Source organism: Saccopteryx leptura, chromosome 4 (assembly GCF_036850995.1).
Source record: "Saccopteryx leptura isolate mSacLep1 chromosome 4, mSacLep1_pri_phased_curated, whole genome shotgun sequence".
NCBI classification, from domain to species: domain Eukaryota; kingdom Metazoa; phylum Chordata; class Mammalia; order Chiroptera; family Emballonuridae; genus Saccopteryx; species Saccopteryx leptura.
The window spans coordinates 106,795,895-106,940,073 of NC_089506.1; the positions used below are offsets into that span (position 1 = coordinate 106,795,895).

The 144,179-nt window shown below is 42.9% G+C and overlaps 1 protein-coding gene, 1 long non-coding RNA gene and 1 other non-coding gene across 4 annotated transcripts; 2 read left to right on the top strand and 1 right to left on the bottom strand.

Annotated features, from left to right (window-relative positions):
- Nucleotides 1-22,392: 22,392 nt before the first annotated feature.
- Nucleotides 22,393-22,468, bottom strand: TRNAI-GAU (transfer RNA isoleucine (anticodon GAU)). The gene has a single exon. It is a non-coding gene; the product is annotated as a tRNA-Ile (tRNA).
- Nucleotides 22,469-39,922: 17,454 nt separating this feature from the next.
- On the top strand, nucleotides 39,923-113,519 carry FAM124A (family with sequence similarity 124 member A). 2 transcript variants are annotated; one of them, XM_066380931.1, is made up of 5 exons: nucleotides 39,923-40,140; nucleotides 58,047-58,078; nucleotides 60,544-60,615; nucleotides 74,893-75,626; nucleotides 111,090-113,519. In XM_066380931.1, exons 1-5 carry the CDS (start codon nucleotides 40,076-40,078, stop codon nucleotides 111,894-111,896), a joined length of 1,710 nt encoding a protein of 569 aa, XP_066237028.1. In that variant the 5' UTR covers nucleotides 39,923-40,075; the 3' UTR covers nucleotides 111,897-113,519. The 2 variants fall into 2 exon arrangements, with proteins under 2 accessions (XP_066237028.1, XP_066237030.1); XM_066380933.1 differs by lacking the exon at nucleotides 60,544-60,615.
- LOC136404421 (uncharacterized) lies at nucleotides 107,182-108,494 on the top strand. Its single transcript, XR_010751245.1, has 3 exons — nucleotides 107,182-107,442; nucleotides 107,981-108,234; nucleotides 108,313-108,494. It is a non-coding gene; the product is annotated as an uncharacterized lncRNA (long non-coding RNA).
- Nucleotides 113,520-144,179: the final 30,660 nt, after the last annotated feature.

Sequence of the window (144,179 nt, forward strand, 5' to 3'; positions counted from 1 at the left end):
ATACATAGAAATACTAAGCTGCACTCTCAGGCTGGCTTTTACCCACACTGGGCCTGGGGGAAGGTTCACTTAAAAGGCCAAGATTCCCTGAGTCCCATCTCCTTCAGCCTCTGTCTCCTGATTGCTTGTTGGGCTTGGCCACTGAAAAGAACCTCTGTTAGAGTCTAGAGCCTGGGGAAATTCAGAGATCAGTAAGGGTAATGGGTGTGGCTCCACCCTGGGCCCCAAGTGTCAGTCTGTCCAGACTTTTTTCACAGACCTCAGTAGGGTATGGCCCCAGGAGTCTGGAATGTGTGGCCTCTGAGACCCAGAGGTGTGGTCTGCCTGCAGTCTGGACTGTTTTCACTGAGTCTCCTGTGAGGTGGAATTATCAGTCTTAGACTCAGGAGCATGCAGGGGGCTGGGGGGGGGGTAGCTCCGACCTCGAACTGAGCAACTGACACACCCCCTGCCTCCTTGCTTCTCAGCATGACCCAGTTGCCATGATTGGAGCAGGAGAGACTCTGGAGGGCGGAGCAGTTGCTTTTCCCCAAGCTGGTGCCGCTCAGAGGGGACTGCTCTACCCAAGGAAGATGGCGACTGCAGTACTGGAGAATGACTCAGCACAGGGGTTCCAGTGGCCCTCCCCCACAGTATCTCTCCTTGGGCCTCCAATTTTATACTCCCTCATACAACTCTAGTCCTCTCAGCTCACCCTCCACCAGAGCTTCAGGTAAGTGGCTGTGAATGAGATTTTCTTCACAGGCCCTTTAAGACTGAGCCTGCATCTCCTAGAGATCCATCTCTCTCACCCCCAGAAACTTGGCTCTTTTCAATGCCAAATGCTATCTGGGTGCCTCTTCTAGGCTCTGGGGCTCTAGGCTGGGGCTCTGAGCCTGGGGCTGAGGACCCATATCTCTCAGGGCGACTCTCCCCACAGTGAGAGTCCCTCCAGACCCTCAGCTGCCACTCACTCCTGGGAGTGGGACAGCTCTTTCTGCATCTCCACCCTTCCTAGCAGTCTCGATGTGGCTTCTTCTGTGATCCTTGGTTATAGACTCCTTTTTGGTTAGTCCAAAGTTGGTTTTTCAAGATGATTATTCTTAAATTAAGTTGTAACCTAATTTGGTCCTGGGAGGTAGCAGTTGAAATATCCGCCTACTCCGTCACCATCTTGGAATCTGTGGGTTGCATTCTTATGGGTGGTTTTGTTTTCTTCCTTATACTTTTTATTTTTCAGATACTCTAAGGAAATTTTGTTTTAACTATAAGAAGTAAGCTAAAGAATCAGAATCTTGGTAAAATATCAAATAAAAGCAAAAGTTGGTATTGTATGAAGGTACAACATATTTGCAAGGTGTTGGTACCTCAACTGCATAATCCTTCTTCATTACAAAGATGAACCTGCTTCCAAGAATAGATTTGTCTATTCATCATGGCATCCTCTACTTACATTAGAAGATACGTTTCTTCAACTTAACCTATTTTTAGACTGTTTGAAGACTAAAGCCCTCCTCTTGTCCTTGTTAGCTCACTCTTTCTTATTTAAACCTATGTTCAAATCTTGGTTAATGGCATCAGCATTAACTCAGTCAGTCAGTGTAGCTGTACCCTTAGATATCTTTTATTTTTTCCTATAGAGGGTTTTCACACCCTGATGAGTGGGACCTTGGAATTCTGACTTAGGTAAAATATCCAGGAAACTTCAAATGGGATGCCTCAGTTATGCTGGGGTTAGCAAGAGGATGGCCTAAGACATCATGAATCAAATGGCAGGGCAAATTATCCAAAGGAGCACCTATGTGAAAGAGCTAGATCAGTGGTTCTCATGCCATCTGTAAAATATGTTAAAATACAGGTGCCTGAGTCTCCCCTTAAGAGAAGTTCATTTAAAAGTGCTCCTACCAAAGTGACCAGTGTCCCCCTTATCACTAAATCTAAGGGACCCTTTTCAATAGTCATCTTGATTGAACTCTCATCAAAATTTGATGCCCGCCAGGATAGCTCTCCTTGCTAATTTTTTATGGTACTCTCTCTCTTGTTTCTTCCTTCTTCTTGGGCCAAGTCTTTCATTCTCCTTTGCCAGCTTCTTCAACCTACTCATTCGTTAAGTGTTGGGGCTCATCTTGCTTCAGAAACTGTTCCTATACATTACCTTATCTTTAGTTACTGTGTATAGGCGACAGAGCCCCCGTCCCTCATAGATATATGTTCAGCTTTAGTACTCTCTTTTTAGCTCCTGGCACACAGTAGTAAGTGCCCATCAAATTAATTAATGAATAAATGATAAACATTTCCAAAATGTATAATTGCTTTCACTTTAATTTCACGTTTTTGGGTAACTTCTTGGTGACCTGAAAATCATCTTTATCCCATAATCAATATCTCTATTTTTTCTAGCTTTACTGAGATATAATTGACATATAATTGTGTGTAAATTCAAGGTGTGCATTTTTATCACTTATATATTGTAAAATGTTTACCAAATTAAGTTTAGTTGACACATTCTTTCCCTCACATAATTACCATTTTGTTGTTATAAAATATGAAAACATTAAAGATCTACTTTCGAAGCAACTTTCAATGATACAATAGAGTTTTGTTTTCAATTAATTCTTTACATCCTCAGTAAATCACACACAGAGCTTGGAAATTTGGTTTGAACTTTAATATAAAGAGGCTCTCTTAGGTGATCTAATTTTACCTGTAAATTAGTCATCTCACACATCATTCTTTATCTCAGAGTACCTAGTGTAGTAATTTACAGATAAAAAATGCTCAGTGAAGATTTATTTATTGTGCATTTGATTTTGTTTACTCCTTAATTCCCTTAGAAGAAGCCAGAAATGAAATTTGAGGCATTTCCATATAATATAATTCTTTCTGGATTGATTCCACATATCAATATATAAATTTTTACATTTTTGCTTTGGATTATTAAACCTTTGACCATATTCTTTGTAAAAGTTAAAAATATCACAAGTGAATTTTGTAACCAGAAGCAAGTGCATAATTTTGATAAGCCCTTGATTTCAGTAATTAAAATCAACAATTTGAAATTTTTATAATTGCACAAAAATTGTATAAAAAATTAACTTCTGAAGAATATTTCCAAAATCAATGTTTGTGAATGAATGTTTAAGTACAAAATGTGTTTGCTTAATTATGTGCTTATTCTCTTCCTATCCTTAACTCATTTTTTTCCAGTGATTAATACTCACTTCATATTTCTTAAATAATATTTCAGGAAAATATATCATTTCTTTAATTATTTTGAACTGTAAAGATCTCTCCAAAACTACCTCTAACCCATCATCACTTTTACTACTATTTTTACCCTCACTGGGAGAAGCATAATTCCAAACTAACAGATTAAAAACTTAGAAATACTGGCATAATAAAAATGAAGCCAAACTATTTCAGAATTTTACTTTCTCTCTTATGTTTTCAGTGCAGGTGTTTGAGCTAGTACAATAAAGAGAAGAGTATATATAAATCCTTTCTTTATTTTTTTCTAGAATAAGGACTGACTTAGATTAGTGAAAACAAAATTTTATAGCAAACTAACCAGAGGTGCAAGGAAACATGGCTTCTCTTTCTTATATAATTGGTTTGCCTCCTATCTCCTGAACCTCTACCTGATGGGGAAAGATGAGATGAGTGACACAGGACTTAAATTTACCAATTAAAGTAATATGCTCTCATTTGTATTAAATAAGTCTCTTTCAGTACTTTTTTTCCTTTGATATAAATACATTTTTTCCCACCTGTCTTCTCCAAATGACATTTTGGTGTGGTTTGCTTTTATCTGATAGGGCCAACAGTACACCTTTATCTCAAAAATGAGGTTATAGGTCTCAGGAAAGAAGTAAAAAAAAATAAAAGAAAGACTCATTTCATAAATAAAGACTGAACTGGAGAAAACACAAAGCAAATAAACACAACAGGAATGGTTTAAGAGAAAAGAAGGTAGAGGAGAAAATTCTTTAATTAAAAAGAAACATGGAGATAAAAAAAATTACTCAAGGAGAGAAAAAGATGGCAGCGGAGTAGGCGGATGCACAGACACCCAGCTATCACCACCAAACTGGAATACAAATCAATTTAGGAAAAATCAGCATGAAAAACCAACTCTGAACTGCAAGAACAGCTCTCAAAAACCTAGGAGCAAAGAAGCAGCCACAACAAACCTGGTAGGGAGTGCCTGAATCTCCCCCGCTTACAGGAACGGAGGGGGAGGGATGAGGCTGAGAGCCCAGAGGGGACCTCACACAAGGGAGAAGAGCAGAAACTACTGCTCACAGCCACTTGCCTGGCAACCAGGGAGCGAGGTGTGTTGAAAAGACCAGCTTATCTCCCAAGTGGAAAGGAAAGAGAGAGGAATAGACTGTGAGGGGCTAAGAAATGAAGGAGATGACCTAAAAAAGCTGACTCATCCATGCTGGAGGCGGCCATAGCTGGGGAAGGGACTGAACCTTTCACAAAACAGAGCTGAATTACTTCCAGATCAGAGATCTCTGGACATTTATCCAGCTCCAATCAGCACAACAAGACACAGCTGAAAACAAGAAGTGGGGAGGAGGGGCAGTAAGTCAAGTCTCCATGGAGATCTGAGATACACCTCCCCCTACTGAAGCTGAGAAAACACCCTGCCCCCAGTGAGATTAGTTGACTAAAGAGGCCTTCAGAGTCTCAGGTTACACCCATCCATTCCTGGATAGTTTCAAGGAAGCCCCCTGCTGAGATAATTAACAAGACTATCACCTGTTAAGAAAACAAACAAATCAAGATTTCAAAGCTGCCTAAATCCAAAAGTGGATTACAGATAACAGCTGATACCAACCCAAGAAGACCTAGAAATAACACAACTGAAAACTGGAGGCAGACAACACCAAGCCTAGACTCAACCAATCCCCCAAAAACAGACAATGAGAAGACAAAGAAGTGCAATCCAAATGAAACCACAAGAGACACCTTCAGGAGATGAACTGAGTGATATGGAAATAATCAAACTTCCAGATGCGGAGTTAAAAATAATGATTGTAAGGATGCTTAGGGATCTTAGAACAACAATGGATGGTCATTATGAACACCTAAATAAAGAAATAGCAAGTATAAAAAAGAATCAGTCAGAGATGACAAATACAATATCAGAAATAAAGACCACAATGGAAGGAATTAAAAACAGGATAGATAGAGCTGAGGATCGAATCAGTGAGTTGGAGGACAACTGGAATGAAGGCATGAAAGCAGAGAAGAAAAGAGAAAAAAAACTCAAAAAGTCAGAGGAAACCCTTAGAGAGCTCTGTGACAACATGAAGAGAAATAACATCCGCATCATAAGGGTTCCTGAAGAAGAAGAAAAAGAAAAAGGGATAGAGACTTTGTTCAATCATATCATAGCTGAAAACTTCCCTAAATCAATGCAAGAGAAACTCTCACAAGTCCATGAAGCACAGAGGACTCCATTAAAGAGAAACCCAAAGAAACCTACACCAAGACACATCATAATTAAAATACCAAAGCTAAGCGATAAAGAGAAAATATTAAAAGCTGCAAGAGAAAAAAAAGTTATCACCTACAAAGGAGCCCCCATAAGGATGACATCCGACTTCTCAACAGAAACACTTGAGGCCAGAAGGGAATGGCAAGAAATATTCAAAGTAATGCAGAACAAGAACCTATAACCAAGACTACTTTATCCAGCAAGGCTATCGTTTAAAATCGAAGGAGAAATAAAAAGCTTACCAAACAAAAAACAACTCAAGGAATTCATTACAACCAAACCAATGCTGCAGGAAATGTTAAGGGGCCTGTTGTAAACAGATCAAAGTGGGAAAAGGATATAGCAAAAAAGGAATACACCTTTAAAGAAGAAAATGGCAATAAACAACTGGATATCAATAATAACCTTAAATGTAAATGGATTAAATGATCCAATCAAAAGACATAGGGTAGCTGCGTGAATGAGAAAACAGGACCCATACATATGCTGTCTACAAGAGACACACCTTAGAACAAAAGATACACATAGATTGAAGGTAAAAGGATGGAAAAAAACATTTCATGCAAATGGAAATTTAAAAAAAGCTGGGGTAGCAATACTTATATCAGAAAAATTGGACTTTAAAACAAAGGATATAGTAAGAGATAAAGAAGGCCACTACATAATGATAAAGGGAGTAATTCAACAGGAAAATATAACTATTATAAATATCTATGCACCTAATATAGGAACACCCAAATATATAAAGCAGACTTTGACGGATTTAAAGGGCGAGAGCAACAGCAACACTATAATAGTAGGGGATTTCAATACCCCACTAACATCACTAGATAGATCCTCAAGAAAGAAAATTAACAAAGAAACAGTAGACTTATTGGACACACTAGATCAACTGAATTTAATAGATATCTTCAGAACCTTTCACCCTAAAGCAGCAGAATATACATTCTTTTCAAGTGCTCATGGTATATTCTCTAGGATAGACCACATGTTAGGGCACAAAAGTGCTCTCAACAAATTTAAGAAGACTGAAATGATATCAAACACTTTCTCTGATCACAATGGCATGAAACTAGAAATGAACCACAACAGAAAAGCTCAAAAATTCTCAAACACATGGAAACTAAATAGCAGGTTGTTAAATAATGAATGGATTAAGAATGAGATCAAAGAAGAAATAAAAAAATTCCTAGAAACGAATGACAATGAGCATACAACAACTCAAAATTTATGGGACACAGCGAAAGCAGTACTGAGCGGGAAATTCATAGCATTACAGGCACACTTTCAGAAGCTAGAAAAAGCTCAAATAAACAACTTAACCCTGCATCTAAAAGAACTAGAAAAAGAACAGCAAGTAAAGCCCAAATGTAGTAGAAGGAAGGAAATAATAAAGGTCAGAGCAGAAATAAATGACATAGGGGCTAAAGAAACAATACAGAGGATCAATGAAACTAGGAGCTGGTTCTTTGAAAAGGTAAACAAGATTGATGAACCTTTAACTAGACTCACCAAGAAAAAGAGAAAGAGGACTCAATTAAATAAAGTTAGAAATGAGAGAGGAGAAATAACAACTGACACAACAGAAATACAAAATATTGTAAGAAAATACTATGAAGAACTGTATGCCAAAAAACTAGACAACCTAGATGAAATGGACAAATTCCTTGAAACATACAATCTTCCAAAAATCAATCTGGAAGAATCAGAAAACCTAAACAGACCGATTACACCAAATGAGATTGAAACAGTTATCAAAAAACTCCCAACAAAGAAAAGTCCAGGGCCCGATGGCTTCACAATGGAATTCTACCAAATATTCAAAGAAGAACTAACTCCTATCATTCTCAAACTATTTCAAAAAATTCAAGAGGAAGGAAGACTTCCAAGCTCCTTTTATGAGGCGAGCATAATTCTGATTTCAAAATAAGGCAAAGACAACACAAAGAAAGAAAATTATAGGCCAATATCTCTGATGAATATAGATGCTAAAATCCTCAACAAAATATTATCAAACCAGATCAACAATATATGGAAATAATCATACACCATGATCAAGTGGGATTTATTCTGGGGAGACAAGGCTGGTACAATATTCGTAAATCAATCAATGTGATTCATCACATAAATAAAAGGAAGGAGAAAAACCATATGATAATTTCAATAGATGCAGAAAAAGCATTTGATAAAATCCAGCACCCATTCATGATCAAAACTCTCAGCAAAGTGGGAATACAGGGAACATACCTCAACATGATAAAAGCCATCTATGAGAAACCCACAGCCAACATCATACTCAATGGGCAAAAATTAAAAGCAATACCCTTAAGATCAGGAACAAGGCAGGGGTGCCCCCTTTCACCACTCTTATTTAACATAGTCCTGGAAATCCTAGCCACAGCAGTCAGACAAGAAGAAGAAATAAAAGGCATTCAAGTTGGAAAAGAAGAAGTAAAACTATCATTATTTGCAGATGATATGATATTGTATATAGAAAACCCTAAAGTCTCAGTCAAAAAACTACTGGACCTGATAAATGAATTCAGCAAAGTGGCAGGTTATAAAATCAATACTCAGAAATCAGAGGCATTTTTATACACCAACAATGAACAGTCAGAAAGAGAAATTAAAGAAACAATTCCCTTCACAATTACAACCAAAAAAATAAAGTACCTAGGAGTAAACTTAACCAAGGAGACTAAAGACTTGTACTCGGAAAATTACAAAGCACTGATAAAAGAAATCAAGGAAGATACAAACAAGTGGAAGCATATACCGTGCTCCATCAGAGGATGAGTGGATTAAAAAGCTTTTGTACATATATACTATGGAATACTACTCAGCCATAAGAAATGACGACATCGGATCATTTACAATAACATGGATGGACCTTGATAACATTATACGGAGTGAAAGAAGTAAATCAGAAAAAAAACTAAGAACTATATGAATCCATACATAGAAGGGACATAAAAATGAGACTCAGAGACATGAACAAGAATGTGATGGCAACAGGGGTGGGGGGGAGGGGGGATAGGGTGAAGAAGGAGAGAGTGGTTGCGGGAGGGGAGGGACACAAAGAAAACCAGAAAGAAGGTGACAGAAGACAATTTAACTTTGGGGGAGGGGTATACAGCACAATCAAATGTCAAAATAATCTAGAGATGTTTTCTCTCAACATATGTACCCTGATTTATCAATGTCACTGCATTAAATTTAATAAATAAATTTTAAAAAATGACTCAAGAAAATATAAAAAATATTGAGAAAAAGCAAAGAAGATTTATTATATAGATAATAGGAGTCCCAGAAGAAGAAACCCAAAACATAGGAACAGAATAAATAATAAAATATAGGATGACGTCAGAGTAATGGCGGGGTAGGAAGCGATACCGATAAATCTCCCCCAAAACTCAACAAGATCTTCAACCAGAAACAGAAAAACCTATCCTTGGAGCCTCCAGATGTTTTGCAATACACCCAAAGGTATGATCGAGCGAAAAATTGGCTAAATATATAACCAAACCCCGAAGGAATTAAGGAGTAAGAAATGCTCCGCCTTCCTCACTAACCTAAACAGGGCGGCTTTCTCTGGGATCCGTGAATATAGAAACTGAGGAGGGCAAAGGGGGTGAATAGATCCAGGCCGCGGCACAAACGGCCAAACCAGGCTGTGGCACGGAGATCCAAGCCGAGGAAAAACTGATCCTGTGGCAACCCGGGCAATACAAGCTAACACTCGCGCCAAACCCAAACAAAGAAAGACAGGCGGGGCAGCCATTTTACCCGATCTCCTGGTCAGCGCACAGATAGTGGGCGAGAAATTTCTTCCTAAGCCCCGGGAGTGGGTACCCGTGTTACCCCACAGAGAGGCAGAGTCAGAGGCCTTTCTGTGGGCCGAAAGCAGAATCTCTGGGCAGCCCCAGCACCCTGGGAAAGCCGCGCATGGGAGGGAGCGAGAACTAATTCCAACAGTGGAACTTTTCCGTGCTGGTAGGGGATTCATTCAGAGGGAAACGCGGCTGGCCTCATATCCTGGTCTGCGCACGCAGATAGCGAGCGAGAGATTCCTCCGAGTGCCTCGGCAGTGCGCACCCGTGTTATCGCACAGAGGGGCAGAGTCAGGGGCCTTTGTGTGGGCCAAAGCAGAACCTCGGGCCGCCCCAGCGCCTTGCAAAAGCCGTGCACAGGGACGGAGCGAGAGCCAATTCCAACGCTGCAACTTTCCCATGCGGTTGGGGGTTTCACTCAGAGCGTGAGACTGCTGGCCGGATATCCTGGTCTGCGCATGCAGATAGTGAGCGAGAGTTTCCTCCAAGCGCCCCGGAAGTGGGTGCCCGCCTGTGTTACCGGACAGAGTGGCAGAGCCAGAGGTCTTTGAGTGGCGGAAACCCCGCCTGATTATGCTAGCAGCTCTGACTGACTGAGCCTTACCCAGAGCCCTGTGCTGACTGGAAATAGAGTGGGGAGTTGCCAGCTCTTTGAGCCTCTTACTATCCAGGCAGAGGCAGCAGCAACCCCATAGCTGGGTTCTCAGGCTACTAATTGAGGAAGGAAAGACTAGGAGAAAGGCTCCAGGAACACGGACTCTCTCACTGTTGGAGCCTATAAATGCTAATGAGCCTCGACTGCCAACGAGACTAAAGCACAATACATGACATCGCCATAGAGACTTATCAACTGCAAACCTCTACCTGAGCGTGCCAAAGGGGCAGAACCCGGGGTACAGAGTCACCGACCAGGAAGAGGGAGAGAAAAGAAAAAGCAAGAAAATAACCTCTCAAAATCAAGAATAATCTGCAGACTTTATAACCTATCCCATTTTATTATATTTGTTCATTTGTTTCTCTTATCTTCATTCTTGATATTTTTTTTCCTCCTCCAATTTGGCCGATTAACTCTCTGTTGGTCTTACTCTCTCCTCTCCTTGAACTACACTACCCATAAGTGTTACATCTCCCATTATCTTTTCTCTCCTCTTCCTTTCTCTCTATGAGGGTTGAACTCCAAAACCCTTAACTCTCTCTCTCTCTCCTCTTTTTTCTTTTTTCTTCTTTTAGTGGTTCCCTCTTTCTTTCTCTCTCTCTCTTTCTTTTCTCCCTCTATATTAGTTTCTTCCTTTCTCCTTTACATCTCCTCTCATTCAAACCTCAATAACAAACAAATTATCTTATCTCGGACTCAAACTTATGTTTGTGGCATTTTGGGGGGTTTTTACTTCACCTTTTTAACTCACTAGCAGTGCTCCCATCCCTGGCTCTCTATTTTATCTAGTTCTTGTTCCACTAAATACAATAGTAATTTTTTAATTTGTCCCCCCATTTTTCTTTTTTCCTCTTATTCCTCTCATCATAACTCTTAGTCAACCAACACCTAAAAGCAAATCATTTTATTCTTGACCCAAATTTTTTCCTTATTTGCTTTTTGTGGGTCCATACCCCCTTCTTTTCTCTTTTTCTTTTTTTTTTACTTTTTTTTTTTTGCCCCTTTATTACTTTTCCCCAATTCAGGCTCTCCATTACAGGCATTGTTTGTTATAATTCACAGTTCACCACAAGAGTTTCTCAAGAAAGAGGGGAGAGGAGAGGAGAGGAAAAAAGGAGGGGGGGAATAATTTCCTTTTTTTAAATTTTTATTTTATTTTATTTTTCTTTATTTCATTATTAATTTTTTTTTTAAAAAACTTCGATTTTTTATTTTTTAACTTTTTATTCTTTATTAAATCTCATTAATACTATCGACAAAACCACCCTCAGATGCCATTAAGGAAGAGAAAATCAAATATCATGGATACAAAAGAAAGAGAGGTAACACAGCTAGATGAGGAAAAATCTATGGAGAAAAAATTTAATATATTGGAAACCTTGGAGCTAAATGACAGAGAATTCAATATAGAAATTCTAAAAATCCTCTGAGATATACAAGAAAACACAGAAAGGCAATTTAGGGAGCTCAGAAAACAACTCAATGAACACAAAGAATATATGTCCAAGGAAATTGAAACTATAAAAACAAATCAAACAGAGATGAAAAACTCAATTCACGAGCTGAAAAACAAAGTAACAAGCTTAGCTAATAGAACAGGTCAGATAGAAGAGAGGATTAGTGAAATAGAAGACAAGCAACTTGAGGCACAACAGAGAGAAGAAGAAAGAGACTCAAAAATTAAAAAAAATGAGATAGCCCTACAAGAATTATCTGACTCCATCAAAAAGAATAACATAAGAATAATAGGTATATCAGAGGGAGAAGAGAGAGAAAATGGAATGGAGAACATACTCAAACAAATAATAGATGAGAACTTCCCAAGCCTGTGGAAAGAACTAAAGCCTCAAGTTCAAAAAGCAAACAGAACTCCGAGTTTTCTTAACCCCAACAAACCTACTCCAAGGCATATCATAATGAAATTGACACAAACCAACAGCAAAGAAAAAATTCTCAAGGCAGCCAGGGAAAAGAAGAATACAACATATAAAGGAAGGCCCATCAGATTATCATCAGATTTCTCAGCAGAAACTCTACAAGCTAGAAGAGAGTGGACCCCAATATTTAAAGTCCTGAAAGAGAGGAACTTTCAGCCACGAATACTATACCCATCAAAGCTATCCTTCAAATATGAAGGAGAAATAAAAACATTCACAGATACAGAAAAGATGAGGGAATTTATCATCAGAAAACCCCCACTCCAGGAATTACTAAAGGGGGTTCTCCAATCAGATACAAAGTACAAAAAAAAACAGAGCCACAAGTAAAAGCTCCAAGAAGAACACAATAAAACCAAATTTAAACTGTGACAACAACAAAAAGAAAGGGGGGGAGAAGATGGAGATTAACAGTAGCAAAGGATGATGGAGTGCAAAAGTACTCACAAAATAGTTCGCTACAATGAACAGGGTAGGGACCCTTTTCATTACTCAAAGGTAACCATCATTGGAAAAAACCACCACAGAAGCACATGAGATAAAAAAGATAGCAACAGAGGAAAGATGTATGGAATACAACCAAATAAAAACAAAAGAAAAACGAAAGAGAAGGATCAAACAAGACACAAAACTAACAGAAAGCAAGATATAAAATGGCAATAGGGAACTCACAAGTGTCAATAATTACACTAAATGTAAATGGATTAAACTCACCAATAAAAAGGCACAGAGTAGCAGAATGGATTAAAAAAGAAAATCCAACTGTATGCTGCCTACTGGAAACTCATCTAAGTAACAAGGATAAAAACAAATTCAAAGTGAAAGGCTGGAAAACAATACTCCAAGCAAATAACATCCAAAAAAAAGCAGGTGTAGCAATACTCATATCGGATAATGCTGACTACAAGACAGGAAAAGTACTCAGAGACAAAAATGGCCATTTTATAATGGTTAAGGGGACACTGAATCAAGAAGACATAACAATTCTTAATATATATGCACCAAACCAAGGAGCACCAAAATATATAAGACAGCTATTTATTGATCTTAAAACAAAAACTGACAAAAATACAATCATACTTGGAGACCTCAATACACCGCTGACGTCTCTAGATCGGTCATCCAAACAGAGAATCAACAAAGACATAGTGGCCTTAAACAAAACACTAGAGCACCTGGATATGATAGACATCTACAGGACATTTCATCCCAAAGTGACTGAGTATACATTTTTCTCCAGTGTGCATGGATCATTCTCAAGAATTGACCATATGTTGGGCCACAAAAACAACATCAGAAAATTCAGAAAAATTGAAGTTGTACCAAGCATATTTTCTGATCATAAAGCCTTGAAACTAGAATTCAACTGCAGAAAAGAGGAAAAAAATCCCACAAAAATGTGGAAACTAAACAACATACTTTTAAAAAATGAATGGATCAAAGAAGAAATAAGTACAGAGATCAAAAGATATATACAGACAAATGAAAATGACAATACGACATATCAGAATCTATGGGATGCAGCAAAAGCAGTGATAAGAGGGAAGTTCATATCACTTCAGGCATATATGAACAAACAAGAGAGAGCCCAAGTGAACCACTTAACTTCCCACCTTAAGGAACTAGAAAAAGAAGAACAAAGAAAACCCAAAACTAGCCGAAGAAAGGAGATAATAAAAATCAGAGCAGAAATAAATGAATTAGAGAACAGAAAAACTATAGAAAAAATTAATAGAACAAGGAGCTGGTTCTTTGAAAAGATCAACAAAATTGACAAACCCTTGGCAAGACTTACCAAGGAAAAAAGAGAAAGAACTCATATAAACAAAACCCAAAATGAAAGAGGAGAAATCACCACGGACACTGTAGATATACAAAGAATTATTGTAGAATACTATGAAAAACTTTATGCCACTAAATTCAACAACCTAGAAGAAATGGATAAATTCCTAGAACAATACAACCTTCCTAGACTGAGTCAAGAAGAAGCAGAAAGCCTAAACAGACCTATTAGTAGAGAAGAAATAGAAAAAACCATTAAAAACCTCCCCAAAAATAAAAGTCTAGGCCCTGACGGCTATACCAGCGAATTTTATCAAACATTCAAAGAAGACTTGGTTCCTGTTCTACTCAAAGTCTTCCAAAAAATTGAAGAAGAAGCAATACTTCCAAACACATTTTATGAGGCCAACATAACCCTCATACCAAAACCAGGCAAGGATGGCACAAGAAAAGAAAACTACAGACCAATATCTCTAATGAATACAGATGCTAAAATACTAAACAAAATACTAGCAAATCGAATACAACAACATATTAAAAAGATAATACATCATGATCAAGTGGGATTCATCCCAGAATCTCAAGGATGGTTCAACATACGTAAAACGGTTAACGTAATACACCATATCAACAAAACAAAGAACAAAAACCACATGATCTTATCTATAGACGCAGAAAAGACTTTTGATAAAATACAACACAATTTTATGTTTAAGACTCTCAACAAAATGGGTATAGAAGGAAAATATCTCAACATGATAAAGGCCATATATGATAAACCATCAGCTAACATCATATTAAATGGCACTAAACTGAAGGCTTTCCCCCTTAAATCAGGAACAAGATAGGGTTGTCCACTCTCTCCACTCTTATTTAATGTGGTACTAGAGGTTCTAGCCAGAGCAATCAGACAAGACAAAGAAATAAAAGGCATCCATATTGGAAAAGAAGAAGTAAAGGTATCACTTTTTGCAGATGATATGATCCTATACATCGAAAACCCCAAAGAATCCACAAAAAGACTACTAGAAACAATAAGCCAATACAGTAAGGTCGCAGGATACAAAATTAACATACAGAAGTCAATAGCCTTTCTATATGCCAACAATGAAACAATTGAGAATGAACTCAAAAGAATAATCCCCTTCACGATTGCAATAAAAAAAATAAAATACTTAGGAATAAACATAACAAAGAATGTAAAGGACTTATATAATGAAAACTATAAACCATTGTTAAGGGAAATCAAAAAAGATATAATGAGATGGAAGAATATACCTTGTTCTTGGCTAGGAAGAATAAATATAATCAAGATGGCTATATTACCCAAAGCAATATACAAATTTAATGCAATTCCCATCAAACTTCCAATGACATTTTTTAAAGAAATAGAGCAAAAAATCATCAGATTTATATGGAACTATAAAAAACCCCGAATAGCCAAAGCAATCCTAAAGAAAAAGAATGAAGCTGGGGGCATTACAATACCTGACTTCAAACTCTATTATAGGGCCACGACAATCAAAACTGCATGGTATTGGCAGAAAAATAGACACTCAGACCAATGGAACAGAATAGAAAGTCCAGAAATAAAACCACATATATATAGTCAAATAATTTTTGATAAAGGGGCCAACAACACACAATGGAGAAAAGAAAGCCTCTTCAATAAATGGTGCTGGGAAAACTGGAAAGCCACATGCAAAAGAATGAAACTGAACTACAGTCTCTCCCCCTGTACAAAAATTAACTCAAAATGGATCAAAGATCTAAACATAAGACCTGAAACAATTAAGTACATAGAAGAAGACATAGGTACTAAATTCATGGACCTGGGTTTTAAAGAGCATTTTATGAATTTGACTCCACAGGCAAGAGAAGTGAAGGCAAAAATTAATGAATGGGACTACATCAGACTAAGAAGTTTTTGCTCAGCAAGAGAAACTGATAGCAAAATAAACAGAAAGCCAACTAAATGGGAAATGATATTTTCAAACAACAGCTCAGATAAGGGCCTAGTATCCAAAATATACAAAGAACTCATAAAACTCAACAACAAACAAACAAACAATCCAATAAAAAAATGGGAAGAGGATATGAACAGACACTTCTCCCAGGAAGAAATACAAATGGCCAACAGATATATGAAAAGATGCTCATCTTCTTTAGCTATTAGAGAAATGCAAATCAAAACGGCAATAAGATACCACCTCACACCTGTTAGATTAGCTATTATTAGCAAGACAGGTAATAGCAAATGTTGGAGAGGCTGTGGAGAAAAAGGAACCCTCATACACTGTTGGTGGGAATGTAAAGTAGTACAACCATTATGGAAGAAAGTATGGTGGTTCCTCAAAAAACTGAAAATAGAACTACCTTATGACCCAGCAATCCCTCTACTGGGTATATACCCCAAAAACTCAGAAACATTGATACATAAAGACACATGCAGCCCCATGATTATTGCAGCATTGTTCACAGTGGCCAGGACATGGAAACAACCAAAAAGCCCGTCAATAGATGACTGGATAAAGAAGATGTGGCACATATACACTATGGAATACTACTCAGCCATAAGAAATGATGACATCGGAAAATTTACAGCAAAATGGTGCGATCTTGATAACATGATACGAAGCGAAATAAGTAAATCAGAAAAAACCAGGAACTGCATTATTCCATACGTAGGTGGGACATAAAAGTGAAACTAAGAGACATTGATAAGAGTGTGGTGGTTACGGGGGGGAGGGGGGAATGGGAGAGGGAAAGGGGGAGGGGTAGGGGCACAAAGAAAACAAGATAGAAGGTGACAGAGGACAATCTGACTTTGGGTGATGGGTATGCAACATAATTGAACAACAAGATAACCTGGACTTGTTATCTTTGAATATATGTATCCTGATTTATTGATGTCACCCCATTAAAAAAATAAAATTATTATAAAAAAATATTAATAATAATAAAATATAAAATTTAAGAAAACTCCTGAAATTAAAAAAAATATGTGCATATTGAAGAATCTCATCATTTTCATAAGATAATGACTCAGAATGACCACAGCAAGTTGGGTTGAATAAACTACTAGAATTTAAAGAAAAAAATCCTATGGTTTTCTAGGAAAAACTAGAAAATAATATATAAAGGAAATAAAAGTAAATTGTCATCAGAATTTTGAACATCAATGTATATGGCAGAAGAAGGTAAAGTAAATTATTTCAGATACTCAAGAAAAACTGAACCAATTAAATAACCAGCTAAACTGACTTTCAAATATAGAGGCAATAGGTAAACTAACATGGCAAGAAGTTAGGATATATAGTCTTCAGAAGCCTTTACTGAAGAATACACTAAATGATGAACTTCCAATTGACTAAAGAGACATCAAATATACACTAAAGAATGAATGTCAAATAATTTGACATCAAAATAAGGAGTGGTGAATATTAAATACACATTTACTTGAAGAATTAAATGAAGCAGAGGATAAAGGAGAGGGGGAATAATATGCATATGTATATAATCAGGCAATGTAGATATGATAAAGGTGCAAAATGTAGAACAGAATGGGGAGCACATATGCAAAAAAAATTAACAAGTGGTGGTTGGATTGCAATAAATATTGTTAGACTGTTATGTGTGTAATGTGAGAAAAAGAAAATAAGTATTTATAAAATTTTCTAGTTTTATCATTCTTCAAGTCCTTGAGAACCAGGGTTTTCAGATACTCAGTGTGGAAAAATGAGATATAGAAGTAATATAAAATATTAAGAAAAAAGCCTCTAGATATGAATTGAATTTGAGTTAAAAGTCAGTATGAACTCATGAGATTATATATGTATTATATAGAGCTATGTATTAACTCTGTCTACTAAGAACCTACAAATAATTAACACTCAGATTATGGTCTTAAAAATACCTTTTCTACCAAGAGCCTATAATTTCTTGGGAAAATGACTGATTCCAGGTCTCAGGTAGAAAATGAATAAAATGAGCTTAGAATACCAGATGTCAAGAAAGCTATTAAAGCCTAAGAGAGTCATGTCAAAAATACTTGGAAACCAACTTGAAGAGACTCTCACTGGCCAGAGGAAAATTTTGAGCTTCAAACAGAGAATTGCAATTGACTAAGTCTGTTAAATCAATATTTTTATAATGATATTTTGAAAATCTAACTGTTTACCTTCAAAGAATAATAGGAAATCAATTTATCATCTTGAAAACTAATAAATAAAAGATTCATCCTGACTTTCTATGTAAATTATACCACTCAATAACCAAATTGTAGACAAGTAAATTGTTCCTTTATAAAGAGTTCTATAATAAATAAATTCTGAGAAGTGATAGAAATAAAAATCACTATTTCTAAATTCCAGTGAATTAATGGATCTAGGCATTGAGCATCATCAGCTGTTTACAATCACAGAAAAAATATGTCCAGACAAGATGTACCTCCTCATTATAGAACACAGCACTACCCAAAGAGTACAAACTTTCAGTTAGAAGATAATTAAGCTCTGGGGATCAAATGTACAGCATAGTAATTATAGTTAATAACACTGTATTATGTACTTGAAAATTGCTAAAAGAATAAGTCTTAAATGTTCTCACCACAAAAGAAGAAATTGTAATTATGTGACATGATGTTAGCTGAAGCTATAGTGAAAGTCATTTTGCAGTGCATAAATGTATCTAATCAACACATAACTATATCAAATCAACACATGTATTATTATACCTTAAACTTACTCAATACTTGGGCAATTATATTTCAATGCAGCTAGGGGTTGGGGGGAATATCTCAGCACCATCTACAGTCTTGCCAAAAGGATTAAACATGAGTCTGATCAAGACTTTGGATCCAACCACCAGTTTACAAGAAAAACAAAGGACAGAGGGACATGTTGAATTGTACTATGATTATACAATAAAAATTCCACACTGGAGATAATTCTTCATGTCAAATGCCACAAATCAATTTTAAGATAAAAAGATAAAAGGAAAACTAACAATTAAAAAACTTAGTCATAATTTTTTAATGGGCAAGTCTATAGTGTTTAGTGATGTATCTGGATAATAAAAATATTTAAACAAAACAAATAATTGATATAGCATCATATTAATATAGTAGTGTCCTAGGAGCCACATGAAAGTACTTTTTTTCACTTAGCCCACAAGATGTCTTGTAGAAATTTTACTAGATAGAGTGTAAAATCAATTGTCAATCAAATAAAAAGAACACTTTAAAAAAAAAAACATGCATAACATTTTCCAAGTTCCTTTTTTAAACAGAAAAAATATTAAATAATGCCTGACAAAAAAACAATAAAACTGTTAAGATATTTTCATATTGCTTCTTGATTGGCATCCTCACTTGCAATTTTTTTCACCTACGGATGGAATGAACATTACTTCGGGCATTTAGAACATGCTGTTGTTCAGATGAACATTAAAAAAGAGTAAAGAATGTAAATTTGTGATTTCCACATTGGGTGGCTGCCCAGGCACCCACCTTAGAAAGAACCCTGATTATAAGTGCCATTTTAACAACCAGTTCAACTCAACAAAAAATTAGGCATTGGTTCTGCCGAACCAGTGCGAACTGGCTGAATCCCACCACTGAAGAAGATCCACTGTAGCTGGCCAACTTTACTTTCTGTTATAAGTTAAAATAGGTTACTACACCCTTGATAGCTTGTCTAAAGGCCACTAGCAATAGATATAAATCTTACTGCATACACATATACATACATCTTAATTTGAGACTCCTCTGTTATTTACATGCCTTGTCCATTGAACGTCCTTGAGCCTGTTCCACATACTTTTTTTCCTTTCTTTGGTAGCATTCCCCAAGTCTCATCTTACCTACCATTCAAACTAAGCCTGTAATGGAGTGGAAATACATTAGCAAGTTGCCTATCACCCCTTCCTTCAGGGAAAACATCCTCTTCCATTCAAGGTTGTCAAGGTGTGGACAATACTGACCTCACTTGAGTAATGGAGATGGGTATGTGACCCAAGTGAGGTCAATTACAGGGCTCCAGCCCAATGGCTTTAATGAAGGTTTCAAAAATGGGCATGTCAGCTAGGCTGAGCCACATCTTTTCTACCATGAGTCTGGGGAAAGGTGCTCTTGTTTTCTTCCGGGATATTGCGTCCTAAAGTCCGTAAGTACAAGCCACTTGGAACACCTTCTCCTACTGGAATGAATAAAGCTAACACTCAAAGGAAACAGAAGATAAAGAAATTGAAAATTTGACTCTTTGGGTACACTGCTACTGAAAGTGTACCTCGATTTTGTAGTTACATAAATCAATAACTTCATTGAACTTTGGTTTAAATCAGTGTGAGTTGAGCTTCTCATTTGCAAACACAAGAATTCTGATTAATACATACTGTAAATCAGAGTTCTTTGTGTAACATAATGCTTTCTGGATAATTATGTTAATGAGACAAGATCTGAAATTAAAACTTTAAAGTGAAGATAATAACCTCCAATTAATTCTGTCACATAGTCATTTATTCAGTTGTCATTACAGACAGTAAAATTTGGGAGGCAGGAAAAGAAATCAATTATAGCATAAAGCTCTGCTATCTGGATTGCAAAATTCTAGTCCCTGTAAGATGAATATAATACAGCTATTTCTGCTTGAGAAATAAGTGGTTTCTTCCTATTTTTGAGTCTTTGCCTTATTGTGTGCTCTGAATAAGTCCTTATGAGTGGAAAATATTAATTCTCATCAGAACTCATTTGAATTCTGACAATAGTTGTGATTTGTATTTGTATCTAATTATATTCTATTAAAAGGGACAAAACTGGATGTAGAACAGACTGAATCTTGTTGACTCCTAAAGAAGTAAGGAGTCTAGAAAAATCAGAGTAAGAGTCTGGTGAATTGAAAAACAGTAGGTGCTTGAAGAGCATCGTATTTTCACCTTCTGAATGTGATACAAGGTATGGCACTTATTCAGGATGTCAGCATTTCTTGATCCTGTTCCAGGTAAAGTTAGGGCTCCTCTTACTAAACACACACACACACACACACACACACACACACACACACACACACACACACACTGGAATGCCTTTAACCACATTCACACACACACTTATACAGACATGCACTCAGATATACACATATTTTTTCCTCTCTCACTCCCTCTCTTTCTCTCTCTTCACCCCCTCTTTCCTACCCTCTCTGTTCCTTGTTCTTTAAATACCTAAAAGTCACTGGCCACATTTATTATTCAAAGAAGCCACAAAATGTTAATGTGTCTATCTATACTCTTTTATTGCCTTCTGGTTATCAACATTTTTTAAAAACAATGTACAGTTTATTAAAAATGTACCACCACATCCAAAAATTTCTGATGGCTGCTTTAGATATTTTATATAAACATCTACAATATTTTTATCCACATGCTGCTTGGGAGGGAATAAAAGCTTATTTGAAAAAGCTTCATGAATCCTGATTTATCTGGTTCTTGCATTAATTAATCTCCAAAATGTTTTTTAATAGCTTTGGTTCCAAATTCCTGCTGCATATTAGTTTTCCCTGGGGAGCTTTCTTGGGAATCCAGATGTGGCAACCTCTGCTCTACAATCTTGTCCCTGACAGTGTGCTTCAGAGACAAGCAGCATTGGCCTCACCTGGGAGCTTTTTAGAAATGCAAACTCTCTACCTCCACTTCAGACATACTGATCAAAATCCACAACAAAGATCCCCAGGCGATTCTGGGCACATTAGTGTTTAAGAAACATCTAGCTCAGCGGCAGAGCGTTGGCCATAATGTGGAAGTTCCAGCTTTGATTCCTGGTCAGGGCACACAGGAGAAGCGTCCATTTGCTTCCCCACCCCTCCCCCATTACTTTCTCTCTGTCTCTCTCTTCCCCTCCCACAGCCAAGGCTCCATTGGAGCAAAGTTGGCCCGGGCACTGAGAGTGGCTTCATGGCCTCTGCCTCAGGTGCTAGAATGACTCCGGTTGCAAAGGAGCAATGCCCCAGATGGACAGAGCATCGCCCCTTGGTGGGCATGCCAGGTGGATCCTGGTCAGGCACATGTGGGAGTCTGTCTCTCTGCCTTCCTGCTTCTCACTTCAGAAAAATAAAATAAAATAAAAAGAAAGAAAATAAACCTCTACTGACCATAGTCATTCTTTTCTTCATTCTGACTTCCTAATTAAGAACACTACACAGTGCACTTAAATTTTATTCTTTGTCTGTATCTTGTGCCAATAAAATAGAAATCCCATCTGAGGCCACAGGTAAAAATGCAGCTTTCAACTTTGTAAAGTTCCTCATTGATACCTCATTCCATTTTATTTTCAGAAGAACACTCCCTGTAGGGCTGCACCACTAAAGAATTTTGAGTTTATCCTTCTGTATTTCTTTTCTTTTTTTTTCTTTCTTTTTTTTTTTTTTTGTATTTTCTGAAGCTGGAAACGGGGAGGCAGTCAGACAGACTCCCGCATGTGCCCAACCGGGATCCACCCGGCATGCCCACCAGGGGCAATGCTCTGCCCATCTGGGGCGTTGCTCTGTTGCATCCAGAGCCACTCTAGTGCCTGAGGCAGAGGCCATAGAGCCATCCCCAGTGCCCAGGCCATTTTTGCTCCAATGGAGCCTTGGCTGTGGGAGGGGAAGAGAGAGACAGAGAGGAAGGAGAGGGGGAGGGGTGGAGAAGCAGATGGGCGCCTCTCCTGTGCGCCCTGGCTGGGAATCGAACCCGGGACTTCTGCACATCAGGCAGACGCTCTACCACTGAGCCAACCGGCCAGGGCCCCTTCTGTATTTCTTGACCTTTCTTTTTTATGTAGGTTTTACTTCCAAGTCTGTTTCATTTCACCTGTGACATTGTCATTCATCTCCTGCTACCTAAATTTTCAAAATTTTCTCTTTGATAGACTTCCCCGTCTATCTTGTCCACCTTTCATCTTTTTGGCCAGATTTAATTTGGGCTAAATGGAAGATCTCATTTTCTGCAAGGTCTCAGACTAGATATAATGACCTATTGCAACTTCTAAATTTTATTTCTAGGAAATTTTGTGCCAATATCTGTTTTCTGGTTGTTCCTACCTGACTTCAAATCGTCTGGATAAAGGTGACCTATCAATCACCTTAACATTTTATTTTCCACTGCTAGATGTTTTCTGCTACTCCAACCACCTTCTTTGGGATCCTCAATTTCTCACTTTTCACCTGGATATTTTGATGTTACACAGATGCAATAGATTGAAAGCACACAAGAGCAGTGGTTTGCTTATTACAATGATAGCAATGAGGAGTAAGCAATGATCAGTGTGAGGGTTGTTATGAATGAATTCTGCCTCGTGTCTTCACGTTCTCACTTCCATAGACTTTTTTCCCAATCCCTGTCAGTCACTTCTCCCGTGATCAGACCCCGAGCCAGACCATCATCAGGAATTGTCCATCTAGGACACCCAACATGCCCATTTCCCACTGTCTGATGAAAAGTCATTTACCTGTCAGACTGGGATTCTCTCCTCATGCCTTCTGGCTCTGGTTCAGGCTAAACTGACCAGAACGTATACTCAGGCTTTCAGCAGCTTCCACGGGAAATCAGATGACCTCAGAATGTAATCATTTCTCAAGTCATTAATGAAGATTTTGTGGAATCACACAGAAAGGCAGCATCAATATTACTGTTCAATATTACTGTTTCCAAAGTCCATGCTTCTCAAAAAAGGGCTCTGCCCTCCTTGCTCACGGTACTTAACCCACAAACTCCTCTCTCTGACACTATCTCCTCTCCCACTTAAGATTTCACTCAAGTTTTCTCATCCCTTGTTCAGTGAAAGTCCATTTTGCTCCAGCTTCAACTTCCCAAAAGCCAGCGTATCCACTGAAACTAATATTAGTGTCTAATATGCCGCAGAACTTCAGAAATGCATGGCGGAAAGACACATTACTGGGGGATGCGATAAAATGGCAAAGAATATAGAACAATGAAGGATTTCAAAAGAAAATGGTTTGAGAATAAATCTACTTAAAATCAAAGTGTATTTGAACTGTCTATACTTCATATTGACCAAAGTTCTTACATCTCTGGTTCTCAGAGTACAAAAATATTGTTAATTCACTACATTTAATATATTACTGTGGGCACATGTCCATTCATTAAGCCTTATAGCACAGATGTTAAATCCAAGGGCTCTGAGGTTCAACTGTCTCCTTACTGGGTCTCAACAAGCAACCTAAATCTTCTGTGTCTCATCTTTAAAATGGAGATAATAGAAGTATCTGCCCCCAAGGGTAGTGATGAAGTTTATACGAAGTCATCAATGCATGATGCTTAGCACAGAGCTTAAACCCTTTTTCTGAATGGCTGACATTAAAACAGCATTTTATTTTGATAGCTTTATCTTTTATTTTTCCATAGCTTCTGTGTGGACCAAAAGATAAAGAGATAAAGATATAGACTAAGAGGTAGAGGTAGGGTGAACCACTGGACTTTAGATTTTAAAAAGTAATAAAAAGGAATACAATTCTTCTGTTCTGATGAGTTGTTGCAGAAATAGACCCCACAATTAAATCTGTCAAGGAAAATGAAAGTTCACCCATTTTATTTTTTTGCCTTTAGTCAGGTCCACATCTAACATATCTCTGGAAGAGCAAGACAAATTATATTTTCAAAGAGCCTTTTAGCAGAGATTTGGCATTCTCCACTAGTAACCAACTCTTTTACTTATGATTTTGAGGTTGGAAAATGTAGGGCCTTTTATTCTAGACTCGGATGTACATATAGAACAAAAACTGAGTGGTGTGAGTGGGCATAGAACTTACCAAGGTTTCTTCTTTTATTTATAGTTCTGTTTCTTAATTACCACACATGATTTGCGATGAATAGAAAATAATTTCCCCAAATGCTATGCTTTTACTCATATATTTTTGGCAAAATTTTACATTATTTCCTTAGTTTATAACACCTTGTCACTAGGATAACCTTGTACTGTATATCCAACTTTGTAAAAGTGATGTTAATAAATATTAAACTATGACTGCCAGTTCAAGAACATACCTTCAGCAATCAACCTTGGGTTGTAGAGAAATGGCTGTGGTGCTGGTGTGAAGGGAACATAGGAGGCATGGGCAGAAGCAGGAAGACTAGCTCTGAGGCTGTGTGCTAAACAGCTGAGAAATGTTGAAAGCCCAAAGCAGGCAGTGCAGTGGGGACGGGGAAACGAGAAAGGACAGAACAATTGTAAGAAAAGAGGTGGGCAAGATACGGTGACAAATTCCTTCTGTGTAAATATTTTTCCTTTATTATAATTAGTCTCCAATGAAAAAAATGAAAAAACTTTACATCTTATGTCTGGCAATACATTTTACTTATTTAGTGCTTCCAGAGAAGAAGAGGTGAGAATTACTATTTCCTGAGTGTGTTAGGTCTTTGGACCTCTTCTCTATCTGTACCCACTCCCTTGGGGATTTTAACCAATCTCACAATTTAAAATATCTATACACTGAGGACGCAAATGATCTATGTCTAGGCTGAACCTCTTCCCTGAATTCCAGGCTTTGTATATCCAGCTGCCTCCTCACCTTCTCCACCTGCATGCCTCTTGGGGATCTTAAACTTAACATGCCCCTAAATAAACTCTGATCCTTCCTCCAGCCTGCTCTTGCCTCATCTTTCTCATCTCAGTGGCTTTTCCATTCTTAAACAGTCAGGTCAAAATTTTTCCAGTTATCCTTGACTCTTCTTTCTGTTACATCTTCCAGTCAGTCTGAAAGTCCTATTAGAATTACTTTCAAAATATATCCAAGAGGACTCTTTCTTTTCAGTAACAATGAGTTGTATTATTCAAACCAATCTTAAAAACAAAAATTTTCTTACAAAAGATTTTTTTAAAATCTAAGAGCTTAAAAATAATCAGGAAGGCCCTGGCCGGTTGGCTCAGTGGTAGAGCGTCGGCCTGGCGTGCAGGAGTCCCGGGTTCGATTCCCAGCCAGGGCACACAGGAGAAGCGCCCATCTGCTTCTCCACCCCTCCCCCTCTCCTTCCTCTCTGTCTCTCTCTTCCCCTCCCGCAGCGAGACTCCACTGGAGCAAAGATGGCCCGGGCACTGGGGATGGCTCCTTGGCCTCTGCCCCAGGCGCTAGAGTGGCTCTGGTCACTGCAGAGCGACGCCCCAGAGGGGCAGAGCATCGCCCCCTGGTGGGCAGAGCGTCGCCCCCTGGTGGGCGTGCCGGGTGGATCCTGGTCGGGCGCATGCGGGAGTCTGTCTGACTGTCTCTCCCCGTTTCTAGCTTCAGAAAAATACAAAAAACAAACAAACAAAAAACAAACAAACCAGGAATTACAAAAACTGAAGAGAAATAATAATCTAGGTACCGAAAAAATGAAAGAAAAAAAAAAGACATATCTTTTCCCTGAGGGCATCTGCCTATCCCAGAACATTTTCCTTGTGAACATAAACCATTGTATTGTGGGGATATAATAAGAAACTCTCTTTAAAATAAGGTGGGACCTTAGGACCTACAGTATGACTATGGTCCAGTAAGAGTTCAGTCCTAATGTGGAATTACACCTTGGCTTTATTTCTGGGCCTCCTTGTGAATTCCAAACCTTGGATATGATTAAGTTGATGCAGAACTGGTAGCATGCCTATTTCTGGCAGAAGCAATGACAAATCTTTTCTGGGTAAAGTTTTCTTAATTAATTATATGTCCCAAATTGTTACAACTTTTTTTTTCAAATAAAACACCCAGTATCTAATTAAAAATGGCTAGGCATATAAAGAAGCTAGAAAAAAAATAGCAGAAGCAACAGGTAAGACAGAGACCTAGCTATAGGAATTACTAAGAAGTCAATAAAATAATCATTCTCACTATATTTGAATAAACGAAAGACAAAGTTGAGGATCTCCGTGAAAACAGGAAAAAAATAAAAATACAGGAAAAGAAAGAATTTTAGAGAAATTAAACCAAAGTAAGATTTTAATTATGTGGTAGATTAAAAAAATAGACACAATTGAAGAGAATTAGTGAACTGGGGTATAACTCATAGGAAATTATACAGAATGTAGCATGAAGAAACAAAATGGTTAAAAAGCCGAGTATAGAGGTAGCCAGCTGTGATAGCGGGGGGGGGGGGGGGGGGGGCAGGTGTTGCCTCTTTGTCTCATTGTTTCTCAGCACTGCCTGCTGCCCATCACACAGGTCTCCACCACCATGAAGATCTGGATTTCAGAACACGACTTTTACACACATTGAAAATTGTTATCAAAGATCTGATACAGGTATACCCAAACCTTATGAGCCCAAGTATCATTTGGGTTAATGTACCAGACAGACGTTAAATCCCTCTGGAAAGTTGCATAGTCATAGATTTCCCAGCAAAGAGTGGGGACTGGACTGCCTTCCATTGTGAAAGCTCCCATCAGTTCAACAAGAAACAAAGCATATGTGCAATAACATCTGTAGTTAATCCTGAAGAGAGAACAATGGAACTTAAATCCAATAATATTTCATTCACAGATATGGCCTCGTTAGATGAAAGACAAATGCAAAACACATCTTCAAGATCCAGAATAAAATAATTTTGACTCAAGAATTCATGCTTTTGAAAGGAATCAATCATAATGAATTGACACAATTGTACATCAATGATCAAAACTTCTCCCAAAACACTGGAAGTATCAGCAAATTAGACTTCCCCATCCTCTAAAGCCTCTAGAATGCTGTAGCCACACCTGTATGATTGCCATTTTATGAACCCTGTCTGAGGGAATGTCCAGTTTACCTTTATAATAACAACTCCATTGGTTTTTAGTAACAGCAGTAAATATTCTAGTTACATCTCCTACTATAACTTCTATGTGCATCTTCCCAGTGGACCCAAACTGAATGTCCCACAAACATTTCTTTCTTTTTTTCTTTCTTTTTTTAATTTAGTGAAAAGAGGGGAGGCAGAGAGACAGACTCCCGCACATACCCTGACCAGGATCCATTCAACAAGCCCACTAAGGGGTGATGCTCTGCCCATCGGGGGCATTGCTCCATTTCTCAGCAACCAAGCACTTCTTAGTGCCTGAGGAGGAGGCTATGGAGCCATCCTCAGTGCCCGGGACCAACTCGCTCCAATCGAGTCATGGCTGCAGGAGGGGAAGAGGGAAAAAGAGAGAGAGAAAGGGAAAGAATCAAGAGGGGGAGGGTTGAAGAAGCAGATGGGCACTTCTCTTATGTGCCCTGACTGGGAAACAAACTCAGGACATCCACACACTGGGCCAACGTTCTATCACTGAGCCAACCGAACAGGGCCCCACAGGCATTTCAACCTCAACATCTCTAAGACATTATTCATAGTCTTGGATCATCAACTGGTAGTTGTGGCACTTTGTTAATTTAGTTGGTACTTCTCAAGCCTGCAAGTCCATTCTTCCTGTTGCTCCTAAGGTATTAGGAGATCACAAAAGATCTTTTAGTAGCATAGTAACATGACTTGGTTTGCATTTCTATAAAATTTCTCTACTTGGTGTACAGAATAGATTGTTAGAGGCAGGAGTGGATACAAGGGTTTCAGTTAGGAGACCAATACAGTCATCTAGGTCAGCAACGGTATTGACCTGGACTGGGGTGGGTGATACTGGAGATGAAGAGAAGAGGACAATCGGATGATTCAATGTAAAAGGTAGCACAAATAGAGATCAAATCTGACTTCTTGGTTTCTGGCAAATGGTAGGATCATTTACTAAGAAACATGGAGAAAAGCAGCAGGTTTGGGGAGAAAGATCATCATTTCTGTTTTGGATATGTTGACTTTGACACATCTCTGAGATATCCATGTGAAATGCCATGTAGGGAACTGGACTTAGGACTGGAGCTCAGCTGGGAGAAATATTCAAAGACACAAATTTAGAAGTCATCAGCATAACGACAATGCTTGTAGTTATGAGCACGCATAGACTCGCCAAGGAAATGAGTAGGGGTGGGGGTAAGGTTAGGGGACAGAACTAGAGTAACAGTGAGACTCCAACACAAGAGTTACATTGATCTGTAGGATCTGGCAAAGGAACGTAAGAAGCAGCAGCATCCAGAGATGTGGGAGGGAACCCAGCAGGGCTGCAGTCAAGGGAAGAGAGTGCTCTAGGGAGAAGGGCGTGGCTGTCTGTGCGAGCCGCTGCTCACAGGTCAAGTGGAAGTGTCCATAATCTTTCTCTTGGGAAAAATTCCATGACAGAATCAGAAAATGTTTATTTAAAAAAAACAAAACAAAAAAAACAGCTCTCTGGATAGCCATAGCTTATATTTTGAAATACAATATAAATCCTAGTTACATATTAATAAACTTTCCAAAAAATATTTATGCAGCATTATAATAAGGAATGTAAAAAACACACATGTAATTCTTTATCCAAAAGTTTGTTATTGTAATGCCAGGCATTTGATTGTTTTCAAATATATTAATGTTTGGCATCAATGTAAACCAAATGTGCAGATGTTTCGCGGTCTTTCTTTTTCTTGAATCCCTCTGATATTTAGCATCATATGCAAAACAGCCTAAAGCTCTCCACAGCTCCCTGACCCACATTCCACCTTTGTCACATAGAGCCAGCATTTGCACCTTGATCTTTTTGGTTTATGCGCTGTTGGACTCTTAAATCACTTAGAACACCATTTGTCAGTGTTCCCAGACTCACAGATAAAACATCACATGTGCTCCCACCATGAAGCCAAATCCAGATAAATTTTGAGTCAGTAGCATAAGCTCTCTGACATCCTCATATCGGGCTTTGCTTGTTTCCTAGGTGACCAAGCTGTGCAGCTAGTTACTATTCCAAAGCACACAGCCAGATTCCCATCACTATGATATATTCCATTTTCTATTCAGTTTCATCCCCAGGAGAAAAACTCAGGGGTTATAGAGAATTGCACATTTAGACTTGCCCTTCTGTCAAACATTAATAGGATCATGGAATCATCATGCAGAGGGGACCAGAGGAACTCGTGGAATCAATCCACTTCCCTTCAGCAGGAAAACGTTTCATCAAACCCCGAGGAACTAAGGAATCCTTATGTTTAAAAGGCAGCTTCTTTCCCTTCCTGAGAGAAAATTCTATAGCCTCCAACAAAACAATTCTCAGTGTTTAGTAGCCTCTACCTAGTGAGAACCCTGGGGTGACGCAGTGTCAACAATCATCACAGTAGGACATTACAGACAGACTGGGAAGAAAATTATCTAATTCACCTAGAGATGGTTCTGAAAAATATTATGGAAAAATGAAAGCATTAAAGCACAGCCAGTTCACTACATAATGTTTTCCACATTAGATTACTCATGCCTGGAAGAGTCGAGGACTTACGTGGGTCACTTCTTGAGGGGTTGTGGGAATTAACGATTGTCACTCAGTGTACTGTTTTTTCATGCTTCTTCCCGTAAGTAAATCTCCCAGTGGGGTAAAACTTAATTATTTGAACTGTGTCTGCTCTGTTACATATTCTGTCTTGCCCATGAAGAATGCTTTAATAAAACTGTAAGTCTTAAAAAGAGTAAACATCTTTGAGAATCTTTCTAGTGTCCTTCAAGAGATTAGAAAAGGCGTCAGAAAATTCACAGCCCATGCACTTAGTCACCCTTTCAGAAACATTTAAAGAGAACCTACTATATGCTAGGCTCAGTATTAATTGCTAAGCACAGCAGTATCTGTTGTAATAATACCACATGGCAAGCACTATGTTAGGCAGTAAAGGGGCAATCATGAGCAGAATCATCTGGTCTTCATGATGCTTATAATTTAGAGGTAAAAAGAGGGAATGATCAAAGAACCACACAAATGTAAAATGACCACTTCGTTAAGGGCGTCTGAATGCATAAAGAGCAGGATCCATCTAGTCAAGGAGGCAATAACGATTAAGAGGCAATCTGCCAACCAAGTAGCAGTCAACCAGGTGATGATGAGCCAGGAAGAGTATTCCAGAGAGAGAAACTGGCATATGCAAAGGTCTGTGGCTGATGAAAAAAAAGCATAGCTGGTCATTAGAGGAACTGAGGAAGGCTAGTAGTATAATTGGAGCACAAACAATAAACAGAACGGGGGTGACTGTGATGACACATAGCATGGTACAATTCTGGTCTCCGTCCTAAGAGCAACAGGAAGTTACTGCACTTGTTTAGGTTGTTGAGGGGATGAGGTGGCCAGATTTGCCTGGGTTTAACAACCCCGGGCAACCCACCTCATAGCGCTTTGTAGTCAGTGGCCCATGGTACTTGTAAACCCACAACACAGAAAAGGGGCTCTCAGACATAACTATGGTTTAAAAATAAATAAATAAAAGCCAGCAAACAAGGTGAATACACTAATAGGTACTATAAAAAATGTCCAGGGGTTTTGTGGAAAAGGAAGACCCTGTCGGCCTGACTTTGGGTTTGAGAAAATTACCACATTGTTTTTAAATTGTCAGGTTACTTTTTAATGCTTAACTATAGCTGGCAGCAATTTAAGGGCAAGGATTGTGTCCTTTTTAAATCTGTGCATCCCCAGTGCCTAGTGCTGACCCTGATACAGAGCAACTGATGGACAAGCAGTTGGTGGACAGGATCCATCACGGAGAGTGGAAAGAAGGTCGAAAGAGAAATGAGTCTGGGAAGAGCCGAGGTGGAGGCGACTGTGGCTCTGTGTCTGCCTGTGTTCTGTGAGCTGATGGTAGAAAGGGAAGCTCTCACAGCTATGCCACAGGCCACTAGTTCTTCAAAGCAGCAGATCTGTCGAGACTTTCAGGGTAGTTCAACTCTGAGATGCACAAATAGAAGTCTTTATGAGGTTAAGAAACAGGTGGGGAGTTAGAAATGAGAGTAGAAAGGCCTGGAACAGATAGTCATACATTTTTATCTTGGAGTTTTTAAATTGCATCTGGAGTAGCAAATGAAAGCAAGAATGGATGAGGATAATTGTGAGCAATTGTCAAGGTCCTCACTGGACCCGGGGAGGATCTAGGATGTAATATCAACACAACAGAAGCAGGGGTTGGGGCCGGGGTGGGGTCAGCTGGGGGGTGCAAGGGGGGAAAGAATGTAGAATGGCCTAGACCTCAAAAGAGAAAGGTTTCTGACCTTCCCCTTTTTGTCTGGCGAACTCTATTCACTCTTTAGGTCTTAACCTTTGTGTTCTACTCTGTTAAGTCAATTCCCCTCTGACCAGATAGCTCAGTTGGTTAAAGCGTCCTCCCCATAGGCCAATCCCTGGTCAGGGCACATACAGGAGTCAACTAATGAATGCATGAATGGGTCGAGCAACAAATCGAGGTTTTGCTCTTTCTCTCTCTCTCTCCCCCTTCCTCTCTCTATAATATCAATAAATAACTTTTAAATTTAAAAAAATCAATTCCCATCAATTCCTCTACCCCACCTCACCCCTTGATACCCACCCACCCCACTCAGGATCTATTGTTTCCTCCCTTACACTGGCTCTAACAACATCTTGTACATGTTTCTAAACTGAATTGCAAATATATCTATCAAACATTAATGACAATGTATTAAGCCAAGGTTTGGGGTTTACTTGTCTCGATCTTTCACTAATGACTGTCAGTGTTCAAGGTGAGAGTCTCTATTTTACTTGGACCAGATCCAGTAGGCTACCCAGGTCAATATCATTTTGAGGAGTGAGGAGTGCATGGCATTCCTACGCAGACGGTCAAGAGTATTTGGACAGTAGATACACACTGGGAAGAGCACACGAAGAGAGATACAGATTTGGAAGCTGAAGAGCAAAATGATAATATCCAACCCTTCTCACATGCCAGACACTCTCTCAGCACTCTCCATGGAATGACTTCCCAGTCCTCTCAGAGCCTCTGACATGCTGAACAAGGAAATACTCTCAGAAAGGCTGAGTAACTTGTCCCAGATCACAAACCTAGTGATAAAAGACGGTCTGAACTTAGGCAGGCTGGGCAGCATTAAAATTCAGTCTGGGCCCTGGCCGGTTGGCTCAGTGGTAGAGCGTCGGCCTGGCGTGCGGAAGTCCCGGGTTCGATTCCCGGCCAGGGCACACAGGAGAGGCGCCCATCTGCTTCTCCACCCCTCCCCCTCTCCTTCCTCTCTGTCTCTCTCTTCCCCTCCCGCAGCCGAGGCTCCATTGGAGCAAAAGATGGCCCGGGTGCTGGGGATGGCTCCTTGGCCTCTGCCCCAGGCGCTAGAGTGGCTCTGGTCGTGACAGAGCGACTCCCCAGATGAGCAGAGGATCGCCCCCTGGTGGGCATACCGGGTGGATCCCGGTCGGGCACATGCGGGAGTCTATCTGACTGCCTCCCTGTTTCCAGCTTCAGAAAAATACAAAAAAAAAAAAAAAATTAAGTCTGACATATAACATATACTATCCTGCCTCCTATGTGAGAACTCTTCAAAGGCAGTGTTATGGGCTTAAAGTGTGTGCCTCAAATTCATATAATATATGGAAGCCCTAACCCCCGGACTGTGACTGTATCTAAGGGTAACTTCTCTCAGGAGGTAATTAAGTTAAAATAAGGCATTTAGCATGGGCTCTAATCCAGTATTATTTGTGTCCTTATAAAGAGGAAATTTGGACACACAAAGAGACATCTGGGATGTGTACACACAGAGAAAAGACAAGGAGAGAGACAGAGAGACCTCAGGAGCAACCCAACCTGCCAACACCTTGATCTTGAACTTCCAGCCTCAAGAACTGCGAGAAAATAAATTTCTATTGTTTGAGCCACGGTCTATGATGTTTTGTTATGGCAGCCCCAGCAAATTAATACAGATAGTTAGAGACTGGTCACTGGAAGAAAGTGTGAGGATGAGAAGAGGACAGAGGGCCAAGCCTTTCTGAGTCTAGATAAATAATAAAACGATGAGTAGGGGGCCCCACCACAATTCCCAGAAGGCATGTGTATCTTCACAGGGGCCTAGAGGGCAGTGTTCTAGGTCTAGGATTTCACTGTATTCTTAAATTTCCACAGCACTTTTCCAGAGGTCTTTCTCATTGTCTCATCTTTCTCCCACCACCCGGCAGCTGGAGACGTAACTGTGGACACGTTGTCAGGCGTCTGGACTCGGTCCCCAGACCTCATCTCGTAAACCGCAGGCTGAGAGTTCTTGGCTGGGCTCCAAGGCAGGACCACTATCTCTGCTCTCCCTTATCGGAGCTGAGTCATTTATATTTTAATGAGATTATTTTCCAACTCAACAGTTTATCTTTAGTTTCATTTTCCCCTTGCCATCTGGTCCCCTTCTGCTTGCATGTAAGGCTAGTGGCTTTCTTTGTCTAAGGAGATTTGTCAATAGTTTATAATTTTTCTTGTCATGATCATAATATTTATTTTTCACATCAGACAAACTCTTCTGGAGACTTGGAAGAAAGAGGGCACTATTTTTATTTTTATTTTTATTTTTTTGTTCATGCCTCTCTTTCATTTGAAATATTTCTTTCTGGGAAACATGCTTTTAAAACAAAGTAGTAAGTAAAAATGAAAGAACAAAACTTCCCAAGCCAACAACATATCTTTGAGTTCTAATTGTGCCTCTGATACCCTCCCTCAGCTAGTGCTTTATTTAAAACACTGTGTTGGAGCTGGGTGGCCTGGCAGCAAATGGGCCAGGAGGTCTAAACTCAGGCTATAGAAGTAGCCTATACCCCCTCTGGCCTCAAATTCATATGCAGGAAAATCCCATGCCTAGATTTTCATTTTTATCTGTTTTTTAGTCTCTAGCTCTTCAAGTTCTTATCTTAAAGCTGTTTGTCTTCTTTTTTTAAAGATATTATTTATTGATTTTACAGAGACAGGTGGGGGAACAAGAGATATCAACTCCTAGTTGCTTCACTTTAGTTGTTCATTGCTTGTTTGTCATATGTGCCTTGACCAGGCAAGCCCAGGGTTTCAAACCAGCACTCTCAGCGTTCCAGGTTGATGCCCTATCCACTGCTCCACCACAGGTCAGGCAAAGCTGTTTCTCTTCTGTTGTTCAAAACCCTTGGCCCCTTTCCAATTACTTTTAGCTTTCTTTTTTTTTAATTAAATTTACTGGAGTGACACTAGTTAACATAATTACACAGGTTTCAGGGGCCCAATTCTACAACTCATCTCTCTACACTTTATTGTCTTTTCAACCCCAAGTCAAGTTTCATCCATATCACCACTTATGCCCCCATACCCTCCCCCAGCTCGCCTCCTGGCAATCACCCCACTGCTATCCCTGTTTACGAGGTGTCTTTTATTTGTCCTTTTTTGCCCTATCCCTCCACTACCTTCACTCAGCATCCCCACCACACACACCCCAAAGGTCAGCCAGTTCTCTGTGTCTGAATCTGTCTCTATTTTGCTTGTTAGTTCATTTTATTAGATTCCACATAGGAGTGAAATCATATAGTACTTGTCTTTCTCTGTCTGGCTTCTTTCACTTAGTATAATGCTCTCAGGTCCATCCATGTGTTTGCAAAAGGTAAGATGTGGCCTTCTTGATTATATTAATCTTCTTCATCATCAAAATTGATGCTCTTTATTTACCATCAGGTTGAGATTTTTTTTTTCTCCAGTAAAGGGCTTTGATATTCCAGGCTTACCCTAACAGCCGATAGCACTGTGCACCTGTCAGATGCCTCGTGGGCGTGAGGAGCCCTCTAAGGAAGATTAGCCTTGGTGGAAGGCGAGGCCTGCCTGTGGTGCCCAGGACATGACAAACTGACCTCAAAAGCTCCACTTATGCAGCCACTGCCTCTGACCTGTTCCCCAATGTGTCCCTGGCACCCAGCCACTGCCTGGCTCAATAAACTAATTGATGAATGGTCTAGTTTTCTAATACCAATACATGCAACAACATCAACAGAAGCTGAAAAAACTATTATGAGTGAAATAATGAGAGTGTGCAGACCCATTTGAGAAAAAGTGATTAACAAGTCAGTGATGTCTTATATATTCATATGCTTTATAGTTTCTGGAGAGCTTTGAGTCCTTGTGAGCTTTATATCAACAACTCCATTTTAAAGCTGATGGGGGCCTCAAAGCCCAGAGTGTTTTTTTGTGGATTAAAGAGACCATGTATATAGAGCCCCTACCACAATGCCTAGCATGTAGTGAGAATTTTTAAAACAGTTGATGGGCTACACTTTTCCTCTAATTACATGCTGAATTCATGTCCAGGAGTCAGGTTTCATGTTTCCTGGCCTATTATACTTTCTGCCATACCTCAGTGATCCTCCCACACTATTCTCAGACTCTGGTGGGAACATCTTTAAGAGAGCAGGCAGGGTACCCTAAGCAGACTAGTGACACTCCTCTGCTCCCCATTTTATAGGGGTGAGGGAAGGGGGCATTGTACACTCTATGATTGAAGTGATCGATGCTAAGTAGCTGGAAGTAGAGCTTGGGGACCATGCACGGTTATGGACAAGGTGTCCTACGATAATCACTACAAGATCCCTGTGCTGATTCCCTGCTCTATTTCCAAAAAATAAAATAAGAGTGAGGCTCCTTAGACTAAATGACTAAAGTGGTTGCCCATACCGATCGACAATATGTCTGCTCAGAGAGACGGTGAATACCCTTCAAACTTTCCCTCCTGATGATAAATGCATTACTGAGTTGCCATCAGACACTGTGTCAATGATAAATAACACTGTGTCCCTTGGTCAGGGGACCTGAATCAATGTATCATTTTGAGATGTGACCCAGGCTTTTTTGTCTGGTCTGACCTTTCTCTGGATATTTAAAAACGACTGAAATAATTTAAGTAGCATCTCATTTTCCACAGTCTTTTTTCTAAAGGCCATGCTAATTTCACTCTGTTTTTCTCTGACCTTTTTCTTAATGCCATCTTCCTGAGGGTGTGGCTGGCCCATCCATTCACCCTCCCTGACATGAACTCCATGGGGTTTAAGGGCCACCTGGCTTCTTCACTCACTCACTGGGTGGCCTGGGGCGGGCACTTGAACTCTCGAGGGCTTAGTTTCCGCTATTGTAAAATGGAAAAATGAACCTACTTCACAGAACTTTCTTTGTCAAGGGTTAAATGAGGTGACAAATATGAACTGTTCCTATACACAATGGACAAAAGTAGATTCTTCCATGGCGGTAAGAATAATAAGATGTTAGAATGTCCTTTATACTTATCTATTTTTCCTTTTCCTTGTGCCTTTCATCTGGTCTCATTGACACTGTACTTGTCCTTTTATTTTACCAATAGGCTATCACCATCTATGGATTTTCTGGAGATGTCACATTTATGCAGAAATGTCTTACTCTCATCTATGCCATTTGTGCTGTTCCGGTCACCTAGCTTTCCTTCATGCCCACTCTAATCAAATGCTCTGCCCTCCATGCCCTGCTGGTCTCCACCAGAACACTCTCCTCACAGCCATCTTCACTCTGGGGCTGCTGCCCTCACATTCACTCATTCACAAGAGAATAGAAATGCAATGCCATAATCAAAGGGGGAAAAACAGGGGTAAATATGCCAACCCCAAATCTTAACTGAATTGTCCTTACTGCATTAGATTCCTTTGATGCAACAGGAATGGATATATTATATTTATTTATTACTCCGTAATACACAGCAGTGAACAAAACAAAGTCCCTGCTCTCCTGGAGGTGACATTCTTGGGATAGAGTTGGGGAGAGAATAGCAGGTACCATATTTTTCGCTCCATAAGACGCACCTGACCATAAGGAGGAGAATAAGAGAAAAACTATTCAGAACCAAATGGTGTGTTAAAATATTTAATAAAATGCCATATTTTTCGCTCCATAAGACACACGGGCATTTTCCCCTCCACTTTTGGGGGAAAAAAGTGCGTCTTATGGAGCGAAAAATACAGTAATTAGTAAATATATCTATCATATGTCTGGTGCTGGTAGTGTTACAAGAAAGCAGACAGGGGCAAGAGAGTTCTATGAGATAGGCCTTGTTGGGAAGGGCTCTCTGGTGATAGGCCATTTGAATAGAGTCTTGACGGACCTGTCTCAGGAGTTTTGCAGAAAATTTGGAAGATAGTATTCCAGGGAGAAGGAACGGCAAGGGCAAAGGCCTGGACGCAGCAGAGGGCTAAAACACCCCTTCCTGAGAGAGCCTGCCCTGACATGCAAATTTAAATTACGTTCTCTTTTTCTCAGAGCACACTATTCTTTCCCTTCATAGATTTATCTGCATTTGTTTTATATATTTTAATATATATAATTTACTTAATTAGTCTCCACCTCTGGATTATAAATTCCCTGAGGGCAGGCATCCTATCTGTTGAAGTTTCCTCAACAGAATTAACTCTCTTGTTCAGTTAAATGGTTATTGAATGAATTGATCAATTTAAAATGGTCATTAATGGCATTGTGCAGTAAATCACTCACAAAGGTGTTTTTTTTTGCCCCTTGTGAGAATTTTCTTTTGGAAATCATCAGTACATGAGGGTTAGGGGAATCCCCCTTGAAAAACTGGCCTGCTCCTTTCTTTCTGCTAATGAGCACAAATTGAGTAGACTATACCTATTTCTGTTTTGTGTGAAATGGATTTTATGCTCAATAAGGAAAATTGAGTTAAAATATGGGGTTGGCATATTTAACTGTTTTGTTTGGTTTTGTTTTTTAAAGATGAGATTGCGTTTCTATTCTTTTGGTCATTGGTTTATCGTTTGCATAATTTAAATAATCAGAAAGGGGTGATATTTATAGGTAGGTAAAGTGGAAGGGAGAAATAAAGGGAAGGGAGAGGAAGAGAGGAAAGAAAAATATATTCCTCTTTACAGTGTCATTTGTCGCCTAAGTGACACTGCTTTGTCAGTTGAGATTGTGATGTAATAATAGCTGCCTGTGACTAGTGCTTGGCATGGATCAGGACCAATGTTAAGTGTTTTATTTACACAAAGTCATTCAATTCATAACAGGCTATAGGGTCCATATCAATAGCTCTATCTTATAGATAAGTAAATTAAGTCTTGAAATAACTTGCCTTGAAACAGAAGAAAGTAGAAGTGAATGTCTTCTAACGGCTTGGTCAGGACTGTCAGAATTAAATCCAAATTGTTCCCGTCCTCCCTCCCCACAAGCTTCCCTTCGGTCTCCCGTAAGGGCAGTGAACTCCTCCAGTAGTGATCACTAACTCACCCCAAGGTCCTGACCCTGGCTGGCATTTTACAAACATCCAATATCCCCTTACCACAACAAAACTTGACTAAAGGTGTGATCGTGTGATCTTTAAATTATTTTTAAAAACATTTTGTTTTTAAAAAAAATAGCAAATGAATGCATGACATCGATTGTAAACTGGCAAGTTGGAAGGTGGGAAGCCACTTAGACTATGCTAAGAAAGCTGAAAATGAATTCAGTTTTGGCAATTCTGAGGAAACTGTAAGAAAACACCTGAATGTTCCAGCTGGTCCCAGAAGTGAAACAGATCCCTCCCTGCTTTCACCGTGCTGCCCAGTATTTCTTCAAGTCGCTCGCAGCGCAGGGATCGGGAACTTCCGGGAGATGCCTGGGAGTCGATTCACCGACGGTGCGCCCAGGGGAACGGGGCAGTTCCGTGGGCACACACACACACACACACAGCACACAGTTACAAAGCACAGATGGGCACAGGAGCAAACGCGCTCAACACATGCAGAAAAGTGTGCACCTACAAATCTTCACTCGCCCAACCACATCACACCACAAACAGACGCAAGCGACCTTGACACCTCTCCCGCTCCTGCACGCACACCGCACACAGGCGCGCAGTACGCGAGCTCACACACGCTCGCGCACTTGTGCCCATCTGCGCGCACACGCTTACACCCCGCGCACAACCCTCTAGTACAGGCACACAGCGCGCGCACACGCTCACACACTGTGCACACACCCTCGCGCGCACACGCTCACACACTGTGCACACACCCTCGCGCGCACACGCTCACACCCTGTGCACACACCTCGCGCGCACACGCTCAAACCCTGTGCACACACCCTCGCGCGCACACGCTCACACACTGTGCACACACCTCGCGCGCACACGCTCACACACTGTGCACACACCCTCGCGCGCGCACGCTCACACACTGTGCACACACCCTCGCGCGCGCACGCTCACACACTGTGCACACACCCTCGCGCGCGCACGCTCACACACTGTGCACACACCTCGCGCGCACACGCTCACACACTGTGCACACACCCTCGCGCGCACACGCTCACACGCCGGGAGGCGAGGGGCGGGGGCGAGGGCGGGCGGGAGCGGCCTCGGGGCCCGGCCCGCGTGGCCAGGAGAGGGCGCGGTGCCGGGGATCACCGGCGGCACCGGAGTTGTTGGCTGGAGCCGGGACGCGAGACACTGGCAGCGGCCCCGCCGGCTCCGGCTGCACGGGGCTAGGCTAGGCGGCCCGGAGGGAGCGCGCTCCGGGTCACGGCGGCGCCCGCAAGTGGAGCGCTGCGGGGCCCGCGCCATGGATCCCAAGGCGGGCGGCTGCGAGGAGGATGACTGTGTGGACTCGGGCGCCGAGACCGGAGGGTGAGCCGGGCTGAGCGGTGGGAGGGTGGGCGGGAGGGGTACTCTCCGAGTTGTGCGGGGCTCCGCTCTCGCCTGGGACCCCCACGGTGGATCCGGAGCCTCTAAGGCTAAACGAGGGGGCCGGGGCTGCCAGTCCCAACCGCTCCCCCCCCCTACCCCCAGGAAGCCGGAGGGGCTGTAGCGACACCGCTCCCTTCCAGGCGGGCCCTGAGGACAGAATTGCCTCCACCGCAGCCCGGTGCAGGACGGGGCCATCCCCGAGGTGGCGGGGGGGGGGGGGGGGAGTGGAAAGACTCAAGGTTCAGAGTGCCCCCCACGCCAGCCCCTCCTGCCCTCCGTTATTGCTAAGATTATGTGGAGTGCCAGGCAAATGCAGTGTCCCCCTGAGATCAGCATTACACAAGAGATGCTCTTGCACCTGTTTCGACTTTCCATGAGGACTTTCTTCTTGTGGCTCCGGAGCCCCCTGGAGTCCAGGATGGGGCTTCCGGGATGAGGATGAAAGGGTAGGATACCAGACACCTAAAAGTCTTTCGGAAGTCATCTAAGAAGATGGCATTTTTAATTGTACGGCTTTACTGTACTTGCTGACTCCTCTACACTCCTCTACTCTCCCTTCCTCACCTCTGTGAGCATCTGTCCCACCTGGAACCGTTTGCCTTGGGTACAGGTGGGATGAAGACATAATTTAAAGAAATGTCCTCTTCACTTCAACAGACTCAGTTACCCCAAACCACTGAAGACTAATTAGTTCTCTCCAAACATAACCTGTTTCCTGAATGCCTTTTAGGAGATTCAAGTCATTGTAAAGGCTTCTACCCAGCCCCTATCTCTGGAGGATTTCCCTGTGCAGAGTCAGCACCACGTCCAGGATGTATCCAGGATGTGGGTACTGACCCGGAAGGAAAGGGTGTCTTTTCCTATCTGTAGTAATCCTGGAGGAGGGCTGGAGCTAGTCAGACAGAAATACTTGATCCTGAAGGTTGGGGAGGTCTAGATAAATTTCAAGGGTTGGCAACCAGATGAGAACGGGAAGAATCCAAGCCCAGAATGGACCCAGGGTTCTGACAGGACCTAGAGCAGGGGTCCCCAAACTACGGCCTGCGGGCCACATGCAGCCCCCTGAGGCCATTTATCCGGCCCCCCGCTGCACTTCCGGAAGGGGCACCTCCTTCATTGGTGGTCAATGAAAAGAGCACATTGACCATCTCATTAGCCAAAAGCAGGCCCATAGTTCCCATTGAAATACTGGTCAGTTTCTTGATTTAAATTTACTTATTTTTTATTTTAAATATTGTATTTGTTCCCGTTTTGTTTTTTTACTTTAAAATAAGATATGTGCAGTGTGCATAGGGATTTGTTCATAGTTTTTTTTATAGTCCGGCCCTCCAACGGTCTGAGGGACAGTGAACTGGCCCCTGTGTAAATAGTTTGGGGACCCCTGACGTAGAGAAAGGCTCCCTGCTCAGCCCCTCCAGCCCTCCCGGCCTCACCCTTCTTTGCAGCCTCCACTGCCAGTGCTAGCCCAAATCTGGGACATTATTCCTGGAAGCATTTACACTGCAGTGATCTTTCCCTGTTATCCAAACTTGTCATCCATGGTTTACTACAGAACCCAATGACATTCTAGTGGAGTAACCTATTCCAAAAACTGAACTCCCTTGCTTTTCCCTACACTTTGTATAAGTGGCATTTATCAATTTTAATTGAAGATCCTTGAATTTTTCTCCCCTCCTCCCTCTAGTTTCATGGACCATGAATAGAAGAAAGCAAGCAAAATTAACCAGCTCATTTTCCACTGGATTAAATAAAGCACTGACTAGTCTTTGTTTTCAATTTGCAAAGTTCACCTAACACAAATATTTTTTTTCCAAAGGCTTTCTCTTGAAGAAGTGGGTGGAGAGGGTCAGCGATTCCTCTCCACCCACTTGACATCACTCTGGGATCCCAACAAGCAGCATGACAGCTGCCGTGGTGCCTGGGAGGGGCTTGCTGAACATACCCTACTGTTTCCTGCCTGTCACAAAAGTGCGCCATTTTAACAGGACAGAATTGTTTAAAGAATTCTTATGGCCTCAGTAGCAGCCTTAAAGATACAGGAAAAGTGTCCAGCATTTAAATAAAATAGTTTCTGTGTATGCTTATTAGTCTAGTATTTGCCACATATTCACATACCCCTTGAAGTTTAGGTTTAGTTATCAAAAAGCTGTTCATAGTTTCCTGCTTTTCCAGAGCTTGCCCTGTTACCCTATCTAGCTTTCATATAGTCACTTGTTGAGATTGTGTGTAAAAAGCAGAGAAAGCACTCAATACATGTTTGCTCTCAGCATTTTTAAAACAAAAATATGATTGTGTCTCTCATTCAAACTTTTAGTGGCTCTGTCATAAACAAAAGGCAAAGAACTCAGCAGGCCTATAAGCCCCAATGTTATGGGCTTCCTCTCTCTTTGGCCTTATTTCTTGGCAGGTCTACCCTTGTATCCCACATCTAGCCACATCTGCAGGGTGTTTCCAAATCCTTGCCTTTGTCAAGCTGCCCTCTTTGCCAGCCATGCCCTTTTTCCCTGGCATACCTGTCCACCAGATGAAACTCTACTCTTCTTTTCAGGTTCAGTTCAAGTGATGCATTTGCTAAGCCAAGGATCCTTAAGTTGGGGTCCATGAATTCAAGTTGTATGCAAAATGATGTCATTTGTGAATTTTTATGAGAAGAGACTGATATTTCATCAGATTCTCAGTGTAGCCTGTGATCCCCTCCAAATCAAGTATGGGCAGGGTGGAGAAGTTTCATTTCCAACATGTTGCATTTATGCTATTGGGAGACGTCCAAGTAGAGATGATGAGCCAGGGAGTGATGCCGTCTATCTGGAGCTCAGAGACAAGGTCTGCATGGCGATACTGCGTTAGGGAACTGTCAGCCTAAAAACAGCAATTGAAGCTATAAGAGTAGATTAAATCGACTAGAGGCATTTACCCTGTGCCAGGGACTGTTCTGAGCCTTCATGTAGTTCATTAACTCATCTAATCCTTCCAACAACTTTGTGAAGCACGTACTATTTAAGCCCAGCCGTAAGTAACTACAACATTTAAGTGTCAGGAAAAGGAGGATGAGATGATAAAGGAGCCTAAAAAAAAAGTATACATGAGATTTAAAAAAAAAAAAAAAGGAAGAATGTGGAACAGAAAGAACCCTAAGGAAGAAAGGGAACAGAGATTAACTGCTACTGAGAAACCAAATAAGGAGTGTGAAGTTTGGTCTTTTTAAGTGGAGATAACGGCCCTGGATGGTTAGCTCAGTCGGTTAAGAGCAATGTCTGGAACAACAAGGTTACTGGTTCGATCTCTGGTCAGGGCACACCTGGGAAGCAACCAAAAAATGAACAACTGAGTGGAGCAACAAACGCTTCGCTTCCCCCTCCCCTGTCTCTCCAGTCCCCTCTCTGTTTCTCTAAAAATCAATAAAAATGAAGCCCTGGCCATTGGTTGGTTGGGATGACATCCCAAAGTATGAAGGTTGCAAGTTTGATTCCCCAGTCAGAGCACATTCCGAAACAGCTTGATGTTCCTGTCTCTCTCCCTGCTTCTCTCAAAAATAAAATAGGAAAGAAAAGAAAAGAAATGGAGATAATTAAGGGAAGTTGACAGTGGAGTGGTGAGCTGGAAGCCAGGGCAGTGGAGGGTGAGGAAGAGATGCTAGCTGGAGCCCTTTGTCTGGGAGAGGGGAAGGGTGAGGAGATGCAGGAGCTGGGTGGAGAGTGGCTGAGGGGAGGATCTCCTAAACACGGCAATCCACACGCACAGAAAGGGAAAGGAGAAAGATATCCTCATGGTCTGTAAGATCTGCTGTATGAAACAGTGGATGCAGGTGGACTCAGACCACCTGTATAGATGGATTGGCTTTGGACAGGAGGAAGGACTGCTCCCCTCTTACAACTAGCAGGAGGGAGGAAGGGAATTTGGGTTTCCATTTGGTGAAAATACAGCCCTCCTTCCCCAAGAGAATGGAGAGTTGCTGATTATACATCCTTTCAGCATTATGGTTAAAGACATGATTCCAGCCTGACCTATGGTGGCTCAGTGGATAAAGCATCAACCTGTAACACTGAGGTCGCCAGTTTGAAACCCTAGGCTTGCCTGGTGTTGGTCAAATAAGTTTGTAAATATGATATATAGATTTGCTTGCTTATAGTTTGCATTGGGTGTGGGGGACAGGCTGTAAGCAGGCAGGATTGTTATACCCTAAGGCTTAGTTTTAAGGCTAAGCCTTTCCCACCCTAAATGACTTTGTATCAGAGACTACCTTGTTTGTATATTGGATTAAAGGTTTTGATTTCTACACTATAAAATGGGGCAGACCAGGAGCTTGCTCTCTCTTGGTTCCTGAGATTAGCATTAGAGAGGAGAGCAGAGAAAGGCCACATGGAGGAGAGGAGAAGCAGCCAAGATGGCAGAGTGCTGAAGGAGAAGCCAGTTTGTGCAGAGAGAAGGAGATGGGGAACAAAGGTGAATAAGGCTGGTGAGGTACAAACCTTTGATTCTAGGAAACTTGGATAAGTCAGTGGCTTTGGGAGTCCTGAATGGAAAGGGAAACGTTTTCCCATTGTGTGTATTTCTTGCCCACTGGGTGCAAGTTAGGATTAAAGCTAATGGCCCACCAGTTCTTGGCTCTGTTGTTTCATTACTATCTGTCCGAATCAAATAAATGCAAACCTGCATGGGCCAAGCGGCTGTGATGGTGCCTGTGGCTACTGGTCAAGGCACATATGGGAGTTAATGTTTCCTGCTGCTCCCCTTTCTCTTTCTTTCTTTCTTTCTCTCCCTCCCTCCCTCCCTCCCTCCCTCCCTCTCTCTCTCTCTCTCTCTCTCTCTCTTTCTCTCTTTCTCTCTTTCTCTCTTTCTCTCCTGTATCACTAAAAATGAATAAATAAAATCTAAAAAAATTAAAGAAAAAGAAAACAATATAACTTCAAAAAATGTAAAAAAAAGAAAAGAGACATAGTTCCAAGAAACTTTGTGGGTCCCACTGCCGATGCATAGATTGTGCTGATCACTTTGAAAGTTACAATCAAAAGAGCCAGTCTGGCTTCTCCACTTAAAAATTGTGGCACCTTGAGCAAATTACTTAACCTTTCTCTGCCCTCAGTTTTCTCAGAAAAATGGGAATGACAATAATAGCACCCATCTTCCCGGTGTCACTAGACCAGTTCTGAGCGGTGGTGGCCCTGCGCTGGCACGGTCTGGGTTCTCCACATTTTTAACTTGTACAAGAAAGATTTCAAGAACCAGCTGAAGTAAGAGCAAAAGCAAGTTTTATTTAGTCAGAGAAAAAGAAAGGCCAGGGTATGGGTACCCCTATATAAGAAGTGAAAGTATGCGTCTGAGTGGACCCTGAGCAACTAACTCATGAGTGAGTTGCATACGTGGTCAGTTAGTTCTTGGGATTTTATGTGTTTTCAGTTTCTGAATATTTTGGCACCAAATTCTATCTTCACCTCCCGGTTTGGGATGGGGGGGGGGGGTGTCTTGTCCCTAATATGGTCTGTTTAGGAAGTGTCATGGCGTCTGTGCTCCTCAGTCATCTTCTCCTTGTGGTGTCCTCGTTTTCATTATACTGGTGGTATAATGAGCTTCGGGGTGGATCTCTGGCCACTTTTTCCTCCATCTTGGATCGATCCGGTTTTAGCCAGTTCTTGTTGTTGTTGACTTCTGTGCCCATAGCAGGGGTTTCCTGACATAAACTTTCCCTTTGATCATGTGTGGAGGTGGGGTCTCTGGTGAGAGGCCCTAGCAGTTGACCCGCCTGACATGTCCACTCCTACTTTCTTATTCCACTTGTCGGGATTTTCCCTAACTTCTTTCTAGCCTGCCTCACTGGGATGGTTGTGAGGATTAAATTAGTATGGAACAGTAATTGATTAACCTGTGGAACAGTGCCGGGCATGAGTAAACTTTCAGTGCATCATTATTTTTCATCATATTATCAATATTGTTATAAAAAATTATCCAAATGATAAACTGAGAATTTCATATAATAAAAATGTATATTTCCAATTACATTCAAGACTGTATGTTCTTTTTACTCAGCACAGTAGATGCTTTGATGCTTTTCAATGCCTTAAGCCCGTGATGGCAAACCTTTTTATAAAAACCGCCCGTTTTTGCAGTGCTCCTTAATCTGGTCCCTTCTGCCCACTAGTGGGTGTTCTATATTTCATGGTGGGTGGTACCGGAGCAACCAAACAGTGCCGCGATTGGCCCACCGTTAAAGTTGGAAGGCCCACTATTGGGCAGGAGGGACCAGGTTGACCAGCACTGCAAAAGTGGGCGGTTTTTATAAAAAGGTTCGCCATCACGGCCTTAAGCGATATGATCATTCAGAACATCTGAGAATATAGGACCATACTTCAGCATTACGATTACTATTATCTTACAGATGAAGAAATGGAGGTTTGGATGATACCTAATTATGGTGAAGGAGGACAAATTTTTCTCCATTCCAAAATATGGCTGTGAAATACTGATTATTTTAGGCTGTTTAATTTTAAGAAACAGCAGACAGGGGAGAAGCTCTGAAAACCAAACAGAAGTTACCCTTTGTATTACATTTGTACGAGTGTCTTCCTCACTGTATCAGGTCTGCTACACTCTCAGTGGAGAAGGCCTGGACTTCAATCTGCATAACAACCTTATTCCTGTTTGCTGTGCTCTCCCTGCTAACCTTCCATAACTCACTCTCCACCCTCAACATCTTTTGTCTTGACTGAAGGTGGTGGCTTCTGCCATTTTGGCTACTTGGTTTTCCTGGGTCTCTGCCATGTATACAAGAGATAATTCATGTTACTACACTTTGATTTGTCTCTTTTCTGCTAATCTGTCTCAGGTTGATCTGGTTATCTGACCAGCCATAAGAACCTAGAAGGGGAGAGTGGCCTAAATTGGAGCATGAGTCTCTGTTGCACTTCCCACCTAGTGAAGTTGCCTCTCAAGAAGCCATTTGATCTGGAATTAATTCTTGTTTTTTGCTCAGACATTTTCCTTTACTCAAAATGCCAACTTTGCCATCTGACCCACGAAATAGAGGCCAAAACTAAAAGCAAACTAGTATTCTTCGGTGGTGATTGATGTCATTTTGAAAGTCCCATTTTCCACTTGAAAGTAAGCCTTATGCCTCTGTGCACTTCTTTTGGAAAGAAACTGGCAAGTCAGCTACTGATGGTGGTAAACTATCTTAAGAAACAAAATCCTTGCCTGACCTGTGGTGGCGCAATGGATAGAGCCACGACCTGGAATGCTGAAGTTGCCAGTTTGAAACCCCAGGCTTACCCAGTCAAGGCACACATAAAGCACACTTTAAGGCACACTTTAAGCAACATATAATTGCTTAAAGTAAAGCAACTATAAGCTTACACTCTCTCTCCCTCACTCCCTCCCTCGTGCTCTAAAATCAATAAATAAAGTCTTTAAAAACTAAAGAAATCTCTTAATAGAGGGACAGGCGATGTGTAAACCCAAATAAAAGACATAGAGTAAGTAAGACAATGATTTATAACGGGCATTTCATTAGTGATGTCTGCCAGATTTGACCTGTAAGACCCTCTTTCAAATATGACTTTACTTGATGGATTATTTTCATTCAAAAGTTTGGCCTGGCTTGAAGAGATGTTCACTTCAGAGTCAGCTGTCCCTGAGCTTCTGAAAACATGGTCTGTTGATGAAAAAATATCCAGCCTTAGAAAAGGCTTATAAAGAGTTTATTTGACTCAACTGATGACAGTTGCCAGGAAGCAAACTCTCAGTGGATTGAAGCAATGCTCAGGAGAATGGCAGTTTTACAGCTTATTTTATACATTAGAATGAAAGGTGGAGATGTAAGGAAGGTGACATGAAGTCCAGTGGAGGCAGATTAGGGAGGCTGGAGAAAGTAAAGCAGGGATATCTCTGGGATTGACAAAAAGCAAAATGGAGAGACACATACTAACTACATTGGGGGGGGACAGGATAGTTAGCATTACGGCACATAGATAATGTATGTGGGAGCATGATAACAGTGTGGCCTTTGCTGGTGAGTATCCCTTCAAGAGGTCTGCAAAAGGAAATCACTGTGACATTTATTTATTTTTTTATTTAGAACTTAAATGTAATGGTAACATTGATCAAGAAGAGTACATAGGTTTCAGGTGAACATCTCTATAGCATTTGAACTATTGATTGTGTTGTATGCCCATCACTCAAAGTCGAATCCTTTTTCATCCCCATATATTTGTCCCTACTTCCCTCCCCCTCTCCCCTTTCTACCTGGTAACCACTTCACTTTTATCTATGTCCATAAGTCTCAGTTTTATATCCCACCTATGTGTGAAATCATATAGTTCTTAGCTTTCTCTGATTTACTTCTTTCACTTAGTATAATATTCTCTGACATTGTAGAGGTGTGTTATCTTAGATGCGCAAAGACAATAGACAATTTCAAAGGTAAGGATTGATCTTTGTTAGGGAAACAACAGGCCTAGGACATGACTACCCATCATGACCCGCTTTTAGTTAGGAATTTTTATGTTCAGCTTGTCCTGTGTGGTTACTTATCCTGTTCGGTCTCTGAGTTTGTAAGGCCTGCCATGCAGGCCTCCCTCCCCTGAGTTTGTCAGGTTTGGCTTGTGGCTCCTTTTTTATCCATAGGTCATACCATGCCCTTTATCTTTGGGTGACCTCCTACTGATACTGGAATTGAAGAGGTCACAAACAATTTGTGAGTCTAGAGTTTGTAAACAGGTGGATGGGAAGCAATAGGAGGAGTACATTCTAAAATGGGACAGGTTTAGAGAAGATAAAAGGAGAGATCTTGTATAGAAGACAAGCTAAGCTAGTTACCTCTAAGTTACTATGGAATCCAATGCAATGGAGTGAGTTAACTGGTGAGGTCCATGATGCATTGAGCTGATGTTTTACAGAAAAGTCGAGATCAATTTTACTGAAATGCAGAAATCAATTCTTATGCCAAGATTTTCTTGGAATAGAGAATTTAGGAAGGTATTCATTATATACATATAGTTGCTGAAACTGTCTCTCATTTTTTTTAGGCGGGGGTAGGCAGACAGGAAGGGAGAGAGATGAGAAGCATCAAGTCTTTGTTGTGGCACTTTAGTTGTTCATTGATTTCTTTCTCACATATACCTTGACCAAGGGGCTCCTGCTGAGCCATTGACCCATTGTTCAAGCCAGTGACCATGGGCTCAAGCCAGCAATCTTGGGCTTCAAACCAGTGACCTTTGGGTTCAAGCTAGCAACCATGGAATCAGGTCTATGATCCCATGCTCAAGCCAGTGACCCCGTTCTCAAGCTGGTGAGCCTGCACTCAAGCTGGTGATCTTGGCATTTTGAACCTGGGTCCTCAGCATCCCAGAACGATGCTCTATCCACTGCACCACCACCTGTCAGGCTGCTGAAACTGTCTTAAGCGCAGATCCTTTTATATATGATACCTATATCTAATTATAATTACAATATAGTCAAAGGACTGCATTCTCACTTTCTGTTGATTTTTGGCACAGATACTAAATAAATGTAACATTTCACTCTGTGTGTCAGTTGTATGAAAATATATAATCCTTGTATTATTCTGCTCATCACTATTATGTGTTTTCATCCTAAAATTCATGAATTTACCTTTCATGCTTTATTCTGGCAGAGTTGAAGGTCTTACGCAAAGCCAGCTGGGTAAGCTCTTAGAATTTACTCATAAGCAGATTTTCTCATAAACAGATTCCCAAGCCTGACCTGTGGTGGCGCAGTGGATAAAAGTGTTGACCTGGAATGCTTAGGTCGCTAGTTCGAAACCCTGGGCTTGCCAGGTCCAGGCACATATGGGAGTTGATGCTTCCTGCTCCTCTCCCCCTTCTCTTTCTCTCTCTCTCTCTCTCTCTCTCTCTCTCTCTCTCTCTCCTCGTTAAAATAAATAAATTGTTTTTAAAAAACCAGATTCCCAAGATAGGTACTGTAAGGTCAGTGGATAATGAGGCATGGTCATGTGGGAAACTCAGATCCACCCACTTTGGCTAGGACCACCCACAATCAAGCCCGCCAAAGGAAGCTTCCCAGGAACCATTTGGAAAGAAGCGATCGTCCGCCAGCCAGTGAAATTTCACCAGTCATAGTAGCTCCACTTCTCTAGAGGGACCCTTTAAATATCTCCCACGCGGTTTAATCCGTGCAACTTCCCTGACCTCCATTTCTTCTTCATCTTTCTTTCTTCGGGGCCAGGGAACCTTGCTGGGCGGGATGTGCGCTCTGTACTCAATAAAGCCGTTTACTTATTTCACACTTTGCGGTTTCGGCCCTCTTCCTTCCTTCTCGGCAGGGAAAAATACCTTACAGGTACCTTATTGCTGTTCTCTCCTCCTCTAAAAAAACAGAAGTACATAATCCTCCAGAGATTGAAATGGTTTGAACCTACTCAGTATGCACAAACTTGTTTTAAACTTTAAGTTTGTCTTCCACTGGCAGTGTTTCCCGTAAATAACTTGTGAGGGTTACTTGGACTTTATTTTAAGAGCTATAAACGGTTTATACCTTGACTCAGTCCCTGCTCCCCCTCATGATATTTTTTCTAAGGAAAAGAAAATGAGTGTCAAGCTATATGTATAAATATCTCATCGCCGCGTGCTTTGCAGAAGTGAACAATCAGGAACAGTCATATAGCCAACAAAAGGGAAATGGTTGAGTAAATTATAGTAAATCACTTTATCTAAAATTATACTTACGGGATCTATGCTGCAACATGTTATGATAGTGTTTAGTGAAAAGAGCAATTTAAAATTGTATCTCCATCATTATGGCAACTGTGTACAAATTTCATGAACAGGATCAGAGGCTGGAAAGCAATGAGAAAGTTTAGGTGACTTTCAGTTGATTTCTGTTTTGATGGTAGACAGAGATGGAAGATGAGGTGCTAGATAGATGAGATTGCAGAGCTGGGCAGGGGCCATTGGTCATGGAAAGAGGGGTTTATGCTGTATAATATCAAACGGAAACTTCGGAGAGAGACATGATCAGATTTGTACTTTGCAGAGTTTGGCTGCCGTAATGGGAAGGGAATTGGAGCAGGGTGAGAGTGACAATCGAGAGACTGACCAGTTAGCAAACCTGACCTGGGCAGTGACTTGACTTTAGTCAGGAGAAATAGAGAGAGAGTCCTGGCAGGGACATGAGTTATGCTAGCACCTGTCCTAAAATACTACTGTTGCACTTTAAGATTCTTGAAATATACTCAAATGTAAATTTCATTCAAAGTACATTTCCATCTGGATAAAGATCTTTAAAATGTATGGATATGTGAGACCCATCTGCCTCAGGAGTATTTGGAAAATCCCAGCTGAAAATACCGACACATTTTAAGAAGGTAAATAGCCCTATCCACATTCATATTGAACGCTTTATTTGAATTGTCATGAAATTTCTTTAAAGTCTGGCTGTCTTTAGATGATCGTATTGTAATGGAATCGTTTTTGCTATTGCATCTACCACAGTGGATGTTTGTTGTGCATCATTATATTTATACAGTGTTATGTTTCTCAGTAGTGTCCTAAAGTTTATTCATGTCCTGCCTGATTCCAGAAAACAGGCAGTGCACCAACACTTGGGTTACAGATACTGGGTTTCAGAATGTCCTTGATCCTTGACTCTCTCTTTTGTTTCCCTTAGTCAGTGTGTCGCCGTGCCCTAGCTGATTTCCTCTACCTTCGAATTTCTTCTTTGCCACTGCCCTGCAAGCACAGTGCGAGTATCATGTCTCGCTTCCTATTCTCCTTACATATAATACCACTTTAGTTTCCTATTCAGGAACAGAAAAAATTGGATTAGATGTAAGAGAAGGCAGTTGGTAATACAGAAAGGGATATGCAAATGTTAGTAGTTCGTTATTCTTCCCAGTTTTAGAATTCAGAGATACTATGACTACTCAAGTATTTCATTTGAAAAGAAAAAACCACATGCTGTTTTTCTCTCATTTTCTTCCTCTACCAGTGCATCATTTTGTGTGTGAGAGATGTAGGTTATTTTAACTACTAAGAGGCATGCTTTTTATGGTTTTTAAAAGAAGTTTTGCATGTTCTGTGTTGTTGTTTTTTTAATGTGCTAAGAAACTCAGTGAAAATTGGATGATTCAAGAAAGGTACTATGACACTAATAAATAAAAGGAGTGCAAATCTATAAAATTAAACATAATTAACTGCTTAATTTGCATAACTATGTCCCCTAACTACCACCTTAGCCTGAGAGATTAATTTTCTACTGAGAACAACTGTGGGACACTGTGGGGAGAAAACTAATAGCTTCTCTACCAATAAGTTGCTGGAGAGGGAAGGTTTACCAGCTACACAAGTAGGGCAGAAGCTTTGTGGAGATGAAGCAGACAGATCCTTGGCCAGATGCCCATTTGCACACAGGTTGAATGCCAGCAGCTGATTTCTTAGAAACTGATGGCTAATTTCACCTTGGCCCTAACCCTGCCTTTTCTCTTTCCCACTCACAGCCTACATCCTGTTCTTCTACTGTCCAGCAGGATTTGTTCTTAGAACTGAAAAGCCACCTATGATATGCCTTTGTGTTTTCTGATGGCTGGCCAAACCTTGAATGTAGAAGCCCACACAGTCAGGGTCCCCATTCACACTCCCTAGGGTTCACCCCTCCTATGCAAGGAAACATTTGCCCATGGTGTGGTGATAACATTTGAAGGGTTCTCATTTGTAGTGGTTTAAACATTTGGGGAGTCATGATCCTTTTGAGAATTGTGTTGAAAACATTGAAACTTCTTCTCACTGACATAAGCATCCATTCAAAAATCTGTGAGCAAATTTAGATAGTCCAGGACCCATCAGGTCTCCAGAGAGCCACAGAGCCCAAATGAAGGATTCCTGATTTCTTTTTTTTTTTCAATTATTGTTGACATTCAATATCATATTCATTTCAGGCATACAGCATAGTGGTTACACAATTATATAATGTATTCAGTGATTTCTGCCCTTACCCCCTACTAAGTCTAGTATCCACCTGGTAACATATGTAGTTATATTATTATTATTATTATTATTATTATTATTATTATTTTATGACAGAGACAGGGACAGACAGACAGGAAGGGAGAGAGATGAGAAGCATCAAGTCTTTGTTGTGGCACCTTAGTTGTTCATTGATTGCTTTCTCATATGTGCCTTGACGGTGGGGAGGGGGGCTACAACAGAGCAAGTGAACCCTTGTTCAAGCCAGCGACCTTGGGCTTCAAGCCAGCAACCTCATACTCAAGCTGGTGAGCCCACACTCAAGCTAGGGACCTCGGGGTTTCGAACCTGGGTCCTCTGCGTTCCAGTCTGATGCTCTATCCACTGCACCACTGCCTGGTCAGGCTACAATATTATTGATTATAATCCCTATGCTGGACTTTACATCCCTATGACTATTTTGTAACTGCCAATTTGTACTTAAACTCTTCAGCCTTTTCACCCAGCACCGTCACCGCTCTCTGACCTGGCAACCCTCTGTATATTTTCTGTATCTGTGAGTCTGTTTCGGTTTCATTTGTTCTTTAGATTCCACATGTAAGTGGGATCATACAGTATTTGTCTTTCCGTCTGACTTATTTCACTTATTTCATTGAACATAATACCCTTTAGGTCCAACCATGTTGTTACAAATGGTAAGATTTCATTCTTTTTTGTAGTCAAATAATATTCCATTGTATATATGTACCACATCTTTTTCCACTCATCTATTGCTGAGCACTTGGGTCACTTTTATATCTTGGCTGTTGTAAATAGCACTGCAGCGAACATAAGGATGCATATATCTTTTCAAATTAGTGGGAGTTTTTGTTTTTATTTTCCCATTGAGAGGAAAAGAGAGAAATGGGGAAAGGGAGAGAAATATCAGCTCATTTCATTTAGTTGTTCCATTTAGTTATGTATTCATTGAATGTTTCTCATACTCAAATTAGTGTTTTTAATTTCTTTGAATATATACCCAGAAGTGGAATTGCTAGGGGAAAAGGTAGTTCTATTTTTAATTTTTTGAGAAGCCTCCATGCTATTTTTCGTAGTGACTGCACCAATTTGCTATTGTGCCAACAGTGCATGAGGGTTCCTTTTTCTCCGTATCCTCACCAGCACTTGTTTGTTGATTTATTAATGATAGTCATTTTGGCAGATGTGAGGTGATGCCTTGTTGTGGTTTAAATTTGCATTTCTCTGTTAATTAGTTGAGCATTTTTTATATGTCAATTGGCCATCTGTATGTCCTCTTAGGAGAAGTGTCTATGCAGCTCCTCTGCCTATTTTTTAATTGAATTATTTGTTTTGTGTGGGTGTTGAGTTGTATGAGTTCTTTATAAATTTTGGATATTACCCTCTTATGAAATGTATTATAGGTGAATATCTTCTTCTTTCAGTAAATTGTCTTTTCCTTTTGTTGATAGTTTTCTTGGCTGAGCAAAAGCTTTTCAGTGTGATGTAGTCCCATTTGTTTATTTTTATTTTTTTGTTTCCCTTACACAAGGAGATATATCAGAATAAATATTGGTAAAGGAAATGTCAGAGAGTTTACTACCTATATTTTCTTCTAGGATTTTTGTGGTTTTAAGTCTTATATTTAAATCTTTAGTCAATTTTTAACTTATTCCTGTTCATAGTATATGGTGTAAGAAGGTGATCTAGTTTCATTTTTTTGCATGTTTCTGTCCAATTTTCCCAGCACTACTTATTGAATAGACTGTCTTTACTCCATTGTATGCTATTGCCTCCTTCGTCATATAATAATTGGTCATATAGCCGTGGGTTTATTTCTGGACATTCTATTCTGTTCCATTGATGTACTTGTCAGTTTTTATGCTAGTACTGTGCTGTTTTGATTACTATGGCCTTGTAGTATAGTTTGGTATTAAGTAGCATGATACCTTAGACTTTGTTGTTGTTTATTTTCTTACTATTGCTGTGGATAATTAGAGTTTTTCTGGTTTCATATAAATTTTAGAATTATTTGTTCTAGTTCTGTGAAAAAAATGCTATTGGTATTTTGATAGGGATTGCATTGTATCTATAGATTCCTTTTACGGGCATCTTAACCATGTTAATTCTTCCTATCCGTGTCTTTTTCAATGTATCTCTTCTATGTCTTATAATTTTCTCAGTACAGTTCTTTCACCTCCTTGGTTAAATTTATTTCTAGGTATTTTTTTATATATTTGTAAATGGGATTGTTTTCTTAGTTTCTCTTTCTAATAGTTCATTATTGGTATATGAAAATGTAACCAATTTCTGAATATTAATTTTGAATCCTACCACTTTACTAAATTCATTTATCAGTTCTGAGAGTTTTTTTGGTGGAATCTTTAGGGTTCTCTATATATCCAGTATCCTGTTATCTGCAAATAATGACAGTTTTACTTTTTCCTTTCTAATTTGGATACCTTTTATTTCTTCTTCTGGTCTGATTGCTGTGGCTAGGACTTCCAATACTATGTTGAATAAAAGTGGTAAAAGTGGACATCCTGTGTTGTTCCCGATGTTAAAGAAAACAATTTTAGCTTTTCACAGTTGAGAATGATGTAAGCTGTGGGTTTGCACATATGGCCTTTATTATACTGAGTTGTATTCCCTCTAGTCTCACTTTGCTGAGAGGTTTTTTGTTTTGTTTTCTTTTATCAAAAATGGGTGCTGCATTTTTTAAATGCTTTCCCTTCATCTATTGATAAGATTATATGATTTTTATTCTTCATTTTGTTTCTGTGGTGTATCACATAATTAATTTGCTAATATTGAACCATCTTTGCATCTCAGGAATAAATCCCACTTGATTGCAATGTATGATCTTTTTATGTATTACTGGATCCAGTTTTCTAATATTTTGTTGAGGATTTTAACATCTATGTTCATCAGGGATATTGGCCTTTAATTCTCTTTCTTTATACTGTTTTTATCTTATTTTGGAATCAGAGTAATGTTGACCTTCTAAAATGAACTTGGGAACTTTCCCTTGTCTTGAATTCTTTAAATAGTTTGAGGAGGAGAAGTATTAACTTTTCTTTGAATGTTTGGTAAAATTCACCTGTGAAGCCATTTAGTCTAGGACTTTTGTTGATTGGGAGGTTTATTTTATTATTCACTTGATTTATTTGGTAGTAATTGGTCTGTTCAGATTTTCTGTTTCTTCTTGATTCAGTCTTAGAAAAATGTATGTTTCTAGGAATTCATACATTTTTGTACAGATTGTCCAATTTGTTGGCATATAATTTTCTTTTAATTTTTTTGTATTTTTTGAGTATCCATTGTCCTTTCCCGTCTTTAATTTCTGAATATATTTATTTAAATTCTCTTATTGTTTTTCCTGATGAGTGTGGTTAAAGGTTTATCAATTTTTGGTTATGTTTTCAAAGAACCAGTTCTTGGTTTCATTGATCTTTTGTATTTTTTTAGACTATATTTTGTTTATTACCACTCTGAACTTTATCTTCTTTCTTCAACTCACTTTGAGCGGGTTTTTTGTTTGTTTGTTTGTTTTTCTAGTTCCTTTAGGTGTAAGGATTAGAGTATTTATTTAGATTTTCTTGATTTTTTGAAGTAGCCTCTAATCCTGTGAATTTCCATCTTAGTGTTGCTTTTGCTGTGTCCCATAGATTTGGGATTATTTTGTTTTCATTTTCATTGGTTTCAAGGTATCTTTTGATTTCTTTCTTGATCTCATTGTTAACTCATTTATTGTTTAGTATGATGTTATTGAGCCTTCATGTGTTGGTGTAGTCTTTCATTTTCTTCTTATAATTGATTTCTCGTCTCATACTATTGTGATTAGAAAAGATGCTTGGTATTATTTCAGTCTTCTTAAATTTCTAAGACTTGTTTTGTGACTTAACATCTGGTCTACCCTGGAAAATGTTCCACATGCACTTGAAAAGAATGTATATTCTGCTGATTTGGGGTGAAATGCTCAGAAAATATTAAATAAATCCATCTGGTCTAGTCTGTCATTTAAGGCCACTGGGGGTTTTTTTGTTGTTGTTTTTTAATCTGTTCTTGAAAATCTATCCATTGATGTTAATAGGGTGTAAAAAACCCCTGTTATAACTGTGTTACTGTCAGTCTTTCCCTTTTTATTCGCCATTGTTTGCTTTGTACATTTATGTACTTCTACATTGGGTGTGCAAATATTTACAAGAGTTATATCCTCTTGTTGGAGTGATCTTTTATCATTATGTAATGTCCTTTTAAGTCCTTTAAAGCCTTTCTTTTTAAGTGTATTATCTGAATCAAGTCTTGTTACCCTAGCTTTTTCTTAGTTTCCATTAGCATGAAATATCTTTTTTTATATCTTTACTCTTAGTCTCTGTATATCTTTCATTCTGGGGTGAGTCTCTTATAGAGAGCATGTATAAGGGTCTTGTTTATTTATTCATTGTGCTACCCAGTATCTTTTGATTGAAGCATGTAAGTTATGTACCTTTAAAGTGATTATTGATGGGTACATTTCACATCTCCACTCTTCCTACCAGTTTCTATGTATCTTCTTTATAGCCTTAGTTATAGAATTTCTGTTCAGCTATTCCTCAGACAGTTATCCAGATTGATTTTTCTATAATTTGCTTGTCATTTCGATGTGGTAATGGGAGGAGGTGAGTGTGGCATCCACATACTCCATCATTTTGACCAGAACCCAAGGTTCCCCTGATTTCTAAAGTGCCTTTAAAGTTTTGCTTTCAGATTCAGAAATAACTTTATTTTGTACAAGCAATGCTCAACAGTATAGTCTTTAATTTCTCTGCCAGATAAATGTTACTTTTTACTGACTTTAAAATTCTAGCTTGGAGAAATTATTTGGGTAAAGAAAAAAGTGTTTAATTCTACTAATACTAAGGTTTTGTGTTTCAGGTCTGACTACAGCCACATGTCCTCCACCAGCAGTAAGTATGGTTTAAATGTCCTTCAGCATTGTCTTCAGAGTCCCCCAGGGGTCAGTTCCATCTATGCATGTAGAAAAGGCCATCAATGTGACCCAGATTTAATAGTAAGACTCACCAAAGGCATCCTTGCCAAAGAATGTAAGACACACCCTCTAACTCAAAGTGGAAAAAGTGAAGGCTCTTCCTGGAGAATTTGATTTTTATTTTTTTTTTTGTATTTTTTCGAAGTTGGAAACAGAGGAGGCAGTCAGACAGACTCCCGCATGCGCCCGACCGGGATCCACCCAGCATGCCCACCAGGGGGCGATGCTCTGCCCATCTTGGGGCGTTGCTGTGCTGCAATCAGAGCCATTCTAGCGCCAGAGGCAGAGGCCATGGAGCCATCCTCAGCGTCCGGGCCAACTTTGCTCCAATGGAGCCCTGGCTGTGGGAGGGGAAGAGAGAGACAGAGAGAAAGGAGAGGGGGAGGGGTGGAGAAGCAGATGGGCACTTCTCCTGTGTGCCCTGGCCGGGAATCGAACCCAGGACTCCTGCACGCCAGGCCGACACTCTACCACTGAGCCAACTGGCCAGGGCCTGATTGTGTCTTGATTGCAGGACTAGATATGCCACTAATTTCCCTATGGAAATTCAGCCTGGAGAAACTGGCTCAGGCTTTATTAGCATGAGTGCTTCTAAAACACATTCTCTGAAGAATATTCACTCAACAAATATTTTTCAAATACCTACTGCCTGAAGGCTAATAGCTCAGAGCACAGTAATTGGATCCATGGGGTGGCCCTAACTCATCTGTTAGGCAAATTTCTTCAGATATTATTGGTAGTTATGGTTTAAAAAATGATTGGGACTGTTTATAAACATACTCTGAGCATAGAAAAAAAGGTGCCTCTATATTAAATATTAAATTACAAGTGTGAAACTATTAATGGAGAATTACACCTTATATCTCAGTTTACAGTGATTAAGATCATTGTGTAAATGACCAAAGTCATTCAGACTGATTAAACACTTATTTTAAAATAACAGAAAAAAGGTCTTATGATAAAGCCCTGATTTTCTGCATCAAGACAAAACCATTCAGTATTTACTATCCCACTATCCTGTTAAACTCTCCATTCTAAAGATTTCCCAATTGGAAAGACACTTAATTGGGTTATTCTGTTTATTGATGTTCTGGCTTAGCTTTCCTTTGCAATAAGAGACTGTACAGAAAGCTGCATATCTGAAATTGTAATTTAGTGTCAAATTATATTTAGTTATTAGTATAACTACAGGTGAAATTCCTGATTATTTCAGCTACCTGGAGACTCAATATTGCCCCTTAGTTATTAAGAACCATTAGTAATAATGAGAATAATGCTCCAGTGATTTGCACTTACTTCCTGAAGCTCTTGCATTCCTAAAATCAGAGAATGTTCTCTTGAATTCTCTCTCTGTGCCGCCATATTCATTCCACTCGGTTCTTCCTAGAGTCTAAATGTGCTTTATAAAGAATGATTTTTGTATAAAACACTTGCCCAAAGCCTTTGGTCAATCTGCAGCTCTCAGATCAGTCCTCTGGGACACAGCAAAGCACCTCTCTTGTCAGGAAAACAGTTAATTAGGTTTGGGATTTCTTCTCCATCATTTTAATTGCAATCTCTGGATTGGAATTTCTCCTAGTGCAACTAGGATCAATAGCCTTTTATTGCTTTCTTTTCTCTTTAAATATTTGGTGATTTCTGTTCTAGTCTTCAGTGTTGGGGCCTCTTGGCACATGAGGATGTGTATTTATATGTGTTTCATATTTCAGTTAGGAAATGTATTTGGCTACAAATACAGTTGTTCCTCACCATATTGCAGTTCACTTTTTGCAGTCTCACTATTGCAGATTTTTAAATTGTATATATATAATTTTGTATCATGGATTCTTTGCTATTTCATGGGATTTTGCGGTATATAGATATTTTTATATATTTATTATTTTGATTATTTTTGAAGTAAAATAAGCATTTTCTAGCCTAAAATATTGAAATCATCTTCATCATTCAAGTTGTAGTATATTCACTGGTGAGTACCCATATGGAATTATATATTGTTAAAATTATGTAGGTTTAAGTGTGTAGAAAGTGTTTAAGAACATAGGAAGTGTTTATGAGAGTGTGGGAAAGGTTAATAACAGTGTTAGAAAGGTTTATAAGAGTGTGGGGAGGGTATATAAATCCTTAAAATATATATAAATAATAAAATAAATATAAGGTCGCTAACTTGCAGATTTTTCCCTATCATGGGGGGAGGGTTCTGAAACCTAACCCCCACAATAGACGAAGGACCACTGTAATAAGGGTAAAAATGAAAAACATTAACAAGTAGGAGTCTGTTTTATTTCAACATTAAAAAAAGTTCAAGAGGTAGTGCATGTGTGGTATAGAAACTCCTTCAATCATTTTGCTACACTGTCCTTGACTTTTGGCTTCCATCCTCAGGGTTGCCTCAGAGTCACAAAATGGCTGCCTCTAGCATAGCCATCACATCCTTTTTCTGGGCAGGAAGTAGAGGTGAGTGGATACAGGTGGGTCCCTGGCTGTCTTTGCCCAGTATGTTGCCTGGCCTGCATTTCCTCCTAGCCAAATCCTGGCCATACCCATACTCAGGAGAAGGCCCCTTAAGCAGTCAGTGGAAGATAACAGAGTGGACCCTTTTTGAAAAGAAATTTTTTATTAAGTCTAGAGTCTTAAATCTGTTCTTTAAAACATAAGTTCAATAGCACTAGAATAATAAAAATATTGTCCATGCAGATTTAAAACATAGCATTTCTCCACAAAGTATATAATCACACTTGGAGGACTGAGTAGAAAGAAGGTTAATATACTGAATGACTGAATTCCAGGGTCACTCTCCCTTCATAGCTGACTTGGTGCCTGTGCCCTTGGTGGACTCACAGAGCCCAGAGAGCTGGCCATCCCAGTTCCTACCTACAGGTCCTGGGAGTAGCTCCTGCACCTCGTTGTCATTCCACTGGTCGGTCAGCCCCTCTCCACTCAGTGGCTCATTTCTGAATGATTTCTGATTCCTGATTGGGATTTCAGCATTAATTCTAACCATTCACTGTTAAAAAATGGATTTTTCTATGAGTGCTTCTTATTCATCAGTCACGTAGAGTTCCTTTACCCATTTGTTCCTGAGTTCACAAATACATAAATGCTTTCTTGGGGAGAGCTAGGGGTAGAGTCTCTGTCCACACTTGGTTCTCATCCTCACTAAATTGTCAGAAAAGCTTCCTGCAAGAGCAGTAATTGCTCTCTTTAGTCATCTTTTTCCTCAGAATGCGGGGGCTGCCTCCTCACGCTCCCTGCCCCGATGGGAAAAGGAGAGAGGTCGTCACCAAGACAAAGGACAAGAGCGGTGGTGTGGGATTGAGGTGTGTTTCAGTCCTGGTCCCGCCCTGAGTGAGCACTGCTCTCTTGGACAAGTCAATCACCTTCTCTGGGCATCTGTTTTCTCCTCTGTGGAATGAGGCTGGATGGCTCTAAGGACCTTTTCAGAAGCTCTGGGACACTAAGATATAAATGTCTTAGAAACTCCTCTAATGAGAGGAGAGAAGGAAGTAAAGAAAGGAGTGGAGGGAAGGCATCAAGAATTAAGGAGTCTCTACTTTTTCCCTTTGTCCCTGAATAGAGTCTGGAGGATGCACACTCTCTCCAGTGGCCCATATCAGTCATCTTGACACAAAGGCTGTTCAGACTCAACCTGAGCTTCTATAACTGTGAGCTGCCTGTAAGTCAGTGGCAATAGAGACACTGTGGTGAAGTGGCAGTCACTGCTTTTCAATCCCCCTCCCCTGGGGAGAATAGATAAGGTACAAGGCTGGGGACGACACATGGATAGCTGGGCATTCTGTTTTTTCTCAACCTTATGGGTCATGGAATTGCATGTCCACTGAATATTCCAGATTTCACTTTCAACTGGGGAGTAGAGGAAGTGGCCAAGGGGGTTTCTTTAATGCAGGGGTCCCCAAACTTTTTACACAGGGGTCCAGTTCACTGTCCCTCAAACCGTTAAAGGGCCAGACTATAAAAAAAACTATGAACAAATCCCTATGCACACTGCACATATCTTATTTTAAAGTAAAAAAACAAAACGGGAACAAATACAATATTTAAAATAAAGAACAAGTAAATTTAAATCAACAAACTGACCAGTATTTCAATGGGAACTATGCTCCTCTCACTGACCACCAATGAAAGAGGTGCCCCTTCTGGAAGTGCGGCGGGGGCCAGATAAATGGCCTCAGGGGACCGCATGCAGCCCGCGGGCCGTAGTTTGGGGACCCCTGCTTTAATGGATGATTTTGTTTTGTGTGGGTGAATTCTTTCTAGCTGTAACTGGTCCATTTGCCTTTTCAGATTCATGGGGCAGACAGGCTTCTCCTTTATGCTTTCTGCAAAGCTAAACACACTGTTAACTCTTGGGAGATCTCAATAAATCATACTTCCCAAGAAAGACATTTAATTTAAACTCAGAGTTTTAGGTTGTTTGTCCAGAATCATGGTAAGAAGATCATCAAGCCACTATGTACAATTTGCATTCTTAGATTAAAAAGGGGAAGTTTTATATATAGGATAAAAGAAAAACAATAATTATGTTGGGGGATGGGGGGTCAGCCATGCCACATCATGCTAATGAAACTTCCATCAAGTATGATTGGCTATTTGCATTCCATTAAAGATTATGATCATACTTCAAGAATTACTCTTAGAGGATGTTGGGAGCTTTAAAATGGTATTTTTAGGGAAGTGTAACATTTCCTGAGGATCTCCTGCCCTGCCCCAGGATAATGTCAGTAGAAAGTGGTCAAAGACTGAACTAGTTCTCTCTAGTTGAGACTATTCCCCTATTTGTCCTCCTAAGTTGTGCCCTATACTTTTCCTTCTCAAAACTCAGGTGTAGTCATCAACTGTACCTGACCCTTATGAACTGCCGTGACAGCAGGAATGCTTTGCAGTTTTGTACATTTGCCCTCCACACGAGAATGTGTGTCCACTAGCTGGGCCGGCTCTGGGTGCCCTCAAGGGCAGGTCACAGGCCCCAAGGAAGTGGAGGGCACAGAACCCACTGGACTTATGGCTGTGGAAGCTCGGGGCCCTCAGGGAGACTGCAGGCAGGAAACGAGGAAGCCACCCAAGTCACTGGAAGGACAGAGCAAGAAGCAAGAAAAAGAAAGCTAAAAATAAACAGGAAGGTAAATTTTCTATCTCCAGTAGCCAGAGCGAGAGAAGCAATTTTAGCCATTGAGCATGCTTAATTTTGTGATCAGCATGTAGGTGGCAAATTAGAATATAACCTTCTAGACAAATCAGTTATGGATAGGAATATGATCTTTAGGGACAGATGAGGCAAATACTCAAGTATCTCAGTGCAGGTACATCACTACTTTCACTTACTTTTTTATGGCCTTGGTTTTCAAAAGGCTTATTAGTAATACTAAAATATTGTTTGATACACTGTTGTAAACCCAACAGTGAGCATAAAGCAATTCAAAGCATCAAGGAAATGGTATACTTATTTCCAAGTGAAGGAAAATTAAGATTTCGAATTTTCATCCCACCGCTTGAGCCAGGAGCACTTGAGTATGCAACTTCCAGGAAATGAACCCCAAATAAGAATTATTTCCATTTTTATTATGTTTAAGACTGTATTGTGGCACAAAGTAATGTTCACACACAGAACTGTTCTCAAAGGAGATTCAGGGTGAGCTGTGGCACAACTGGAATGACCCCAGACAGGCTCTTTATGAGTGGCCTGTGTTGGATGATGATGTCACTAACACGGACCTTCTTGACATGTGGCCATAGCTGCAAAGACCAATCACAAACCACTAAGATGTTGTGCATGTAGACAGATAAATTTGATTTCCTTGTCCAATCTGTCCTCTTTTGTGGGTCTGTCTTCCAAAGTGACTGTAAAATTGAAGGTTGTACTCGGAAGTGTCTTTCCCACCCTCTGGCATGGGGCATCTGGTATACCTAGAGTTGCTGCTCTTGTAGCTGTGAGAGAAAGAAGCCTTGAGGCTTCTTCCCTTCTTCTGGCCTCACTTTAGCTTGCCCTGACTATGTAGAGAGGATCCTGCTTCTAGTTTCTCTTCCCATGGCACTAAGCATTGAAGCTTTCTGTGGCAAGTATGGCTTCAGGTTTGAGACTTATGTTCCCGGACCTTCCTATTAGTTTTGGAGCCATTTAGCATGTAGCTCATAGGTGACACTAGGAAAAAGTCCTGGGTGTGTCATTTTAGGTAGGTCTGGGTCTTGCAACCACTTGGGGGGAAGGGTGAGTCACAGTCTGAGAACCACAGAATGCTACCTGGTACAAGTTGGGGTATCTGCTCACTCTGCATTTTGTTGCCTGCCCAGAGAAGGCACTCTCAGCCAGGCAGAGCACATTAAGTCACCAAACTGGAGAACTTGCTACTCAGAGTACGGTCTAGGGAGCATTGCATGGGCATCACCCTGCAGCTTGTTAGAAAGGCAGGATCCTGGCCCTGCCCAGGACCTCCGAGGGCAGGTGAGTGCTTGTGCTCCAGTTTTGAAGAGTAATGTTGCTCTTAAATCATCCCTCTTATTTTTAGAGTCTAATCTTTAATGGTATAATTTGTAAGTTATAGGATTTGGATAACATCTAGAAGAGAGACTTTTTTATTTGATAAATGTTTAAGTTATTTTACTGATAATTTAAAAGAAAAAAATTGTGTTTGTCCTCCGAGAGAGGTTTATTTTAAAACATAGAATTTGTTGTTTATCAGGCAAGTGAGAGGTGTGTTTGTTTGTTTGTTGAGGGCTTTGCAGAGAAGCAGTGTCAGCCTTAGCTGTAAGATCATGGAAGTAGCAATCGAAACCTCTGAGACGAATAAAGCTACTGAAAACCATGTGAGTGCACGTAGACTATTCCTTAGTGGTTTAGGTCTGTCTGTTCAGAATACTCTGAATGGGAACCTGGAAAACAAGACAATATGACTAGTTCATGGTTGATAAGAGAAAAGCAACAACCAAAATAACTTATCAGGAAGGCAAAAGCTGAGGACAGCATACCACAGACAACCCCTTTGAGGCTTTGCTACTCTGGCATCTGTTTTCAAAAAAATAAGTGTAGCCTTCTAGCTTCAAAGATAAGGTTCTTTTGTTGTTGTTTTTTTTATTTGTTTTTTGTTGTTGTTTTGGCTTTTTTTGACAGAGACAGAGAGAGAGAGTCAGAGAGAGGTACAGACTGACAGGAAGGGAGATGAGAAGGATCAATTCTTCGTTGTAGCTCCTTAGTTACTCCTTGATGGCTTTCTCATATGTGCCTTGACCGAGGGGGCTACAGCAGAGTGAGTGACCCCTTGCTCAAGCCAGCGACCTTGGGCTCAAGCCAGAGCGACCCTGTGCTCAAGCTGGTGAGCCTATACTCAAGCTGGTAACCTTGAGTTTTTAAACCTGGGTCCTCCGTGTCCCAGTCCGATGCTCTATCCACTGCACCACCACCTGGTCAGGCCAAAGATGTTTTAATTGTGTGACTTCAGCTACATAGAGGGTGTCGATTTTCATCCAGGATATGAACAAGGAATGAAGGCAGGCTGCTCACACCACATTCACCTGAGAAGCGGAAGTGATGCAGTCAACCAGGGCTGTCAGGACCCCCCAAAACCAGGAACAAAAGTGAGAAGCTGCCACTGCACATTCTTCTGACGTGGCTGGTGCTTTCCTCAATTTTAAATAATTATTATCCAAACAATACATAGTCCCTGTAGAAAAATCACAAAATACAGATTAGCAAAAAGGAAAACTCAGAACCCTACCATCCAGAAAGAACCAGTAATTGTCACTTGATGTCTGCCTTTATAGGGAGTTTTTTTTTCTGAGCATCTATATTCCAATAGATATATATTATTACCAAAGTATGGCATGATAAAGTTTTAAAGTTTGATTTTTCTCACCAAGTATGTTGTGAACATCTTTGTGTATCAGTAAACTTACTGCCGCAGTGGTTTGAATATCTCAGTGTCCCATTGTGTTTCTGTAGCGGACTTTATTCACCAGTGCCCTATCGTTGGTCCTGTGGGTTATATTCACTTTCTCACTATTATAAACAGCATTGCCAGGAATATTTTTGTGCTGAATCTTTGTACATATCCTTCATCATTTCCTTCGGATAAATTCCTGCACTTGGAATTGTTGAGATAAATATGAGATAAGTAGCATATTTACTTTTTAAAGCTTCTGGTCCTTGTTGCCAGGTCATTCTCCAAAGACATCGTTTCATTCTCCTGCTGGCATAGGTGAGAGCCAGGGTCTCCGAACAATTGTGATTTTTATGAACAAAAAAGGAGATGTATGGATACACACACACAGAATAAGAGTAGGCAAAAGTGCTCTAAAGACTAGATTACGAACAGGGAGAATCTCCGGTTTTCGAGGCTCGAGAGCAGAAGTCTTCTCTGTGGCTGTAATCAGGAGGCTGGTATCGATTACACTCGGCTCTGACCTCAGGGGGCAGCATCAGCTACAGCAAAGCCGCCAGTGCTCTATTCCCCACTCCAACAGACAACGTCTGTCTCTCTTCAACATCAGTATTGCCGTTAGCCACCAAGGGGTCTCGTGCTGTGTTTGAGGAACGTTGCATAAACAGCCAGACATATCCACTAAAGCTCGCAGTATTCAGAACAGCCTGGGAAGGCAAAGAGAAGCCCATCAGTCTTCCTTCCTCCCTTCTCTGTAAACCTCCTCTTCTTCCTCCATATTTATTAAACATCTATTTTGTACAACATGCTACTTCTAGGAGGGAAGTCATATTCCATCTACTCTCACTCCCCCTTTTATTTTTATCTCATCCTGACCTCTTCTGATGTTGTTATTGGTACAGAAAGGTAGTAAGCTGTTCAACCTGTGCTTGAGAAGACTGACTTTTCCTTCTTCGTAATAGGAATAGTTGTGAGAAGTCTCTCCTTTGTCTACTGTAGGGAGAATTGGGCTTCCTCTGTGATTCCATAATTTAACATGTCAGGCTTGAGCACAGTCTGGCTAAAATGTGTGGGGATCACAGGTAACCTGGACTCAGAAATTGGAAGTCTTTCTTTGAGATGGTGGGCTTAAGGGGTCGCCATCAGTCGGATGATAACACTTTCTGCTATCCATTGAAAACTATGAGAACTATTATACATAGTAAGTATGAACTTTCACAGAATAAAGGTAGAACTGCCGCATTTCTTTGTAAATGAGGTGAATCTGAGTCTTGAGCAGCTATCCTCACCCCGGCACATGAAGACCCGGGGCTGCTCTGCTCTGAGACTTCACCATCACCACTGCAGGGTTCAGCACAGAAGCCCGGTGCATGGACCTCTCTCTGGCATCCAGACTTCAGTAGGTCCCTCTGGTCTCCCCCGGGTTGGAGGAGCCACCCTTGCAGCATCGCACAGCTCCTGAACTCCGATGCATGGAGTGCACCCTCTGCTCCCGGTTGTTGTCCTTTCTTGGCTCAGAAAACCTTTTCTGTCTCCCAAACCCAGACCCTGCAAGAGAGAGTCTTCAAGACTGTTTCCTCCACTATGATTTGAAAGATACACACATTCAGAAACTTGACTGATGGATCTATCTGCCCCCACCCTCCCTGAAGCAATAAGCAGCCCAGACTCTGCAGGTGGAAGGCCACAGATAATAAGAAAATTGTGGGAACGGGAAGCTCTGGTTATTATCTCTGACGTTCATTCACTACATCTCCCATTTCGTGTTTTGTTTTGTTTCTCATGTGGGAACATCTTGCTCTGGAAGGGACCTTGTCTCCTCCTGCTTGGCAGTCCTTGGGGTAGCCAAGGTTTAGATGGCTTGGTGGAAGTCCAGCATCAGGACAGCAACAGGCAGGACCTTAGTCTCCTCCTCCAGACTCAAGCTCAGGACATCCCCAGGTCCGGGATTGCCAGGAACTGCCGAGCCTCATGGTCAGTTAGTCACGGCAGAACCTCCCGTCCACGTTGCCTGAGGGAGCTAAGCCACAGTGTCTGAGCCCAGCCAAGCAGCCTGCGGTTCATGTCAGGAAATCACTGGATGAACATAAGAAGGGGGACTTGAGAGGTGAGAAAGTACATTGGTGGAAGAAGAGACCCCCAAATGGCCTTTGGAAACTCAGTTACATTTCACCTGAAAAACGGGGAGAACACTTTTATCATGGTGCTGTTTTAAAGATTAAATGAGATAAAATACATAAAGCTTTAGGACAGTGTCTGGCAAATAATAAGAGCCTAAGACATGGTTGTTAAATTTTAGAGATTAAAAAAGGACTATATAGGACAGGTAAACCATTGGGGAAAAAAATTGAACAAATACTCAGGTTGATAGTGTGCTTTCTGCGTCATAGAAGGCCTGAACTTGTGCAGTACTTAAAATTGCTTTTGTTTTACATCATGAAAGGAAAATCTAATTAGATATAATCACATAGGAAAGAGTCTTCCTTGTCCGTTTGGGAAGCAAAAACTAAACTGAAAGCTCTTAAATATTGTGTGGCCAGCTCCCACCCTCCACGCAGCCCTGAGGAGGTCTGCCCGTCGCCCGGTTCATTTCTGGTCTGGGTCCGGGTCTTGCCCTCGCTGAACAGCTGCTCCCTGCGAGCCTTTCAGAAAATGTGTGGTAGATTGGATAGAGGCAGAGACTAGCTCACAATCAGGGCGCCTCTGCTTCTCCCGGGAGGCAGACAGGCTTTTCATGACTATATTCACATTTTCTCTCCTTGTCCTCAAATTCTTGTTTTCCCATGTAGCTCCATGGAGGCAGGTTTTTGCTGGGGCATGCATAACCCTAGCACCTGAAGACAGTTTGGCACTGCATTCTGTGGCTCTTTGAGCCTGTTTATTTTAGGCTCACATGCCGTGGGCACATGCTGGCGATGGCTAGGGCATACTAATGCCACCACGCATTCTCCTTCCTCTTCTCGGGGCAGGATTTTAGCCACGGACAGCTCCCTGATGCTCACAGTGCAGAGGGAGGGAGTTCTGGCTGCCAGGCGAACTGGGGCCTGGGCCGGTGCCTTCAGCCCCTCCCCCGCCTGGGGACTGGGCATCTTGCCCTTTAGCAAAGCTGTGAACATTCACTCATCCATGCAGGCTCGGTGCGGCCTTTGTTCCGCTCCCTGGGCAACCTCTGCAGCCGGTAGAGGCGCCCGACAAGGGGCACCCTGACAACTCTTCTTGGAGACTTAGGCTATGTGACCCCAGCTCTCTTCACACCCAGGCCGCTCACACCGTCCGCAGGCTTGCTCTGGGTCGCCCTCCTGCTTTCCTGTCACTGTTGCAACCAGCTGCAGTGCTGGTCTGTGTCAGTTTCCCTCCGGGGCAGTGCTCAGATGTAAAGGCCTGGGCATGTGCCATCTGGGAGGTGGTTTCAGAAATACTCTTCCTCACAAACCCAGGGCCAGAAGAAAGAGATGTAAATGGGTGTCCAAGATGTAGTTTGAAGGAGGCAGGAGAGCAGCAGAGGGAGACGAGGTAGCAGCAGTGTGGCCAGAAATGGCTGGAGAGTGACAACCCCTGGTTCTACTGTGACAGGAATATAGCAGAGTGTGTGAGCGCACTTCCCTGAAGAGCGTGGGGTGACTGTGCGCACACAGTCAGGTGCTGGCCGACCAGGCAGGTTATTTCACCTCTTTGTGCCTCGATTTCCTGCTCTCTATAATGGGGACAATAAAAGCAACCCCCAGTTCTAGGGATGTTGTGGGGATTAAATGAGTTCATACATGTAGAACACTGAGAAAGTGCCATGTACCTGTGGTGACACTATTGGCTGTGGTGAATGTCACAGAGGCGTTAGCTATCAGTGTTACTGGGGTACCTGGCCACATGCACACCCTGAGTGAGAGGCAGGATTTTAACAGGACTACCTGACTGCTCTGACAGCTTCTTTTCCCAAACACGCTTTCTGCAACATGTGCCCTTCTTTCCTCTCCCAGAAATCATTTGTAATTGTCTCAAGTAAATTTCATCCCCAGGTTTTTCAAGGCCTTTCTGCCCCTTTCCATCTATCTTCAGCATCCATTAATGTTTTGGAAAGTCACCGTCTCCACTGTTGGGAGATCAGGGCACCAGAGAAAAGCAAAATATGCGTTTTAGATGATTACAGTATCTTCTGTCTCTACTGGAGTTCCTGACTGATGAAAGTGCTCAGTGGTTTGCATTTCATGACTTTTATTTCTTCTGCACCTCCGCTAGTAGCAGTGCTAATAATGTTCAATGAAACAGAAGGGGAGCAGAAAAAGCAAGCAAAGAGCAGAATAATCCATAACTTCAGATTGTTTTTTAAGCTATCAGGATGAATTTTCCCTAACTCAAATGGCTAGAGGAGAGTACATTTATGAGATAACTGCATACAAGCTAGAATATGGTCCAAAGGTGACTGGCCCGTCTTTAAATTTAGCCCATCACCTCAGCAACATGCAGGTCCCGTTGCCAACAGGATGTTTCTCCTGGAACTTATTCAGACATCTCAAGCCAATGTGATCAAAGTGGAACTTCTTATCCTTCCCCACAAACCTGCCCATCTTCCAATATTTCTTAACTCAGTGAAGCATCAACATCAGACCCGCTGCTGAAGCTGGAAATATCAAGGTGTACTCCTCTCCCGCTTTTTCTGCTCTCCACCTTTGGGACATGTGGCTGTCCCATGTGCCTCCTAAATAGCTACTTTATTATTTAAGTTTTGGTTTTTTTGTGTGTGAGAGGAGGATAGATAGTGAGGCAGATTCCAGCATGCACCCCAACCAGGATCCACCTGGCAACCCCATCTGGGGCTGATTCTTGAGTAGCAACTTATTTTTAGTACTTGAGGCTGACGCGCTCGGACCAGCCTAGCCATCCTCAGCTCCTGTGACCACGCTCGAACCAATCGACCACTGGCTGCAGAGGGGAAGAGAGAGAGGAGGGGAGAGAAGCAGATGGTCACTTCTCCTGTGTGCCCTAACTGGGAATTGAACCCAGGACGTCTATACACTGGGCTGACACTCTATCCACTGAGCTACCGACCAAGGCCCTAAGTAGCTTCTGAATCCATGCCTCTTCCATATACCCAGTGACTCTGCCTGTCTCTTTAACACTTCTCTGTAACAATCACTCCCAAGCCTGACCGGGCAGTGGCGCAGTGGATGGAGCGTCAGACTGGGATGCGGAGGACCTAGGTTCGAGACCCTGAGGTCACCAGCTTGAGCGAGGGCTCATCTGGTTTGAGCAAAAAGCTCACCAGCTTGAACCTAAGGTCGCTGGTTCAAGCAAGGGGTTACTTGGTGTGCTATAGCCCCACAGTCAAGGAACATATGAGAAAGCAATCAATGGACAACTAAGGTGTCGCAGCAAAAAACTAATGATTGATGCTTCTCATCTCTCTCTGTTCCTGTCTGTCTGTCCCTGTCTATCTGTCTCTGTTAAAAAAAAAAATCACTCCCAAACCAGGGCTTCAAACAGCAGCCATTTATTATTTCCCATGTGTTTGGGGTCAGCTGATATAGACCGACTTAGCTGGCACTTCACACCATGTGTCTGTGGGTGTCTGAGGTTGGCTGAGGGAGGTGAGCTCAGCTCGGGTGCCTCTGCTCTACGTAGCTCTCATCCTCCTTTCTGGCACCAGTGTGCTGGCTTGAACATGTTCTTCTCATGTAAATGTCAGAAGCATAGGAAAGCATGCCAAAACACATGTCAACTCTTGTCCCTTTCTGTTGGCCAAGCTAGGCATATGGTCTAATGCAAAGTCAAAAAGTGAGGAATCAGACTTCACCCACTGAGTGAGCGAAACTACAAAGTCACGTGGCAGAGAGCAAGGAGACAGGGCAGGATAAAGAACGAGGGCCAGTTGTGCAATCTTCCACACTGCCAAGTCTTTGTTATCGCTTGTCTAGACTCTTCGCCTGTCTTCTGTGTTCTCAGCTTTGCCTGTTGTTAACCTCCCCCTGACTTAATTCTGACATCCCTTTATTAAAACTTTCCATTGTCGCTTATTACTACCACATTGAGCTGAAGCCCTGTACAACTTGGCTCCAGTCCATTTTTTCCTACTGCGTCTGTTGCTATGGTTCAGAATTACTCACTACCCCCTTCCAAATATGCTTGGTTTTTTGGCACAGTTCGGTGCCTTCGTAAACAGCCTTCCTGCTTCCCACAGAAATCTCTCCCACAATAAAGATCATTATTAGTGTTATGTTTACCTTTCAAGCTCCATTACATGCTGCCTCCTCTAGAAAACCTTAGAAACCCTCTGGAGAAAAGTTGCTCTTCCTTTGTCATATGACAGTAAATTGGAATTGCATTGTGCTCATCTTTAACTCATACAAATTTGGGAATACATGCTCAGCCAAAGGGGAAGGTGTAGAGTTTAGGTAATTGTACCCACCCTTCTGCTCCATATCACAGGAGTTCTAAGACTGGGCTCTGCCGTTACCGTAGTCAGCCTTTGGTTCCAGAAGCCGCCTGAGTTCTCAGAATCCTCTTGTAGCGTGGAAGGCATAGCCTTGGAGTGTGTGGGGGTGAGGGAGGGGAAGCAGCAGGATGTCTAGTGTTTAATGATACAAGACTATTCTTTTATAACACAGCCATGAAGCAAGCCTGTTATTTCACCTGATGTTCAATCAAAGGAACATCTATCTGGCTGTGTTGCTGCAAGTCAGTACCTTCAGTACTGTATTGGAAATCCAAGGAGATTTCAGTGGTAATATTGTCTGTACATAATTTTTATTTCATGATGACTCTAATACAACTCCTGCCTAAGTACTACTCTATTGTATGTCCTACATATCAGATTGAATTTTAATTTTTTATATCTGTGTTTTTCTAACTAAATCATTTGTGGCTTTATGGTTCTTTAGAGGACTCCTGCCTATGCTTGTGCGGCTTGTGCACTTGCAACAGAGTCTGTGGAAAGGCACTTTCATAGGACTTGGTGGTCACAGCTTCCCACTCCCTAATACATAGTAATTGCTCAAGGCATGTGTAAATGAGTGTATAAATGAGGAAGAAGGCAAGAACAAATTGAACTAACCATTCCTAAGTGAGATATCCAACAGTCAAAGTTGGGATTAAAATTCAGACAGGTTTTGATCCAGCAAAATTGAAACCATGTTATTACAAGTGCATCTGACAGAATTTACCTATAAACTAAGTTGGAATGTCTTGTTTACCTACAACAACAAAAAATTACCTTTCATCTTGTGAACTGATCAAGACTATGGTTCCTGAAAGCACATCACACTTCTCAAATTGACTGCATGATTACCCTATGCCTAAAACCCTAGTGGACATTATGAAGGACGTGTGTGAAGCCAGATCTAGATTCTAGTTGACTCTGGCCCCCGAAGTCACAGTAGACTTACAGATATCTTTAAAAAAAGATTTATTATTATTATTTTTGGTGACAAAGACAGAGAGAGGGACAGATAGAGACAGACAGACATGAAGGGAAAGAGATGAGAAGTATCAATTCTTCGTTGTGGCACCTTAGTTATTCATTGATTGCTTTCTCATATGTGCCCTGACCAGGAGGCTACAGCAGAGCAAGTGACCCCTTGCTCAAGCCAGTGACCTTGGGCTCAATCTGGTGAGGCTTGCTCAAACCAGATGAGCCCATGCTCAAGCTGACAACCTTGGGTTTTTGAACCTGGCTCCTCCGCATCCCAGTCTAATGCTCTATCCACTGCGCCACTGCCTAGTCAGGCAAAAAAAGAGATTTCTTAATTGCCCCTTGGATGAGTCATAAAGCTTATATAAATGCAACTAGAGCCCATCTTTCAAAAGAGCAAGACTTTTTATCAGGTTATTTGATAAAAATATACCGAATATTTGTGAATTATAAATATGCCAGTGTAGCCAACAAATTGTTCATCCCATGGGAATATTTCACGTATTCTAAAAGTCAGTATAAAATAAAAATTATGTATAGACAATATTACCCTGAAATTTTCTTAGATTTCCAATACAGTACTGAAGTTAACTTCGCACTTAGAATTTGAAGCTTCCAAATGTTCTGTCAGAGGAGATAGGGGCGGTACTGACCCATTTAGGACTTATGGGCTTCTGGGTAGGCATGGCCTGAGTAAGAGCCCAAAGGGCAGCATTACACAGGCAGTGACAGTCCCACCTCAAGTCTCCCACCCCTAACCATAGTCCCAGTCAGCTCCAACAGCAGGGACACTGTGCTTGTCCCTGCATTGTTCTTCCCTGTGTTTCCAGCCACAGAGTGATCATGACCAGGCCGCCACACCGTGACTAGGACGCTGTTGGCAGGATGCCTCAACAATTAGGACTTGAACTGTCAGAGTAAGCATCTAGCACAGCACCTAGCACAGGGCGTGAAGAAAGCATTCCATAAATGTTTGTTAAATGAACAAAATAAAGCGATGCAATAAGCAAAGCAAAGGATCACAGTGGTGTGGGAACATTTGTGGCATACAGCACTGCAATTCAAGAAATACTGAACGGTGTACCCTTAATGCTACAGCATCTTCTCTGTGGGCTTGTTTTCCCTTCCAGATCAGTGGATACTTGGCTTCCTACTGCCTCAGAGAAAGTACATTCACCTGATAAAGTACAGCACCAAAGTTTTAACACTTAACACTGCCTGGCTGGGGAACCATTTATAGCAATGGCTCTTCAGCTTTTGGTTGCTAGGATACTGCAACAGCAGTTTTTGCTTGGACACTTGGGATTATAAAATCATAACGATCATGGAGCCAGTTCAGTTAGAATTTAGCTTCTCTTCCTAACTAGACTTTGCATGTCATCACAGGACACCTGAATGCAATAGTCACAATTTGGGGTTGTTTTCTTTTTGTGCTCCCAGGTGAGCTTTCTGTGGAGGAGGCACAGGACCCTTTCCTGGTGAGCATCCACATCATCGCAGACCCAGGGGAATCCCAGCCCCTGCAGGAGGCCATCGACAAGGTGTTGGCTTGGATCCACCCAGATCTGCCGCTGTTCCGGGTCTCGGAAAGGAGGGCCTGCCGGCGGCGGAGGAAGGCCCCGAAAGCGGCGCAGCCTGCGCTGGCGGTGGTCCTCTTCCTGCAGGAGGAGTACGGCGACGAGCAGATCCTGCAGCTGCACCGCACGCTGCAGCGGCCGCCCTGGCGCCACCACCACACGGAGCGCGTGCCCAGCAGGTTCCTGCCCTACCTGCCCTGCAGCCAGGACTTCTTCACGCTGGCCCCCGGGACGCCGCTCTGGGCTATCCGGCCCGTGCACTACGGCCGGGAGATCGTGCGCTTCACCATCTACTGCCGCCACGACAACTACGCCGACATCCTCAAGTTCTACGAGCTGATCCTCAGGCGGAGCCCCAGCCAAAGGAAGATGGACTTCTGCATCTTCCCCATTTTCTCCAACCTTGATGTGGACATCCAGTTCTCCCTCAAGAGACTGCCCTGCGACCAGAACCCTGTCCCTACCGACTCCTCCTTGCTGGAGTTCCGAGTCAAGGACATCGGGGAGCTCGTGCCTCTCTTGCCCAATCCCTGCAGCCCCATCAGTGAGGGCCGCTGGCAGACGGAGGACCACGACGGAAACAAGATCCTTCTGCAGGTACCTGGGGACATCTGTCTGTGTCTGTCTCCCTGTCTGTCTGAGGGAACAGAGAAAAAGTGGGTTGGCTCTGCCAGAAACCCCAGTGACTGCCTGTTATAGAGCAATGAAGTTAAAAGGAGAAATCAATGGCCCTCATTTTGGCCTCACACCTAGTAAGGGGTCCCTAGAATTCCTAAACAAAAGAGGAGGGCTCCTTGCATTTGGTTCTTTTCATCTTACTGTGATGGCCACGTGCCTCACACACACAGCTGCCCACCCCTGCCCTACCTCTTTACCCACCTGTGTTTGAGCACCCACCGGTGGCCTCTGGGTATTCCAGACGAGCTGTATCCCAGGGAGCTTGTTATGAAAGATTCTGGAATCGACTCCTTCACATTTGGGGAGTTTTACAAATGTATTCGTCACTCTCACAGAGGAATTGAAGGAAAACCCATCTATGAAAATTGTGAGACATACTACATTCAGTAGAGAAGGTCCTGTTTCCTTCCTCACTCTGGTGTCACCCCCACCTTGTCCCCTTCCACTGCTGGACAGTAGGTTGTTAAGATTATGTGACCACTTGAAAAATGACTTTCTCATGAACATTTTAAGGAGTAAGTGATGCCTGTGAACCTTCTGATTTCATCAAGAGTGGGAAAGGGTGAGGGGATGTATTTTAAGAATATGGAGGCAGTAGCCCTGGCCGGTTGGCTCAGCGGTAGAGCGTCGGCCTAGCGTGCGGAGGACCCGGGTTCGATTCCCGGCCAGGGCACACAGGAGAAGCGCCCATTTGCTTCTCCACCCCTCCGCCGCGCTTTCCTCTCTGTCTCTCTCGTCCCCTCTCGCAGCCAAGGCTCCATTGGAGCAGAGATGGCCCGGGCGCTGGGGATGGCTCTGTGGCCTCTGCCTCAGGCGCTAGAGTGGCTCTGGTCGCAACATGGCGACGCCCAGGATGGGCAGAGCATCGCCCCTGGTGGGCGTGCCGGGTGGATCCCCGTCGGGCGCATGCGGGAGTCTGTCTGACTGTCTCTCCCTGTTTCCAGCTTCAGAAAAAAAAAAAAAAAAAAAATGGAAAAAAAAAAAAAAAAAGAATATGGAGGCAGTAGACCATCCTGCCTTTGCTCAGTTACTAGACACCTGTCTCCTCCCATCCTGCCAAGGGTCGTCCAACACTCTTTCAAGGTCATTAATTATACCCTGAAATTCAAAATTCAGCATATAGATTGAATAGTGTCCTATACCTGGCACTATCTAATAAATGCTTTCCAAACCCAGGCTTTCTTGAATCAACTTGTAAACCAGTTCAAGGAATATAGGACTTTGTTTTTCTGGAAAGGCCCTGCTGTTGGCTACCTGAAAAGAGAAAGCCAATAGCGAATTAGAGGCCATCGTCTTAAAAGGCGCTGATTGTTTTACTTGAATCACAGTTGAAGTTTCAGTTTTTGTTGGTTTTGGCATTAAACATCAGAAATGTAATGCATATATCACAGAATGAAGTGAAAAATTGGCACATGTGAGATAACTGCTTAAAACTACAGCAAGGACACATTGCTCCAGTTAGGAAGGTCACCTTGAGGTATTTACTATTTATAGGAACTGGATAATTTTCAGATTTCCCTTTGAACTGTACAGATAAATAATATTGCTTTATTGTTCGGTGAACTGAAAGCTAGCTATCGTTTGCTCTATATTCCCTTTTGAAATGTAACAAAAATTCTGTGTTTGAGGACTGCTGATTCTTTATGCAAAATATAATGCAGTTGAATAAGTAAATGTTAATGGGAGATTTTGTTTATACTATAAAACCAAAATGAATGAGATTATTTATGAAGGGACTTCTTCATATTTGTAGTAATTAGCATACTTTTTTCCCAAAAATAGTAATATGTAGAGGAATTAAATTAATGTTGGCAGAAATGACTAATAGCTCCCTCATACATTTTGATTCCGGCCACTTGAACAGGTTACTAATACTCCATCACTGCAGAAAGCAACCTTCTGCTCTAACATGACAGAGACACCAGCGCAATTCTTTATGTTACTTTTAAAAGTAAAAATGTATATTGCACTCTTTAGTAAAATTAAGAAACTTAGGTCATGGGGAGAAGGACGAAGTTGAGAGCTCATTTTTACCTACATTTTTCTTAGCAGTATATATTTCCCAAGCTCTATTTTTAACTATAATTTTTAATATAAATGCTTTTGTTTCAACTGGGTGGAGTCACACATTGAAGAAAAATCTTTGTTGAGTAGTTTTTAATTACTTTCTTAAAATATAAATTGTATTTTGTTTCCTCGTATTGCCTCACTGATCAAACATCCCATATTTCAGAGACTTACTCCCATTTAACTCCTCAGGGTGAGAAGCTGAGAACTTTTTTTTTTTCTGGGTGCTACTCTCCCTCTTATAAGAATTTGGAAATTTATTTATTTTTACTAAAATATGATAAGACAGAAAGAAAGCCTTTCTCTTCCTTAAACCCATCTTCCCTTCTTGCTTGGCATTGCTGGGTTCCGGAGAACAAGCCAGAGTGGGCACGTCGGCAGATGCCCAAGAACCCTCTGAAAAAGGCATCTTAGGAGTTTGAGTTAATGTCTGCTGCTGCTAACCTGGAATCCAGGTCTGTGTTTGTGAATCCACATCGCTGAGAACCAACACTGTACTTCAAACATGATAGGTTCTCTTTATATGTGTCTCTTTACTTTTTATTGAAGAGTAACATAAATCATATCATAGGAAAAGTGCACACCTCATAAATATACAGCTCAGTGAATTGTCACAAATGGAACATTCATGTGATCAGAACCCAATTGGAGAAACAGAACAGAGAAACAGAGAGAAAGCCTTTTTTCCCCCACTCCTGGGACTCACTTCCCCCTTCAGTGAACATATTGATTACTCAATATTGCATTAAAGGTGGGGAGTAGTACCTAGTCAAAAAAGTTGGAAATGTTATGTTTTTTGTACTTGTAAGTAGATCTCATATTTTTAAAATAAGACTTAAGATGGCTGACAGATATAAACCATACAAGAAGTTTAGTAAAAATCATTAGATAGCTAAGGGATTTGAAGTAAAGGGAAAATATCAATAGGAAAGTAAGATACACCAAGTGTGACACCCACAACGCAGGTCATTTTCTATATGCTGTCTAAGGCTGTGCTGGAAGTTGATAGTCACTAGCCACATATGGCCATTTAAATGTAAACTTAATTAAAATTAAATAAAATTTAAAATTTACTAGACACATTTCAAGTGCTCAGTAGCCACATATGGTTAGTGGCTGCTACACTGAACAGCACAAATGCAGAACATTTCCATCATCAAAGAAAGTTCTCTTGGACAATGTGGTTCCAGAAATAGGCCCTAAGTTTGACTTTCATTTTTGTAGCAGCACAGCAAAATGGAAAACCATCAGTGCAGTGATTTATAACATCTGTGAGGTAAAAATGAGCCATGCTTTAGATGCACAAGTGTTCCTGGTTCTGAGTCCTGGGAGCAGTGTCCCCACACCCTCTCATGCTCACAGTGGTGTCAGCAGCCAACCGTCAACTGCGCCTCTGCTACAGCTACAAGACCTCCCAAGGCTTGTCCTTATACAGGGCCTGCAGTGTGGGCCAGGGAGCCCAGCCAAATGTCAGTTCAGGAAAGCCACTGCCCTGAGGAGGCTGGGCAAAGCAAGGTGATCCTACCTCCAGCTCCTGGGGGCTCAGCTTAGTCCTAGAGAGAGAGAGATCTACCAATTGTTTCTCTCAGCCAAGCTTTTGGCAGATACTGAATGACAGTGAGCTTGGCTTCTTTATTCCCAGCTGAGGACCTAGGGTAGACCTGTTCCACAGAGCTGGTAAAGAAATCATGTATCTTATGAGTCAGCCAAATTGGCCTATGTGTTGACATCTTCTTAGTCCTGACAAGGACATGGGGCTGAACAGAAGGCCACCCTCCTCCTTTGGAGACCTGCCATGGGAGTGTTATTAGGCAGGTGCATTTTTAATTTTTCGAGGTAACGCCATACTGTTTTTCACAGTGGTTGCACCAGTCTGCATTTCCCCCAAACTCCACATCCATCCTCGCCAATACTTGTCGCTTGTTGACTTATTGACGATAGCCATTCTGACAGGTGTGAGGAGATAGCTCACTGCAGTTTTAATTTGCATTTCTCTAATGATTAATGATGTCGAACATCTTTTCATATGTCTATTGGCCATCTGTATGTCTTCTTTGGAGAAATGTCTATTCATATCCTTTGCCCATTTTTTAATTGGATTGAGTTTTTTTGCACACCATCGGATTTAGGTCAGGTAACTGCCACTCCCAGTATTAGCAACAGCAAGTGGTACTTAGGTGCATTTGACTCCTGAACCCACACTGGCTGTGGAGCCCTTTGTTCTCTTCCAAGAAACCCCACAGTGACCTAGGCATCTGCTTTTCAACTTCAGTAGGCATAGAAATCCAGAGGCCTGGGGCCCGCCTTCAGAGACTGATCTGAGAGCTCCAGGCCAGGCCTAAGGTCTTGCATTTGTACCCAGCTCCCAGGTGCTCCTGCCTGAAGCACCCTCTCTGCACAGTCACCAGGCGCAGGATGTACTAAGGGCAGAGGCCTACTCAGTGGTTGCTTCAAGTGGTACTACCAGTGTTTAGGGGAAATTCACTTGTAAAGTGTATTATAGTTGTACTTAGTAGGAGGCTTGGGACAGAACATCAAGAATACAAGTCACAATATTGTGCTGCTCATTTCACCATATATATTAACATTTTACATACATATATATGTGTGTGTATATATATATATATATAATCATTATGTTGTACACTAAAAGGAATATGTTTAATGTCAATTATATATCAATTAAAATAAAGAAAAAAGAGAACAAGGTGGAAGAGGTGTCTGGAAGATAAGCAGAGCTTTCTAAAACTGTCTGTGACCTGTTCCAGCCCTAAGCCTGTTCCATGCACAGCAGCTACTCAGTAGACATTAGCTTGTCCCTCCTCTTGCTTGGGCTCTGGTGTCTCAGAGCAAGGATGCAGTGACCCAAGGGCTTAGGTCATCCACACACAGAAGCAGGAAGATGCCCTATAAACAAGAGGCCACTGGGCACAGCAGCCTGCTCCCGCCCCCGGGGGCGTGGCTCCCAGTGCAGACTGAGTAAACGGCTGTCCCATCAGCCACACGCACACGCTGGGCTATTTGACCTGTGCAGATCACCCAGGGTGCTTGAAAGTCGCCTCCAGGAAATCATTTCCCAGAACAGTATCTGGGGCTAATATTCTCACAGGATGTGGGAGTTTCTTCCTAAATGGGTTTCAGAACTTTCCATTAGTTTTTTCTTTCGCTCCACCAGCCTTCCACCCTCCCAAGTGGAAGGTCAAACAGTACTTTGACTTTTAGGAACTTTTCACCTGGTTTCTGTCTTAATGCTGAAAAAATGAGCCTCTGGACCCTCTGGAACATTATGTGAGGGAATCTGCCTCCCTCTTTGTCCTCTATTCAGCTTTGCCGCCCAAAAAGTCTAGGTTCCACTAGTTTGGACTTTTGTTGCCTCAGAGGAATCACTTTCTTCCCAAGGTGGTCAGGAAGGGCATATGTGTGACAATCTAGTAAATATGTGCCAATGCAACTGTCATGGTCCCTATTCATAGCAGGCTCTCAGCAAACACCTGCTCTTAAAGAAAACAGAACCCCCCAGGCAGACACCACCAGCCTCGAAAGTTTAGAAGCGCCCACCCACGCACGGGGGGGAGGGGGGCTCCTGGGCCCTCTGTAGCACCCCCCCTGGGCCCTCTGTAGCACCCCCCCCCGGGCCCTCTGTAGCACCGCCCCCCCCGGGCCCTCTGTAGCACCCCCCCTGGGCCCTCTGTAGCACCCCCCCTGGGCCCTCTGTAGCACCTGCTGGAGTCAGCCGTGGCCAGAACGTCTTCAGGCCCTTAGGCAGGAGCCCTAAACTTTCACATTGGGCGACCTCTGGCCGTGACCCCTCCCTCTGCTCTGTGGACCAGGTTTGGAGAGGAGTGGACAGTAGACCCTGAAGGGAAATGGGAACGTGTGAAGGGCCTCAGTTATGGGGAGAGACAGGCAGCCATGGGCAGGGAGCCTGGACATGCTCCAGGCCTGTCCCACAGGACGCTCTGTCCATTTGCTGCTGAAAGCTGTTGGTCGGTGTGTCACATTATCACCCCAGCTCCCAGGAGACCAAGTGTGACTCCGTCTGCTGGCAGATCAAGCAGACTCTGTGTGCACTCTCCAGCCGAGAAAGGAAAGGGCTACACTTGATAGTCCTGCTCTGATCAAAAAGGACCTGAAGGGTTCCCAGCCTCTTTGCACACCTCCCTGCCCCCTGGACCTCACTGCATCCCTGCAGAGGGGCCTGACCCTGCCAAACACGGGAGCACTGTGCATCCCCTGGCTGACAAGTGACTGTGATTACAGCATCTCCATGGTGTCTCACAGTGGGGCTCTCCTGTGGCCAAGGAAAATTTTCTAAATGGGCTTTACACTCAATGACTTGTAATTAGAGGGAGCCTGGTGCAAACACACATTCTGCCTGGGCATGCAGATATCTCGAACCTGCTTTGGGAAGGAAGCAAGTCAACAGTATCTCTCACAGTGACTTACTGAGAATGTTATATAATGCTATTTAGTTTTATCCTTTATTATTTCAGTACTTCTAAGAATATTTTAAGCAAACATGTATTTCAGGATAATTGTTCTAAGAAGTCAGAAAGCATAGAGAGAAGGGCAGAGAGGAAGGCTGTGCAGATCAAGTGTTGAGCTTCCTGAGCGCCAAAGCAGAAAGAGAAACCCGATGTATATTGTTCGATTGAAAAGAATTCCCGATCTGAAAACACAAACATTTCTGAGTGCTAAAGCTCAGGTTCCTTTTATAACAATTATTCAAGATAACTATGACTAGTCAGTCTTCCACTCTGACTTTTTGGAAGATGCAGAAATGTTTTTCACGTGGCCATGGATAGAGGAGCCCTCCCCCCCACCCCACCCCACCCCACCCCACCCCACCCCCCCCCCCGTGCGTGGGTGGGCGCTTCTAAACTTCCGAGGCTGGTGGTGTCTCCCTGGGGGGTTCTGTTTTCTTTAAGAGCAGGTGTTTGCTGAGAGCCTGCCATGAATAGGGACCATGACAGTTGCATTGGCACATATTTACTAGATTGTCACACATATGCCCTTCCTGACCACCTTGGGAAGAAAGTGATTCCTCTGAGGCAACAAAAGTCCAAACTAGTGGAACTTAGACTTTTTGGGTGGCAAAGCTGAATAGAGGTGAATGATGACCCTTAACAGCTGCAACCATTCATGTCTGTAGGCCATTAATGTCTTTACTCTGGAACAGTGGTTTAATGCCTATGATTGCTATTGATTAAAGAGTTGAGAAGAGGAAATAAATTAGAAATGGCATTTAAAAAGCCTTAAAGTGACAGGATGGGAACAACCACGTGGACCTGTGGAGCGCCCTTTCTCCCTGTGATTTGTCAGTGTTCCTGTTCTCACAGGGCTCCTCACGCCTGAGCCCACTCCTTCTGCACCCTCTGGACTCTGTGCTCACCTCCCCCGCCCCACTGCCTGCTTGCCAGTTCCCAGGGTCAGTGGGTTCGGTGGGCTGTGCTTTGAGATGTTTCTTAACTGCAGCTGGGTAGAGCTTTAAAGTTGCATACGTCATGCACTCTTCTGTAGCAATGCCTTCCACTTACTAAGCATATATCTGATTCTTTCATGGTCCAGGCATTGTATATATATCATCATTAATCCTCAAAAGCTAAGAATTGTTTTTACCATTTTGTATATATTACAAGTTTGGCCTCTGAGCCAAAGTTTCCCATCTCTTTCAGATGCCAGATCTGTGACCCTGAGCCAGTTGCTTGCCCTCTATGTTCCTCAGTTTCTTTATCTGTCAAATGGGGATAACACAAGTGAGTGTCTCCTGGATTGCTGTGTCAGCCGGGCTCACTCCGAGAGACTTCCATGTAATCTGGCATAAGGGCCACACACCATCATGGGAGCAGGCAGAGAAGGCTGCGCCCAGGTATTAGACCCGAGATCGCCCCCAATCAGTCCAGGCAGGAGAAAAAGCTGATGCAAGTTAAGGAAACCAAGGATATGCTGGAACCCATGGGGACAAGCTGACCTCCAGGTTTGTCTGTCACCACTTCAATTTCATGTGATATAGTGACCTGAAGAGAAGCTGACATCCTTTGTCACAGACCTAAAATGCACCTTCCCAGGTTCACTCTGGCAGAGACAGCTTATCACCAGTCCAGCTGGCTAGATGGTCTGGGTCTTCCACCTGATAATGTTCTCTGGCAGGTGGGGCTTGCTATAAAGGTCTGTTTTTGGGTGAGGCCACTTCCTGGGCTCTGAGGTTCAGGGTGGAGGCATGGCGACATTGGCCGAAAATGGCTGGATAAAACTGTTGGCTTGGTTCGCTGTCCAAGTGAGGGTGTAGGGTTGGTTTGATGGTCGCCTGGGTTCTCTGGCCAGGCTTAGTAGACGTAGGTGACTGAGTACTAGTCTCAGCAGTAGTCAGGGAAGGAATTAGCTCACAGCCCTGGCAGATCAGCAGAACAGGGCTCAAGGCTGCATGGCTCTGTTTGGGGGCCCAAATCCGGCTAGACTGTGCACTGAATTTCTTGACCAGATAGGCCACCATTTTGCTCTGGAGATGGGAAACCCCATGCTGTGCTCTGTTTAAGTGTCACTGTGAGGACAGCTTCGAGTGCCACTGTAAGGACAGCTGTAGGACAGGCTGCGCAGCTTCCTGTGTGCTCCTGTCAGGTCTCCAGGTCAAGCAGGTGGGAGGCTGTATTCAGCAGCGGTGGGGCTACAAATTAGTTTCCCTAACCATGTGGGCCCCCAGATGGGCCCCCACACAGGCCCCGAGGCTGGCAAGGCTCTTGTTTCGGGATCAAATTAGGTAGAACTATGCACCAATGTCCTTGGCCTGACAGGTTAGCATCCTAATTACAGATGGGTAGGGCTGCTGGCTGGGTCTCTACTCAAGTTCCACTATAATTGAAGTTGCAAGATGGGCCCCAGAAGTTCTGGTTAGGTTCCCATGTTGTGTTGGGCTGGAAGTTGTATTGAGCTTTGATTGTAACTATAAATTACTTTTCCTGCATGGTTGCAGTACAGAACAGGCCCCGGGGCCAGCAAAGCCCTTTAATTCACAGTCAAATCAGACAAACATGTACGCTAATTTCCCTGAGCACATGGTGCCACCATCTTGGCTCTGCAGACAGAGTCACTGACCAAGTTCTCCATTAAAGTGCTGCTGTAATCAGGGCTGCAGGGTGGCTACCAAGATGCCCAGGAGCTCTGGCATGACTTGCTGCTCAGCAGGGTTGGAGACTATATTCAACAGTAGGTAGAGCTATAGATTAGCTTCCCTGCCTTGAGGGCAGGGAGTGTTGCACACATAGGAGGCCCCAAGGCCCACAAGACTACAACTAATCAGGCAGGCCTGTGCACCAACGGTCCAGGCAGGGTCACGGGCCTGCCTCTGCAGACAAGCAGAGTGACAGTTGATCCTGCTCACTGCAATGGCTACTAAGTGACTAATGGACAGGTAGCATATACAGGCTGGACAGAGGGGTGACTCACCTCCGGGAGGGTTGAAGCCGCACGGAAGGAGCACTCACCATGCTGCTCAGGACGGCACAGTTTAAAACGCATGAAGTGTTTATTTTTGGAATTTTTCATTTAATATTTTTGGAGCACAGATGAGCACACATAACTGAAACCATGAAAAGCAAACTTGTGAATAACAGGCAACTACTATAGATGTTGGCTATTCTTGTTGGGGGAGCAAAATCAAGGAGCACCTATGTCACCATCTTGGCGACGTCATCCCAAGGGAAAGGATTTAGAATGGTAACTCCTAGCACTTAGTAAGGTTATTAAGTGTTGTTTGTTGCTGTTGTTGTTGTTATCACTACCATCACCACTGCCATCACCGTCAGAGCTACTAAACCACTTGCCCTGGGCCACTAAGCTAATAAGTGAACCAGTGAGGATTCAAATGCACAGAGGTGGCTATACTATTAGCTGAATTTGGTGGCTGCCTAGGGCATCCCAGCTTCAGAGGCCTCTCTCCAAACCACTAAAAGCATCTTTGTGCCTGAGACTGAATTCAGACCCATCTCAGCCACAGACAGGATTTACTTAAATTATTCTTAGGAGATACAGGTTAAAATATTTAGAAGTAAAATGTTAGGAACGCCACAAATTGCTTACAAGTGATTCAGCAAAAAAAGCTATATGTAGATTCTATTACATATAAATATTATCATACATATATGTCTACATACAAATAAATTATCTAAATGGTATAAACATGTAAAAATGTACCTATACATGTGTAGATAAAAGAAGGCAAAACAGTTGTATCTAGGCTGGGCCTTGTACTAGTCTTTCAACATTTTACATTTTAAAAGTTTCATAGTAAAACATTGGAGAAAAGTGCACGTATTTTCAGCCATTTTTAGAGGGATAGTTTTAGGCACCTTTCACCAGTAGTGCCCATTGCATATATATTGTCAGATTTTCATTTAGCATATAGAAAAGCTGTCATATACTAGATAAAATATAGAACAAAAACAATGCTTCTCTACTAAGTTGGGTAACTGAAGCTGCATTTTTTTTTTCTTCCATTTTTCTGAAGCTGGAAACAGGGAGAGACAGTCAGACAGACTCCCGCATGCGCCCAACCAGGATCCATCCGGTACGCCCACCAGGGGCGAAGCTCTGCCCACCAGGGGGTGATGCTCTGCCCATCCTGGGCATCGCCATATTGCGACCAGAGCCACTCTAGCGCCTGAGGCAGAGGCCACAGAGCCATCCCCAGCGCCCGGGCCATCTTTGCTCCAATGGAGCCTCGGCTGCAGGAGGGGAAGAGAGAGACAGAGAGGAAAGTGCGGCGGAGGAGTGGAGAAGCAAATGGGCGCTTCTCCTGTGTGCCCTGGCCGGGAATCGAACCCAGGTCCTCCGCACGCTAGGCCGACGCTCTACCGCTGAGCCAACCGGCCAGGGCTGAAGCTGCATTTTAATGTGCGTTAGTGACCAGGAATCCTCATATCTGACCTCAGAGCCAGTTGAGGTGGGGGGAGGGGGCTGGGGGATGGATCGGTAACGCTCGGAGGAAGCATGTGCAGTAGTTTGTTTATGGCAGAACTTGGCAACTGAACTTTAGAAGGAGGTGATAAGGCCCTAATAGGCCATGTGGACTAAAGATTTGCAAAAAGTTTAAGGCTATCATAAAAATGTCTGTAAGTAGGAATGAACATAGTATGGGCAGAAACTTGAGCATTATCACGCTAAAGGACAGGGCCTCCTACCTGGGAAGAGTGTGGCCTGCCCTGAGCTGCTGTTCCTTGGCCTCTGCTCACACGGGGCCCTCTGGCTTCCATCAGTTGCTGCTGCCCTCATACTGGCACTTGGGAATAAGAAAAGTCCGGCAACAGTGTCAGATACAGTCATTGGTCCTTCTGGCAGTTGTTGAATCCACTCAGGAAAGAAAATAGAATTATGTATAGAAATAATAAAATAAACAAGCCTATAATACTAAAATGTTTGTGTTGAGTTCAGAAATAATAATTTGTTCATGTTTGGTATTTTAAGAATTTGTTGTCTTAGAAAATTTGGTCTATAGAGCAAGTGATCAACCTGTGCTTCCGATTTAAAATGTAGTTTACAATTGATTTATATTTGCAGTTTTAAGTTGAGAAATATAAGGGTAAGTTTTAGTAAATTTATAGCATTGAAACATTTAAAAACATTTAATAGCCTGACCAGGCGGTGGCGCAGTGGATAGAGCGTCAGACTGGGATTCGGAGGACCCAGGTTCGAGACCCTGAGATCGCCAGCTTGAGCATAGGCTCATCTGGTTTGAGCAAAAACTCACCAGCTTGGACCCAAGGTCGCTGGCTCGAGCAAGGGGTTACTTGGTCTGCTGAAGGCCCATGGTCAAGGCACATATGAGAAAGCAATCAATGAACAACTAAGGTGTCGCAACATGCAATGAAAAACTAATGATTGATGCTTCTCATCTCTCCGTTCCTGTCTGTCCTTGTCTATCCCTCTCTCTGACTCTCTGTCTCTAAAAAAAAAAAAAAGATTTAATATTTTCCATGTTTATATGTTTAATTGATTAGATTTACAAAAGTTAAGTACCGAAAAGATTTTGTTTATTAATCAGGCCACTGAATGACTTAAGAAGAAAATCAATACATTAAATGTATAAATCCGGCCCTGGCCGGTTGGCTCAGTGGTAGAGTGTCGGCCTGGCATGCAAGGGACCCGGGTTCGATTCCCGGCCAGGGCACATAGGAGAAGCGCCCATTTGCTTCTCCACACCCCCCCCCCTCCTTCCTCTCTGTCTCTCTCTTCCCCTCCCGCAGCCAAGGCTCCATTGGAGCAAAGATGGCCCAGGCGCTGGGCATGGCTCCTTGACCTCTGCCCCAGGTGCTAGAGTGGCTCTGGTCGCAGCAGAGCGACGCCCTGGAGGGGCAGAGCATCACCCCCTGGTGGGCAGAGCGTCGCCCCTGGTGGGCGTGCCGGGTGGATCCCGGTCGGGCGCATGCGGGAGTCTGTCTGACTGTCTCTCCCCGTTTCCAGCTTCAGAAAAATACAAAAAAAAAAAAAAAAAAAAAAGTATAAATCCAGGTGAAAGATATTAAAGGAAATTAGTTAAGCTGAAAGAGCCTTTGTAAAAATATGTTAATTGCTAACATTTTGCTAGATTAGTCAATAGAATAATAAGATTTAAAAGTTGAATTTAAATCAGTAAGTTTAAGAAAAAAATGGGACTTGAAATTGAGAACTTTAATTAATTGAATATTAATTTTTCAAAAGTAAAAGTAACTTTTGGGTGTTTTTCTGTTCACAAAAACAGATCAGAAAACCTACATTGGTACTCCAGAATTTTAACTGAGTAACGGAAGGATAATTTAACCCCAGCCAGAACTAATCCAAGTTTAAGCCAGGTCTGGGCCACAAGACAGTGGATGTCCAAGGACCGAACTACTGAACTGGGTGAGTTCAGGACCAGGGAGACAGACAGTTCTGGGGGCCCATTCTCACTCATGGTGTTCTGAGAAAGGTTCTCTTTACTCAGGGCTTTCCCAGATCCCATGGAAAAGGGGGTCTGGCCCATCCCCTCAGTGGTCGTCCGCACCTCCAGCGTGAGCCCAACCTCAGTGACCCCATACCCATATGTCTCCTCCAGCCCTGATACTATAGCAGGGTAAAGTGGTTTGCAGTTCTCCAGGCAAATGGCCAACTGACTACACATCAGGTTGTTGCCACACCTGCAAATGCAAGCCTGCAATGTCTTATCCTTTACAACATATTCATTGCATCCAATCTTGTCTTCAGTGAAAATGTTTATTTATTGGAATATTCGTTGCACATCTACCAAGTCGTCCCATCTTTAGAGCCTTCTGTTTCTGCATCTGTGTCTTGAATAGCAAGGACTTCAAAGACAGGGTTTTTTAAATTTTAATATTTTTACTTTCTTTTCAACCACCCAAGAAATCCCACACATCATTCTGACCAGGAGAGGGCCTAAGGACATAATGAGTAGGAAAGTGAGTTATTGACATATTCCTAGCATGCTTCTTATTGACTCATGAAACTTTGAGGTGCTGTCCCAAATTCTGTTTGCTAAGTAGAGGCATTGTTATGACAAGACTAATCCTAACAGCTGGCATTTTTCCCCAGTGAGGTAGATTTATGGAGAAGATTAGATCTATCTTTGCTCTTTAGAATCTACAAGGACAATGACGTCCATGAGTTCTGAGGAGGGCGGGACGAAGATTTTGTTCAGCCTGGGTCTTTGTTCCGTGGGGCTGAGTTGATCTCTTCTGATGTAGGCTGCCCTGTTTCTGGCACAAGCATTACAAATATAGTCAGTAGTCCTCTGTTTTAAATGAGTTAGCGATAACACTGTAAGAGGAAACTTATGTAAGCCATAACAGTGGTTAGAACTGATGGGAATTCAAGGCTAACAAGCAAGTTTTGTTATTAAAACAATTTCAGATAAGAACAAAGTAAAAAAATTATTTAGAGAGGAATGTCACAGTGGAAACTCCTTCTTCAGAATTTCTATCATCTGTATCATTTTCCAGACAAAGGTTAATTGAGAGGACAACTTCAGTGTACTTTGGCCAAAATAATTGTATAAAACAAGGGTGAAAAAGTGAATGCTAATCTAGGTAACTAACACAACGGTGGAGGATCAAAGAGAAAAGGATATTTCTACGTGCAAGCTCTGCCTCTCTCACTAGATTTCTCAGTGCAGATTGTACAAGGCACAGTTTTCTGTGTCTCGGTTTTCACAGTTTTTTTCAGAATCACAGATACTTGGAGTTAGACAGTCGTAAGAGTTTACATCACAGAGAGTAAGAGGGCTTTTAAAGTTTTGAAGGGTATATAATAATGGAAAGATATTGGCCCAGTAGAACCCAAGCTCTATGTCGATCAGGCGTCCCTGATTCGACTTCCCCGTGCAGTGAGACACTCCTGCTCATCAGCAGGCTGGCAGCCTCTTCGAGACTACTCTTGAGGCAGCTATGAGGATGCTGCTGATCAGTGCTGACACTAACTTCCACCGGAGGAAAAGCATAAGACCGACACACAGCGTTAGTTGCAAGAATCACACAGGCAGTTTATTACTCACTAATCCTTTTGGCGTGCCTGGTACAGTTTAAGGGGGGCCCCTTGGTGTACCCCTCTTGGTTGTCGTTGGTCAGAGCTCAGAGCGGAGTGGAGACAGTCCACAACGTTCGAGTCTGGGCGACTACCTCAGCAGGGGGCCCCCAGCTTTAGTACCTTTTCTGACTAAAGCCTTCTAAAAGGTGTCAATCTACAGGATTATCACCTCAAACCATCTTTTAGGGAGCTCCTTGCAGGGAACCCCTTTTATGTTAATCTACTGAAACATTACATCAAACCACTTTTTTTTTTTTTTTTTTGTATTTTTCCAAAGCTGGAAACGGGGAGGCAGTCAGACAGACTCCCGCAAGCGCCTGACCGGGATCCATTCGGCACACCCACCAGGGGGCGATGCTCTGCCCATCTGGGGTGTCGCTCTGCCGCAATCAGAGCCATTCTAGTGCCTGAGGCAGAGGCCACAGAGCCATCCTCAGCGCCCGGGCAAACTTTGCTCCAGTGGAGCCTCGGCTGCGGGAGGGAAGAGAGAGACAGAGAGGAAGGAGAGGGGGAGGGGTGGAGAAGCAGATGGGCGCCTCTCCTGTGTGCCCTGGCCGGGAATCGAACAAGGGACTCCTGCACGCCAGGCCAACACTCTACCACTGAGCCAACCGTCCAGGACCCAAAACCACTTTTTAAGGTGTTCCTAGGGAAGCTTCTTATTTATGTTAATTTACAGAGTTATGACATCAAGCCACTTCTTATCTATGTATAACTCCACACACACACTAACTGGACCCTGCTCAAAAGTCAGAGTCTGTTTATCATATTTGTACACACTATATTAATTCCTATCCAGATGGCATAACTTCTTTTTTTTTATTTATTTTATTTTATTTATTTTTAGAGAGGAGAGAGAGACAGAGAGGGAGAGAGAGACAGAGAGAGAAGGGGGGAGGAGCTGGAAGCATCAACTCCCATATGTGCCTTGACCAGGCAAGCCCAGGGTTTCGAACCGGCGACCTCAGCATTTCCAGGTCGACGCTTTATCCACTGCGCCACCACAGGTCAGGCCGAGATGGCATAACTTCATTTAATTTCCTTAATTAATTTTAATATTCTATCTTAATTACTTTTATATATTTTCTATTTTTTTATATTTCTATATACTTAATTACTATAACATTATATTAATTACTATAACAGATATACTATCTAGTCATTCAGAATATCACTGTCAGTAGCTATAGAAATAGGTACACACCCCAGGCACAAGAAAAAAATAAAGTCTAGGCATAAGAGGGGATCAGAAAGTTGGCCTAAAACAGCTGTCCCTGGTCTGCCTGCTGGGAAGCTTTTTCTGGTGCCTGGGACCAGTGCAGAAGTTGTTTCAGTTCCCTGGAGAGGGATATTTTGTTACAGCTTCCCAGGAGATTCTTCTTTGCAGCCAGGATTGCAGACTACTGGCCTATGTAATCCAGTGAATTCCGCTCTCATTTCTGCTTCCCTCGGCATGATTTCATGATAGCCTCAGTCTTGAAGTCTCTGCCTGGCAGATATATTGCTCACAAAAATTAGGGACTATTTTGTAGCTTCATATTCATCTAATTTTTGTGAGTAGTACACATGAATTCGCTGATCCTGAAGGTGGTGTGGGGGCTGAAGCTGTGGATACCCAGGAGATGACTGTGGTGACTGGCGGTTTGTTTTTACAAGTTCAGTATTTTTAGATTTCACATATATGTGTTTCATTATCTGACATATATGTGTTTCATTATCTGACTTATCTTACTTAGCATAATGCCTTCAAGGTCCATTCACGTTGTCACAAATGGCAGGACTTTCTTCTTTCTACTGGTTGAATGATATTCCATTGTGTATATGTACACATTTTCTTTATCCATTCATTCATGGATAGGCACTTAAGTTGTTTCCATATTTTTGGCGATTGTGAATAATGCTGCAGTGAACATGGGGTGCATGTATCTCTTTGAAATGTTGATTTCAATTCCTTCAGATATATACTCTGGAGCGGGATTGCTGGATCATATAGTAGTTAGTTTTTAATTTTTTGAGGACCTGCCATCCTGTTTCCATGATGGCTGTACCAGTTTATATTCTCACTACCAGTGTGCAAGGGTTCCCTTTTCTCCACATTCTCTCCAACATGTATTTTGTCACCGTTTTAGTAACAGCCATTCTGACAGGTGTGAGGTGACAGCTCGCTGTGGTTTCAGTCTGCATTTTTCTGATGACTGGTGATGTTGAGCACCTCTTCATGTGCTGACGGCCATCTGAATATCTTCTTTGCAAAAAATGCCTATTCAGATCCTTTGACAATTTTTTATTCAGATTGTTTGTCTTCTGTTACTGAGTTGTATGAGTTCATTATATATTTTGGGTATTAACCCCTTATCAGATACACGGTTTGTGAACATTTTCCCCTATTCTTTGGGTTGTCTTTCAATTTATGGATTGCTTCCTTTGCTGTGCCAAAGCTCTTTAGTTTAATGTAGGCTCACTTTATAGTACTCCAGCCCACTGGGAACTACCAGTGTCACGTGGAAAAAACCTACTCAGGACACAAACTTATGTCAAGAGGAAGAGGGGGAGGCTTGCCAAGGGAAGCAAAGAAGACCTCTTGAATTTCCTTCTCCCTCAGCTTTTTTTTTTTTTTTTGTATTTTTTTCTGAAGTTGGAAACGGGGAGGCAGTCAGACAGACTCCCGCATGCGCCCAACCTGGATCCACCCGGCATGCCCACCAGGGAGCGATGCTCTGCCCTTCTGGGGCGTCACTCTGTTGCAACCAGAGCCATTCTAGCACCTGAGGCAGAGACCACAGAGCCATCCTCAGCACCCGGGCAAACTTTGCTCCAATGGAGCCTCAGCTGCGGGAGGGGAAGAGAGAGACAGAGAGGAAGGAGAGGGGGAGGGGTGGAGAAGCAGGTGGGCGCCTTTCCTGTGTGCCCCGGCCGGGAATCGAATCCGGGACTCCCGCACGCCGACACTCTACCACTGAACCAACCGGCCAGGGCCCTCCCTCAGCTTTTATTGATCAGAAGCAGAACAGAGGTAACAGGATTACAGGGAGGGAGGTCAGGTGATAAGGGGAAAGGATGACTAGTGACTTTTGCTGACGGGGAGAAAGGGCTAATTTTGGTCAATACATTATTTTTCTTTTGCAAAGTAACAAGCAGAAAGAAAGGGGCAATCTAGAACCTCTAGGCTAATTTCCTAAAGCCCATTCACATGCATTCCTTTGCACAAAAGTCACTCACTCACACAGCTTCTTGGTGTTTGCATCCAAGAGACATTCACTCAGGGCTTTTTTTTTTTTAATTTATTTTTTTACAGGGACAGAGAGAGAGTTAGAGAGAGGGATAGATAGGGACAGACAGACAGGAAGGGAGAGAGATGAGAAGCATCAATCATCAATTTTTCATTGTGACACTTTAGTTGTCATTGATTGCTTTCTCATATGTGCCTTGACCATGGGCCTTCAGCAGACCGAGTAACCACCTGCTGGAGCCAGCGACCTTGGGTCCAAGCTGGTGAGCTTTTTGCTCAAGCCAGATGAGCCCGTGCTCAAGCTGGTGACCTTGGGGTCTCGAACCTGGGTCCTCCGCATCCCAATCTGATGCTCTATCCACTGCGTCACCGTCTGGTCAGGCCACTCAGGGCTTTTAACTAAAGTTCCCCAATCCAAGTCATAGAGGGCTCAAGGTTAAATGGGTGATTCCCTACACCACTGGTTTATTTTAGCTTTTGTTGCCTGTGCTTTTGGTGACTATCCAAGAAATCATTGCTTAGACAAAAGATCTTTTGTCCTGTGTTTTATCCTAGAAGTTTTACAATTTCAAATCATACATTTAAATCTTTGATTTGTTTTGAGTTTATTTTGTGTGTAAGGTAGGCAACCAGTTTCATTCTTTTCAATGTGGCTGTGCAGTTTCCACAACACCATTTATTGAAGAGATTATTCTTTCTGCATTGTATAACCTTACCTCCTTTGTTGTAAGTTAATTGACCGTACATATATGGGTTTATTTCTGGCTTCACTATTCTGTTCTATTGCTCTTTATGTCTATTTTAGTGACAATAATATATTTGATTACTATACCTTTGTAATATAATTAGACATCAGGAGGTGTGAGACTTACAGATTTGTTCTTCTTTCTTAAAATTGCTCTGGTTTTGGGGGGGTATTTTGTGGTTTCATACAAATGTTAGGATTGTTCTATTTCTCAGAAAAAAATGCTATTAGAGGTTTGATACAGATTGCTTTGAATAGTATGGATGCTTTAGCAATATTAAATATTACAAGCCATCAACTCAGAGTATCTTTCCACTTATTTTTATTTTCAATTTTTTTCATTAATGTCATATAATTTTCAATGCTCACATCTTTCACCACTTTTGTTCAATTTATACCTAAGTACTTGTTGGGCAAATAAGTTGTAAAATTTGTGTTATTTGGTTTTGCTCACTTTGATTATTAAAAATGGCGCTGCCCACGTGGGGTGGCTAGTTACCTTCATGCTTGGGAAGGGACTTGGTTATGCTAATATGTGCTAGAGGAGGGATTATCCTGCCAAGGTTTTAAAAGGAGGAACTAGGAGGCCATTTTGGAGAGGAGGAGACCACGTTGTTCCAGGGGAGAGAGGCCACGTGTTTGGAGGAGAGGAGGCAGTCAAGATGGCCGGATGCTGAAGGAGAAGCCAGTTTGTGCAGAGAGGAGAAGGGAGATAGGGAACCAGAGGGGATAAGACTGGTGGGGGCTTTGATTCTAGGAAAACTCGGATGTGTCAGTAGCTTTGTGAGCACTGAATGAGTGGGTTTTGGAGCCCAGTGTGTTTGTGTTTACTCACTTGCCAAGTGCGAGCTAGGAATAAAGGTAATGGCTCACCAGGTCTTGCCTGTGCAGTTTCATTGCCGTCTGCCTGAATAAAATGCAAACCTGCAAAAGCTAGGCAACTGTGATGGTGGCCGTGGATACTGGCTTTACAGTACTTTATTCTTTATGATGCAGTTGTAAATGAAATAACTTCTTCAGTTTTTCTTTTTGATAGTTCTTTATTAGTGTATAAAATGCAACAGGTTTTTATATATTCATTTTGTATCTGGCAACTTTACTGAATTTATTGTAACAGTTTTTTTGGTGAAATCTTTTGGGATAATATCTTGTAATCTACAATTAGTAATGGCTTTACTTCTTCTTTTCCAATTTGGATGCTTTTTATTTGTCTTGCTGAATTGCACTGGCTAAGACTTCTAATACTTTGTTGAATAGAAGTGGGGAAAGTGGGTATCCTTGTCTTGTTCCTGATCTTAGAGAAAAAGATGTCAGCATTTCACTATTGAGGGTGATATTGCCTATGGGCTTGTCATATATGGCCTTTATTATGTTGCTGTACATTCCCTCTATACCCTCCTTGTTGAGAATTTGTTATCATAAATGGATGTTGCATTTTGTCAAATGCTTTTTCTACATCTATTGATATGATCATGTGATTTTTATTTTCATTTTGTTAATATCATGTATCATATTGATTGATTTAATTTGTGAATGTTGAACCATCCATATATCCCAGGAATAAATTGCACTTGATCATAGTGTACGATCCTTTTCATGTATTATAGAATCCAGTTTTCTAATATTTTATTGAGGAATTTTTCGTATATTTTCATCAGGGATAATTAGCCTATAATTTTCTTTTTATCTAGTGCCCTTGTCTGTTTCTGTTTCAAGGTAATGATGGCCTCATTAAATGAATTTGGAAGTGTTCCTTTCTCTTCTATTTTTTAGTAGGGTTTAAAAAGGATTGGTATTAATTCTTCCTTAAATGTATGAGAGAATTCACCAGTAAAGACCTCTGATCCTAGACTTTGTTTACTAGGAGGTTTTGATTGCTATTTTAATCTCCTTACTAGTAAAAGTTCAGTTCAGATTTTCTATTTCTTCATGATTCTGTTATTCTTTAGGGATTTATCCATTTCTTCTAGGTTGTTCAATTTGTTGGCATATGATTGTTTTATAGTTGTCTTTTATGAGCCTTTGTATTGCTGTGGTATCCATTTAATGTCTCCTGTTTCATTTTAGTTCTCTTTTTTCTTGATGAATCTACTAACTAAAGCTTTGTCAATTGTGTTTATCTTTCAAAACACTAGTTTTTAGTTTTATTCATCTCTTCTATAAATCTAATTTATTTATGCTTTGATCCTTGTTATTTCCTTTTTCTGCTAATTTTGCTGTTACTTTGTTCTCGTTTTTTAAGGTTCTTGAGGTATAACCAAGGTTTACTTGAGTTCTTTCTTATTTTGTTATGTAGGCATTTATCACTATGAGCTTTCCTCTTAGAACTGCTTTTGCTACATCTCATAAGTTTTGGTATGTTCTGTTTGCATTTTTATTTGTCCGAAGGTATTTTTTTTAATTTTTTTTTTAAATGTCCAAATCTTTTTTTTTTTAGTTTTTTTATTTATTCATTTTAGAGAGGAGAGGGAGAGACAGAGAGAGAGAGAAAGGAGAGACAGAGAGAGAGAAGGGGGAAGGAGCTGGAAGCATCAACTCCCATATGTGCCTTGACCAGGCAAGCCCAGGGTTTCGAACCGGTGACCTCAGCATTTCCAGGTCAACGCTTTTATCCACTGCGCCACCACAGGTCAGGCCTAAATTTTGTTTTTGATCCTTTGGTTTTTCAGGAACATGTTATTTACTCTCCATATGTTTGAATTTAGTGTTTCTCTTATATTTAATATTTAGTTTTATACCATTGTCAGAAAAGATGCTTTATATGATTTTAATCTTCTTAAATTTAAGTCTTGTTTTGTGGCCTGACATATGGTCCATATTGGAGAATGTTTCATGTGCACTTGAGACAGGATTTTCTATATATAACACCTTATCTTCTGCAAACAGATTAGTTTACTTCTTTCTGCTATGGATGTCTTTTATTTATTATTCTTGCCTACTTTTCTTGGCTTGTACTTCCAAGTACTATGTTGAATAGAAATTGTGAGAGGAACAGGAACCCTGTCTTGTTCCTGATTTTAGAGGAAAGAATTTTAACTTTTACCATTGAATATCATATAGGCTTGTCATATATGGCATTAATTGTATACCCAATTTTTTGAGTAATTTATCATGAAAAATGTATTTTATCAAATGCTTTTTCTAAATCTATTGAGATGATCATGTAATTCTTTCCCTTTCATTCCATTAATGGGGGTGTATAACATTTATTGACTTGTTTATGCTGAACCACCCTTGCATCACAAGGATAAATCTTACCTAATCGTGGTAAATTATTCTTTTAATGCACTGTTGAATTTGGTTTGCTAATATTTTGATGATTTTGGAACCTATATTAATCAGACATATTGGTCTGTAATTTTCCTTTGTGGTAGGGCATTTTAAACAGTTTGGGATTTTGGCCAGATAGCTCAGTTGTTTAGATCATTGTCCTGAATCGCAGAGGTTGCCTTTTCGATCCCCGGTCAGGGCACGTACAGGAACAGATTGATGTTTCTTCTCTCTCTCTCTCTCTCTCTCTCTCTCTCTCCCCCCCCCCTTCTCTCTCACTAAAATCAATTTTTAAAAATTTAAAAAGGAAGGTTTAGCTAAAACAAAGGTTACCCTACCCTCTGAATCTGAAGGCGAGAAGAAACGAAAGGATAGAAGAAACTTTCTGATGGCTCATAGAAGGAATACACTTAGACAGAAAATGCAAGCCAGAGGAACAAATGGAAATGGAGCATTTTGCTCTGTGAAGCATTTCAGATGCAGCTTGTATGGAATGCATTATGCAAAATAAAGTTTATTGTATTGTATTTCCAGCCAAACAATGTATAATCTATAGTAATAAATATATATCTCATTTTGGACTCAAAGCATTAATCTAGTTACTCAAAAGAAAATACAAGTAGAGCAAACAGAAGATGATCTTGAGACACTCATTGGACTAAATTTCCCCCTCTCCCCTTGGAAGAATGTTCCAGATTCTAAATTGAGGACTTCATTAATGGCACTATTACTGTGTTGTGATTGTTAAATTTCCTGTAAGGTACGCACTACATACTAAGATCGGCAAGTTATTTTTTTTTCCAAGCTTAAAGTAAAGCTTTGTGTGTGAAAATAAGAATAAGCTGAAAAGATGGTAGTTGTACATTATTTCATCTAGAAAATATAAAAATCAATTTTGTTTTGAAGGTAGGTGTTAAACTGAAATAGCTATTATACCCCAGAGAATGGGGCATTGTGCTCCTCCCTTGACAATTCTTTGTTGTTTAATTCTTTAGAATCTTCATTGTTTTTTTATTCCTGAGAGATTGAACATAGCCTTGTTAAGAAAACAAAAATGAAACTGTAATCAAAGTTTTAAAATAAAGTTAAAAAAAAAAACAATGAAAAGGTAACCTACCAAATGGGAGAAAACATAATATTTGCAAAGCATACATCTGATAAGGGGTTAATATCCAAAATATAAGAATTCTTAAATTTAATAGCAAAAAAAAATTTTGATTAAAAAGTGGGCAAAGAATCTGAATAGACATTTTTCCACAGAGGACATTCAGAAATCAACAGGTACATGAAATCATGCTCAATCACTAATCACCAGGGATAAGCAAATCTATACCATAATGTAATACTACTTCACACCTGTTGGAATGGCTGTTATAAAACAGGAAAATCACAAGTGTTGTCAAGGATGCAGAGAAAGCTAACCCTTATGCACCACTGGTGGGACTATAGATTGATTGGTGCACCCACTATGGAAAATAGTATAGAGATTTCTTAAAAAGTTAAAAAAAGAACTACCATATTATCCAACCATTACACATCTGGGTATTTATCCAAAGGAAACAAAAACACTAGTTCAAAAAGATATTTGTCCCTTTCATGTTCATTTCAGCATTAGTTCATAAATGGATGAATGGATAAAGAAATGTGGCATATATATGTACAGTGGTATTTTATTCAGCTATAAAAAGGAGATCCTGCCATTTTGACAACATGGATGGAACTTGAGTGCATGAGCTCACTTATATGTAAAATTTTTTTAAAAAGTCCCTGGCCAGTTGGTTCAGTTGATAGAGTGTCAGCCCAGCATGCAGACATCCCAGGTTTGAGTCCCAATCGGACACATACGAGAAGTGACCATCTGCTTCTCCTCCACTCTCCCCTTTCTCTCTCTCTTCCTTCTCGCAGCCAGTGGCTTGGTTGGTCCAAGCTTTGGCCTCAGGTGCTGAAGATACCTCAGTTGATTAGAGCATCAGCCCTAGACAAGGGTTGCTGGGTGGATCACAGTCAGGGTATATGCAGGAGTCTCTCTCTCCCCCCTCCTCTCACTTAAAAAAGAAAAAAGAAAAAAAATCCTAACTCATAGATATAAAGAACGGATTGGTGATTGCCAGGGGTGGGGGTTGAAAGTGGTCAAAACGTACAAACTTCCCTTTATAAAATAAGTCCTGAGTATGTAATGTATAGCATGGTGACTATAACTAATACTGTGTTGTATATTAAAGTTGCTAAGTAGATTAAAAATTCTCATAAGAAAATATTTTAATTATATATGGTAAAGGGTTAACTAGACTTACTGTGATGATCATTTCACAGTATATACAAATATCAAATCATTATTTTGTTCACCTAAAACTAATAAAATGTTATACATCTACTACTTTTTAATTAAAATTTTTAGGAATGGTTTTAAAGACAATGTAGGCTTTGCCTGTGGGTAATATTCTTTGTAGGTATATGAAAACTACAAAGAAGACAGTGAAAAGACAAGGTAAATGTGATGTTTTTCATGAAAACAAAAATCTAATTTTTTTGTGTGTGACAGAGACAGAGAGAGAGACAGAGAGAGGGACAGACAGGGACAGACAGACAGGAAGGGAGAGAGATGAAGAGCATCAATTCTTTGGTGCAGCACCTCATTCATTGACTGCTTTCTCATATTTGCCTTGACCAGCGGGCTACAGTGAAGCAAGTAACCCTTTGCTCAAGCCAGTGATCTTGGGCTTCAAGCCAGCAACCATGGAGTCATGTCTATAATCCTACACTCAAACCAGCGACCTTGCGCTCAAACTGGTGAGCCTGCGCTCAAACCAGCTGAGCCCATGCTCAAACCGGTGACCTTGGCTTTTGAACCTGGGTCCTCTGCATCCCAGTTCAACACTATCCACTGCACCACCACTTGGTCAGGCAAAAAATCTAATTTCTTATGTGAACCCATTGCCCAATTTCCTTTAGACTGTCCCTTATTTTGATTAGTCCCTAGCTTAAAAGGCCCATTCCTGGTTCTTTGCACAGCAGATGATGTCATTATGGTAGTTGTCTAGACTAAGAGGAAATGATCTTTCTCAAAAAGGGAAGGTATGAAGTTAAGAGAGAACTCCCTGAACCACCCGTGAGACACCATGAATGACCTGTGACACCCTGCCAAGGGTACAGGGACAAGGACAGAGTCACCTTCCGTAAGGGTTCTATCCATGTGCCAGGGGATGAGCCCGTTGACACCCAGATCCTTGACAAAGGTGCTTTACCTTAGACCTCTTTACATCCCCAGCTGCAAACCGCTTATGCCTGAAGTTGAGTGAGAAGTCCAAGGGTCTGTTACTGCATTTCAGTTTTGTTTTGGGGTTGTTGTTTTTTCGGTTTTTTTGAGGGGGGAGTGGTTTCAGGGACATAACCAGATCTCCCTGGCTGGTTGCCTTAAGTGGATATATTTATGTAATGCTAGCTGTTCCTTAGAGAAAGTTCCATAAATAGCCAAGAAGGGAACTACTGGATTCCAGTGAGTCAGCTAGCCTGCATTGCTTCAGGAGAGGAAAGGAAGCCACTCCAAGGTGCATTGCTGCTGTCCCTTGGATCAGCTCTGGAGGGCTGCCCCAGACAGCTGGAAGCCAGGGGAGCAGGGAGGCTCCCATGGGAGGGGGCACACAGTGTAGTTTCACTCTGGAAAGGTCCACAGGGGAGGAGTTTCCTGAAACAGCTACCAGGACGCATTCTCAGCATCTAGTTAGTGTTCCTGGTCAAGTCACAGACAAGCAGACAGATGCTGGAAACAGGCACCTCCAGGCAAAGGGCCCAGAAAGAAGCTCCATCCTTTGCACATGCAAGTTGTTCTGCCTCGAGGCAGGACTGGGGAATAAACCCAGCCCTGCTGCAGGAGCATCACACCTTACCCTGGGCCCAGGCTGGGAGCTGGGGCAGGAGTCTCCCTAGCCACCCTCTCCAGCTCCCTGCTCCAGGCTCCAAGCAGTTATCACTGGCTGTGCAGTTCCTGCTGGAATCCCGCTGTGGTGAAGGCACCGGTGCCACCTCTCTTCAAAGAATCCGAGCTAGGGTTTATCGGGACTCCTGAGGTGGTGAAAATAAGACAGAGCACAGTGGTGAAAGGCTGCAAAGCCACAGAGTAGTCATCCTCAGGCGGTTCCTGGTTTAAAGTCACGTCACACCACTTGCTCCCTCACAGTGGGAAGACTTGATGTCCCTTAGCAGTCCCTCGCATGGGAGGTTGGGCTTCTGCTTCTCCTACAGCGGTCCCCACAGAGACTCCCTTTTCCAGACAGAGCCAGGCTGAGCCGCTGCCCACCAAGGCCATGCACCCCAGGTAGGACTGAAGTCTCGGTAGGCTGGCGGACACACACCAAGTCAGAAAATGATGCAGGGGCGGCCCTGGCCAGTTGGCTCAGTGGTAGAGCATTGGCCCAGTGTATGGAAGTCCCAGGTTTGATTCCCGGCCAAGGGCACACAGGAGAAGCGCCCATTTGCTTCTCCACCCTTCCCCTCTCCCTTCTTTCTATCTCTCTCTTCCCCTCCTGCATCCAAGGCTCTATTGGAGCAAAAGTTGGCCCAGGAGCTGAGGATGGCTCCATGGCCTTCGCCTCAGGCACTAGAATGGCTCTGGTTGCCCTAGTGGACATGTCGGGTGGATCCTGGTCGGGAACATGCGGGAGTCTTGTCTCTCTGCGCCCCCTGCTTCTCACTTCAAAAAAATACCAAAAAAATAAAAAATAAAAAATTTAAAAAAAGAAAGTAACACAGGGGTACCCAGGACATTGGGGAAAATAAGACATTTTAACTACTAAACATTGTCCCTGGAATTTCCTTCTCTTAAAGAGCCTCATGACATTTTTCACTTTTATTTAGCCAAACTCAAAGGATTGCTTTGTCTCCCTAGCAGCCGCCCAGCTGTGACACCTCTCAGGCACACCTGGGGGGCTGTCTCAGGTTAAGCTGACTTGCCCCAAAGGTGTGACTCTTCATTTATGCTTACGCTCCTGTTATGTGCTGGGCACTGCGCTGGGAACCACTGAGCAGACTCTCCCTGGGAGCAGAGAGCCTTGCAGAGAGATTGTTAACCAGGGTGGGACAGTACAGGGCAGGGCAGGACAGGGGAGTACAGGGCAGGGCAGGGCAGTACAGGGCAGGGCAGTACAGGACAGGGCAGGACAGGGTAGGGCAGGACAGTACAGGGCAGGACAGGGCAGGGCAGTACAGGACAGGGCAGGGCAGTACAGGGCAGGGCAGTACAGGGCAGGACAGGGCAGTACAGGACAGGGCAGTACAGGGCAGGGTAGTACAGGACAGGGCAGGGCAGGGCAGGACAGGGCAGGGCAGTACAGGACAGGGCAGGGCAGGGCAGGACAGGGCAGTACAGGGCAGGGCAGTACAGGGCAGGGTAGTACAGGACAGGGCAGGGCAGGGCAGGACAGGGCAGTACAGGGCAGGGCAGTACAGGGCAGGGCAGGGCAGGGCAGTACAGGGCAGGGCAGTACAGGACAGGGCAGTACAGGGCAGGGCAGTACAGGACAGGGCAGGGCAGGGCAGGACAGGGCAGTACAGGGCAGGGCAGTACAGGGCAGGGCAGGGCAGGGCAGGGCAGTACAGGGCAGGGCAGTACAGGACAGGGCAGTACAGGGCAGGGCAGTACAGGGCAGGGCAGTACAGGGCAGGGCAGGGCAGGGCAGTACAGGGCAGGGCAGGGCAGGGCAGGGCAGGACAGGGCAGGGCAGTACAGGGCAGGGCAGGGCAGGGCAGGGCAGGACAGGGCAGTACAGGGCAGGGCAGTACAGGGCAGGGCAGTACAGGGCAGGGCAGGGCAGGACAGGGCAGTACAGGGCAGGGCAGTACAGGGCAGGACAGGGCAGTACAGTACAGGGCAGTACAGGGCAGGGCAGTACAGGGCAGGGCAGGGCAGTACAGGGCAGGGCAGTACAGGGCAGGGCAGGGCAGTACAGGGCAGGGCAGGACAGGGCAGTACAGGGCAGGGCAGGGCAGTACAGGGCAGGGCAGTACAGGACAGGGCAGTACAGGGCAGTGCAGGACAGGGCAGGGCAGGACAGGGCAGTACAGGGCAGTGCAGGACAGGGCAGGACAGTACAGGGCAGGACAGGGCAGGGCAGGGCAGTACAGGGCAGTACAGGGCAGGGCAGTACAGGGCAGGACAGGGCAGGACAGGGCAGGGCAGGACAGGGCAGGACAGGGCAGTACAGGGCAGGGCAGTACAGGACAGGGCAGTACAGGGCAGGGCAGTACAGGACAGGGCAGTACAGGGCAGGGCAGTACAGGACAGGGCAGTACAGGGCAGGGCAGTACAGGACAGGGCAGTACAGGGCAGGACAGGGCAGTACAGGGCAGGACAGGGCAGGGCAGGTAAGCACAGGGCCAAGCAGGGCAGGGTCTGAGGGCTTGGTTGGGAGGCTAGGGGACATGACCACAGAGCAGCAAGCCCTGCTGAGAGGATCACACCACAGGAAGAACCATCTCAGCTCGAAACTTTCTATGCCATATTCAGCTAGGTCTCCCATGGACAATAAACCTGGAGCTGCTTAAAACTGAAGCATCCTGAGGAGAATGGCCTCTTGATCCTGAGAAGAACCACACCTTACCCAGTCACAGCCTGTACTAAAAGCCTGTGCATCCTAGTCTTCAAATCAGACCATCACGAGTCTCCTTAATCGCGGCTTTTCCAAAGGTTGTGGGATTTCAATTCACTGTGCAGAGCCTGCAGGACGGGAACAGGAGCCTGCAGGACGGGAACAGGAGCCTGCAGGACGGGAACAGGAGCCTGCAGGACGGGAACAGGAGCAGCAGGTCCTGGGGACAAACACACAGACCCTGACTGGAGAGACTGAGGGTTAAGGAGAGGGTGAGGAAGGCTGCACAGAGAAGCATGGGAGTCATGAGTATCTGAATCGATGACTGAGAGGAAACTCATGAAAGCAACATAACATGTGCCTCATCTGGTTAGAAGTGGAAGACTACCGTGGTATTGTATACAGTCCTCCCAGCACTAATCTCACCCCTCCCTTAATCCTGTCCCCTTCAGTCTTCCCTGCGACTCTGGCTATGCCACCGTCTTGCTCTCCACCTTCAGGGTTTAAAGCGCAGGTGCTTTGTTTGGGTGGGATTCAGGGCCAGCAAAAACAAGACTCCTCGTACCTCTCAGGGGCTCACCTCCTCGTTCATGCCTCCAGCCTCTGCTCCGGCTGCTTCTGTGCCTGCAAGGCCTTCCGTGCTGCGCCCTCTGCCCCCTGCTGGCAAACACCTCTTCCACTTCTGAGATTTCACCTGCGCAGCACTCTCCGAAGCCAGCTTTCCCACCCTACCCCATGCTGCCTTGCTCCTCTGTAAACCTACCAGTCCCTCCTTTGTGCCCGACATGCCCGAAATGCTGCTTCTCCTCTATCATCATGGCATCCATAAACATGTGGTGTTCATTGTTGGGGGCTAAGACCATGTCTTGCTCAAAATTACCTGTGCCTGGCCCTCTGGACCTTGTTCACATCGAAGAGCACATAGAGCCCTGGCCAGTTGGCTCAGTGGTAGAGCGTCGGCCTGGCGTGCAGGAGTCCCGGGTTCGATTCCCAGCCAGGGCACACAGGAGAAGCGCCCATCTGCTTCTCCACCCCTTCCTCTCTCCTTCCTCTCTGTCTCTCTCTTCCCCTCCCGCAGCCAAGGCTCCATTGGAGCAAAGTTGGCCCGGGCACTGAGGATGGCTCCATGGCCTCTGCCGCAGGTGCTAGAATGGCTCTGGTTGCAACAGCACCCCAGATGGGCAGAGCATCGCCCCCTGGTGGGCATGCTGGGTGGATCCCAGTCGGGCGCATGCGGGAGTCTGTCTGACTGCCTCCCCATTTCCAACTTCAGAAAAATACACACGCACAAAAAAAGAGCACATAGAAAATGATAATGATATTTATGTGGTACAAGAGGCTTCTAGTTAAAAAGATTACTATCTCGGCATAACCCATTCAAAGCTTCAACATAGCAGTTGAGAAACTCTGCTTAAACAGCCCACAGTTAATGTTGATTGAAAGAATGAATCCATTGGACCTGGCCAGTTGGCTCAGTGGATAGAGCGTCAGCCTGGCATATGGACGTCCTGGTTCAATTCCCGGTCAGGGCACACAAAAGAAGTGACCATCTGCTTCTCTTCCCCTCCCTCTCCCCCTTCTCACTCTCTTCCCCTTTCACAGCCAGTGGCTCAATTGGTCCAAGCATCAGCCTCAGGCACTGAGGATAGTTTGGTTGATTTAAGCATCGATCAGCCCCAGATGAGGGGGTTGCTGAGTGGATCTCAGTCAGGGCACATGCAGGAATGTCTCACTGTCTCCCCTCCTGTTGCTTAAAAAGGAGTCAATTAGTTTGTTTATAGGATTAAGAGATATCTGACATTAGCAAATAGGGTCTTAGAAATCAATAAAAGGAGTAGTCAGATAGAAGAAATATAATTAAGACTTATACAACCCCAGCAGAAGAATAAGTATGTGGACTTCTTAAGCACCAGACTCCATTGCCAACTTGACTTTCCGTTCTGGCTTTTCATGCCCCTGCACACTCTAACCAAGCCAAACTGCTTGCTGCCCCCGCAAGTCCCTTGCTGTCCACTCAGCCTCTGTGCTGGGCTCTCTCTCCAGCCACGTCACTGCTAACAGGACAGCTGTCCATCTCGAAGGCTCACCTGTGTGGCCACCTCCACTGCAGACCCCTCTGCTCCCTTTGGTGGGTGTGGTCTCTCCCTCACAGCCCTGTCATTGGGACTGTCATCACAGTCTCTTGTCTGGGGTTACTTCTTCTTGTTCTCTGTCCTTTCAATGAAATATAAGTTTTATGTGGACAGAGTACTCCTCATTGTGGTTTCCTCTCTTTTACCTGTAATAAGTACTCAATAAAGTTATATTACATTGAACTACATTTCCCAAGTGGCTGTGGGAAAACCAAGTTCGTCCTGAATAGGGAGGCAGGAGTGTTTGTTGTCCAGGGAAGGGCTAGTGTCTCTGCCTTCCAAGTGCCAGGAAATATCCCTTATAGGAAACCTCAGTCGGACCCTTTTCATATCTCAGGGATTCATAAATCAGATCTATTATCCCATATGAAATAGAGCCAGACCCACGATCCCCAAATCTATTATTTAATTGAAACTTTGCATTGTGAAGTTGCCCTATAGGCTTGGGCTTTGAGCTCGGCCAGAGGAAGAATCTGAGAGGAGCAGACCCTGGTGGAACAGAGGTTTCCAGTTATGTGCACCAGAAATGGGTTCCTGCTGAGTTGCAGGAGGGTGGGGAGAACGGAAAGACAGGGATGAGGCTGTAGGGTTACAACTGCTTGTCTATAGCCTATGGCAGGCATGGCCACATCCGGCCCGCATAATGAGTTTATGAGGCCTGCGATTAAATTTTTAATATTCTCCGCACAACGCACTGTGGAAATGAAATAAGTGGTACTTTTAAATCGTTATACATAAACTACGATATCTAATCATTGTACAACAATGAAAGTTAAAATCTCAGCTACTCAGAAGCAAAAGCGTCTTTGATTATTGGAAATCGAGATATTTAAGAAGATAGTTGTTAGATTCAAGGAGTACTGACATGCTGGGGCTGCCAAGAGTGTACAAGGTTTGGGGGGCTGCAGTGTTCCCCTGTGTGGGTTGCCTGCAGTCCCTGTGCAGGTCTGCAATAAAACTTATAAAATTCACTTTGGGTCTGCTGTAGTCTATCTCGCTGGGATGTAACAGATGGAGGCCCCCAGCGAGATTGGCCATGTAAGACCCCTCCTCACAGAGTGGGCTGCAGCAGACGTTGGTAGCTGGCCAGCCTCTGGCAGTTGCCGTTTGGAAACTGAATTTGGCTGATTCGAAACATTTGGAGTCTTGAGACTGTTTGGTAAGGAAGCTTTTGGTAAATAAGCTTCCTCTTTGAATATTTGGAAACAGAGCTCTGGTTAGAAAAGGGTGTAGTGGAGCAGGCGGGACACCACCTGATTTCTCCTCACCCAGTCGGGGAATGCAGGACGCTGCCTTCTCCCTTTGGTTTTGGTTTAGAAATTTTGTTTGTTTTGTGTGCATATTTGGTTTGTTTGTCTGCTACTAGAATGGCCAACTTAAGAGCAGACTGGCCAAACCAAGGATTGCTAGACCCATAGATAACATAGAGAGTCTAGCGTACTATCACCAGCACCCACCTGCAGGCAGGTGGCATGGTCAGTATGCAGCCAGTATAGCAGCAGAAGTAGAGAAAGAAAAGGCAGCCAGGCTGCAGCTGGCTGCAGGAGAAGTGGCAGGCTCCCTTCACAGTTTCAGGCACTTGCCCCTCCTCCTTGGGCACCAGCTCAAGGGCTGAGCCACTGCTTAGTCTGGCAAAAGATAACAGTGCAGTAAGCTAGAGGTTATCTGTTGTTGTATTCCCAGTTTTGCTCTCTTAGTCAAGCCCCTCAGTGAGATCTTCTGAGCATGGCTTTTAAGGTCTATAATGACCAAGGAAGTAACAGAAAAGGCAAATAAGGCCCAAAAGAAGTCAGGAAATACCAACTTTTGGCTCCAGCGCCCTAAGGGGCTTCATAGCTTTCATCAAGGCCCTGCTCCAGAGTGGAAAGAAAGGTCATTGAACTGAAGCCTGCCAGGCTTCCTGGCCCCATCAAGGGACACGTCTGTGCTGTGAAAAGAGGGACATGAGAAGGTTACTCAGCAAACTGTTCAAAGACTGTCCAAGAGGCACTTCTAGAAGTACACCACCCAAGGACTGACTCCCACCTAGACGGGTCCAGACACCATGATCCTGACAACTCCCACTACTGCCAAGGCAGAAGGCATACCCGCCTGGGTCCACCGCAGCCGGCTGAAGCTTGCAGTCCCAGCAGAAACACCTTTGTGGACAGCGAAGACTGACCCTGCCAACCCTTGTAAGCTGACCCTGAGAAGGACCGCATGCCCTGCTTCAGCCACAAACCAGAAGTTAACTGGTCCACGTATGGACACTTTGGGGAGGGAGGGAAACTAAGGTAAAGGAAAGCCAAGTAAGTCATCTTAAGGTTTGATGCATGCACTGCTATGAGTCATACAGAAAGGGAGTGTAAGTCCCTTAGCTGAGAGAGAAGCTATAAGGTAAATGAAAAGTTATGTATGTGCTCATAGCTACCACTATAGAATAATCTGTGAATATTGGTCATGTGTCCAATAGGCTACTTATGAAAAGGACACCTCCAAAAAGCAATCTTTAAAAGAGGATTACTTAGTACTAACTTAGTCTTTGCTGAAGGTTAAGGTTTTTGGGAATTAAGAATTCTGATAAATTAGAAAGGAATTGTATGGTTTTGATAATAGAAGGTATAAGGTGTAGAGGTACTTTTGAAAAGAAAAGGAAAAGCAAGTTGTTATGAAGGCCAGTTATTCCTGGATAAGAAAGTGCATAAAAGTTGAAGGTTTATGTAAGTTGCAGAAGGTTTGTGTAAGTTGCAGAAGGTTTGTGTAAGTTGCAGAAGGTTTGTGTAAGTTGTAGAAGGTTTGTGTAAGTTGCAGAAGGTTTGTGCAAGTTGTAAGAAGTTAATACAGAGAAGAAAAATACAAGGCAGAAAGAAATTAGTCCGTAAAGCTTGTAGTACTAAGGGCACACTATCAGCATGCCAGCACATACTAGGGAAGACCCTTGATCCAATTAGCTTATAGCTACAGCTAAAATAGAAAATTCTCATGAGCCCCAGCCTTACACCATTCTCCCCACTGATGAAGAATCAAGGATTTGATTTATGTCCAAAAGAGATGGGGGAATGTTAGATTCAAGGAGTACTGACATGCTGGGGCTGCCAAGAGTGTACAAGGTTTGGGGGGCTGCAGTGTTCCCCTGTGTGGGTTGCCTGCAGTCCCTGTGCAGGTCTGCAATAAAACGTATAAAATTCCCTTTTGGTCTGCTGCGGCCTATCTCGCCAGGATGTAACAATAGTGATACGCAGAAAAGAATTCCGTGTGACTAATATAGGGTTAACTTCCAATAATTGGTTGAATGGATTTGTGATACTTCTCTATTTTTTAAAAAAAATTCCATTATAAAGATTTACAACTTTTCTAGTCGTCTGTGCAATTTTTATAAGCAATTGAATAATGGAAAATATGGAAATTTAAAAAAACTTGCCAAGGAATATTTAGTAATCTTCAGCTCAACTTATATTTGTGAACAAACTTTTTCTTTAATGAATCTAAATAAAAGTACAAGATCAAGATTGAATGATTTACATTTGGAGGTTGTGTTAAGAATAGCTCTACAAGTATAGAGCCAGACATTAAAAAATTAATAGGTGATGCAAAGTGCCTCAACACATCACATTAGTTTTTTTGTTAATTTGCTCTACTAAATTACTTACATTTATTCATAAACAAATTACATAATAAAATTTTGTTTACTTAAATGAATCGTTTTTGTATTTAACATTTTTTAATTTTAATATTTCATCCGGCTCGTGAAAAAAGTTTTCTTTCTAAACTGGCCCGGGGGCAAAAACTGTTGGCCACGCGTGCCCTATGGGCATTTGAGGGATTAGTTTGTAGTCACAACTCCCTTTCCTGTGCAGTGTCTGAAAGGCAAAATAGTCATGGTTCCTAGGAGCAAGTGAAAACTGTTCATCTCCTGCTAGCCCCTCACTCATTGAAGATTTAGTACCCTGAGCCATGGGCCAGCCCTTGGGTGTGTTCTGGTGATCATACTCTTGCTGGAATCAAGTCTTATGTTGATCTGATCTGGGATTGTCTGTGCAAACCCCATCCTGACTGCTTACCTCCTCTTGTCAGTAACATTCCCAAAGAGTGGTGCTGTGGTCAGAGGGAAAGAGCCTTCAAACATTCTTTTTGTATTTAATGTTAATTCTTATCTCCTCTCTGCCAGGCCTTACTTGAAGTGTTCTTCACTATTGTGACAAGTTGCTGGGTCTCTTTCTAAGTCCTGATTGGTATCACTCCAAGCTCTGCTACCTCTGTCTTTGTTTTAGAATTTAAAGAATAAAATTTATTGGCCCTGGCTGGTTTGCTCAGTGGTAGAGCATCCGCCCAGCATGTGGATATCCCAGGTTTGAGTCCTGCCCAGGGCACACAGGAGAAGTGCCCATCTGCTTCTCTCCCCTTCCCCCTCTCCTTTCTCTCTCTCTCTCCCCCTCCTGCAGCCAAGGTTCCATTGGAGCAAAGTTGACCGGGCGCTGAGGATGGCTCCATGGCCTCTGCCTCAGGTGCTAGAATGGCTTCAGTTGCAACAGAGCAACACTCCCAATGGGCAGAGCATCACCCCCTGATGGGCTTGCTGGGTGGATCCCAGTTGGGCACATGTGGGAGTCTGTCTCTCTGCCTCCCTGCTTCTCACTTCAGAAAAATACAAAAAAAATAAAATAAAAAAAAGAATAAAACTTATTGCTACAACATTGCTGAAAGTTTGCAATTATGAGAGAGTGTGTTTGATAAGTTTACAATTATGAGAAAGTGTGTTTGATGATGTGTTTAACAATAAATCCGCTTCCCAGGTGACTAGCCGGATATGCCCTCTTCCCTCTACAGGCACAAAGGGTGCACAAGAAGTTTCCTAAACCCAGAAGAGCTTACCACTCCTCGGAGCAGGAACCTCAGTCCATACCGTCCCCAAGCTCCACCTCACCGAGCCGCACACCTGGAAGCAGCCAGCAGCGCCTACTGGACAGTCCACACGAGGGGCCCAGCCAGACGGTCCTGCCTGCTGGGCACCAGCAGGAATTTGCCCGACAAGCCAGCAGCACCCCCAGCCTTCCCTGGTCTTTCCAGAGAAGCAAGTCCTTGTTTTGTCTGCCCACAGAAGACCCCTCCCTGGCCTTCTCGTCTGTACCACAGTGCTTTTCAAACACTGGTGCCCCAGGGCACTGGACGTCGACCTGCAGACCCAGCCACCTTCTCTCCATTGATGACTTAGAGGGATCCCAGGAGACAGATGTGGACACAGGCCTGCGGCTGTCCTCCTCGGACCTGTCTGTGGTCTCTGCGTATTCTGCACCCAGTAGATTCTGCAGCACCTTGGAAACACCCATCCCATCCAAAAGATGTGGCAGCCACTGTTCCAAGCACAGAGGTTCCAGAGAAGGACCACTTCCCACCAGTAGCAGGGTGACCATGGAGAGCTCCGGGGCTTCCCTCCATCGCTTTACCAAAGGGCTTTCCAGCTCCTTAGTGACAGCAGGTGCTGCTCCCCCAGCCTCTGGTGCTGCCTCACTCTCAGAGTCCTCCTCCAAGCTCCCTGGTGATTCTTCCAATAACGAGCCGACTGGCAGAGACATCCCTCCACCCCCAGCACCAGCTGTACCCGGGGACAGTGACACAGAGGAATTCTATATCTGAATGCCCTTGACTCTGGCTTTCTCAGGCACACAGGCTCCGCCTCCTCCGTTTCACAGATGTTACCTGCTTCACAGGATGTTAGCTGTTTGCCGGGCCACTCATTCTAGGGACTAGGTGGTCAAGTATTGGCATTGTTATACAAATAAATTCTCAACAAATTTAAGTCGTAAAGTATATTTTTTGAATACTCAGCTCCATTTGAGATATGGTTTAGTGTCTTTATACAATGTAAATGCTTTATACAATTATTTGAAACAAAAAGAAAACCTAGTTAGAGCTGATTTGGCAATTTTTTATGCTGTGAAGGAAGAACAATTAAAGCCAAAATGTTGAATGTGGGAAAGATACTAAGTGACTTGTATGAGAAATTAGCACACAATAACATCATGTAGGACTTACTGTGTTTTTCAGATAGACTTGCATTACCAGAGAACAGGGAGCCTAAGATTTCCCAAGAACTGCATATAGTGAAAAAAGCCAGCTTGACAGACAGCTATACACATAACTCAGACTACATTCAGACCTCACTCCGGTGCCTTGCAACATCTGAAGTCTGGATTTACGCTGAAGTGGCTCATATGCTTTATAAGGATTTTGCATGAGTAGCAGACTGTTGGTGCATTTAAAATATGAGTTAAGTTCCAAACACTAGATTTTGTATTTACCTCTCAACAACATATTCACTGTAATGAGTGAGGGGCTGCAGAAAACCACTCTGCCACCTGGATTTGTTTGGATCACTGAGGAGGAATTGTTCATTAGAGTAACAGAACCATAGGATGTGGACACAATGGGTAGGTCGTCTTAGGGTCCTTCAGTTTTAAAAACCGCAATCTAAGAGCTATAAATGTATATAGATCTGTTAAAATGATAGGAGCCATATTTTATACTTTTTCCAGTAAGTATGCATTGTCACCAAGTCTTTTTCATTTTTAAATAATTTGTCACATTTTAACCAGCATTTCAGTTGCTCTAAACTTAATGCTGCCTTCATGGACACTGCTGCAGTGCTAGCCTTGCCCGAGTGCACAGGCACCTTCCATTGGAGCTGGAGCTTCCAGCCGACCTGCCCTTCCTGCCTGCTGCCTGCTCCTGTCACAGTGCAAATGGTGTTCACACCTCACCTCTCTCCTGTAAGGGCTCCATTTACAGTTCCAACCTCAGCAACGCCAAGTGCTGGTTTCGGGGATAATTCTGAGCTGCCCCTGGTTGCTGCTTACCTTTGGGGGAAGGAGAGTGTGTGTTTCGTGCTCATTTCCCAGCACGGTGCTCCATGCCTGTGTTATTCCCGGCCCATTTGCACCTCTCTGGAGGTGCCCACAACCAGCCCAGACACAGCCTCAGAATCCTTCTCCCAAGGCCCTCCAGGCAGCTAATACCAATCATCAGACTTGCACTGAAACCTCCTTTTTTCCACCCCAGTAAATGAAAGCTTAGATCTTTCCCCAAACATCTTGGATATTCCAGGACTCCGAAATACAATATTCTGCTGCAACTTAAGTAAATAAAAATATAGTCTCTTATAATTCTAAACCAGCAGTGAGCAAACTGTTTCTGGAAAGGTCTAGATAATACGTATCTTAAGTTTTGCCAGCCAGATGGTCTCTAGAGTAACTATTCAACACTGACCTTAGAGCGCGAGAGCAGCCACGGGCAATATGTAAATAAGTGGGGAGTGGCCGCATCCCAATGGAACTTTATTTACAGGAACAGGTGGAGGGCCAGATTTGGCTCAAGAGTTGTCGTTTGCCAGTCCTTCTGTTAGACTGAGGTCAGTTTAAGACCCCAGCCACAGCCAGCAACAAAGAGTCTAGGCCTGCAGCCTTCTGCTGCTGTGATGCTTGAGGCCAAGAACCAAGCTCCGGGAGTCCCACCAGCGAAGATAGAGCCACCGGGCACAGAGCAGTGAGGGCTTCTTCCTGCAGAGAGGACTCCCCCAGAGCCACTGGCTGTCCACCTTCTGCCCGGAAATGTGACTCAGGGTCAGCAGCTGATGATGAAAAGCAACAGGCTAACATTAAGGAGGAGGAGAAAAACAACTTAGAGGTGTTGACTCAGCCTCCAGGGAATGGGGAGCAAGGTCAGGAGTATCAAAAATAGGTGAGGCAAAAACAGATGGACCAGCTGCCAAGTGATGGCTCCTCCCATCTTCATCCGTAATTCATACCCGTAGTTAGTGTACTTGCATGCAATCCTAGAACTGACTTAGAGCCCAGCTCTGATGCTCGCTGTCCAACCCTTTTTCAGTGACCCACCCTCAGCACAGTCCAAAAAGACTGACCCCACAGGATGTCAGCAGCACTATGCAAAAGCAAACAATGTAAGGTGCCCTGTACCACAAAGAGAAGGAAAGGGAAGCCCACCAAGACCACATTCAGGCCTCCCTGCCCGTCCCTCCAGTGCCATGGTCAGAAACAGCTGTCACTGTAGAGCAGGGGTCACAGACAGACCGACAGAGCCTAGCTTCCGGTTCTGGTTACACACTGCCCTTTTCCTCATCCAGGGGCATCCTGACACCACTGGCAGATCTGACTCTTGGATATTATTATTGTGAAATGCTGGCATTCTGTAGGTGCTAAATAAATTTGTTCGATTTAAAACCATTGAAGTTGCCTCATAAATTATTTCCCTCCTGGGTTAGGCTCTGTGGTATAGGAAATCTGGGCCTGAGCCCTAGTTTTTTGTCACTCTATGGAACCCAGTTTCTTCTCCTTGGCCTTGCACTTTCCCCAACTTGCCCCAGAGGGCTGTGTTAGTAAGTGCCCTTGTCTGGGTCACAGCCCATTTCTAACTTGCCTACCCTAAACACCACCTGGCGTCTGCTTTAAAGATCAAACATTTCTCCAGGTGGCTTCTAACTGGCCTGCTGAGCCCTACAGAACTCATCCTGGGTCACCCATGGAGGTATGGTAGGGAGCCACCAAAGGCTTTTGCGACGGTGGGCTATAATGCTGGAGGCTTCTTGAGCCCAGGGGCCCAATAGCAGAGGAGCAGTCACATGGGGGTCCTGGGGGTCTACTGGACTGGACTGTCTAGTACATTCCAGATAAGAACAAATACTTACCCTTATCAGGAAGACCTTTGAGTCTGTGGCTGATGTCTTCAGATCCAAGAAAATCAGGAGAAACACAGGTATCTTCTAGCTCCTCACTGGGCTTTCTGCAGAGGAACAAATTCTCCAATCCATCAGGTAAGACCAGGTTCAGAATTCCTGGAAGAAGGTCTTAAAGACAAATTAACTGGAGAGTTTGTCCCTCCCCAACCCACAGAACAGCTCTGGCCAGTGATCCAGGACTGCATTTCAGGAGAGCAGTAGGAACAGCTGAAGCTTCCGCCTCTCTGCCCAAGGCCGCATTGCTCCCTGTGCCTGCTTTGGACATAAATGCCTCCTCTGATTTGTGGGACTCCTCTTCTCCTTAGTCCTCTGGAAATACAGCTGGTGACTTACCACAGAGTCTTGAGAAAATAACAAGAGAAATCAATATGAATAAAAATAGATTCTCAAAGGAAACACCTTTTGTCACAGGTATAACAGGTGGGTTCATGAGGGGTCAAGAACCTGAGTTTGAAGACTTTAAAATGATTACATTCCTTCAACTTCTACCGAAGAGCTTCTTTCTAATCTTGGGCACAGAGGCCTACATACAAATGACTTTAAATGACATAATTTATCTGAGTGAATAATGGAGGCAAAAATGAATGGTAATGTCAGCACAGTTGGGTCTTTTTTTGACAGTTTCTATTTTAAAATTGTGATAACTATTGTCCAGTTATGTGGCCACTGTTAGGAGCAATGCATTCATTTCAGACAGAAGTTACCGGAACATTTGGTGAAGTTGAAAAGGCTCCTTCCCCATAACCTTGTGACAGCTTCCCTAAACTCCATTTGTGATGAGGGTTCTACCTCCAGTTGCCTCAGTTGGTGTAGAGACCCCACCCCACCCACCCCACCCACCCCCCCACCCACCCCCCCCACCCCCCCCCCACCCACCCCCCCCCACCCCCCACCCCCGCTGCTTCTGAGAACACAGCACACTCCCCCAACTGGCCTGCTCTGGCTGGAAGTTGCCCTGCCCCATCTGAAACATGGACCTTATAAGCTGAGCATCTGAAAGGAGCCAGCTGGGCTCCCTCAGGTCGGCTTTGCCCAGGCCCCAGGGCATTGTAGACAAGAGCTGCTCAGAACATGTGTGGCACAGTTCAAGAAACAGAACAGAAACACTTTCAGGCCAAATCGCCTCTCTGCAGATGTCGGTGGGGAAAGCTTTTGCGCCCCCTGGTGGCTGCCATGCCCAGGAGGGTCAGCAACTGCCTGGATGAACAGGAGGGAGGCGTGTCACTTCTGCTTTTTATTCTGCATCTAATTATTCCTGCAAGGTATTGAAGCAACTGTAATTGCAATAACATATGACGGTGCAGACAGAAATAGAACATCAGGGTGAAGAAAAAAAGTTTATCAATATGCCAACCATGAAGAAAGATGTAACTGCTGTGGATGAATTTTCTAGAAGCCAAAGCAAAAAGGGAAACATGAATAGCTCAGTCGTTTTCATTTGTGACTAAAGAATCGAGTTACGTCTTCTTTCATTGTAACTGAAGTGGTCTCAATGCCCTTCCTCAATAACCAAGTTGTTCGTAGCACATTTCTAACATCACTTTCTCAGAAGATTTTTCTAAAGCATTTTTCTCTAATTTAGTCCCCCGGGTAGCTCTCTTGGTTGGAGGATGAATTTACAAGACCTGGAGGGATGGACACAGCATGCACTTTGGACAGGCCTCCCTAGATTGGCAGCAGCACTGTTGGTAGAGGGTAGTATCGTCCTCAGCAGAGATCCCGGAAGTTGCTTTCTTCTGGTCTCTTGAAGCCAAAACTGTACATTCCAGCAAGTAGAAAACAGGTGGAAAACCAGAGGCTCCTACGGAGAGCCAACAGCGACTGGCACTCCCTCGGCATGGCGTCCACTCCTGCGGTCGGTGTCACTCCAGCTTTACAACCTCCCCCAGCTGAAAGGCTTCAGGCACTTTGAAGCTCTTCCAGATGAAGTGTAAATCCCCTCCTCCCACCTTTCACTAACATTCTTGAGAAATTGATAGGAATTTGGGTGTCTCCACGGCTTTCTTCATTGCTCTGAGTAGATTTGCTTATTATCATTTATTCAGCAAGCACATTCTGAGTCCTACTGTATGCCAGGCAGTGGGCTGGGTGCTAAGGACCTAGGATTGAATGAGAGAGACATACTCTCTCCCTCCTGGCACTAACCTTCTGTAATCACCACTGCTGTTTACCACTTCTTTGTAGATTTTATAATCTCTCCTCCTGATGGGTCTGATGGAATTAACCTCTGCTACAGTTACATATGTAGTCTCATATTTTGGCATCAAATAGATCCGGCTTACTATTCTGACTCCAACACTCACTATGTAAACCCACAGTGAGTTATTTCACGTCTCTGGGCCTCTGTTTTATGGTTTGTAGAGTATGGACAACATTCGAGGATCATTACCAAACTTAAATTATGTAACTTGTGCAGAAGTTCCAGTACTGCCTGCAGCATAGTAGGTATTTAATAAAGGCGGTTTTTTCTTTTCCTTGACGGCAGAAAGGTCACATGCTCTGTGCAGCGGGCTCCAGCCTCCTTCATAGGCTCCCTGTGCACGGTGAGCACACAAGGTTTGGTTCCATAGTGCTCTTTACATGCAGCTGTTCCACCACCACCTCGCAACCGTCTGCAAGGACAGAACTCCATCCAGCAGGAAGTCATCTTTCCGACATCACACCCTCAACCTCCCTGGCTTTTCTCTTTCCTCTGTTTCAAGCCATCGCCAGCAAAGCCAGACCCAGGTGACTGTTACCACCCCTTCTCCCAGCCCTCCAGCTCTGAACTGCCCCTTCCCTACCTACCCCCGTAACCCACCAAATCCCTCAAGCCTAGGAAGCCTGCAATGCCTTCTCTCAGCCACCTCCTTATCCACCTACTCCCCGCACACTCTCCTCTGCCTGCCCCACCTGGAGCCCAGGACGACCATTCCACCTGCCCCTGTTATATCTGCACCTCTTTCTCTCTGGCCTGTGGCCTCCCAGGCGCCGAGCCCGCCCGGGGAGATGCTCTGTTTCCACCCTGTAGCTGTGAGACACAGTGCTGAGTCACTCCCATTCACTCTGTCCATCCAGAGCTGTTTGTACAACTGCCGTCCATTCTATAGGCTTCAAGTATCCAAACCTGTTTCAACTTCGCAAATGCCCCTAAATCCCCTTGGTTCACACTGCCCTCAGCAGCTAGCGTGTCCCCTGTCCAGCCAGGCCAGGCTGCCCATTATCCCTGAGGCTCCCCCCTTATCACAGGATGCATCTGACCCTGAGGAGGTAAGAAGCAAGGAGAGAGGGAGGAGTACAGGGATCACTGCCAGGTCCTCTGCCCTTGGAGTCAGCCTGAGCACTGAAAACACAGCCCGGCACAGCAGAGGACACTGACTCGTACAGCAGGGACACTCCTCGTCCTACTTCCACTCTGAGAGTTATGTTCCACTTTCTGAAAAATGAGCCTCCTGTGCCCAATACAAGTCAGTCACCCCTGCCAGGGGCTCCGAATCCTCCTTGGCCATAAAGCTCTATGGCAGTCCGGGCCGGTGTTCATCACCCAGACTGGCTTTGCAGACCTGGAGTGGCCCCTGTGTTCCCCTGGTCCGTGTCAGGGCCCCCCGCTCTGCCCTGGGCTCCCAGGAGTGTCCCCTGCCAGTTCTGTCCTTGCTCGACAGTGAACTGGCTGCACCTGTGGAGGTAGGCACTCGTGGACACCAGACAGCAGGCTTGGGATTGTGACCCAACACATGTGACTGCCCCCAGGAACTCTGCCTGGTCACATTTCTGTTCTGGGTCCAACCCAGCCTTTGGTAAACACTGGAGCTTCCAACTAGGCTTGCGCAGGCCATCCCCTCTGGCCCCCAGGCCGAGTCCTGCCTCTCACGCGTGCAGTCACACTCCTTCCTACAGGCAGACCTGAGTTCTTGGCCACCTGCTACATACCCTGTGCCCACAGGTCATGACCCACAACAAACTACACACACATGGGAAAGGAACAGCTCCTTCTCCAGGTTTCTCAGTTCTGGGAATGGTTTACTCTCTTCCATCATTCACATTCAAAAACCAGGAGTGAAGCACCAGGATAGCCTAGTAGTCACAGGGTTTTGGAGTCACACATACCCATTTGAATGTCATCACTGAGGCTTAATGGCTATGGGACCCTAATGAAGATACAGTCATCCCTCAGTATCAAGAAATTGGTTCCAGGATCCACACAGATACCAAAACCCATGGTCCTCAAGTCCTTTATATTAAATGACACAGTGTTTGCATATAACCTACGCACATCTTCCTGTGTACTTTAAATCATCTCTAGATTACTCATAATACCTGATAATGTAAATGCTATGTAAATAGTTGTTTACTATTATTTAAGGAATAATGACAAGAAAACAAAGTCTGTACATAGTACTCATCAGCAACAAGGTAACTTTCTCCTCCTGAATATTTTCAGTCTGTGGTGGGTAGAGTCTGAGGATATGGAAGCTGAGAATATAAAGGGCGACTGTATTTAATTTTTCCCTATGTTCCCTCATTTGCAAAGTAGAGAGAATCAAAGCCAGGACTAGGGGCAATTTTCTTTTTTCTTTTTCTTTTTTTTTTTTCTGAAGCTGGAAACGGAGAGAGACAGCCAGACAGACTCCCGCATGCGCCCGACCGGGATCCACCCGGCACGCCCACCAGGGGGCGATGCTCTGCCCCTCCGGGGCGTTGCTCTGTCGCAACCAGAGCCACTCTAGCGCCTGGGGCAGAGGCGAAGAAGCTATCCCCAGAGCCGGGGCCATCTTTTGCTCCAATGGAGCCTCAGCTGCGGGAGGGGTAGAGAGAGACAGAGAAAAAGGAGAGGGGGAGGGGTGGAGAAGCAGATGGGCACCTCTCCTGTGTGCCCTAGCTGGGAATTAAACCCGGGACTTCCCCATGCCAGGCCGACGCTCTACCACTGAGCCAACAGGCCAGGGCCAGGGCAATTTTATTTTTAAGTAAGAGAAGGGGATAGTGAGACGGACTCCCTCATACACCCTGACCGGAATCCACCTGGCAACCCTGACTGGAGCCAATATTCAAACTCACTGAGCTATTTTTAGTGCCTGAGGCTGATGCTCAGACCAACCAAGCTAACCTCAGTGTCTATGGTCAATACTCAGACCAATGGAGCCACTAGCTGCAAGAAGGGAAAAGAGAGAAAAGGGGAAGAGGGGAGAAAAGCAGATGGTAGCTTCTCATGAGTCCCCTGACTGGGGATCAAACCCAGGATGTCCACACACTGGGCCAATGCTCTATCTACTGAGCCAACCAGTCAGGGCCCAGGGGCAAAATTTAAGAGGAAACCAAAAAACTACAAGATCAATAATATTTTAAGGAATAAGGCCTTCTTCATAGGGTTGTTCATGTGTGATCAAGGGGCAAAGCCTGGCACAGTGAGAGTCATTTTCACCTTTCAAATTAACCAAAGTTTAAAAATAATACTCAATTTGTGTTTATACATGGCTTTTTAGCAGTAATTCATATAATCATTTTTTGGAAAGGGGTGTGGCAATATATCAGTAACCTTAAATCAGTAAACTTAAGATGTTTATGCCTTGTAATGCACTCCCCAGGACTCCACTACCAGGAAAGTATCCAGAACAAGGGTCGAGACCTGAACATCTGCTGTCACAGTGCAGTTTACAGCAGCAAACTCACGGGGAACAGCCTGAATGTGCAGGGAATGAGTAAATTAAAAAAGAAAAGTAAACTAGGGTCTCATGCAATGGAATATTATACAACCATGACAAATAATGCTTCAAAACATTTTTTAATGGCAGAAAGGAAAACTTAATATAACATTAAGCTTAAAAAAAATCAGGATATAATTTTTATATATGTAAATACATATGTATAATATCTTTTGCTCTACTGGTATAATCATGGGTGATCTTTTTTCTATTTCATTTTTATTTTTGCACTTGACATAATTTTTATGATAAGCACTTACTAATTTTATAATAAAAAAATAAAGATTAAGGCCCTGGCCAGTTGGCTCAGTGGTGGGGCATCGGCCTGGTGTGTGGTTGTCCTGGGTTTCATTCCCAGTCAGGGCACACAGCTGCTTCTCCACCCCTCCCCCTCTTCCTTCTCTCTATTCTCACTCTATCTCTCTCTTCCCTTCCCACAGCCAAGGTTTCACTGGAACAAGTTGGCCCAGGCTCTGAGGACAGCTCCATGGCCTCTGCCTCAGGCGCTAGAATGGCTCCGGCTGCAACAGAACAACTTCCCATTAGGCAAAGCATCACTCCCTAGTAAGCATGCTGGGTGGATCCCGGTTGGTCTCATGAGGGAGTCTGTCTCTCTACCTTCCTGCTTCTCACGTAAGAAAAATACGATAGATGATAGATTAGATAGATAGAAGATAGATAGATGATAGATAGATAGATAGATAGATAGATAGATAGATAGATAGATAGATGATAGATAGACGATAGATAGATAGATAAGGATTATAAAGAACTAGGAAACCCACTTTCAAGTGTTCTCCATCTTCACAGGAAACCTGTCCCTGCTCCTGTTTAATCATCCTCTCCAGGTTTTATGTGCTCTGTCCCTTCCTGTCCCTTCAACCCCAGCTACACAGCTGCTATGGACTAGTGATGAGAGCGAGGGTCTTTCAATCCTGACTCTTTCCTTACCAGCCGTGAAAGCTTGGAGAAACTCTGCAAAATTCTGTGCCTCAGTTTCCTCATCTGTAAAGTGAAGGCATTCAGGTGCTCATTACCCCTCGCAGCGTGTTTGCCTTCACAGTACAGAGATGCTTCACACACCACTGCTGGACATCAGCAGTAAGACCACAAGAGACCAGTGGTTGCCCCCTCACCACCGTATATACCTGCTACACAATCCTCCTGGATCCCAGTACGTCCATCTTCAGAGAAAGGACCTCAATTGTGACCACAGTGGAATTTTCCAATAACACAAAGGATGATGGCTTTGAGTGAGAATTAGTTTGATGCCCTGGCTCAGTGGTACAGCATCGGCCCAGCATGTGGAAGTCCTGTGTTTGATTCCCGGTCAGGGCACACGGGATAAGCGACCATTTGCTTCTCCAAACCCCCCTCCTTCTCTCTCTCCCTCTCCACAGCCATGGCTCAAATGGTTTGAGCAAGTTGACCCTAGGTGCTGAGAATGGCTCAAGGGCCTTGCCTCAGGTGCTAAAATAGCTCCATTGCCAAGCAACAGAGCAGTGGCTCTAGATGAGCAGGGCATCACCCAGTAGGAGGCTTGCCAGGTGGATCTCGGTCAGGGCGCATGTGGGAGTTTGTCTCTCTGCTACCCTGCCTCTCACTTAAAAAAAGAGAGAGAGAATTAGTTTGATCTTTTTCTAATGAAGAAATATTTCTGTACCCTGAACTTGTTGCCTTAGAGCCATGCCCACTGTGAAGTGTCTTTATGAAATGTGTTGTCACTTTCCTAGGCTATGACCATAACTCCTGACTGGTCTTCATGGCCCCAACATCTGCCCAGTCTTGTCTGTCTACACCATACAACTGCCAATTTTTTAAAAGTGCTTTTCACACCCTCAGGCTCAAAACTCTCCCACGGCTCCCTCTTGCCCACCAAATAAGAGCGCCCTCCCCCAAGACACACTCTCAAGGTCTTCCCCACCTGGCTGTAATCACCTTTTTCCATCTTAGCACTTACTGTTTTATACTTCCACCAAACAGTGTCTTAACTCTCCACTAAACATTCCTGGTGCTTGCCCACCCCTGTGCCAAACCTCAGCTTATTCCTCCAGTTCTCCTCCCATCAGAATCCTACTGTCCACCGAAGCCCAGTGCAATAGCACCTCCTTCAGGAAGCCTGCCTGGTCATCACTGTCTCAGTACCCTTACCCTGCTATACTGTGCTAGTCCTCGGTTGTCCCTGACTCAGGACAGAGCACAGCATACTTAGTCTTGGAGTTGTTTAGGTATAGGTTTATGTATCCAGCAGATTGTATATTGGTTCCTAATCCAAAGCAGTACCTTGATAGATGAGGTTTGAGCGAGTGCATGCAAGAGAGTTGTACTTGCTCACAGTGCAGTCCCTCAGTGGGCCCAGCTGCTGCGTCTTTCATGAATGATTCCCTATTTCCACATTCCCAAGCTGAGGCCCCTCACCCTGACCAGGCTACTCATGTCATGATTATTCAACCCAGAGGTCCTGGCAGGTGAGAGAAACTGTGCAGGGGAGACAGCTGCAGGCTGTTACTGCGCAAGTCTGTGTTTATCTGATGCAACCAATAGCTTTTCTTGTTGGTTTCAGTCCCATTGCTTTCATGCTGACTGAAAGACCTTAACTTTCTTACCCTGTCGTGTGGAATTTTCTTCCCCTGTTACCCCATCACTTCCTTTTAAATCTTAATTGTTGGCCCTGGCCTGTTGGCTGTTTAGAGCATCAGCCCGGCATGTAGATGTCCTCGGTTCAATTCCCAGTCAGGGCACACAGGAGAAGCAGCCATCTGCTTCTCCACCACTTTTCCTCCCCTTTCTCTCTCTCTTCCCCTCCCAGAGCCATGGCTCGATTGGTTCGAGTACATCAGCCCCAGTGCTGAGGATGGCTCCACATAGCCTCTGCCTCAGGCACTAAAAATAGCTTAGTTAGGAGCATGGCCCCAGAAGGGCAGAACATTGGCCCCAGACTGGCTTGCCAGGTGGATTCTGGTCAGGGCACATGTGGGAATCTGCCTCTATATCTCCTCCTCTCACTTAAAAAAAAAAAAATAGAAGTTTTTAAATTCTTTTTTCTGACCTCCCCTATTATGTGTCTCTGAGTCATTCCTTCCACACCCACATTGGGACCCAGAAGCACCCAGGTTTGGACCAAGAGTAAGATGCAGTTGCTACTTTGATCTCTAAAATGCTTCCTCTCTTTACAAACACCTGGGGCTAAACAGTGAGGGCACTTGCTCCCAGAAACTTTTCCCAACCTAGAATTTGTCCACACTTCCCTACATGTATCTTACGTGTACATAGCTATTTTTAAACTTTACACCCATGTAACTTTGCAAAAACACAAAATGAATGGACTTCAGACCCAACTGGCTTAAATTCATGTTTGAAGTGGAGTGTTGAAATCGTGAACACTTATTTGCTTCCTTTCATGTTTGTCAGGTTGGAATTGTAGTCTTCCAGAGCTGGGCCAGGTGTTCAGATATTTGACCTGCTTCTTTGCCTTATACCAGCGGTTCTCAACCTGTGGGTCAGGACCCTGGCTGGGGTCGAATGACCAAAACACAGGGGTCGCCTAAAGCCATCGGAAAATACATATTTCCAATGGCTTTAGCCGCTGAGAAGCCACGCTACCGTCTGCAGCAGCGCTATTCAGCTTGAACGCATGCCGTTAGTGCGGTCCAAACTGAATGCCTGCGGTCATGCGCAGACATGATTGCATCATCCGTCTGGGGCCTAAGGGGCAGGGGAAGCGGGGAACGCTCCACAGTCCATAGTGGCCCATTACGTGTGTCTGGGGCTTGCTGACGTCATCAGTGGGCGGGTGCAGCAAGCGCCGGAGGACAGAAGCCTAGGAGGCGGAGAGCCAAGACAGCCTGTGAGACAGCCTGCTGGTGTAAAAAAGGTTAATAATGTAAAAACAGTACACACACCATACACACAATACTGTGTAAGTGTAAGGTGCTTTGTGTATAATCATTACACAGTACACAAAGCAGCTTACACTTACACAAAGCACCATACATTTACACAGTGTGAACTACATCGGTCTTCTACTATAAGAGACCACTATAAGATGTAGTTCACACTGTTCCCCAATGTATAATTATCTCCCATATCTCCCACTATTTTCCCATATTCTGAATGAGGAAACTGCTGAAATCAGCGGTTTCTGGCTTTGAATCTGCCTCCTATTGATTTCATTGGGAGTGCGGTGGATTTCGTGGAAGAAAGCTCCCAAGAATCTCGGGTTACCACACAATCTGCCGCAGCTTCCTTTTGATTTCAATAAGAGGCAGAGAAATGACAGTTTCCGACACATTTCTTCCTCTCCTTCCTATTCAAGTCAATGGGAGGCCACAGCAGATTCCGCTCAAATATAGAGCATGTTGCTTAATTTTTTCCACGCTATAACATTTATTTCCTAGAGCAGAAAAATTCCAAAGGTGGAATCCGCCACCCCCAATAGACTTCTATAGGAGGCAGATCTTTTACACTGCAGAATCCGCACAGCAGAGTCCTCAGTGTGAGGCCTCTTTCAGTCTATTGGGGGTGGCGGATTCCACCTTCGGATTTTTCTACTCTAGGAAAAGTTCTAGTGTGAAAAAAATGAAGCAACATGCTCTATATTTGAGCGGAATCTGCTGCGGCCTCCCATCGACTTGAATAGGAGAGGAAGAAATGTGTCGGAACTGCATTTCTGCCGTACAGGGGATCTCTCTTCTGCAGAATCCACGGGTCTCCCATTGAAGTAAATGAGATGTGGATTCCACCGCAGAAACCGCTGCTTTATAGTGTGAAAGAGCCCTGAAAGATACCGTACTGTGCAGAAACTGCAGTGTATCCTATGACGTAGTTCACACTGTTCTATATAGAAAACTTGCCACTAATCTGGAAAAAACAGATCCATTAGTTAAGCAGCTATTTACGGAATGGTAGCCCCAATACATTAGGTAAGGAGGTCCATTAGTAATAAATATTTCTCAATATATAATTAAATATTGTTTTTGTGATTAATCACTATGTTTAAATTATGTTTGATTTGTAGCAATGAGAATACATAATGCATATCAGGTATTTACATTCCAAATAATAAAGTAGCCCCCAAAATTATTTTTTGGTTTGGGGTCACCGCAACCTGAGGAACTGTATTGCGGGGTCACGGCATTAGAAAGGTTGAGAACCACTGCCTTAGACTGAAAATCATTTCCATCGTCAGCTTCCAAAATGTCCCTCAGGGTTGGCCTTCTGTCCCTCCAAAGCCACATGTGTAACACGAACGAGCAGAGGAGGTCCTCTCGGGTTGGGCTCCGCCCCAGAGACTGCCCAGAGCTGCAGCCCCGGCCTGGAGCTCCCACTTCGTCATGTGCTGGAAATTTTCACCATGTCCGTGTACTGACCATGCAGTGCTTACTGATTTTTAAAATTAGATGGAAAACTAGCCGACTCTTCCACACTGGGCTCCTGGGAGATGTGGTTAGATACAGCAGTGTGGGCTGAAGAGTGATGGAGCAGGCGGCACACATGGAGTCCAAGGGCTGCCGGCACCTCTCTGTGCTCAAAGCGCTGGTCTCTCCGCAGCGCGTCCTCAGCTTTGAGCCACCTGGAAGCATGAAGAGAGCCTCCTTAATACAGGACAAATAGTGCAGGGGCTGGCGGTGCATTCACAGCCCAGTAGGGGAAAAGAAGGAAGAGGAGAAGGTGACAGAATCTGTGCATCAGATAATGTCATTGTACCCCTTACAGTCCTGCGGTGGCTTCCCGTTGCCTTTGAACTCAAAACCAGATTGCCTGTCCGCAGGCCACAAAGCCCCGCGTGGCCTGGCCACTCCATCTCTACCCCTCTGTGCCTCACTCACTAAAGCTCCAGTCCCACCAGGCTTCCTGCAGGTCGTCAAACACTCCGCACAACCTCTGTGCCAGCAGTCCCTTCGGCCGGGTGTGCTCCTCTCCCGACTCTTTGCTCCCACATCCCCTTCTGATCCTCAGGTCTCTGTTTAAATGCCATCGACCCTAAAAGGCCTTCCAGGACCATCTATGCATACCCGCCAGGCTACCCACATACACACGCATCCCTTTCCTTCTTTCCTTTTATTCTCCAGTCCACACTCTGGATTGTATTTTCATAGTAGCAATCACAGTTTATAACTGTTTTGGGGCACCTGGACTAGAAGAGCCCCTGTAGTGGCAGAGGCTGCCTCTAACTTCAAGCACAACATTGTCCTTTGGGGTCTGGTATCCAACAGGCGATTCATAAATATTTGTTGAAAGGATGAATGGATTGAATGGATGAATACCAGCACAAATGCGTATTTGTCAGGTGTTTGTATGATTTTGGTCCACAACTCTACAGGACATGATGTGTCAGATGCCTTTGGTTTTAGAGCTCAAATGGTATCTTTCGCAGCACGCACCTGCTGTTCCCATACAAATCCCAGTAGTATACACCATCAGGGACGGGGCTGGGCTGGTCCACGCTGGTGGCCATCTGGGAGCAGAACCCTGGTTCTGAGTATGACAGGCACTGTATCCCAGGCATACTCAAGGAAGGCCTCATAGCTGTCCATCCTACTGTCCCCAAACTTCCCTGCTAGAACATAGAGACATAGAATAATCAAAACCAGATCCATACCTTTTAGTGGTTCAGTCTACCCACAGAAGCACACCTTTAAACATTCACTTGCCTGACAATAAGAGGATGGCTATGGTACAAATAAGAACCATTCTGTGTTGCCCAGTAAGGGCCAGTGAACCATTCCCGGGGAACTGGAAAAGGCTCCCCAGAAAAGGTCAAGACTTTGCTTGGTGTGGGAAGATGACTAAAAGTTCACAATGCCAGAGAAAAAGGACACAGAGTGAACTCTAGTGAAATTGGAAAACTTGGAGAATGTGATGGGAGAGATACTGGACCCAGTGCTTACTCTGTAAAAAGAATCTCTAAGGAAAGAAACTGTCTCAACATCACTGATCACTGTCAATGGATACTGACCAAACCTGTCAAGGGTTACAGAATGATTACGAAGCCTTCTGCTCGCTATAGGAAAATGAATGCAGAGAAGAATAGGGCACTAATTTAATCTTCCTTGGAGAGCCCTTGTAAAAGAGCAGGTTACCCAAAGTACCACCAAAGGCGCCCTATCACAAGGACATCAGCACAATATGAGTTCACTTGGTAATGGACATGGTTATCTTGGCCATAGATCAAATTTATGATGACATTGAGTTATATTTTTATGTGCTACATGTATATTTGAGAGTACATAGGACCCTTCTGAAATCTTGCCCATTATTGTATATAGAACTTGAAGCACTATTTTACTGTAATTGAAATTACTATAGCTCTACTGCTGTTACTTTGCTTTTATGAGATACTGTTGATCATATCCATTCTTCATTTACCACGATGCCCATGATCAGCAAAGAAGGCACCCAACCTCAGAGTGCCTACTGAAAATACATTCCAGGTGAATAACAATAAAGCCAACACTAACATCTACTGAGAACTCACTGTGCCAGGCCTGTGCTAAGTACTTTATACAAATGATATCATTTCATCTTAAATGTATAAGATTACAGTTATCAACATTTTTTATAATAATTTTATTTTTTTAATGGGGTGACATCAATAAATCAGGATACATATATTCAAAGATAACAAGTCCAGGTTATCTTGTCGTTCAATTAGTTATCAACATTTTTACATGAGGAAACAAGTGCAGAGAGGATCACATAGCTAGCAAATAGCAGTATTGTCATTCATTCTTTCTTTCTTTTAAATAAATATGCTGAGTATTGTCCAGTTACATCAGAATAGGTCAAGTTGTATGGAAGGAGTTGTCCCCTAAGGAGTTAAGAAGACAGCAGGTAAACTAAAACAATACACAGTTATCTGGAAGGAAGGGTGAGGTGTGTGACTTGTGACATGAACACTCTTTTCTTGAAGAGAAGTGGGGTATCATTCCTGTGAAAGTAACAGCTGAGCTGGGTTTTGAAGAAAGGCGAAATTCTAACAACAGAATGTAAGAAAGACCTTCCAAGCAGAAATGTTTTTTAAGCTGAGCTTTTCAAAACAAGAATAATTAAATCAGCAACATCCACTATAGTATATGTTGTTAATATTTCATCATTATCTTGTTAATAAAGCATTAATGCATTTTATTTACTTATTCATATATTCAGTTGTAAGCACAATTTATATCGCACTGTTCTTCTCAAACACAACACCTAGATGAATCTGATGGAAAAGTCTGAGAAGACTAGCATATAGTTGTTTGGAATAAATTCAGGTTTCAGAAGTTATAAGCAGACTCTATGAAAATTCTATCCCTATGACTTAATTATGGTCATTAAGAAGATTATAGAGAAAACAGTCTCCTTTTAAATAGAAAAGTCTGGCTTGTGTGAAAAGGAAACAGGAGTGTGCCTGGTCAGGGGTCCGACCCCATCTCTGGAGGCAGTCAGGAGTATCCACGTATAACAAATGAAAGATCTGGTTCTAGGAAGGTCAAATATGTAAAATTTCAAGCCCAGCCATGGTCAGCCAGCAGCGTTAGGGCCACACAGTCCCAAACGGAATGTCTTTGTCATTCTTGTGATTTGACAAGGAGACGAGCTTTGCCCTCTGCAACCAGGGGACCCTGGGCCAAGGGACTGAGGGGCTTCTTGCCTTCCTGGTTTGGAGTAAGAAAAAGAAAGAAGAGGAATGAGTTCCTGCCTTCTCTTCACCCCAGGCAAGGGCTGAATTCTTCCCACCACTCTGATATGAGGAGGAGAAGGAGAGAAGGAAGGGAAATAACTAGGAGGTAAGAAGAATCCCAAGAAGGATGGGAGAAACGGAAAGCTCCCACAGAGCTCCTCAGAGCTACCGCCCTCGAGGCAGGGATGACACCTTGGTGGGGTCCCTAGTCCTCGGGGAGGCCTGAACTCACTCCTGCGCCTTCAGCACCCTTAAAACACCCTGCACCCTCTCTGGCTGAAAGGAAGGAGAAAGCATTTACACATTCATGTCAGTACCCTCCTAGAGACAGGGCACAGGATTTTTAACTCACCGCAAATATGGACAGTCAGGCACAGAAAGGGATAATAACATAACGTATGCAAGATTAGACAGTTTATAAAAGTCAGATCTGTGACATTTTCAAGTAGGTCAAAGGATATTATAAAATTTTCAAAATAAAATTAATATTAATTTTCTCTATTTGGGAAGATACACATTACCTCTAGAATCAGAGAGCAGAGCAGAGGGCTGAGTCCATGAAGTCGAACGCAGAGGTCATTAGAACAAAGGCAGCCATAAGAATGCAGTGTGTGCAGCATGCAGACTCACGGGTCCTCTGACCCCACACGTGGATTTCACCCCGAAGTGAGGCTGTTTTCACAATCAAAGCTTATCACAGAGTCCCCTCAAGTCATCTGAATTTGTCCAGTTTTTCCCAGCTTAAGTACAATCAATTTTGGAATGTATTTTATTTTCCCATAACCAGTATAGGCTCTTCAAAACAACCACCCTGCCTGTCTAGATGTTTTGCTTTTCCTTTAATCACACAATCTGAGATTCCTTTTGCACCGTATCACCGTTCGACAGCAGAAAGATGGCACCGTAGTTAGGAGCGTTCTGCTGAATTGCAGATGTCTCCCATTGCACTTGGCAGTGCACTCTCTTTCCACCATCTCTGCAAAGGCTCCATAAATCAGCATGTTCTAAACAGCCGAGCCAGAAATAACCAGAGAGGATACCTGGACCAATGGAATGGGAGGTCAGCATGAAAGATTGAAACATTAAGGAAAAATGTATTATAAAAGATCAAGAGATGAATTAAGCAGAGGCTGCTTGTATAATCCACGAAATAAAAGTCTTGCTGAAATCATGCTTGATGCTATTTTATTTTTAATTCTTCCACCCCTGTCCCATCCAAATTACTATCTTCAGGTTCAGTGTAGCATTTGCTTATTTAGAGCCAATGACAAAGCTGAAGTCTAACAGAGAAAGCCTCCGCATTCTGGAGAGACAGTGCCTGACCCCACTGCTGGCTTCCAAAGGATTCCAAACGTCTCATGGACCCGAGAGGTGGAAAAACTGCTTCTACAGGAGACTGAAGGAGTCTTTACCTGCAGCTATTTCTAACCTTTTGTTTTTCTTTTGCATCTTTATGACAGAAAAAAGACTTTTAAATAATCTAATAGGTGAAGGAGAAATATATGCATGCCTCACTGGAATAATTACCCTTTCATTTACTGAGTGTCAACTACATGCTAGACATTGTGCTAAATTCTTCCCAGACATTTTCTTGTTAGTCTTCTGAACAACCCAGTGTGATAGGTTTTATTTTGTTTCCATGTGAGAACTGAGGTTGGGGAGGTTAAGTAAACTCTCCGATGGCATACCGCTGGCTACAGCTAGGTCAAGTTTCAGACCTGGGTCTGTCTGAATGCAAAGACTGTGCTCCTCACTGGTGACACTGCCTCACCACCACCTGGTTGCAAGTAGTTCTTGCTATCAACAATTCAACAGACTCTCCTAGTTGAATCTATAAAGATATTTGTTTAAGTAAACTGGGCAGATCCCAGAGTCTTTGCAAGGGGCAGGGTCCCATACCTGACTGCCGTACAGCCAGGAATAGTTCAGCCAGGAGTGATTCCAAACTGTTCTTGGGAATATTTTTTAATTGAATTTATTTGGGGTTAATAAACTTACATAAGTTTTAGGTGTATAATTCTATACTACATCATCTGTATGTCGTACTGTGTGTTTATCGCCCCGAGTCAAGTCTCCTCCGTCATCATTTATCTTCCCATGAGCTCTTCTACCTCCCCCTCCCCTTCCCCTTTGGGAATCACCATACCATTGTTTATGTCTATGAGCTGTTTTTGTTTGTTTTTGCTTAATCCTTTTACCTTTTTACCCAGCCCTCTAACCTCCATCCTCTCTTAGGCTAGCTATCTGTCTGTTATCTACCTATGAGTCTATTTCTACTTTGTTTGTTACTTTATTTTGTTGATTAGGTTTCACATATGAGCGAACTCATATGGTACTTGTCTTTCTCTGACTGGTTTATTTCACTTAGCATAATGCCCTCTAGATCTATCCATGTCATTAAGGGTAAGTTTTCCCCCTTCTTCTTCTTCTTTTTTTTTACAGCTGAGTAGTATCCCATTGTATAAATGTACCATAACTTTTTTACCCACTCATCTACTGATGGGCACTTGGGCTGCTTCCAAATCTTGGCTGTTGTAAATAACACTGCAGTGAACACAGGAGTGCATTTATTCTTTCAAATCAGTGTTTTGGGTTTCTTCAGATAAGTTCCTAAAAGTGGAATCACTGGGTCATAAAGCAGTTCCATTTTTAATTGTTTGAAGTCATTCCATACTGCTTTCCACAGTGGCTTTCCCACCAACAGTGTGTGAGGATTTCCTTTTCTCCACACCCTTGCCAACACTTGTTGTTTGCTGGTTTATTGATGAGAGCCATTCTGACAGGTGTAAGGTGATATCTCATTGTGGTTTTATTGATAATTTGCATTTCTCTGACAATTAGTGACATGGACCATCTTTTCATATGTCTATTGGCCATCTGTATGTCCTCTTTGGAGAAGTGTCTATCAAATCCTTTGCCCATATTTTAATTGAATTGTTTGTTTTTTTGGTGTAGAGTTGTATGAGTTCTTTATAAATTTTGGATGTTAACCCTTTATCAGATGTATCATTGGTGAATATGTTCTCCCATTCAGTGAGCTGTCTTTTCATTTTGTTGATGGATTCCTTTGCTGTGCAAAAGTTTTTTAGTTTGATGTAGTCCTATTTATTTGTTTTTTCTTTTGTTTTCCTTGCCTGAGATGATGTATTAGAAAAAAACATTGCTATGAGAAATATCTGAGATTTTATTGACTATGTTTTCTTCTAGGATTTTTTTGTTTCATGTCTAACATTTTAAGCCTTTTATTTATTTTGAGTTTATTTTTGTGTATGGTGTTTAGAAGGTGGTCTAGTTTCATTTTTTTTTTTTGCATATATCTGTCCAATTTTCTCAACACCACTAATTTTTTGAATAGACTATCTTTCCCCCATTGCATGGAGTTTTTTTGCCACCTTTGTCAAGTATTGACTATAATAGTATGGGTTTACATCTGGGCTCTCTATACTGTTCTGTTGAGTTATATGTCTGTTTTTATGCCAATACCATGCTGATTTGATTACTATGGCCTTGTACAGTTTGATATCAGGTAGCATGATTCCTCCAACTTTGTTCTTCTTTCTCAAGATTGATGTGGCTATTTGAGTTCTTTTGTGGTTCCATATAAGTTTTTGGAATATTTGTTCTAGTTCCATGAAATAGACCATTGGTATCTTGATAGGAACTGTGTTGAATCTATAGATTGCTTTCGGTGGTATAGACATTTTAATGATGTTAATTCTTCCTATACATGAACACAGTATATGCTTCTACTTATTTGTCTCTTTTTCTATTTCTTTCTTCAGTGTCTTATAATTTTTCAAGTGCAGACCTTTTACATTCTTGGTTAAATTTATTCCTAAGTAATCTTTTTAAAGCAATTGTGAAAGAGGTTGCTTTCTTAGTTTCCTTTTCTAACAGTTCATTATTGGTGTATAAAACTGCAACTGGTTTCTGAATATTTATTTTGTATCCTGCTACTTTATTGAATTTATTTATCAATTCTAGTAGTTTTCTGGTGGAATCTTTAGGGTTCTCTATATACAGTATCATGTCATCTGCAAATAATGACAATTTTACTTCTTTCTTCCTAATTTGGATGCCTTTTATTTTTTATTTTTCTTGTCTGATTTCTGTGACTAGGACTTCCAGTACTATGTTGAATAAGCATAGTGAAAGTGGGCAGCCCTGTCTGTTCCTGACCTTAGAGAAAATGATTTTAGCTTTCCCCCATTAATAACGATATTGCAGCCCCTCAAACTTTACAGTGCTGCCTCAAAGACAGACCCCCATCCTTTCAGAAAAATGGGTTCCACAAGTGCCATTTCTTCTCATTGATCTGATATAGATTCCTATATCAACAGCAAACCTCCTTTTGTTGGTGCCTTTGTCACATGCTCATGCCTTAGCTTTTGGGGAAGTCTGGGAAATGAGTTCTGCCTTCTCCCTTAAGGAAGCAGACAAACATTGTAAAAATATTGTTAAGACATCTGGGTGGCAACATTCATAACAATTGTTCATGACAGAGGCATATTGTGAACTGGCCTCTTGTGTAAGATTAGGGCACAGTGACACTGGACTTGGCTTTGCATTTCCTTCTCAAAAAGTGGCATTTCCTACAGTCACAGAGAGAGTCTCAAGAGTCCTAGAGTTGAGGTAATGGGGTGGGGCTTCGGGGCAAATGGACATTAAGGAAAACTAAAAATATGTAATAAGTTTACACATCCTGAGGCATAAATGAGCAATAAGGCTTATCTTCTACCATCCCATGGGTACTGCATTTTAATAGAAAACAAAGCTCTATGTGAAATAAATAATTTAATAATTGCCTGATATTTAGTATCAGCTAGCCAGTGGGACAAATATTTTCTAGTTGGTGGAAGGGGAGGCTGTGGCAAACAGTTCAGATTGTCTATCCAATATTCATTCTCCCTTACTTTCTATTAACAGTATTGCAATCTTGGTGGGAGGGGACAACAATGTGCTATTTAAAAATATTACTTCCCTTGCGGTAAATAGCAAGAGAGGAAAACAAAAGTAAAAATAAAAATAAACCCACTAGAAATGCAAGGGTTGTTGCGGAGCAACCCCCTTTAAATGATGCCAGTGAAAACTTGCTAGCCACATAGGAAACTAATTCAAGTATAATTTTTTTTTTTCATTTTTCTGAAGCTGGAAACAGGGAGAGACAGTCTGACAGACTCCCACATGCGCCTGACCGAGATCCACCCAGCACGCCCACCAGGGGCGACACTCTGCCCACCAGGGGGCGATGCTCTGTCCATCCTGGACGTCGCCATGTTGCGACCAGAGCCACTCTAGCACCTGAGGCAGAGGCCACAGAGCCATCCCCAGCGCCCGGGCCATCTTTGCTCCAGTGGAGCCTTGGCTGCGGGAGGGGAAGAGAGAGACAGAGAGGAAAGCGCAGCGGAGGGGTGGAGAAGCAAATGGGCGCTTCTCCTGTGTGCCCTGGCCGGGAATCGAACCAAGTATAATTTTTTTAAAGAATAAGTTAGAAAGCAGAATATATGATGGTAATGCACCATGATTATGAAAATATTAAAAAAATATTTTGTGCCTGACCAGGCGGTGGTGCAGTGGATAGAGTGTCGGACTGGGATGCGGAAGGACCCAGGTTTGAGACCCCAAGTTCGCCAGCTTGAGCACAGGTTCATCTGGTTTGCGCAAAGTTCACCAGCTTGGACCCAAGGTCACTGTCTTGAGCAAGGGGTTACTCGGTCTGCTGAAGGCCCACAGTCAAGGCACTTATGAGAAAGCAATTAATGAACTAAGGCATCTCAACAAAAAACTGATGATTGATGCTTCTCATCTCTCTCTGTTCCTGTCTGTCTGTCCCTATCTATCCCTCCTTATCTATCCCTCTCTCTGACTCTCTCTCTGTCTCTGTAAAAAACAAATAAACAAACAAAAAATATTTTGCATACAGACCAAATCTGGAAGGAAATGTACATAAATGAAAGTGATGGTGATGATGGTGAGACCATGATGATTTGTAATGAGAATAAAAGCACTTACTGGGAAAATATAAACAGTTACTCTCAACAATGAATTATCTAAAAAAGAAATTAAGCAATCCCATTTAAAATAGCTTCAAAAACAATAAAATATGTAGGAATAAACTTAACCAAGAGATGAACGATCTCTACATTGAAACATACAAAACAATGGTGAAAAAAATTAGATAATACAAATAAATGGAAAGATACCTAATGTTCATGAATTATAAGAATTAATATTGTTAAAATGTCCATATCACCAAAAGCCATCCACAAATTCAGTGCAATCCCTATCAAGATTACAATGGTGGCCCTGTCCGGTTGGCTCAGTGGTAGAGCGTCGGCCTGGCGTGCGGAAGTCCCGGGTTCGATTCCCGGCCAGGGCACACAGGAGAAGCGCCCATCTGCTTCTCCACCCCTCCCCCTCTCCTTCCTCTCTGTCTCTCTCTTCCCCTCCTGCAGCCGAGGCTCCATTGGAGCAAAGATGGCCCGGGCGCTGGGGATGGCTCCTTGGCCTCTGCCCCAGGTGCTAGAGTGGCTCTGGTCGCAACAGAGCGACGCCCCGGAGGGGCAGAGCATCGCCCCCTGGTGGGCAGAGCGTCGCCCCCTGGTGGGCGTGCCGGGTGGATCCCGGTCGGGCGCATGCGGGAGTCTGTCTGACTGTCTCTCCCCGTTTCCAGCTTCAGAAAAGTACAAAAAAAAAAGATTACAATGGCATTTTTTTTACAAAAATATTTTTTTTAATTAAGATTTATATAGAACCACACAAGACCACAAATATCTAAAGCAAAAGTGAGAAAAAAGAACAAAGCTGGAGGCATCACACTTTCTAATTTCAAATTGAATTACAAAGCTTTGGTAATCAAAACAGTATGGTACTGGCATAAAACCACACATAGACCAATGGAGCAGAAGAGAGAACCCAAAAGAAATCCATAAATATATGGTCAACTAATATTTGACAAGGGAGCAGAGAATAATCAACAGAGCAAAGACAGTCTCTTTAATAAATGGTTCTAAGATATTCACATGGAAACGAATGAAATTAAACCCCTATTTTGAACCACTCACAAAAATTAACTCAAAATAGATTAAATACTTCCTAGAAGAAAACATAGGGGTTGACATATGTGTGAAGGCACAAAAAATAACTTTCCTCCTACTTTCTATGTTCTTCTAGCTAGGCTAATAATCAAATTAGCATGCGACAAATTAACAGGTGAACAGATCCAAAATTTATTTTACAGATGTACATTCAGGAATGCCATAAGATATGAGACTTGAAGATGTAATTATTGGGCAGTGAGGTTTATATCATTTTGCACAAAGGAGAAGGGAGGCAGGGGTCTTATACCTCAAAGGAAAAGCAAGCAATTCACAGTACAGGAGTCCTCGGGTTACAACAGTCTCAACATAAGATGTTTTGAGTTTACGACGCTCAGTCCCATAAAAACTTTAAAAAATTGATACATGAATGTTTCAGCTTATGCCATTAGTGTCGTATTTACAGACTTTGTGAGAACTTATTTGGTTGCACAGCAGAAGAATATGCAATAATGCCACGGTGTGTGAGGGAGGGAGTTGGTGTCCCCCGGTTTGCTTACCTACGCCATTTTGAACTGCTAAAAGTGCAAGTGTTCCATTTGTGTTAGACTAGGGTGTGTTTGGACTTACACCAAAATTCAGAGTATGTCACTGTTGTAGGAACAGAACTGTGTCGTAACCCGAGGACCTCTGTATATGAGAAAGAGCAAAAGCAAGGCAAACAAATTCCTGCTAGGTGACCTAGAAACAGTGGGATACAGGGGAATCCAGCAAACAGACCCCTGTTTAGATCTTTCCTGTCAATCATACCTAATTCAAAATTGCCAAGGTGAACATGCTAAGTGAACTGGCCAAGATAAATATGCTAAGTTTGCCTCCTGAGGAAAGCCTTTCCATCTGAATTTTCGCAAACAGGAAAGGGGGAGGGTCAAAAGTTTTCTCAGTCTTTTTTTTTTTTTCTATTGATTTTATGGAGAGAGAGAGAGAAACATCAGTATGTTGTTCCTTATTTATGCATTCTTGTATGTGTGCTGACTCGGGATCAAACCTCAAATCTTGGTATATTGGGATGATGCTTTAACCAACTGAGCTACCTGACCAGGGATCAATCTTAGTAACAGGCTTAAAATCAATATCCCAAAAGGCATATGTTGGATTGGCAAAACTTTGGTCCCTTTCAGTGTCTTGGCAATGACGTTTTGGATTTGATATCTAAAGCACAGACAACAAAAGCAAAAATAAACAACCGAGACTACATTGTGGTAGGCAGTTAAAGAGACAGGAGCAGCGCAAGGAAAATAGGTCAGGCACAGAAGGCACCAGGATAGAAAACCCCAGATGCCTAGCAACAGGCAAAACTGGAAAAACAAGGATCTTGCCCCCAGGGTGACCTTTCCTCCCATAGCTGCTCATGCGGTTTAGATCTCTTGACCTTTCATATCATTGATTGTGTGTTTCAGACTCTTCCCTGACCTTTCCTCTCTTGGCATATGGCTAGTCAAATGGTTTTAGAGTCCCTTAGAGGAGGAACAATGAGCAGGAGAATAGCCTCAGATGACCTCCATACAAGCCCTTGCATGACCACTCCCTTAAGCATTAAGCCTTAGAGATGATATCTAGACTTCAGTTGTGTTTCAGCTCCAGGCCCAGAAAAGCAGAAAAAACAGACAAGTGATGTCACAGCTGACCTCAGGACCAGTCGCATTAAATAATGATCTCTGCCCTGGTGCCAGCCAACCAGTGGAGATCAAGACCCTGAAGAGCTGATGGATGTTCTATTGAGATCCTTCCCTGGGATCCCCCTAAGATCTCCACTCTTAAAAGCAGTATGGTGAAGGACACAGCGAGCTTTCCTTCCCAGGAGCATGCTTGCACCTTGCTTACTGCTCTACTTCTCCGGAGGCCTGTTTTCCTTGTCTTTCTTTCTCTCCTGGGCTCTAAGGGAATCCATGAGATTTGCAACCAGGAGAACAGTGAGCAGTGGCAGGTCGTCCTAGGCTAACCCCCTGAAGCTGCCTCCAGGGCTCCTTTTTCTCTGACTTTCCTCCTGCACATAAATAAATTCTTTCTTTCCTTGCTGCACTTTGTCCCTTGAGTGAATTCTTTCCTTCAAGAAGACAATAATTGAGGTTTTATCATTTTGCCTTTAACAAATGTCAAACTCAAAAACTTCTGCATGGAAAGAAAGAAAGGAAGGAAAGAAGGAAAGAAGGGAGGGAGGGAAAAAGGAAGGAAGGAAGGAAGAAAGGAAGGAAGGAAGGAAGGGAGGGAGGGAGGGAGGGAGGGAGGGAGGGAGGGAGGGAAGAAAAAAATCCAAAAAATGAAAAAGTAGCCTATGGAATGGAAGAAAATATTTATAAATCATATATCTAATAAGAGGTTAATATCCAAAATATATGAAGAACTCATATAATTGAACAGCTAAAAATCAAAATGAACAAATAACCCAAAATATATATTTTTCCAAAGAATATATTCAAATGGCTAACAGGCACATGAAAAGGTGCGCAACATCACTAACCACTAGGGGAATGCATATCAAAATTACAGTGAGACACCACCTCATGCCTATTATAATGGCTAGCATCAACAAGACAACAGATAACAAATCCTCAAGAGAAAGTAAGAATGTAAATTGGTACGGACACTATGGAAATAATATGGGGTTTCTAAAAAAATTTTAAATAGAACTACCATATGATTCAGCAATTCTGGGTATATATCCAAAGAAAACAAAAAACTGTGTTGAAAAGATATCTGCACTCCTGGGTCACTGCAGCATTATTTACAACAGCTAAGACATGGAAACAACCTAAGTGTTTATTGATAAATTGATAAAAAGAGTGGTATATATCATATATACATACAATACTATTCAGTCATAAAAAAGGAAGAAATCCACCTGACCAGGTGGTGGCACAATGGATAGAGCACTGGCCTGGGATGCAGAGGACCCAGGTTCAAAACACCAAGGTCACTGGCTTGAGCATGGAATCATAGACATGACCCCATGGTCACTGGCTTGAAGCCCAAGGTCGCTGGCTTGAGCAAGGGGTCACTTGATCTGCTGTAGCCCCCGGTCAAGGCACATGTGAGAAAGCAATCAATGAACAACTAAGGTGCCACAACAAAGAATTGATGCTTCTCATTTCTCTCCCTTCCTATCTGTTTGTCCCTATCTGACCCTCTCTGTCTCTTTCTCTCTCTGTCTCACTGACTTAAAAAAAAAAAAAAAAAGAGGAAACCCTGCCATTTGCAACAACATGGCTGGATCTTGAGAACATTATTCTAAGTAAAGTAAGTCAGACAGAAAAAGACAAATACTGTATGAAATCACTTATATGAGAAATCTAAAAAAAAACAAACCTCACAGATAAAGATCAGATATAAGATAAATAAGTACTGGGGATATAGTGTACAATGTGATGATTATAGTTAATACAGCTATGTGGTATTTGAAAGTTACTAAGAAAGTATGTCCTAAAAGTTTTCATCACAAGGAAATAAAAAATTTTGTTACTATATAAGAAGATGGCAGTCATTTTGAAATTTATGTATGTCAAGTCATACATATAAGTCAACTTATACAGAGCTGTGTGTCAATTAAATAGCAGTAGGACTTGAAGAAAAAAAACACCAGAAAGAAAGAAAGCCACTGCCTTGTAGCATGGGGTTGTCATGTGACCAGTTTTGGCCAATGAAGTACTAGCAGAAGTCTATTGGATGGGATTTTCAGGGACGCTATTATTTTGTTGATGAAAAGGGATGGCTTCAACTAACCCATCACTTTTATAAATAGATATAAATATTTATTGTAAAATAAACAGATTTTATTGTATACATAAATTTTAGGTTCACGGCAAAATTGAGTACAGAGTTCCCATTTACCTCCTTCCCCCACAAACGAACACACGCCCTATTATCAACCTCCCACCCAGAGCAATACATTTGTTATGACTGATGAACACACATGGACAGCACTATCACCTGAGGTCTCTATCTACATTAGGGTTATGGTTCACCTCAGTGGTGCATACACCATGGATTTTTACAAATGTAGCCACCATTATAATATCACAATTTCATTACCCTAAAAATCCTCTGTGTTTCACATATTTATCCTTCCTTCCCTTCTATTTCCTGGTTGTCACTGATCTCCATAGTTTTGCCTTTTCCAGAATGTTGTATAGTTGGAATCACACAGTTCAGACGGGCTTCTTTCACTTAGCAATATGCAGTTAACTTTCCTCCATGTCTTTTCATGGTTAAATAGTTCACTTCTTTATAACACAAAGTAATATTCTGTTGTCTGGATGGACCATGGTTTATTTATCCATTCACCTACTAAAGGACATCCTGGTTATTTCCAATTGACCATTATGAACAAAGCCGCCATAAAAAAAATCTGTGTTCAGGTTTTTGTGTGGACGTATATTTTTAACCCATTTGGGCAAATAGCAAGAAGCAGGATCCTGGATCATGACCCATCACTTTTCTCCTTTGCCTGTGCCCCTTTTTCCTGCCTGCAACTCCAGGGCAATGCCTGGAGGAAGAGCAGCCATCCTCAACTCCAAGCAGAGGCACTCCATGAGAAGGAGGGAGCTGGGAGCTAGAGGTAACCTGGGTCTACAGCAGCTGTGTGGAGGAGCTACACCAGCCCTGGACAGCCCGCGTCAGACTTCCTGTGACATGAGAAAGGAGGTCCCATTATGGTTATGCTACTACTGTGTCAGCCTAGCTCAGCCCCAGCCAGGACAGAAGCCTTTGTGTTTCTGAAATCACCTGGAATTGGCAGCTTACAGACAAGGCTTGATTTTTAAACTATCATTAGTCTGGAAACAATGTCATCGATTTTTTTTTCCTTGATTTGAATTTCATCTAAATCTTGAATCTTTTATTTTGTTTAAAATAGACACACACATCCCGCCCCCAGAAAGAATCTCAAAGACCAGAGAGGGCCATTGCCGGTTTTCCCAAAGGAGAGGAGTGGAGAGGAGAGCTAGACCCTCTCCTTCCTCATTAAGTAACCAGTTGGGAATGTAAAATGCCATCTGCAATTCCGTACCTGCTGGGCAGAAGCTGTGCATTCTGAGCAGAGAATCCATTTGCTTTTATGAGAGAGGTTTTTCCCTTTTTCCTGTGAAAGTTCTATTATAAACACAATTAGTCTCGTTAAAGGATTCTGTTCTGCAAAAGCACTAATTCTCTGCACAGCTGCTCATCCTTACAAATGGCCTTCATACAGGAGGGAGGGTGATCCTGTCGCTGCTGCAGAATCTGCTTCTGGACCAGAACCAGCTCAGCTGGCCAAGGCGATCTCCTCACTGCAGCTGCCCTCCTCCCACTGGCGGACGGAGCACTGTCGGGCACTGTCCTGGCCCGGCAGGAGGTCAGCCCCTGCTAAGGGCCGAGACAAGACCTCTACCCCCTCAGCACTGCTCTGTGGTCAGGAGGCCACAGGGGGGGCTAAATTCAAGGAGAGGAAAAGGCTTAAGGCTAACAGGATCATGCCGGGAACAACTCTTCAAGCCCCCAACACTTTATTATACTGGGCAACTCTTGACTAAAACAAGCCCTTTTCAATATCTGTGGTTGTGTTGAGGTATGCAATTTTGATTGGGGAGTTTCAATTTATGAAATATAGACATGAAATAGATTATTTTTTAAATACCTGTATATATATTGTATATAACATATACATATATACCATGATATTTTGCCAAATTAGATTCTTCTGCTGGGTATAGGCTCCCTTAAGGACATTTTGGTGCCCTTTAACAGTTTATCAATCAATCTCCATGATTAACATAGTCTCATTTTCATTACTCAGCCTTAGCTTTGTCCATTTTTGTCATCTCAAGCTCCTATCTGACTCACATTCTTCCTGCCATCTTATGCGAGGCTCCTGCTCCCAGGGACCTGGAGTCAGTGTGTGCAGGTAGAGGTCAGACACCCTAACACCCATCTCAAGTGAGAAGGGAAGGGGAGCACTGGTTAATAACTTTTGCTGATTCTTGAGATGTAAAACTACCTACCAGGCATATTTCAAGTTACCAAGGCGATGTCACTGAATAATACCAGAGCAGCATTGTGGAGAGTGGCCCGTGTGGCCAGTGCTCCCATCTCCTTTCCTGGGCCTCCTCTTTTGGTGGTGAGTCAGGGAGGAGGGGAAGAGGGCCAGAGGACATTTACAACCCGACTAATTACATGGTGGCAGCACTGGGGTCACACTCCCCTTTTTATTGGCCATCACTCATCTAACAATGGTCTCCAAGCCCTGCTGGCAGAAAACACATCCCCAGGCAGGTCCCCCAACCATTCTATGTCAACCGTGACCCCTAGTTGGTGACTTCACTCAATCAGATGAGCCCTTGCCCCACCTACAGCCTGGCAAACCTACATACTCCTTTTATTCAGCCTCTTGGGCCTGAACACCTGGGCAGATTACAGCTTCTATATGTCCTAGAATGGGGACCTTAGGGAGGTACCAGTGGCTCCTACCAAGGCTTATCCCACCTTTTACAGAGACCAGACCTGGTCCGCAAACACCATGGAAGAACAGACATCAGGCAGGGACAGGACACCCTCTCCCATGCACCTGCCCCGACCTCCTCACCTTCTCCAACCCCATTCACTACTTACTCCCCCAGGAAAGGTGAACTCGCTCCCTTTCTTCTACCTTCTTTACTATATGTTCTCACAAGCTGAGTGGGGAACTGGCTTCCCTGAGAGTGAGCAGCTTTCAGGACTTACAACATTACATACTTGAGCCTTTGTTATTCTGTGGGCTATAGTCACAATTTTGAGAAAAAGCAAAGCATGCAATAGGGACTATATTATTATTAGTGGCATTTGTAAGATCCTTTATAGCAAACAAAAGGTTTTCACGTGTTATCTCATTTGATCTTCTAGTGACCTTTAAATTGGGGTACATGTATCACTAGGGAGTCCAAAGACTTTCTAAGAACACTCAGGATGGAGAAAATCCATATTCAGCCCTCACCATTGCCCTGCCTCCTCCTGCCTCTGATCCTCTGAGCATGCCCTCTGACATGCACAAGGAGGCTCCCCTCCCCCTTCACTCCTGCTTCACGAGACAAAGGCCTGCCTCTCAGCAGTCCCAAACCTTATTCATTTTTATTGTAGATCGCCATGTGTATCTTAGCACCTAACTCTGACCAGTGTAAAGAGCTGAGCAAACCTGCAGTTATAAAATTTGTTCTGTTTCCATCAACTTATTTTTTGTAAGCAAGGTTACTCAACACCTAGATTTACAAACATAAAAATTAAAATGCAGTTGGAGCTATACCCTATCCCATTCCAGCAATAAATAACATTCCTGGCCCTGGCCGGTTGGCTCAGCAGTAGAGCATCATCGGCCTGGCGTGCGGGGAACCTGGGTTCGATTCCCGGCCAGGGTACATAGGAGAAGCGCCCATTTGCTTCTCCACACCCCTCCTTCCTCTCTGTCTCTCTCTTCCCCTCCTGCAGCAGAGGCTCCATTGGAGCAAGGATGGCCCGGGCACTGGGGATGGCTCCTTGGCCTCTGCCCTAGGCGCTGGAGTGGCTCTGGTCGCGGCGGAGCGACCCCCCGGAGGGGCAGAGCATCGCCCCCTGGTGGGCAGAGCATCGCCCCTGGTGGGCGTGCCAGGGGGATCCCGGTCGGGCGCATGCGGGAGTCTGTCTGACTGTCTCTCCCCGTTTCCAGCTTCAGAAAAATACAAAAAAATTTAAAAAATAAATAAATAAATAAATAAATAACATTCCTTTGCTATATGTGTTTTA

What these genes read in the sequence shown, in the direction of transcription:
- FAM124A (XM_066380931.1), top strand. Translation starts at nt 40,076, where the DNA reads ATGGATCCCAAGGCGGGCGGCTGCGAGGAGGATGACTGTGTGGACTCG. An exon ending in CCACATGTCCTCCACCAGCA is followed by an intron (nt 58,079 to 60,543) that starts GTAAGTATGGTT and finishes TTCCATCCTCAG; the next exon opens with GGTTGCCTCAGAGTCACAAA. An exon ending in TTTCTGGGCAGGAAGTAGAG is followed by an intron (nt 60,616 to 74,892) that starts GTGAGTGGATAC and finishes TTGTGCTCCCAG; the next exon opens with GTGAGCTTTCTGTGGAGGAG.